The 144,179-nt window shown below is 43.6% G+C and overlaps 4 protein-coding genes across 10 annotated transcripts in view; 1 reads left to right on the top strand and 3 right to left on the bottom strand.

Moving 5' to 3' along the window:
• Nucleotides 1-6,714, bottom strand: part of per1b (period circadian clock 1b) — a 12,347-nt gene extending 5,633 nt beyond the window's left edge. The window contains exons 1-12 of the mRNA XM_069707669.1: nucleotides 6,560-6,714; nucleotides 4,101-4,995; nucleotides 3,748-4,001; nucleotides 3,505-3,626; nucleotides 3,053-3,254; nucleotides 2,765-2,959; nucleotides 1,801-1,879; nucleotides 1,417-1,523; nucleotides 1,084-1,237; nucleotides 578-845; nucleotides 326-434; nucleotides 1-107 (exon numbers count right to left, since the gene is read on the bottom strand). The exon at nucleotides 1-107 is cut by the window's left edge and continues 53 nt beyond it. Of these exons, the coding sequence (XP_069563770.1) occupies nucleotides 1-107; nucleotides 326-434; nucleotides 578-845; nucleotides 1,084-1,237; nucleotides 1,417-1,523; nucleotides 1,801-1,879; nucleotides 2,765-2,959; nucleotides 3,053-3,254; nucleotides 3,505-3,626; nucleotides 3,748-4,001; nucleotides 4,101-4,456 (1,953 nt within the window). The 5' untranslated portion in view covers nucleotides 4,457-4,995; nucleotides 6,560-6,714. The remainder of the gene's footprint in view (nucleotides 108-325; nucleotides 435-577; nucleotides 846-1,083; nucleotides 1,238-1,416; nucleotides 1,524-1,800; nucleotides 1,880-2,764; nucleotides 2,960-3,052; nucleotides 3,255-3,504; nucleotides 3,627-3,747; nucleotides 4,002-4,100; nucleotides 4,996-6,559) is intronic.
• A 12,299-nt stretch (nucleotides 6,715-19,013) lies between these two features.
• rell1 (RELT like 1) lies at nucleotides 19,014-40,571 on the top strand. 3 transcript variants are annotated; one of them, XM_069707680.1, is made up of 8 exons: nucleotides 19,016-19,349; nucleotides 23,832-24,044; nucleotides 27,702-27,773; nucleotides 31,341-31,395; nucleotides 35,660-35,908; nucleotides 37,335-37,467; nucleotides 39,987-40,030; nucleotides 40,117-40,140. In XM_069707680.1, the coding sequence occupies exons 1-7, from the start codon at nucleotides 19,325-19,327 to the stop codon at nucleotides 40,020-40,022; spliced, it is 783 nt and encodes a 260-aa protein (XP_069563781.1). In that variant the 5' UTR covers nucleotides 19,016-19,324; the 3' UTR covers nucleotides 40,023-40,030; nucleotides 40,117-40,140. The 3 variants fall into 3 exon arrangements, with proteins under 3 accessions (XP_069563782.1, XP_069563781.1, XP_069563780.1); XM_069707679.1 differs by having other exon boundaries at nucleotides 19,017-19,349; nucleotides 39,987-40,042; nucleotides 40,139-40,571; XM_069707681.1 differs by lacking the exons at nucleotides 39,987-40,030; nucleotides 40,117-40,140 and having other exon boundaries at nucleotides 19,014-19,349; nucleotides 35,660-35,916; nucleotides 37,335-37,428.
• A 6,388-nt stretch (nucleotides 40,572-46,959) lies between these two features.
• On the bottom strand, nucleotides 46,960-65,416 carry LOC138626181 (uncharacterized). Its single transcript, XM_069707658.1, has 3 exons — nucleotides 65,184-65,416; nucleotides 52,705-52,757; nucleotides 46,960-49,222 (listed from the first exon to the last, which is right to left on the bottom strand). The coding sequence occupies exons 2-3, from the start codon at nucleotides 52,734-52,736 to the stop codon at nucleotides 48,478-48,480; spliced, it is 777 nt and encodes a 258-aa protein (XP_069563759.1). The 5' UTR covers nucleotides 52,737-52,757; nucleotides 65,184-65,416; the 3' UTR covers nucleotides 46,960-48,477.
• Nucleotides 65,417-70,364: 4,948 nt separating this feature from the next.
• Nucleotides 70,365-119,512, bottom strand: LOC138626182 (NACHT and WD repeat domain-containing protein 2). 5 transcript variants are annotated; one of them, XM_069707663.1, is made up of 9 exons: nucleotides 119,424-119,512; nucleotides 118,055-118,224; nucleotides 116,401-116,572; nucleotides 105,850-105,938; nucleotides 95,898-96,014; nucleotides 86,316-86,519; nucleotides 84,568-84,718; nucleotides 81,385-81,974; nucleotides 70,365-77,374 (listed from the first exon to the last, which is right to left on the bottom strand). In XM_069707663.1, the coding sequence occupies exons 3-9, from the start codon at nucleotides 116,549-116,551 to the stop codon at nucleotides 73,478-73,480; spliced, it is 5,199 nt and encodes a 1,732-aa protein (XP_069563764.1). In that variant the 5' UTR covers nucleotides 116,552-116,572; nucleotides 118,055-118,224; nucleotides 119,424-119,512; the 3' UTR covers nucleotides 70,365-73,477. The 5 variants fall into 5 exon arrangements, with proteins under 5 accessions (XP_069563764.1, XP_069563761.1, XP_069563762.1 ...); XM_069707660.1 differs by lacking the exons at nucleotides 118,055-118,224; nucleotides 119,424-119,512 and adding exons at nucleotides 116,793-116,902; nucleotides 117,650-117,817; XM_069707661.1 differs by lacking the exons at nucleotides 118,055-118,224; nucleotides 119,424-119,512 and adding an exon at nucleotides 117,650-117,771.
• Nucleotides 119,513-144,179: the final 24,667 nt, after the last annotated feature.

Here is a 144,179-nt window from a genome sequence, read left to right on the forward strand (position 1 = left end):
CTCCTTCTGTACGAGAGGCGCAGGGAGCAGAGCTTTGCGAGGTTTCGTTATGTCCGCTATCAGACCTCTGATTGGGTCACTGTTGATGGGTCTGATGCTTGTTGTGCCTGGATGAAGAATAGAGAGGAAGTGAAATGTAAGCCAAACGAGTTCTCATCTTCCTCCTTTGGACTTTTCGACCTCATAGTTGAAAGCCCAACATTTCTGTTTGTGTTTACAAGTCCTATTTCATAGTTTATTCCTCTGTGACAGGCAGTCTTTTGCATGTTCCATCTTTAACTTATGATATATAAAGATAAAAAAAGATGACTCCTATTTATCATACCTGTGCTGGTGTTTTTCCGTGGCGGCAGACGGTTGCGAGACTCGATGAAAACTTGCTGCCCGTTTGTCTTGACCATGTGGACGTCTTTGCAGATCTGCTGGAATGTCATCTGGAAGAAAAAAAAAATCACAACACCACATTTAAACACCAAGAATGACACTGCTCTGCTAAAATGTCCCATTTGGACAAAAATAATAGTGATATCTTGTCTTTTTGCATTTAGTTTCGAAAGCACTTCCTGCTCAGACTCACAGGTTTGTGCAGAACGACGACGGCGGCGGCTTCGTCCATGGCGGCGCCGTTGCTGTCGCTGGACGAGGCACTGAGGTGCTGGTGGTGGGACCGGCGGGACCCCCGCGAGCCGCTGGAGCCCAGCGAGCTGTAGCCCTGCGAGCTGCCGCTGTGCACGGGCTGCACCAGGAGCCGGTGGATCCGCTCGCTCTGCTGGACGATGTCGGGTGTGGTGACCCGGCTCTCGAAGCCCTGCGGCGTGGTGAACACGTCTTCATTCAGAGGACTCCTGGATAGAACCATAAGACACGTTTAGCACACGTGAAATCTGAAGCCGTGCTGAGGCGTGGAGAGCTTAGGGATCAACTTTTGAGAAAGGCTTCAATTATAATAATCAAAGGATGTTATATAATAGAAAGAGACTCCTCGTCTGCCATTATATGCGCAGTGTGGCTGCCGTTCTTGCAGATTCAAGAGAAACATGAGGTTTATTTTTTTTGGGGGAGTTAGAAAATGAAGAAACTTACGTTCTGACTTTGTGACGCCCGACGATGAACGCCACCTTTCTGCTCCACGGGTTGACGAAGGAGGACCAGCTGGTGTCGATGGTCAGATATTCCCCGTTGCGGGCGCACATGCGCAAGGGCGTGTATTCGATCGGCTGCCCTGCAAACTGAAAGACTGGGGAGAGACAACAGAGCAGAGATTGTAGGAGCATGTCGAGGTGGAATAAAGATTTCTGATGACGTGTAGCGCTGAATTCAGCCACAAATGTAAAATCATCACACGTATGTTATAAACTTCAAGTAGACATGAGTGAACAACAGTTGCAGAACGTTCAACAGCTGACGTCGACTCACTCTTCTTATGTATCGCCACCATCATGGGCCGGTCCTCCGGGTGGATGTAGAGCAGGATGGGGGTTCCCACCAGGTCCTGAGGCAGGTAGCCCAACAGAGGCACCGCCCTGCAAACACACCACATTTCCTCCCCGTTAGACGGGAACAATGCCGGTTTCATGTTTAACTTGCACATAACTCAAAGTAAACGTAAACTTTTGAAAAGTATAACAATTATTTTTCCTCGACTTGCAAATCCACAAAATGGATCAATTCCACAAATTACATCGCTTTTTTTTTTTTTTTTTTTTTAAATTTTTTTTTTACTGAAACCGCAGAATAAATTGTGGCTGTAATCCTACTGTATCTGCTCTTATAATATAAGTCCATATCATGATCACTGACCTCTCATCGACTTCCTGGAAGAGGCAGCTGGGAGTGTGACTGGTGGTGAAGACCCTCTTGTCTGGAGGGATGCGAGGAGCTGCCGGGCACAAAGGACACAGATACAACTCATGAAAAGCAGCTTGTGAGGGTGCGGCTGACTGAGGCTCATTAGCAATTCTGAAAGGCATCCGGCCATCATTTATATTATTCATATTCAGAGGAACATGGTGCTGCAGATCGAATCAGTGAGATGCAATCTGTTTCTGAATCTGAATGTTCTCCGAGTTTATGCGGAGTGTGCACCTGTTAGAGCTAAAACTATTCTCCCATCCTCACTTTCCTTTGAAAACTCCCAAGAAGGCTTTTTTTTATTGGTTCTCCACTGGAGAATTGCCTCCACATGTCAGTGCCAACGCACCACCCACCCATGTTCTCTCGCAAAACAAACGCACACTTCGAAACAATGCTCGTAACCTGTGAAAGGAAAGACTACGAGCTAAGTGGTTGAGAGTTCTCAGCTCTCCCTCGAGTTATTTTTACACATCTGTTATCAGCTTTGTTGGAGGGCTCTCAGGGAGAACTCTGTTCTTATCTTAATACTCAAATAGAATGAACGAGGCCAAAAACATCCAAAACTGAAACTCAAGGATGAAGCCAGCGACACTGATGCTCAAATGAGGTCTTTTTTTGTCCACACTGTGTACTGCTGAGTAACGACACCTCAATAGCGACTGCTTAAGGCCTCTCTCTCAAATAGTGTTGGTGATCCTGACATTTATCAAGTGTAACGTTACAAAAACTCTGAGCTAACTGACGTAGAATTAATGACGCCTCTTATTTAAACTCCCTAATCAGTTATTTACTTTTATTTTGGTTTGTTAGTAGTGTGATGTTGCCTGAACTCTTCCAGCATTAAAAAATGTAATGTAGAGTATTGGATTTTTTTTTTTTTATTACTGGGGACTAGTATCGTATCAAATACCTTCGTATCCGGAGTGGACCCTCTCGGCGATGAGCAGGCAGCAGGGCTGTGGCTCAGCAGCGTCGGAGTCCCTGATGGTCAGTTGGTAGGGCGTGAGGCGAAATGGGTAGTAACGCATCTCGCGGCCCTGCGTCCGATCAGCGCTGATCCGACAGAACATGGGCTTCTCCTGAGTGCAGTCGACTGAAGGAGAAGCTGGGAGGGGAGACGGAGTCAGTTAGACAATGCTCGAGACCAAAGCTAGACCCCTGAACTTCCTCCCCTTGCTCTCGGTCGGCATCGGCTCACCAGTTCCGATGCAGGAGGCCCAGGGCGGCAGGCGGCAGGGCGCCGTGCTGCTGTAGAAGGTGCTGACGTCCTGCGGCGCCAAAAGCTCGGAAAAGAGCGTCCCCTGGAGAAACTCGGGCTTGCAGCGCAGCACGGACGAGCCCTGGGGGGAAACGTACACCACCTTCCCCGACAGGAAGGACACGGCCATGGTGAATGTGTCCTGGAGAAAACAGAAGAGGAAGTTGACGTCAGTGAGAAAGTAGTGGCTTCGTAGTCTCTGTTTCTCTTTGTGTGAAGAGGGATGTTTTAGAATAAAAGCGAAGCAAAAGCTCCATGTCAAAATAAGAGTTTTAAAAACAAATCATTATCTGTGCATTTATCCTTTGCATTAAATAAATAATATTTAAAGAACTGGCACTTCAGGCGCATTGAGTCCTTAAATCACCCATATAATAAGTGTGTGAACTTACAGTGTTTTTGAGGGTGTATTCGGAGGTGATGTTGTCGAGCTCCTCGATTGTGAAGGTAGACAAGTCCAGACTGCAGCCGTGACACTCCTCCACACTCCACTGGTGGTAGTACTCCTTGTTAGCTGTAGGGTTTGGATATGGGAAAAGGTGTCATTACATATCAACGTGTGAATTATTCAAACAGAAGTAACAAACATGAAACCTGAAACTCAAAAATAAAAGATAAATAAAACGGCGTCTTACCTCGGACTTGTCTGACACACTGCAGAGCGTACTTGAGTGCGTTCAGAGTGCTGGAGTGGCCCTTGGCTTTGCGCTCAGCTGGGAGGCGGAGCTTCAGCTCCTTGATGGCCTTCATCAGCTCCTTCTGCGTCTGGACCCTCGCCGACTGGTCGCTGCTGCATCCCGAGGTGGAGGGAGGGTCGTGCTCCGAGCTGGCCGACAGCAGGCTGTAGGCCAGCGAGCTGCTGGGAGGTGACAGACTCTGAGAGTTGGAGCTGGAGAAGAGGGACAAGTTAGAAATGCTACGATGGATGACCACTTCATGTGCACCAGAATTCAGCCGACGGTATTGCGGACTTTCTGTCTTTTCTTACCTCTTGTGGCTGTCTGTGGTTTCCAGCATCATGCCCGAGTCCTTTCCGTTTGACGAGCTGTGACTGTGAGAGCTGCGTGCGGACTGGTGTCCACGGGACCGGTTCACCCTCTCCATGCCGCCCTCGCTCTCCCGCTCCCCGGAGTCGTTACCGCTGGACAGTCCGTCCATGTCGTCGGAGTTGGGCCCCCTTCCATCTGCAGACTGCTGCCGCGTTATAACATTGGCACCGGGCAGACCGCTGCCGGTCTCCTGCCCGTTCAAGCCCTGTGACTCTGCGTCCTGGTCTTTCTCGTCGGCCCCTGACACTCGCCCCCGAGTGCTGCTGCTGGGCATTGATGAGTTGTCATAACTCATACTAATGTGGGATGAGGCTGATACCGCTGAATTCAGGGGTCAGCCAAGGCAAAAAAAAAATGGGGCGACTTTAATTTAAGTGGGACTACTGTGTACAAACAAGTGAATCATTGTTGTTGGGTGTTTGTTGAAAAAAAACTAAGGAGAGAAATTCATTGTTTCTCTTCCAAAACAAAAGCGTTTTTTTTTTTTTTTAAATGTTCGGTGCTGTAAACCCCTCTGAGGATTTTTGTTAAGTGCCAACTATGAAAATCTTACGAATCTCCAAAAAGCAGAAGGCTGCCGTTCCAAAACGACAGAACCTTATCTTTAATAATCTTGAGAAAAAGTGTCACTCAAAGTGCTGCACAACGAGAGATGAATTTCTGGTTATGAAACAGTCTTGGCGTAAGTGCTCCGACAGATGGGATGAGAGATCGAGACGCAGAGTGAGAAAAACAGCTCTTGGTGAGAGCAAAATAAAATTCCTTTCACTCTGTATCTAGTCTTCCCGCCTCTTCAGAGATGTGAGAGATGTGGCTCGAGGTGCTAAGGGCCACCTGAAGAGAAACAGAGAAGGAGAAACAAAAATATTAGGATTACAAAGCACTTGGTTTTTTTTTTTTGGTTTTTTTAAAGGGTCTCTCAACAGTATTTCTCAAGGACTGCATCTTTGAAAAGACAAAGTTTATCATGTCGGCCGTCGGGAAGATTCAAACGTGGCCAAGAAATATTGGTCAGGGTGTTTGTGTGCTTGCTCGGGGATCAGCTGTTCCCCTTTCACCCAGATTATCTAGAATGAAAACAAACGCCTCATCTCGGGTGCAGAAATTACAATAATCTCCTTCTCCTATTTGTGTGCTGCAAGTGCGCATGCATGCTTCTGGATATAGCACAGGTGAACATGCGCTGCTGCCAAAATGACTTCGCTACGTCCCCGTTTACGCAGAGGACTGAGCTCTGATCAATTAAGGTTCGCATGTTAATAGTATCCCCAAGTGCACATACATGCTCACAACCTACGCAAGAGGTGCTATTAATTCCTTGAGCGAGTGAGACACCCCTTAATCCTTTTAAAACCAGCGGACGCAACCGGTAGATGACGTAGGCCGCCTACTTAGTCTTCAATCCTCTCAAATTTTGTTCACCCGGCTGGCCCACAACCCGTTGACCTGCCTCCGACAGGTTGTGCAGTGATGCACCGGTGCAGAATTGGTTCGGGGCGGGTTTAAAGATCTCCCTGCACTGGGAGCTAAGACGCATCGTCAGCGTCCTGTCCTGACACACAACAACGAATATGGCTGAGCCGCCAGCTGCTCATTTAGATCTGACAAGAGGATAACGGGAGTGGACGGGTATTATGAATCGAACTCATCACTCATGACTTGAAAACAGGTTGTCAATCAACTGCAGGTATTTCAGTTTGAGAAATATCACGGAGATACAGCGTCCGCGTTGTGACCCGTGAAACGCGAACCGGCATTATGTTTGGGCAGATGGGTGATGCACACTTGCACATGACAAAATGGGTGTGCTATTGCCGCACCGGGTGGGGGCAATTATGGTCTGGAAATATGCAAGCAGGGCGTGAGTGGGCGTCGAGGCAGGCTGGCACCCGTGCATACTTTCACGAGCGATGGCGAAGATGGTCTGTGCTCGGGCTGCCAGAACCGCCACAGACACGAGGAGAACATGCTGCGGCCTTCTGGCCTGAGCCGGCCATTACAGATCTGATGTCAACCTCTGGAGCCCATTTGCACCGCAAATAACTGTCCCATCCGTTACGAATTTAGAAAAAAGGGCAAAGTGAATCATGTTCCTCAAGACCTGCGTGCTGGGGTCTCGAACATTTACTGCTAAACTGATCAAATGTTCAGAGGAAACTTTTCCGGAAAATACAAAATGCAGTCAGTTTTATGCCTATTGTATTATAAGCCAGCCCACAAACACACACCCTGTCTACAGATAATAAATACACACAATGGTTTTTTTTTTCTGTTCAATATCAGAGCCGCTCTAACTCGACTCATAACAATTACTATTCAATCCATATAACATGCACTACAATGAACGAGCTATACACACTATACACTGATAAGGCACTGCTTGCACCACACGAATCACCTGAAGGAAAGTCAGTGTAACAGGCACACTTCACCACTGCAATGTGCAGATGGAGTCTGCAGGAAGGTGTGGCGCGGCTCCGTGCAGGAACATCTCCGCAAATCGCTCCGTCACGACACGTTTATAATATTCAAGCACATTGGAAAAAAAACCAAAAAAAAACCCCAGTAGCTGCATTTGATTCCTCAGCAGGTCTGCGCCTCCGCGGCATGAGAGCACACTGCTGGACCTGGTCGTCCAATAGGAAACCGTCTCTGCACGGCAGCCCTGCCCAGCTTTGCTTTTCCTGTGTACAATACCGCACGTGTCCTCGGCCGTGCTTTCCGCAAGCCTTCTCGGCCACCGATTGGCCGGCTCCCTGGACCAATGAGAGCGCCCGCCCTGCACAGGCTGGGCTTCTGAGTCCAGCCTGCCGGACAGAAGCTGATCTCAGAGCTGCCTCAGAGGGCTGACTCATTACTATGCGACACAGCCAGCTGATTCACGGTCAGTGGTTTTGAGGAGAGGCTGTACTGTACATGATGCATGTCTGTGGGACAAAGAGACACGCGCTTCGAAGGAGTTGGGGTGGGAAAGAAAAACTCCACCTCTCTGCACCGACACCACATGACTTCTTACAGTAGTAGCAATTAGATCATAATCAACTAAATGTTTACAAGCATACATAAAACACTGCACGTACCTATTTCTTTAGAATATTGTGCTTTCAAATAAGTTAGGATAAAGTTTTCTGCAGTGGTTGAGGGTTCAAGTCTTACTTTTGGTGCCAGCCGAAGTGCACATCCAAGTTGGAGAGTTTATGAGACGGCTTTTATTAAACCAAGTTGTGGAAACCTACAGTATGTTACAGTGACCCAGTTGGAAGATTACGAATCTTAAAGTCTGGTCAACATCAGTAAATTCAACAACTGGTTCAAGAATAGTTACAGATCACCACCCCATTAATTTAATGGTTTTTCTTCAGCTTATTTCCAATCCTATGTTGGCATCACTTCTACAACATCTGGCACAACGGCTGTAAATGTTGACTAAAAAAAAAAAAAAAAGTGGAATAGAAAGTAAACAGTCAGCAGCAGATGAGGCTATGGCTGAAATTAATTCATTTAAATCAAAACACAGCCCTAAATAATGAAACCCTACCACCTCAGGCATCTTAGAGACATCAGTGAGCCATTTTCTGCCAGCCTATACTAAAGTTCAGCAGCCTTTGTCGTTTCATTTTCTGAGAATATGGAGGACATACGCACTTCTTCTGCCAAGTACTCTCCTCAGATCTCTTCCATTATCTGTCTGTCTTTGCCTTTTTCACCCGTTTATGGCAGTTTAACTCAACTAAAAGAGCAGTCCCTAACCTTAACCCAGCCACAGTCCTAATGATGCCTAATGACAGGAAGGTCACACCTTATTTTTATTTAATTTTTTTTTTTTTTTTTTTACAGCTTCATCTGTAAGCTCTGATGGACATTATGGAGATTAAGGTGCAGCTGCTTTGCACGAATCTGCAGGGTTGCATCTGTGCAGATTCACGTGCATCTCTCAAGCTTCAACGGTCTGTTACTGATGAACCATTTACTGTAAAACTGAAAAAAACGATGACACAGCACTCAGGAGGGTTTGGCTGGAAGAAGAAGACCGTGTGGATGCTCACGAATGTCACAGGTGATGATGGTATGGGACGCCAGCTCGTCGCTCCATATTCAGCACTTGCGAGGTGTGAAAATACATGAATTCAGATTGAGTGACTGAAAACATTAAAAAAAAATTAAATAAAAATTAAAAATAAATTTAAAAAAAAAGAGGCGTCTTGATCTGTTCTAGCAAATCTATTGCTGCATGTTTTATGAAGGTTTTTTTTTCCCTAGAGATTTATGAAGTGAGAGCATGGTGAAACAAAAAAAAATAATTATGGGATGCAGCCTGTGCAGTTGATGGCAGAAAATACAACGCAAACAGGGGCGCCATTTGAATAGTCACAGGACTACAATCTGTGTAATTAACGCACAAGTAAAGTAACTCGACATCCTCTTTTACACATAATACGTTGCAGATAACAAAAGGAGAGTACAGTTTGTGCTGCAATAAATGAATGTCTGTATAATTTTATGATCAGTCACAAAATGAGCTATAAAAACATAACGATCAAAACATGGACCTATCACGAGAGGGTGGGGGGGAGGGGGGAGGGGGCATACAGAAAATAAAACAAGACAGGTTCAATAATAAAATAAATAAAAAGAGGTTTTGAAACCTTGACACGTCATAAATGAGTGTTTTTGTGAGTTCTTCTGTCGTAAATACTTTATAAACGTGTAGTAAAAGCATCGGTTCACGTGTAAAGCGCGGCTTTAAAAAAGAAAAGAAAACACAAGTTAAGACTGCTCACACTTTTGCAGATATAAGCAGGTTGTAGTTGATATTAATCGAAATGTTAGTGGCGGTTAAATAAAGGGATGTCTCCGGTTTGGGACGCTTAAAGAGCCCGAAGTGACAGCTAGCACGCTGGCTACGAAACAACGCTCACAAACGACTAATAACAACAACAACAACAACAACAACAACCGTGTCTTACCTTTTTAGATATGCTTCAAAAAAAAATAATACCAACAGGTGTTGATAGTCCACGATGAGGTACTCAAAAAGTCGAGAGAGCAACAGCGTAAAATCCCGGTTGCAACGTCTTGTGTTCGCAAAGCGGTCTGTGTTGAGTTCCCCAGAAGTCTTTTCGCTCGCCCCCCCAACGGTCGTTTACACGCAGGGACACACGTGCCCGTGCATGGGCTGGCAAGTGTTGTTGGATTAGCCGCCGTGATTGGCCGGCGCGACGCCGAGTCCCCGCCCAGAACACGCCCCGCTGCGTTCTGATTGGGCGGGAGGGGCGGGGCCGGCCGCACGGGGCCCAGGAATCACGTTGTAGTGTGTCTGGTCCTGAGTTCAGTCCCAAACAGACTAGGACATTAGTGGGCGGAGCCCGCGCCCACATTTGATGCAGTGTTACCCGTAGTGACTGTAAACATGGCGCACCGGGATTCAGTGCTGGGAGTTAAAGCGGTTTGTTTACAGAGTTAGGGGTGTTACTCTGCCTGCACCAAAATCATAAACGGAAGTATAATACTTATAAAATTGTTAAGTATTGTTTTTAATTTATATCGTTGTTACGCAGATTTAGGCGGTATTAAAAATGATAGTTTTATCATTTTAATCATCTAATCACTAAGAAAATAGAAACACAATAAAGTTGCGTTCATTTTCAAATACAAGAGGTGTATCATTTGTGTGGAGGACCGCGCAGTGCTGTTTGCGCTTGCGCGTTTGCGACGTTATTACGGCTGCGGCAGAACACTGGCATGCACATTTCAACGTGCTCTCTCCAAGGTGACGTCACCTGGTCTGCTTTGCCTTCTCCGAAGGCACGCGGCCACGGGGTGGTTGTTGAGTGGCTGTAAACAGAGCAGATGTAGGGCACATGCCAGGGTGTAAATAACCATTACTACCATAAAGCAGTGATTTTTTTTTTTTTTTTTTTTAATACGTTAAGATGAATTCTAACCAAACACACACGGAAAACAACAACAACAATCAAACAAATGCATATAATTTAAATATAAATATAATATTAAACATATCAGCATTTTCTTTTATTGCTATAGTTGAAATTATTGGTCCATATTTGGTCCTATAATATAATAAACATTGTGTAAAGTGCATTTACCATTACATTTTAGTGAAAAAATATTCTAAGTCCATATACATGTAGCCTGCATATGCATATGCACAAATAAATATGTAATTGGCTTTCATGCCACCACTTCGGTACCATATTAAAATTGTTATTGACACATCCCTGCATGTCTTAAAGCTCTACTTTCCTCACCAGTCAATTGTTTACTTGACCTCAATGCCATTTTGATGAATAGAAGCTGACACATGACTGGTCTAAACTCCAATGGCAGTGGAGCAAAGAATCTTAATCAGGGCACATTTGTGCAGCTGCATCAAGCTGCAGGATTGTGTCTTGTTTAAAAATGATGACATATAAACCTAGTAAATTATATGCATGATTATATTGTTTTCAATATTACAATGGAATCAAAATACTCTCAAGAGAAGTCGGGTGCAAAATGAAAACAGATTCATTGGATAGAGTTTTAACATCATATCTGATGATTGACCCCAGATGCTAACAGGTGCTTTTGTCGACTTCATGTTGCAGTCAGTCCAGTTTACTGTCATTTCATCTTCAACACTTAAGAATTCAAAAAAGTGTCTTTCTGTTAACGGACTGAGGTTATTTGACATGCAATATTATGCGTAATTCATATTCCTGGAAAACCCCATCTGTTTGTAACTGTTCTTGATATTTGGAATAAAAGATGACATGAATATAAATATAAATATTCAGTGAGCCCTTTACTAGATATTGCATTCTTTTTTTTTTTTATATATACTACACACAAATAAAGAGGGTTATTTTATGACAGAAACCAAAACATTTTGATTTATCGATCATTTGGTCAATAAAGAAACATCTCTAAGTGTTGACAGGGAATCAAACCAACAGTACTCTTTGTGGTACAAGACATATGATCCATTGTAAATATTCAAATGAAAGCAGCATAAATGTGTCCAATAGGGGGCAGCGTTGCTTAAGATTAATGCCATGAGAGGGAAATCACAAACATCACTGTCAACAAACGTGTATTCACAAGTGAAAGTTCAGTTTGAGTGACGAGTTGAATTTCCTGGAATATCTGATTAGATGTCCGCTTTCTTCAAAATCCCTGCATTACCAAGCATCAACTACCATTTACGAGGTGGTGACACAACAGTAAGTTAATATTTACTTTATTTACAACTTTACAACTTTACCATTGAAAATATCAATAAAATGTGACAGCAGCACAACTGTGGAGTTGATAGGTCCCAACTCCGGCTGGTTCACCTCCTCGCTGTTCAGACTTTTGTCGGCTGAAAAGGAAACAAACACAAAACAAGTGTTAGTATTTAAAATATTCATTCGGTCCTGCAGAAGCCTGTAACTACGAAGCAGGTTTAACATACCTCAGATGGGTCCATCATCTGGTTTAACTAAACCCATCAAACAGTCACAGAAGGGCGGTCAACATCTCGATAAATCCAGGGTTTCCCAATCCAGCGATGAGCGCGTTCCACATAAAACTGGAGGCGTTGGCAGCATCTGACTGGGTTTTCCACATCTGAAGAGGAAACAAACACACACAAAAAAAGTGCCAATCCACCTAAACATAAAAAAGGAGGTTATTGCAGCGTCTGATCAAACGAAATGTATTTTGGTGTTGTGGTGCAAAACAATGAAAAAAATTAAGAGTAACCTAAAGGGGAAAAAAAAAAAAGAAGTAGAGAAGAATACACGGCTAAAGACAGGCGTCAGATGTCACAATAGAGTACAACAGTGGCCGATGTCACCTATCTAACATTTATTTGTTCAATTTTTTATTTACCTATTTACCTAAACACTGCTCATTTATTTGTATTTATTCACTCACCTACCTACCTTCATGGTAGGAAGGTATGAAGTTCATACTTGCCTACATTCATACCTACCTACCTAATCTACATATTTATGCATTCAATCAACCTATATAAATATTAAATCAAAGCCAGAATAGCCGGAAGGTAGGTAGGTATGAAGTTCATACTTACCTGCATTCATACCTTCATATCTACCTATGCATTCAATCAAACAACCCATCTGTATCTATATATATATAGATATCTATATCTATATCTCTCTCTCTCTCTCTATATCTATATATATATGACCCTGGACAGGTCGTCAAACCATCACAGGGCCAACATGGAGACAGAAGGACAAAGACTGTTCACACTCTCATTCACACCTCAGGGCAATTTGTAGAATCACCAATCAACCTGAGGTGCTTCTTTTTGGAAAGTGGGAGGAAGCCGGAGCACCCGGAGAGAACCCACGTCGGCCCGGATTTGAACCCGGAACCGTTTTGCTGTGAGGTGACAATGCTTACCACTGCATCACTGTGGACCCTTCATATTCATAGTACCGACCTACCTTCCTAACGACATATGTAATCTTATCGAATCGAATCTGCGCATTCAATCAAACAATGTAAATATTCAATCAATGCCAAAACTGTTGTCTCTGTCCTCCTGCAGGTCTGCCTCCAAACACTGCGTCACCACTAAGGCTGAAAAAGAAAACACAAAATATGTCAGTGTTTTGAAATCATGTTAAATTCCTTAGTTGCAAAAACATATTTTTTCCAACTCTAAAAAAAAAACAACAACTTGCTAATAACAAAAGTGTTCTGCGTGTGAAGCTGCAGAGGAAATTCAGTTTTCAGGATGTGTGTAGAGCTGCTCTCTTACCTGCTTCTCATAGAACAGAAGGTAAGCCGTCTCCTGCCGCCGCTGACAGACAGCTGCACCCGTCGTCGGAGTGACGTGCTCATCGTTGTACGTGAGCCAAAGGTCTCTCGCGTCGCCCGGGACCTGATTCGGTTGAGCTCCGTCACAGATGTAGTGGCCTGAGGGGAGATGGACAGAATTGTTAAGAGTCTGAGAACGAGGTGGATTCTTAAACCTTGAAAATCTGGCTGAAAAACACCACCAAACACGTACCACTGTTGGCGGTGGAGCCCAGATGGTTGATGACACTGGTGAGGGTATAAAGAGTCCTTGCCTAGAAAGAAGCACACACGCTAACATGTAATTTGACTGCAGGTACATTTGAAGGGTTCTTGTATCATTTTCAGTGACTTTACATCAAGAAAACAATAAAAAGTGACATTGGTGGGGTCTATTTGTACGTATGTGCCTGTTTCAAACTAAACTACGTGCTTACGTTTTTAGTGACAGTTCTTTGAACGACCATCAACTCCTTTGTTAAGTTAATGGGGAAGTTCAGCTTCTTCACGTCATCGGCTTGGCAGAAGGCGAAGCGTTTCAGCTGGATGATCAACACACTGTCGACAGAGAAGAGGAGTCAGATTTCACATTGACGGAGGAAGACAGAATGAGGGAATTAAACAGAAACTGCACCGCGGTGGTTGTCGACCATTAAGTGATGGACGTGGTGATACTTACTTTGGGAGGGTCGAGAAAGCCACCTGCTCTGTTGACTCCGTGGCTCCACAACTGCAATTATACTCCAGCTGGCTCTCCTGCAGCAGGGAACAAGAGGAAGAAACGTGTTTTAATTTAAATCTTTCACGTGTTACATCGAATTCCCTTCGACACGCACATATTCTCCAAAACTTTTAATGGAGAATGAAGTCCAAGTCTATACCAACACTTACTTTCATGTACTCCTTCAGGCACCGACCCACTGAGCCTCCGGGCACCAGGTCCAGGGAGAGGTAAAGATGTTCCTGAGTGGTGAGAGACTTAAAACCACATCTGTAGAATAAAGGGACAATTCGCACGGTCAGAAATGGCAAATCTTTACAGGCCAAGTAAAACATAAAAACATGCATGTGGCAGTGTGTTCTTACCCTTTGCAGGTCCGGGTGCTGACTATATTGAAGACGACGTGCGTGTCAATGGGGCAGGAGTACTTCACGCCCCCGTCACCGACCGCCGGCCGCATGTCCGAGGACGAGGACCTCAGCACGTTCAGCACGCAGCTGAGGAACTCGTGGGCGTCCTGCACAGAAACACAGCGAACAAAATGAGTTTCAGAAGGTGAAAATGTTACAAACAAACCTGCACTTTAGTAAAAGGAAAAAAAAAGTGCTTACTTTCTGTTGGTTGTCGTCGAACTCGTCGTTGAAGTTAGCGACGATATTTTTAAAGGAGGTCAGAGCGTCTATTTTCTCCATTGGATTATTCAGCAGGCGGCAGACTCCAACATTCACGAACCCCCTGAAAAGGAAAGAGGAGAGGATGTTTAGTTTTTAGTTCTGGTTCCTTCATGATCTGCAAAGTTAGTGGAGAATCCACTAGTGTTAAAGTGTGTGTGTGTGTGTGTGCAGTGCCGTACCTGAGGATCTGGGACTTGGGGTGATGACCCCACACTTCGTGCTGCATGTACACATCCTGAATGAAATGACTCAGTGTCAGGAGGCTTTGCAGGGTGGAGTTCATGTAGCACGTCTGCGCCAGGTTGGGTAACCTTAAACAAAACCAGACCGAAGACAAAGGTCAGATGAGGGTTCATTTTCTTCATATTACACACGTTTCAGGTTCATTTCGTAGATGACAGTTTAGACTTCAACCTGGTGTAGAACTGTACACTTAAATGGATGTAAATATGCAGTCTGTGTGTGTGTCACTGTCTTTTCTGGTGCTTACCCGAGGCAGACGAGCTCCCCTTTGGGGGGGGGTTTCGGGCCGATGGGAAGACGTCTTGAAGGGTAATAACTCTGGATGGTGGTCGACAGGCTGGTGTTGCTGAAGTTCAACTGCCTGCTCCCACCACGACCCGCAGGGAGAGGCTTCCTGGAAGTCGCATCCTTCTCAATGGCAACGTCGCAGTCCGTGTCGCTGTCTACCACACTGTCTGTGCCGGAGACTAGGTCGCTGTCCTCAGCACTATCTGTGCCGGAGACTAGGTCGCTGTCCTCAGCACTGTCTGTGCCGGAGACTAGGCCGCTGTCTACCACACTGTCTATGTGGGAGACTAGGTCGCTGTTTAACACACTGTCTATGTGGGAGACTAGGTCGCTGTTTAACACACTGTCTATGTGGGAGACTCGGTCGCTGTTTAACACACTGTCTGTGCTGGAGACTAGGTCGCTGTCTACCACACTGTCTGTGCTGGAGACTAGGTCGCTGTCCTCAGCACTGTCTGTGCCGGAGACTAGGTCGCTGTCCTCAGCACTGTCTGTGCCGGAGACTAGGCCGCTGTCCTCAGCACTGTCTGTGCCGGAGACTAGGTCGCTGTCCTCAGCACTGTCTGTACCGGAGACTAGGTCGCTGTCCTCAGCACTGTCTGTGTTGGAGACCAGACCGCTGTCTACTACATTGTCTGTACCGGAGGCTAGGCCGCTGTCCTCAGCACTGTCTGTGCTGGAGACTAGGTCGCTGTCCTCAGCACTGTCTGTGTTGGAGACCAGGTCGCTGTCCTCAGCACTGTCTGTGTTGGAGACTAGGTCGCTGTCCTCAGCACTGTCTGTACCGGGGACTAAGCCGCTGTCCACCGCACTGTCTGTACCGGGGACTAGGCCGCTGTCTTCAGCACTGTCTGTGTTGGAGACCAGACCGCTGTCTACTACACTGTCTGTGCTGGAGACTAGGTTGCTGGAGACTAGGTCGCTGTCCTCAGCACTGTCTGTACCGGAGACTAGGCCGCTGTCTACCACACTGTCTGTACCGGGGACTAGGCCGCTGTCCTCAGCACTGTCTGTGTTGGAGACCAGACCTCTGTCTACTACACTGTCTGTACCGGAGACTAGGCCACTGGAGACTAGGTCGCTGTCCTCAGCACTGTCTGTACCGGGGACTAGGCCGCTGTGTACCACACTGTCTGTGTTGGAGACTCGGCTCTCTACCACACTGTCTGTACCAGAGACTAGGCTGCTCTCTACCACACTGTCTGTACCGGAGACTAAGCTGCTCTCTACCACACTGTCTGTACCGGAGACTAAGCTGCTCTCTACCACACTGTCTGTACCGGAGACTAGGCTGCTCTCTACCACACTGTCTGTACCAGAGACTAAGCTGCTCTCTACCACACTGTCTGTAAGCTGCTCTCTACCACACTGTCTGTACCAGAGACTAAGCTGCTCTCTACCACACTGTCTGTACCAGAGACTAAGCTGCTCTCTACCACACTGTCTGTACCGGAGACTAAGCTGCTCTCTACCACACTGTCTGTACCAGAGACTAGGCTGCTCTCTACCACACTGTCTGTACCAGAGACTAAGCTGCTCTCTACCACACTGTCTGTACAGGAGACGAAGCTGCTCTCTCCCCCACTGTCTGTACAGGAGACCAGTAGGTCGCTGTCCTCAGCACTGTCTGTGCTGACAGTGTGCCAGGCAGCACTGGTGGGGAAGTGGCTGCCACCATCCACTTCCGTGTCGTCACCATTGGGTTGGCTTTCTGAGTCGAGGGCAGTTGATTCTTCATTCACCTCGACAGGAGAAGCCACCTTTTTCTTTAAGAATAGAAACAATACATCAGTTAGATACAGCCAAAAACAAACTTCACAGGATACAGCAGCAGGTGTCGAATGCTAAAAGTCTTAACACTGAACTCGATAGGACGTACTTTAAAGCCGAACAGCCACTGCCACCACGACGTCTTTTTTTCCTTAGTGTTCTCCACCTTGACACCTGCTTCTTCCTCCTTAAACTCAACGCTGGAGCCGACACTGGTGGAAAAAGAAATCAATACAGATGTGATTCGATTGTACGGAGCAAATAGGGTCGCTAAACCAAACGAGGGGCATAATGTATTTAAAAAAAACAAAAATGGGAACAGACGGTAACACACAAAATACAATAAAGAGGTAAAAAAAATATACACTGCAAAAAATTAAACCTTCGATCACTTAAAAATATCGATCACATAAAATATTAAAGATTTACTTAATGCATTTCCCGCTGTCAAACAATATTGCATCCAAATAAAAGAGTAAATTCAACCATAAACATGAATTAGTGACACAATCAGCCATTGAAGTGAGGAAAAAAAAAACCACATTAATCAAACAACAGTGTTGTTTTCATTTTTTGTGCCGTTAGAAAAACATTATTTTACCTCTTCGGTGGGTTGAAAAGCTCCTGGACTTTAACTTCCACATCATCGTCGAACCTTTTCTGTTGAAAAGATGTAAAACAACGTGTGATTAAACATGACAAACACATAATTAAATGCTTTACGGAAGAAAAAAATCCCCAAAAGACACAAAGATTGTAAAACTTCAGAACAAGTCTTATGGAGTCAAATTCACAGTTTAGACAAATGAAAATCTGGTAATTACCTTTCGTCTTCTAGAAGGAAAGCAAAACATCTTTGAAAGGGGTCAGGAGTTAGCAAAATAATCAATCGAATGTGAAAAATGTAAGAAAGCTCTTCTCAATCCTGCTAAGATCTCAAAGTTCTGCTTGCAAATGTCACTGTGACATCACAGAGCATCAAACTGATAAATTAGAATGCCGGAAAAAAAAAAAAAAAAAGAATGCCGGAACTGATGATGTAATGTTTTAAAAACAACAACAACAACAACAACTCGCAAATAAACAACATACAATATTCAGTTTTTTGGATAATATCTGACCAAATTAATATGAAAGATGTATGTTGAAACCATAGATATTAATTTTGTTTCTTTTTTTAAAATAATTTTTTAACTCAAATTCGTTAATTGCAAGCACAGCGATTTTTCCAACCCACATTGCATTTTCCAATTAAGTGAACGGGTAAAAATGACAGTTTCATGCTTTGTGTCTGAGATATGAGTTATATTTTTGGTGAATTTTAGGAGTGGAGCAACCCTGACATTTTCATTTGTGTGTTTACAATACAAAAGCCCAAAGTGAACACCGATCATTATTCAGGATTATAGTTATAGATGTTATGATTTGAACAGATGGAAAGAATATCACAACATAATGCAGATTACTGCAAAAATCCCCCGAATATGTGTGTTTTTTTTTCTCCAAGTTTTGTTCCTTAAACACGTCTGAGGAACATTTGAATAAACTTAAGTTTACAAGTCATAAGTCAATGACCCACAAAATATAATTTAAATAAGTGTATTATCTGAATGCTGTGTACATACTTTAAAATGTCATGCTTAAGTGAGACTTATAAAATATTATAGGCACTGCAAAAAATTTTTTTTTTTAAATTTCAACCAAAACGTTTAGTGGCTCTTCAGCAAGCTGCATAACAACTGACTAGGTTGATAAAATCAAGCGAACTGAGGATTTAGTTTGCACTTACTCAGCACATGTGAATTGTTGACTCCACGTGTCCGCGCCAAAATCTCTTCCGGGTTGCATCCCTGTGAAAACAACTCATTTTGACTCAAGTCAAAAACCACATATTTATAATTTCCCTCATAAATAATTTACTAAACATACTTACTTAAGTAGAAGTTGACCTAAATATGTCTCAATCGTGCTTGGGTCTTCGTCTGGCTTAAGCAGGCATTAATATAAGTTATTGGTTGCTATCTTTAGCTATTTTATGAATAATAAAAAAAACAACAACTAACAGTCAAAACTATCTGGTAAATAAATATATAATATTTCTGACAGAAGAGGATTAAATGAGTCTGAAAGCGCTGTTTGATTTAAGAGCTGTCAATCACACAAACTACAGCAATTTCATGAATAATCTTGGAAATGCTGAAACCCGCGGTTTATTTTAAATCAACGTTTACGAAGACGGAAGTAGTGATGAGGGAGTCCTCTTTACTCTACCGTGTTATTTGCCAACCCCCGCCTCTACTCCGCCCCTGATTGGCTCCGACGTTGACGTACTTGAAGATCCACCAATTGAAAACCGAAGCCAACGAGTCCCGACCAATCAGAGGCAGAGTAGGGCGGGCGTTCAGAAATTTGCGTGGAGGAAAAAAACACACCCGGCGGCTTGCGCGGAGGTACTGCTCTCCGTCGGAGGCAGTGTACCGCTTTAAACACAGGGCGTATCCGGTGTTTGGTAAATCAGGAAGCACCGTCATGTCTGGAAGAACTCCCCTGGAAGTTTAGTTTGACCAGTGCTGGCGGTGCCAAGACGTCCAACGGCTCGTAAACACCGCCACCAGCCCGCTGCCGCGTTACCAGCTGCGGTCCTTCTCCATCAATGGCCGATTCAACCATCGCTCCGCGTAAGTTCGAGATTTGTTTTATTTTTATTTATTTTCCTCGCTGTGTTTGCACCGTTACACTCCTTCGTTTTCAATCTTTTTTTTTTTTTTTTTTTTTCTAACGTCAATCTCTTCAGAAAAGTTTCCCCCCCGTCGTTCAAATGGAGGATGTTGAAAATGAACTTAGGAAACTGGCGTCTCGAAAAATGTTTGAGGAGGAAAAACATACACAGCAACTGACAACTGTTTAAAACGATGAATATCACAAACATCTTTCCTCACTAATTAGGAGGTTTGACGAAAAGCGAGTTTAAAATAGTGTCTGTCTTGTAAATAATATTCACTGCAGTATTATTGTATTTCATGACCAAAGTTAATTTGGCCGTGATTAAATTTACAGTGTTTTACAGTAAACATCACTTTTTGTTATTGAGCCAACCTCTTGTAGAGATTTTTAATTTTACCATCACATGTACTTTTCCTTAATTAAAAACAACAACAACAAAAAACTGTTCCTTTTTCAGTTTTATACATCTATAACCTAACTTAAAAAAAAGTGCCATGATGAATTTTATTTGACATCCAGACTAAATTAACTGGTTTGAAGCTGAGATAATTTGTTCATTAACATGAAGTCTACCTTTTTTTTTTTTTTTTTTTAAACACGATTGTGATCCGTCTGTTTTTAATCCAGATTTATGTCTTTTTAAATGTCCAAAAGCAGCCTGTTGGGAACCCGTCGAGCGTTGCCGGTGATTCTGCATCAAGACGTACTCGACCCGGCGTTGTCTTTTTTGGTTCTGGCCGGTGCTCCTTCTAACCTTTTTAAAATACTTGGCCCCGTTTCCATGAGTCCACAGGAGTCTGTGGCTTGCAGAAGGCCAATGCTCATTCAATTACAGCCAATCCAGTACGTTTGGTTTGGGAATAGGAAAACACTCGTGTCCTGTGTGTGTGTGTGTGTGTGTGTGTGTGTGTGTGTGTGTGTGTGTGTGTGTGTGTGTGTGTTACACACAGTACGAGCATCAGCGTATGACTTGAGATCATTTCAGCTGTCCTCTTGATTTAATGTAACGCTGCCAGCAGTAACTCGCTCTCATTTATGCTGGATACTCGGGTAAGTGGTTCCCAGCTTGGGGCATTAAAACATCCTCCAATTTTTTTTTTTTTGCTCTTATTCTTGTACCATTTTGAACTCTTTTACCCCCTCTTGAACAGAAGCGCATATTGCTTCAATTTTAGATGTCATAAACCAAAAATGTGGTTACCCACCGGTTCGGATTGACAAGCAGGACTTAAAGCAGGCAGAGGCCGTTAATTTGTCAGGGCTGACGGTAAATCTAGATTATTATTATCATTCTCTATCACCTCCAACACGAAAGCAGTGTGTTTAACATTCATGCATCAATAATGAGTCGTTCAATGCCATCAGTATATGTTGGAATTTGTGTTTGCTACCTGGATCTCTTTTTTTTCTTATAACATATTTGCATATGAGCCTTTTTTTTAATATTTTTTTTTTAAAGCATCTAAAGTTAGAAGATCCCCTGCTGCAGTATCTTCTTGGTAATTAAGATGATTTTTCTCACATTAAATGTGAGTCTTGAACCTGGAGAGGGTGTTGTGTCTAAACTCTAGTGTGGACATGGACATTGTTGTCGGGACGGAGAGGATAATCGCTTGCTAAACAGTGGTTAAAGAGGAGACATCAATCGGCTTCCATTTCCGTCCTTGAAGGAAAGTAATGGAGTTCTAGTAAAGGATCAGATTTCTGACTGAAAGCAGCTGAGAGTTTCAAGACTTTCAGCCAGACTATATTTACTTACGGTCGTATGAGTTTACGCTCAGTTTGCCAAGAAATGACTGACAATGTTGTGAATGATTTGAAAACGTACAACTTATAAACACGCAACCTGCTGCCGAGACACTGTCATGAGTTTTTCTGCTGACATCGGCACGGGGGAACATGAACATCCTCTTTTCTGAGATGCCCTTTGGGCTCACTTGGTGGTTGTCAGCGTTGGAGTCCGGCGGCCGACAGAAGATGTCCACGTGCTGATCTGTGCTGCATTAGTAGACAATATGTTCCTGAAAGAAAGCTGGAAGAGCTTGAAGAAGTTTTTTTTGTAAAGTCTGCCCAAACACAAACCACCCGTCTTCCCCTCGTGTGTTTTTGCAGGTATTGATTTTACATCATTTTGTGAAAGAGGCTGTTAAAATAAGGCTGGAATAACCTTTAGGTTGACAGAACTCCTCACCGGCTAAATCTTCGTGAAACTGCAGGAAATTGAACCAGCCGAACTGTAATGCCGGCACTCAACTCCAAAGGATGTTTCGATTAAAGGATTTGACGCTGTTGACAGAAAAAAGTATTTTTCCCATCTGGAATCGGAGAAGAGATTACGTCTCGTCAGAGGAAAGGTTATTGGCTGGCTCGGAGACGTCAAGAAGGAACTTCCCTTTGGTTGGAGGTCCTCCTGCGTTTGGAAATTATTCAAGAGCTCAGCTGAATTGCTTACGTACCCACTACAACCCTCAGTACAGCTGATGCTCAGAGTATTTGTTTGAATACCCCTCAAATATCAAATCCAAATCCGCAGACTGGGTGATGTTATGAAAAACGTCTTCATGCCCAGAATCGCTTCTCATATTCTCATATTAAATTCAAGAGACACAGTTGCTCTTCTTCTCCAGTTCATTTTTTTTTAGTGGGCCTTTACATCCGGGGCTGATTATTGTTTGAAAATGTTCAGGACTTTTCTCAAAAGTTAAAGTTTGTTCATTTAACAAAAGAAGCCAAACCTTTTTAAGTTTTAATATAACAACTGCATGATTGATGAAAGGATAAAAAAAAAAAAAGGTCCCAACTTCCGTCCTGCTGTCGTCCTCCCCTCTAAAGCAGCGTTACTGTTGAATCCACATGATTACCGGGTGAATCCACACCTGTCATGTGCACCGGTCTCGGATGACTTCAGCGTTTGGCTCGCTCTCATTGGACTTCCATCACGGCACCAGCTGTGGTTTCTAAGAGGTTTCTGGCTCGGCTCTAAATCCTCTTCAAGGACTCGCTTCAACCCATTTGCCTCTTTGTCTCTAATCTTTTCTTCATGCTTTAATTTTAGTCCTCTAATTGGTCCGCGATTGCTCGTCGTTGGGACGGCGCCAGGACGGGCTGACTCGTGCGGCCGTGGCCATCATCACCTCTTCATATAAACACATGAACGTTTGGTCACAGGGCGGTCAGCGAGCAGACAACGATCAGTGTGTTCAGTCTGATGCACAATGGCAGAGCACGCATGCCTGTGTGCGTCCGGGGGCACACGGCTCGGTATTCAGACACACGCCTGTACACGCGGCGCCGCGGCACCTTTTTTTTTTTTCTTTTGTTCCTTCCCAAAAGTAAGAATGAAGATTTGATTCTGCCCGAGCTGCGTCGCTCTCGAGGTCTTTTTGTCTTGTCTTTCGAACTCTCGCCGGCTTTCACTGCGTCCGCGCACAAACCGCTGCGAACGGGGAGAAAAGACAAAGGCCCTCTTGTGCGTTTGTGCTGGAATGCCTCACGTGGTGCATCGACAGCAGGAGTCACGGGAGCGTTCGCTGTGACCGACCGCGGGTCACCGTCGACCCTCCGAGCGCCGACCTGATCGAGACATCGGGTCCAAGATGTTCGGTTGTGTGACTGGAGTTGATATTACATTTCCCTCCGCTGATTAAAATTAAATTACTGGTTTCTGCTTTTATTCAAGAGAAAATGACAAATTTTTTTTTTGAGGATTTGCTGATTTTCTGTCATTTTTAATATCGGTGATTAATATTAATTACATTGTTGAGGTGTGTTTATTTATACAAAGAATATCAGCCAATATATCACAATGGGAATTTTTCCCCCAAAATAATTTCCCTCTGGTAATTCTGATGTCGACTTTTGATGTTGACTTAATCGCCACCTAGCTTCTGGTCCAGCATGCATGTTAGTGTTTGTTGTTGCTTTTGTTCTCGTGTCACAGAGATGTTTTATACAAATTTTGTGGACAGACTTTTGTTAAACGTAGCAGAAAATATCACTTTAGATAAATTAACATTTAAAAAAACCAAGATAAAACCAACCCTGCTGCACGTAGAGTAGATTTAGGAGCTGAAGACCGACAAAATAAAGAACTTCACAGTTTTACACGATGGCTCACACAGTTTGTGTCTCACTGTTTTTGAGTTATTTATTTTTTTCCCTTACATTTATTGTTTTGCTTTCTGTCAGTCTCTTCCACTAAATAGATCCTCAAAGCTGTTAAAAAAAATCTTGCATCATGTTGAGCAGTGAAAGGCCAGAGAGAGCAGCACGCTCGATTGATCCAAGAAAAGGAACATGCATGACCGCCAGGTTGCAGCTGATATCCGGTTGCCATCAAGGGCGGAGTAATGACAATCTGTTTAGTTTTTCTGCGTTCTGTTTCAAGAGTATTTTAAATGAATTACTGTTTTGTGTCTCTGTTTCTGCTCCTCCAGCAAGTCAGACTACAACGAGCGGAGCGGGGGAAAACGGAATAGACGTGATCAGGCCGGACTACACCACCTTCCTACTGGTGCCGGTTTTCTTTCTCGTGGGCCTGCTGGGGGTCGTGATCTGCCACGTGTTGAAGCGTAAGGGCTACCGGTTCACCACCAGCCAGGATGACGAGGAGTGTGAGGAAGAAAACAAGGATCCTGAGCTGGGCGGAGGTAAGAAGATCCCAAAATGAATACGAAGGGATGCGGTTGAGATAACTTAAAGGTCAGAACGAGCGGTAGTGTAGACTCGCAGAAATTTGTCATCATCTGGCTTAGAGGGTCAGACACCAGCGTCATTAGATTTATATGCTTATTGCATCTGTCACGGTCTACATACAGTACACACCCAAGATTATTGCTCAGGCAGGCTCATGTCAATCCAAGAAGGCGTAAAGAAAGCTGTTTGACAGGAAGCTTTAATTTTGTAATATTCAAATTTTAAAGGTACCGTATGTCAGTATAATAGTTAAAAGAAGAAAATGACTCCAAAAAGATGTGACCAGTTAAATAAAACAAGCTCTACAGATGTGATTTTTTTAATAGCACATAATGTGATTATGTGTCTTCAAATTCCAGTTTAGATTAAAACATGTTTTTAAGCAAGCTTAAATGTTGTTAAATGTCGTGGCGACACCGGCAGTTGCTCCTTCTTGTTCCATTAATTCCTGATTTATTTAACAAAAAAAATATCCCCTTGTTAATTTGATGAATGATCGGGGCCTGTGCTAATTCACAATTCCTGTGGCTCCTTCACAATAAAAGCACCTCCATGTTTTGTCAATGAACTTGTGTAGAGGCGACAGCACGTAGTTGGACAAGTTGAGTTTTCAGTAGCAGTAACTTCTGATACCGTGTTAGAGGAGGGAAGTGTAAACAATGAGGCTGATACCAACGAGTTCAAATGTAAAACATACTGAATTATGTGCATGCATCATCCTCCTTGTTGAGGCCGTTTGAATCCAGACTGGTTTGTTATGTAAATATACATGAAAGGCCATTGCACCAAACCACTAAATGGTATCATAAATGCGGTTTGAGATCATAAAGCGTTCCTCTCCGTCTCCCTCGTTGCACATGAATCGAAGAATTCCAGTCGGGTTAAACATTAACTGACATTCAGTTTAAGGCCAAGTTCTCCTGTCAGGCTGCTGCATTTCAGTCAATGAAGAAATGCCTTTTTTCTTTTGCATTCGTCATCCCTCTGCGTGAGGTTTTTCTATTTTCCCGTCATGTGGTGAGAATGGAGGTCAGGCGTGATGCAGTAAAGTCACCCGATGCTCTCACCTTCGCTCCAGTACTCGCGGGCTGGCACCACATTCCTGAATCTAATAAGGTTTGTGTGCGACAGCTTCATTTCGTCCAGACCATAATAAGAATAGACAGGGGTGATGTTAATGATGCTTTTCTGTATGCCATGAACAAGATTTAAAACGTACTGCAAGTAAGGCTGCTTCAGTTGATGATTAATTGTCATATAAATAAATACAATTGCTGTTAATTTTATAGTATGAGGCTAAACATAGTTTAACAACAACACAAATAGAACTCATAAAGAAGAGAAATCATTCATCGGCATTAAACACGGGAACATATGAATAAAAACTAAATTTCTTTGTTTAGCTTTTAGACTTTGTCAACATAAATTGCAGAGAAATTTACAAAGCATATTACTGAAATACACCAAGGAAAAATACTGCTAACAAAAGCTACCAATAATTCAATTAAACAATGTGATTGTAAATCACTCGTGTGGCATTAAACAGCAGCAGGAAAAAAACACATGGTAATAGTGATGGAAAATATGAGACGTCTGTTGGTTTCATCCATTTGTTTTGATACAGATGAATTGAAAGGAGTTATGCAAAATGAATGCAGTCAGCTCAAACAATTGCGATTACGTAATCATGACGGGCATAACTATTAGCTCACATTGTTCAGAGCTTAATTAAAGAATGTTTTGCACCGATGAAGGAATCTTCATTTAAAAACCCCGAAACATCACAAACATAAGCTCAAAAATTGTGACTTGACAGTGAATTTAAGTCACGTGATGATACTGATGGTGCCTTTTTTTTTAATTTTATTTTTTTTAAAGAAAAATCATTTTCCTGATCCGTCTTTGTCTCGCAATCCTCTGTTGAGAACAGGCCTCTGTCTTTTTAAGGTGTGGAGGCCCATAGAAACCAGGAAGCATTCACATCCAATGTGACTCAACAAGGGGTGCGTTCGGGGAGGTGAAACGAGAAGCAAGCTCTGCGCGAGTTTAGTTTTAATAGTTTTAATCGGCTCCTATTAATCGCTGCAGATGATGTTTAAATCGGTGCGATCGCGTACGTGATGACGACGCAGACGTGGAAACCTCGTGTTATGTCACGGGCATGAGAAACGTTATGGCAGGAATGAAGCGTTTACACTACGCCGCTGTCTTGTTTCTTCTAACGTAATCTGGTATCGTTCAGCAGAAGCATATCGCATCTCCTCAGTTTGGCACGTTGACTGAAGCCCTGAATGAAGCCGTTTGTGTGCGTTTCCTTCCCCCTTTTTTTTTTTTTTTTTGCATTTGTTATACGTCCGAACAAAAGCGGAACATGGCTTTTGTGTTCCCGTTCGGTCCAGCCGGTCTTATCTCATTTCACAATGATCAGGTTTCATCTTTCAGTTTCTCTCTGTTTCTGCCTGAGTGTGTTGTACCCTCCACGCAGCAGCAGCAGCAGCAGCAGCCGCCTTCACACCAGGCAGCTCGCTGTCCGGAGGAATCCTTAGTGTACGAGAAGATTCCCATTAATGGGATTAATGTGTTTATCAGAAGTAAGGGAAACAAAATCAACCAGAGGAAGCCATCAACAGGAAGCTCCAGGAAGTGCCTCACTGGGGTGTTAGCTGACTGCAAGTTTTTAGATCCATAGTGTTAAAAGACTAAAGTTAATAATTGACAATATTTATGTGTTTAGCTGAAGCTGTCTGATAGACTCACTGTGTGTGCTGTCTGTCCAGAATTAAACAGCAGGTCGACCTATAAAAACAGCCAGCTGGTGACTGTCGGGAAGCACGGAGCAGCCGAAGAGCCAGATATTCCCCTCAGGAGTTTGGCAGAGATAAACCAGAACTAAGCATAGTAAGCAGTGATATTAAGCATATTAATATTGCACTGATGTTCACCAGGAGGCCACAAATAAAGCAAGAAATACATGATAATGTTGCTACTGTGTGCAGGATGTGTAAATAGGCAACTGTTTGCCCACTTGTTGCTACATCAGTGTTATTACTGCGGTGTGTTTGCAGCTTGTTGTGCTGCCCCCAAGTGGCAAGAAAAATATAATGATGCAACATATGCTATGTCTTTTTTTTTTTTTCATAATAATAGAGTAAAAAAAATTGGACAACCAGCATCCGAGGCAATAATTACTCTTCATAACAAGGTGGTATCAATAAAATGACAAATGTCCCATGTTTACATTCAAACTCCTTTTGTTCACTCCTGCTCGAGTTAAATAGTAAAACCTGAGGGAGAAATGTGATTAAGTTGTATTATTAACAAGCCCTCTTTAATGATGATTTATGTGGAGTCTGATTGTTTTGCCTGCAGGCCGTGCACGAGAAATGTTTAAAGCTCCAAACACATTTAGGCAGCAGCATTTCATTTTTAATAAACACCCGACACTGAAGTGTGTTAAAACTAAAGCCTGAATCATAAGGACTCTCATCAAATGTGTATCTTATCTTATCGTATCGTATCGTATTTTTTCTTCTTGACCTTCCCTTCAAAGCTCCTCAAGGACATCAGATACTTATTAACACGCGTGTTTCTATTTGTGTGTTTGTTTCCAGAGCTGAACGACACCCTCAGCGAAAACAACGACACAGTCGGACAGATCGTCCATTACATCATGAAAAATGAAGGTACGTGTCCAACACACCCAATCAGCTTGTTTTGTCCCCTTTTTTTAATTTTTTAATTTTTTTATTTTTTTATAAATCTGTTTACTGCACAAACAAGTATTTATTTAGCATATTTTTTTTCAGCAACATTTCTGAATTATTCCTATTTAATACTGGAGGTGTTTCTGGTCATGTGACGTCGTGGGGGGTGGATCTTATTGACCCCCTGTTTACCCTCCTCCCCTGATGTCATTCATTATTGTTGGCTCAGGAACGAGGCTTTCAGGAAGTTCACCGTCAGGACAACTGCAGTGGAGTTTAAGGAGACGGTTTGTTTTGACGCTGGTGAAATGAACTGTTTCCAACTAAAAGCGAGCAGTGAGGTGTCTCAGCTGTTATTTGGAATCATTTTGCCATCCTGGAACAAGAAGTAAAAATTCATATTGACTCACTCTCTTTGGACAATGTAATTGCTTTTTCTGTTGTTCAGTTGTGTGGCAACAGGAGAGATAATGATCAAATGCTGCCACCGTGTCAGTTAGTCACCTTCATTCTATTGAATGAGCCGGATGTCTTTTCTGTCGTGTAGATTATTTTTCCTTGGTACCAATAAACCTCCCATAGCTGCGGAGCGATAATGAAATGAGGCTAACAGCTGTCTGTGACTTTGGTCCGGACTTAGAGAGGCTGCTTCAGGATTCCCACTACTCCATGGAATTTCCTTGAATATCATGAAATAATAAAAAGCCTCTTCCTGTTTCCTGTTGGAAAGTTGGCAGATTTGATCTTTTTTTTTTTTTTAAAGTCATCTGGAATTTTGTTTGTAGCACGTTTAAATGTAAATTTCAAGAGATGTGGCTTCAAAACAGAAACAGTGACTTCAAAGGTTTTAGGTTAAGAGTAGAAGACAGAAAGATGTAAAGTTTGTAAAACGACTGTTGATCTATTAAAATATGGGAGAAGGACAGGAGGGAGCATGCTGCCCCCATCACTGCTCTGCTGCAGCCCAGTTCATTCATTTTGTCCTCATTTATGAAGAAATATTTCTGTTTACTGTTTAAGCCGTCAAAAAAAACAACTTTGAAAATGGCTGTGAACTAGTATATAAAGTTTGCAAATCGCTGGGAATGGAATAATTTGTCTGGATTTTGTCTGATCAGCACAATGTCTGAGAATTCAACTTTTTAATCAGTGGAAATCAGGGGAATCCTGCTGGTTGGATATTGTATTGATACATGAAGAGTTCAGCACAGATTCGTACTGAGATGGGAAACAAGCAGAAAAAAGAGACACAAGGAGGAAAAAGAAAGAAGACTGTAATACTGAAGATTATACTGTGATTTTTTTTTAAATTTTGATTTTACTGCTTGCTGCGCCTACTGTTTAAGAGACCGTCTGTGGTGAAAACAAACCCAAAAATGTAGCTCTGGTTTTCTACTTTTTAATGTTCAACTCCAGACAAGTGTAGTGTGGAGGTCTTTTCTGACGGTGTTGCTCAAAGTTTCCATCAACAGTCATGACTTGCAAATCTATTTATAAAAATGACACTTGTAAGCAGTAAAGATGTGACAAATGGGTTATGACACTTTTATATCGAGGTTAGTGTTATTATAATGTGGGAAATACTTCAAAATGATCTTATATCTGATGGATGGGGGCAAATCTCCAAAAAACACATGAACAGTTTTCAATACAAATCACGGTTTACCGTTTCATCTTAATGCTTAACTTACTTGAAAAGTGGTTAATCAGGATCTATTTTCTTGAAGAAATGATTTGTATAGACGTGGTATTGTTACCCAGAAAGTATTTCTAAGCACAAAAGCTCCAGCAGTTATTTTTGTTGAATTTACCTGAGCTCATCTGTCAGTATTGATCCCTGAAGCTGCACTTTAAACCTTCCAGATGACTTGTATATGACACACCGAGGCAGAACCGTCCTGTCTCGGTGGCTGGCCGTCAACGTAACTCCGTCGAGAGGTGAACTCCGAGCTGACTCATCGCGACTCCTTTCGAAGTAACAATAACGTTTGGAGGAGTTGGAGTCTGTTGTGACTCACCGTCACGATGTCAGTCTGCTGACAGGTTTGCAGCCATCAGGACTTCTGGCATGAAAATCTTCAGTGTATTTCAGCATAAATGCCTCTTTTTTTTTTTTTTTTTTACCTCGTGAGAATGAGGTTCACCAAGATCTTCAAATGTTAAAAACACGCTATCCTCTGTTTTTCTGCTTTTGAACAATGGTTAAAAAAAACAAAAAAAGTTCTGATGCACATTGTTTAAACTTTCCTGCACTTAATTTAGCTGCATTAGAAAAATCTGACAATATGGATGTCACACTATCTTCATTTGGACATGAGGGGCAGCAGCTTTTACAACATATTTATAATAATAATGATAATACATTTTAATTTTTATAGTGCTTTTCAAGATACTCAAAGACACTTTACAGGTTAAAATGATCAAGACAACACAATAAAAGTATAAATCACATTAAGATCTGCTGATAACAGTAAAAACAATATGAATCGAACATTAAAAGCTGCTTTTAAAACTCCTAAAAACAGATTAGATCAACATTTTCTCCAGAAGAAAAATGTATGCTTAAATAAGCAACAGTAAATGAATTTAAAGGTTTTATTTACTAAGATTTTAACACTAAAAAAAAACTTTTGTTTCAGCTTCAGGACAAAGCATCAAGTGAGTCAACAACCAAACAACTGTCATTCGTTTTGGATTCAAATGCTGCTAAATCCTGATTGATGCACAGCAGCATGTGATTTAATCTGTTTCCAAACAACTTCCCCGTTTCAGATCGGTGAGAAAAACACAAACACTAAAAAATGTATCCTGTGAAATAATCTAAACTGTGTTAACTTCAGCAGAAAATTAGACATGTCTCTTGTGTAGAGCAAATTCATTCAGTCAAGGGTGCAAACAAAATGACCAAAGCAAAAAAAAAAAAAAGATGTGGCTGAAAAAGCCCCCTGTGGTTCCTTCAGGATGTGACGGTGATACGAGGTGATGAGGACAGTGGTTTGCATCTGTTGTCTGTGCATGAGTCATCTCTCTCTCTCTGTGTGTCTCAGTGTATCTCCACATTTCCCCCCCTAACTGTGCACAGATTTCTTTATCTGTGCACACGGTGTCCTCGTGGCCTGGCCTCAGGAAAATGTGTCTCTGGGAGCACATTATGGAAATCTACATCTGAGCCGTTGCCTTTGTGTTGAAGCTACTTTGCAGAATTTTGTTCATATTTTTTTTTCTTTCTGTGTGATGAATTCAAAACTTCATCTCACGCGGCTGAATTCTGGGCACCGGTTTACTGCCACAGTTTTTGTGAACTTGCAGATACCCCCCCCGCCCCCCTCTCCTCCCCGAGTGATTATGAATTCAGTGATTGAATGTGATTTCCCATTTAATTGTGTTAAACAGTTAACCTGTTGTAGCCATCTTTCAATAAGCGCTGTGCTTTTGAAGTCACTGGAGCGTTCCCTGCACTAATTCCCAGCACTACTTTATCTCCCTCCCTCTCCTCCTTTCTTCACAAGGGTATAACTTTCTCTCCGTCTCTCTTTCCCCCTTCAGCCAACTCAGACGCCCTGAAAGCCATGATTCATGAAAACAGCATCGATTCGGACGGGTAAGTGTCCTCTCGTGTTGCTCTGAACAACAAATCCATCTATTATTTTATTTTTTTCCCCTTTTGTGTGGTTAATGTTTAATTAATAGAGCAGAGTCAACCTGTGATTACTTTATTGTCCACCAGATGGCGCCATAACTCTCCTTAAAACATCGTCCGAGTCACTGAACTGAGATCAGTCTGAACAGGGCAGTCGAGGCAATCCGGCCACATTTCTCCTCTGATGCTTTTCCAGATTGGCAAAGGTTGATTGAGGACAAGCGACTGGGGACAATTCCCAAAACACTGCTGTCACATATCACCGTATTGTGGGATTATTAAAGCATGTTGAGCACATGTTTTGCTTATTGGATTTTCTTTGGCCAGAATCCACAGTGTGAGACTCAAAAAATATTAATAATTTAGAGTCTTTACAACTACAGTAGGCTTAAATTATTAGTTAAATAACCAATTAGTTAATCGTCAGAAGATATTCTGGGACTACTTTTATTATCGGTCAATCGTTATAAGTCTTTCATTCCTGAAAAATACCAAATATTGGCTTCTCGCATGAGAAGATTTGCTGCTTTTCTGTGCTCTTTGAAGATATTAGACTCCTGCTCAGATAAGTGTTTTTTGTTTTGTTTTTACTATTTCTCTGGTAATTTGTATGATAAATGGACAATTTACGAATCAAAGCACATTAATCGGCCGGTTAAGTGGAAATAAAAATGGCCTTGAACATTGTATCTCCAGTTATAGTGGAACAGCAGATCTGCGGAGCTTTGACTTTCGCTTGAAGCTTTTGTAAGAGCGACACTCATCATTTAAAGAGGGGGGGGTGTCGTTTTTAGACTTTAAAGAAACATTTTAGGGCGGAAAATCTGTTAACTGCAGTCATTACCATGTCGGTGAGCGAGCTACAGCAGTAACTGAGATGTACCTCCAAGTCCAAGGAGCGTTCAATGTGGGATTACAAATTATGTCCAAAAACGGTCCTGAATAACGACTTGATTTCAGGCTGACAGTAAAACTCTGTCCTGCTGTGGTTGTAGCTTCTAGGTCTGAAAAGTAAAGTGCCTTAAAGTGTAATACCACTTAGAGCCACCAGGGGCTGGTAAAAAAAAAAAAAAAAAAAAAAAAAAGAAGCACCAACTTCTTGCATGAAAGTGAATGAATTTCTTTCCCCAAGTCATGATGACGTCATTAGATAAACTCATCGCTCCTGATCAGTGTCCTGCAGGTCCTTCTGAAAATAATCCGGCGTATCCAGTTTGATTGACAGGCCTGGGATGCATTTAGATTTGCGTAGTCGGTGGGCGGGCATCGAGTCAGATCCGCCCCTCGCTCCGCACCAGGTCGTCCAAATAGTTTCATTTTCGGCTCCAAAAAAAGCCAAGATGGCGACGGCCAAAATGCTAAGTTGGCGGCTTCAAAACGACAGCTCACGAATCAAACGAGTGACGCCACAGTAAACCTGCTACTGTTGAGATTATAAACTGCATATGAAACGCACGAGAACGGAAATCTTGACCAGCTTAGCGACAGTAACTAAGGCGGGCAGTCATTTGTTCGCTAAAGCTTTAGCTTGCATCTGACGACCTGGATCCTGTAAGAGTGTAAAATGAAGAGGTCCTGGACTGGACTTCAGCGGGCCGTTGATTTGAAACTTTAATGACAAAAGCTGCCGGCTCGTCACTTTGAAGCGACCCGGCGTCATTTAAAAAAAAGACAAGCTGACTCAGATCAGACGTCTCCACTCGTCATCCCAGCGCTCGCCTGCTCAGGCCAGAGCGAAGGAGTGTAATGCTGCTCTGCCTCCGAGATAAGACGAGAGAGAGGAGTCGGGCACGATGGACAGATTGGAGGAGGAGATGCTCGTGACAGTAGGGGAGTCGGTAAATCGAGTTAGCCGAGTATGTTTTCTCTCTCGCTCTGCTGTCATCTTTCTTCTCGGGCTCCATCTTATTGTTCCTGGAAGAAAAGAGGAGATGAAGAAAAGGGAACGATGTTCTCTTTTTTGTTGTTGGGAGGAAACAGTGTGCTGGATAAATGTTGGGAGGGTTGCCTCCGCCAAGAATTAAGGTATTGAAGAAAAACAAATCTGTGGAAATGAACGAATGAAATCACGCTTCGTCACATTCATGCGTCTCGCTTTCTTCGGCTCTCCCTCCAAATCTCGTCCTCCTCGTATTTCCACCCTTTTATTTTCTTTCACTTTTGCTCAGATTGTAGCACTCTGTCTTTCTCTCGCCATGTCTTTGTTTCTCTCTCGGCCAGGACGGGCAGCAAGCCAGTGGATCACTTAGAGATGGAGGGGGGGGGGGGGGTGTTATCGGTTGGGGGTAATTTATGGGATACTTAGGAGACGGACGGGCAGGAAAGAAGGAAGGAAGGAAGGAAGGAGGAAGGAAGAGAGTGAGTGTAGTGTGGCCAGGCCTCGCTATCGGCCTCTCCAGATTGGGTGCTTCCCTTCCCTTCCCCTCTCCTCGGTGCCCCCCACCCCCTTCATCTCTCCACCACAGGCTGTCACCAGGTTATCCTCTTTACATCATGTCTTCTCCTCCTGAGTTTCATACCGCTGCTCATCAGGGATCTCGGCTGCACATGTGCAATACAGATTGTTGATTTATAAATGAAAGAATATACTTTTTTTTTTTTTAACCATTTACTTTACTCGTTTCTTACAACAAAGCCTTTCCTCACTAGTTGCACGTGTCTGTGTATCGATCCACTAGTTTATTTTTTTTAACGGTTTCGTCTCAGCGCATTTGTTTGAAATAACGGATGTCCGACAGCACGGATATTCTTCAAAACTGGGGCTGACAGATTGACTTGATGCAGATCGTCAGGGACTCTCAGCCTCTTGCAGTACAAAGAGGGCTTTAATGCTGCAACGCAATTAGAGCTGCATCTAACTAATGTTTATTTTTTTTCAGTGATTGATCAGTGTTTTCTTAAAACATAATATAGTAATATATGTGTTTTACAAGTCAGTGAAATGTCAGAAAAATCATGGAAATTTCATGCTCGCTCTAGTTTCGAAGGTCTTAAACTGACAGCCCAGAAAAAGGAGATATCCAATTGTCAATAAGATCAATAAAATGAATAAACTTAATTTATGCAGCTCTTTACATGGAATAATCAGGTTTAAAACATTTCAAGATGGAAGCAAATAATACAAATAAAATGGGATAACCAAATCCCTATAAACATATACGACAACAACAGTAATTCTAAAATCGATTAAGTATATGGGAAATAAAAAAAATAAAAAAAATGTGTGTGCTAGAATAAAAAATAAATAAAAAAAATAGGCCCTTTAGAAAAGATACATTTTTAGAAATTGAATAGTTTTAGCTCTCCCTGACCTCATTAATCCACCCGCGGACGTCTTCCTCACTCTGAGGACTCTGTTGTGTTTTTTTTTTTATTCCTGTGACGCCTGCCAAAGAAAGATTTACTCATTATAATGCCACATGTCCCCTGACACACTTGTATATTTACTGTACGTGGCGTGTTTATGTCGGCGTGTCTATTCTACCGTTGTGTGTAAACAACGTGATGCGCTGCTCTCCAGGGTCATAAAATATGCACGCACACGCTTCCTCTCAAAAACAAGAAAAAAAGATAGAAAAAAACCTAATAACCAGGCCTCAGTTAGTGACTCTGAACACACCGCTGACATGAATACTGTGTGAAAGTGGAGAGAAGTCGTCTCGTGTAATTCTCTATCGATCAGCGGTCCGAAAAGCTGCACTGAAAATGACTTCCATTTTTTCTTTTTTCTTCTTTGTACTTTAAAGATAATCAATCAGGCTGATTGCTCTCTGAGAGCTTGTCAGTAATTGTTCAGAGGTATGAAATATGAACGTGTCTGTTTATAAACGAAGCCCCGCAGGATTCAATGAGCTTGATATTTTTAGTTGTTTCTGTTCCTCTAAAATAGACTGAATGTGAATCAGTTTGTGAAATCAGCTCTTGTGACAGTGTGTTCCTTTTATTTCATGTTTGGATGTCGCCGGCTGCTCGAACAGTTGCTGACCTACAAAAAATGTCTGTGTTCATTTCTCTCTTTGTTGCGTAATTATTGTTCAGCGGCTGATTTCCATTGTGTTCCCGGTGCTCTGCTGGTAGTAGCAGGCCTCAGTTATTCAGCAGCAGCTATATACTCATGTACAATGTAAAGTTAATTCAGCCTCATCGTGTCATCACTGGAGCCGAGAGGTTTTTTTTAAAAATATCCACATAAATTACGATCCTTCACTAATTTTTCTGTTTGCAGTCCTCCGCTCACTCCCACCTCCCCGGGCTCTCCGACCCCTCCGATGACTCCGGTGTCGCCCGACGCGCCGCCCGGAGCCCCGAAGCACACCTGCAACCACCTGCACACCATCGGGGGCCCCGAGGGCCACAAGAACATCTGCAACCGCTGCAGCCAGAAGAAGTGGCCGCTGATGAGGAGGCCGTCGGCCCGCAAGACGGAGCAGCGGCGCAGTCAGCTCGGAGAGGTCACGGTCCTGGCTGTGGGCAGGTGGGCAGGTCTGTGTGTGTGTGTGTGTGTGTGTGTGTGTGTGTGTGTGTGTGTGTGTGTGTGTGTGTGTGTGTGTGTGTCTGCGCTTTAAGAGGATTTTTCTTCTTTTAATGTGTCACAGAATCCGACCACATCACGAGACTCGAGACATATCCAACAATCAAACATTAACCCTACATTCACTTCACTTTGACACCAGACCGGTGACCTGGAGAATACAGAGGTCAAAGGTCAGGGTGAAGCCTGAGAAAACAGACACTTCAGTGGTTAAAGGCTCACCAAGCAGGAGAGGTTCCCACAACACGGAGAGGAGAAACGCGGGTTGTGTACCACCATCATCATCATCATCATCACCCGCCATTTGTACGCAGCCGTTAGCGTTTAATATCAACGAATACATATGTAAACAACAGGAGAAGGAAAACATACGGTTAAAGACTGTAATCTTAACATCTATATGTGGAATTTGTAACAAATACATGAATAAATGAAGGTAAGTGTTTATATATAAGAATATAAAGTAATGAAATGTTACAAACGCTTAAGAATTGACCTATAAAGCATTGAGAGGACAGATAACAGCAGCCGTTTGGTCATGTTTTGATAATAAGATAGAAATATTAAAGGGACATCGCTCAGAGTTTCGGGATGATTTCATAGCTGTTAGGTTGGTGTTTACTTTCTGGACAAGTTGTGATATTTGATGTCGTCCATGTCACACGGCCCGGAGGCGTAAAACAGCCGGATTTATTTACCAAATTGTACAACTGACAACTGTGGAAAAAAACCACACAGAATTCTTTGTTTTAAATGAACTAAATATCACGCCGTGTCAGATGAAGGCCCGCGGACCAAAACATTCAATTTCAAAGATCAGCAGAACTTTCTGTGCTTCTACAAACATGTTTTACTTCTCCGTCGGTGTGAGTAATCATGAGGTCTCTCCCAGCTGAAGAGAGCGTTGTTGTTTCTTGTGTGAAAAGACCCTCCAGCTCGTGTCTTGAGCAGCGCATGAGGAGTTAATACCTGACGGTGAGCTATCGTTGTACACATCATTATAAAACGAGTCCCGGTGTCTCCGACGTGGACTTCACAAGTAAAGAGGCCGTTTTGCGGTCCGCCGGTCGAGTGTGCGAACTCCTCGTCCTTAATGTCCCGCTGAGAAACGATTAAGATGCAGAGAGGTGGCGCTTCATTTGCTCACCCAGATGAATGGCGGTGAACGCAGAAACCTGGTTGTGTGTGTGTGTGTGTGTGTGTGTGTGTGTGTGTGTGTGTGTGTGTGTGTGTGTGTGTGTGTGTGTGTGTGTGTGTGTGTCTGAGGCGGAGTTTGTTTTAATCCATCTTAACTCATTGTGTGAGAGACTTCGATGCTCATGTGTGTCGTGCGTTTGTATTTATTTCTTCATTTCTTAATTTTTCTCAGGTTCCGCGTGACGAAGTGCGACAAACCAGGCCGAGAGCGGCGGACTCTGCTCATATCGGACTCCAACGGGAGCGTCCCCACGTCGCCCACGGAGGCGGAGCCTAAGAGCCGAACGACGTCCGAGTCCCAACAGGTCCGTGAGCTGGAACCTTCGTCTCGTTCTGTCTTCGTCCTTTTTGCTCAGTTGGTGTTTTAACGACGTCCGTGTTCACGTCGGAAACCCTTCTGGATGTTTTGAATGTTTCCGCTTCGGCCAGCAAACTGTTTTATGAATCGGATACCTCCAAAAAAAACCCTAGAAAATAGTTTTTCACGTTGATTATTTGTCTAAAGCATTTAATTATTCGGTGTAAATAACCCTTTAAAGTTTCCTTCAGATGTTTGTTTTTTGCCCAAACAACAGTTCAAAATACGAGATGAATTAACTGTCACAAAAGAAAGAGAAAACATCAAATCCCCACATTGTACTGTAACGTCGGTTAAGAAATATGTCGGTAAACGACCTGTTACCGTGGCGACGGTCCGAAAGTGCATCACGCACACACCCGTTGAGAAAACGCAGGTCGGTCGCGTTTACCGAGAAAACACTGAACTCTGGGAAAATAGAAAGCAACGAAAGAAAGCCGCTATTTTCACTGAGGAGATTTGAACAGTGAAGAAAACAACAGCACGTTGTTTTTTTTTCTTTAGCAACATGTCACCGGAGCTCTTTGTTGTGTTTGTCAAAGTCAGGTTGATGTGATGGAAGTGAAATTGGAGGATTTCTGGAGCGCATCAGAAGAATCCAGCTGCAGCCTGCAGCTCCGTCGTCTGTTCACATCACAGGATCTGTGGTTTTCTGAAACCGCGGCGCCGCAGTTGATCACGAGCAGAAACCACTCGGCGCTCCTCCTTTACCGTTCGCAGGCGCCGAAATCTCCTTCGTTATTTTTCTTTTCGGATTCCTCTTTAACAAAAAAAGAAAAAGCGTCACCTTTTATAGAAAATAAAAAAAATCCAGAGGAGGCCGTCAACGCTGCTTTGATGACGATAATCGCATTCGACGTTCATGCCTGCAGTCAAAGTTCGTGTTCTCGTTGCATCTCGGTTCAGAAGTATGATGCAGTTTTAAAGGAGGAGTCGGCTGATATTGAATATTTGAAGTGTTATTGCTCATTTCATAAGTGCCACAGTCCTCCATTGTTGTAAAAAAAAAAAAAAAAGACTGCTCATTTATTGTGCAACAAATCCACAGCTGAATAGTAGCGTCAGCTAAACATAATGCAGCTCGTAGCAGTTTATTTTAATCCTTTCCTAAAAACAAAAGAATAAATTCTTGACCTTTTTTTTTTGCTTTTATAACATCTTCAGTAAAGGATGAGAGGCGATGTAGAGCATTTTCTTAGTTTTGGTCTTTTCATGGGATTTGTTGACGGTCTGAACACGCATGAATTTGAAAGTCATATTTGTCAAGTGTGCCTCTGAGCAAACAGTCGAGACAACGAGGGCAGAGTCACATGTTCCTACGTTCAGAAATGGTGACGCCGGGTGAGTCCGGGTGAGTCCGGGTGGTGGAACCGTAGACGCCCAGGTCTCCCGCTGTCACCATCTTGTCTGACTCAGCTTTTCTCCCGGCTGATCCAAAAACAGACAAAGAGGTGGTTTGCGGTTGAAGCTGAGGACGGCCAAACAAAGCCCGGACGCAACTGTCACATCCTCCACCTGTCACTCAAAGTAACCTCGTCCTTTATGCATAACTTTAAAGCCTTAATACAATTAAAACGGGTGAGTTTCATACAAAAAAAAATTCAGCTATAGAGACCAAAATATGTTTATTTCTGCTGTAAAGTTTTATGGAGGTTGACTTCTTGTGGTCACTTGAGGAACTGCAGTTTTTTTTGGGGGGGCTGCTTGTGTGAGACATGAAATAAGTAACAGAACCTCGAGTCTGAAGACTCATCAGATGCCTAAACACTCAACAGCGGTTTCTAAAACTCAATAAAGTTTTCACACTGTTGAACTATCTCGTGCGAAACAGCGGAGATCCAGCCGCCACCTTTCAAAGTATCAACAAAGACCAGTCACTTGCAAATATTTGTTTGTGGATGGAAAATGCAAAGCGAAGGTCCAGCTGCTTTTCATAATTTATTTTTTTTGTATGGGTGACATTGACGTGCTCACAGCATGTTGTCCCGCAGGGCTAAAATTAGGAATCAAACAATAACACCAGCCACATTTAATCACGTAATCAGAATTCATTTAAGGTTAAAACTTCTCATCCACTCGTCTCTAGAAGGTTTCTCCTGCAGTCCTTCTGGTTTCTGGTTTCTGAGACACTTTGAGTTTTTTGTAGTTCGCGGCGGGTGAAGCGAGAGATTAAAGTCTTTGGCCGTTTCGGTTCGCCGGACTTCGTCCAAACCAAATTTGTTTTAGGGTGGAGAGACGTCGCACTCGCGTTTCAGAGAATCCGTTTCCGGCTTCAGAAGCAGGTTGACGTTCGTCATTCGTTCGCTCGAATGTTGACTTTCAGCTTCCTCGTACCGACTGAAGGAAAACCGGCTCTGATCCACAAACAAAGTGCAGCGTGGGATCGCTCATAATCTGAGTGAAGACTTTCTATTGACGATGTTGACGTATGATTATTAATACAAATAATATTTCTCTTCCCACCAGGAGCGGACAGACGAGCCGGACAAAGACAAACTATAGAAATCCAGGTAACGTGTCATGTTTTTATCAAATGCGCGTTTCTCGATCCTTTTCTTTTTCCAAGTCTAACGTTCGGTCCTCAATTTTTTTACAGCTTTCCGAGGAGCGATGAGGAGCGATGAGGAGCAGCATGTGGACAATTTGTAAAACCCAAATGAGAGCATTAAAACATCAGCGCAGGAGGAATCAATAGATCTGAGGAGTCGTTGTGAAACGAGCTGCTGCTCCTGACGACGGTGCGTCTTGTCCAAGCAGGAGGGAGCGTGTTTGAAATAAACTCCAGTTCCCTGCTGGAGTAGATGTGCAGCAGTGCCTTGCTCGGCTGCACTACAGCAGGGCAGCTGCTTGCTGCCATAAAGGGAGTTTATACCAGCTCCTTCCCAAAGGCCTTATTAATCTACATACCGACGTGACCCGTCATGTACGTGTTTATATGTGGAGGGAGAGTTTTTCATATCGTATCATTTCTAGAACTACAACCCAGAAACGGGTGGAGCCGGAGGTTGCTGTTTTCAAACTGGAAGGAGGAGCAGCCTGATGCGATAAACGTAAAGTTAGCGTGTCCTGTAACGGCGTGAACATGATGTCAGAGTGCCTCCCAGTCAGGATGATCAGTCATCTTCACCGTGGATGCGTCTGGTTTTTTTTCTTCTCATATCCGATAATCTCTTTTTTTTTTTTTCCGTGTTCCTTCAGTTTGACCTCTAAACGAGAACCGAACCGTGTTCGAGGTCGAACAACAAATCAGCTCTGATGTTCAGACGCGGCATCTTTTCTGTTGTCGTGACATAAAAAGAAAAACCCAAAAGCTGCATTCATCATTTTGGTTGGTTGTTCTTTTGTTTTTGTGGGAGGCCGTTTTAGCTCCGCTTTGGTCTCCACCAGCTCCTGATGGGAATTCCAGTTCTTTAGCTGCTAGATAGTCGACTATGTTCACCAGCTAGTCTGTTTGGTTTTTTTTACATATTTTTTTTATATAAACTTTATTAAAGAAAATAAGCTGCTAGCAGTCAGATGACACTCCAATGGGAAACCAAGTTGCAAAACATAGAGCCAAAACAATGAGCTGAAAGGTGCTAAAATGTGCCGTACAGCTCAGAAGAAACAGCAAAGTTTTTAGCAAAGAAAATAATATTATTTAGGAAGTTGAAAGGGAAACTTCTGATGCACAAACTGCTTTTAGCTGTTTTTATTTGAGGCTCGTCGTCGTTCTGCGGTGCGTCGAACGATCTGTCGAAGCCACATGAAGCTCCTCGTTTTAAAATTAGCCTGGATTTCTCATATTTTAGCCCGAGCTGGCGGTATATTCATCATCATGAGCAGATACTGTACAAATGGTTTAATCCACGATGGATCATATTCTCTACCGGTAAGTCCAGCCTGGCTGTAAGCCTTCATTACTTCAGGATGTGTTTCGATCACGCTTCAAAGTACATCGGCCCGTTTCAATGCAGTAAAAAATAAATAGGTTGAAGCTTTATGACCAAATGTTTCTACAGCTACCAAGTGGAAAAAACAACCAAAAAACGTGCACAGAATCCAGAATTTGTGCCGTGCGTCTACCTCTCGTAACCCCAAACATCAACAACGACATCAATTCAACATTACGCACCTTAAAGGGGAACGCCGCCAGTTTTGACCCACTGAGAAAAAAAACAAAAGAATAAATCAGTTTACTTGTTGTGGATTAACCCCGATGATGTCACAGTGACGTCATCAGGAAACGTAAGAGCCAGTTAGAAACTTAAAGTTGGGATGTTTTTTTCTGCTTTAATGGAAGAGTGACACGAACCGATCGGAGAGGTGAGTCACAAGATGTTTCATTTCGGACGCGTTTGTATTTGTGAATGTTATTTCATGGTGCCTCATTTTGGAAAAAAAAAAAAAAAAGATGGAAGAGTTTGCTGCGTTTTTATTGTTGTACGATGAAAGAAATAAAAATGACTAACAACGTATCAAACGGTTCCCTTTTGTTGTCGCAGCTGCTTCGTCTTTGACGACGGCGTCCGCCGACTCAACCGTCCGTCTTCGGATTGTATTCTCGCTCGTTTCCGTCTCCCATCGCTGCTTCTGTCTTTTTGTTTTTTGTGTGTGTGCCGTCATGAAAAGATGATTTGTCTTATTCGTAGTCGGACGACCTCCGGCTCTCCATCTTATTATTTCCAGATTATGGAGATGAGATGGAGATGGAGAGGACGCCACACGCTGGTGACCTTAAAAGACCAGAGGAAAAAATAAAAATAAATAAAAAATAGAAACCGGTTAATTCGTGACGCTTGACGGCGACGGAGGGAGGATTGACTTTCAAGGTGTTGACGGGGACGAGGGGACATTTACATGCAGTGGGAAAGAAAGCCTGACGGCACACAAGGCGACGCCACCGCCAACCACGACTGTAGGCTCGAAGCAAACCCCGCCTTTTACACACACACGCACACACACACACACACACACACACACACACACACACACACACACACACACACACACACACACACACACACACACACACACGTCGATGGCTTCAGGGCGATAAACCTGTCAGAACGATGGTGGTCGGCGTTGCGGGACGTAGAAGAGCCGGGCGCAAATATTGACTCGTGTGTGTGTGTGTGTGTGTGTGTGTGTGTGTGTGTGTGTTTACTTTACCTCCTACTGTGCCAACAAAAAGAAGGGCGGCACCAACCGTGTGCAAGACTTCTCACGCCACAATAAAACAAATTCTACAAATTTGCCGGTGAAAAGAGAATAGATCAAAACACGGCTCCGATCTGCAGTAAATTTATCTCGGGCACTGAATTATTCAGGCCTCCAGGCGACGGGCTTCCCATGCCGATGCCCGGCTGAAGAGCCCCACATCTTATTTTTGTCTCGTGGCTATCAGCCGAGAGGACGGGGCCCAGGGGTGGGAGGACGGGGGGACGGGGGGGACGGGGTTGATTGGAGGTTGCTCCGATAGTTTCGACGTCAACCCGACGGCCGACCCAGATATTAAAGCAGCGGCTTTGGGCTGTTTAATAACCACGTCTTCATAGAAATGTCAGTATTGGATTTTATTTTTTTATTTTTTTTGTACGTCTGAATATCGATATCGGTATCGGACACAAAAATCAGGTATCTGTCGGGCTTTAGTTTGAATCACATTTAAAGCAACACCAACTTCTGACGGTAGAAACGGGGCATTCGGTCTTGCAGAAATATTAAGATAAGAAATCAAACACACAATCACACTTGGTTTTTCCTTTACAGCCTTATTTGTTCTGGTATTAAAGCTTATGTTAAATATGTAACATAAAATGTCTGTGTTGTTTAATTAGCTTGCTGATTTAATAACTGTTATCGGTTCCTGGTCAGCAGTATCGGCACTAAACTCATCACTGCTTGGGGTCACTTCAAGGAAACATCATGATTTAGTTTCCTTGTAAAACATTTAATATTTAACCAAAGTGAAACATTAGCAGATTTCCAGGGACGGTCGGGTGAACTCCAACAAAAGGAGCTTTATTTCAGACGTTTAGAAGGTGAAAGATTACGTTTATACGTGGACACTTCGTTTGTTGGGTTTTAGTTTGTTTAAAGGGGTTTTAAGGACAGCGGAGACGTAAGATCAACAAACACCAGAACGTTTCCGACCTTGAAGTCCAACAACGACGGACCAGGAAATACATTCAGGAAAAAAACAAGCCAAGCCCTGTTTGTAGCGTCGGCGTGGCTCCAGAGACTTTCTGATAACGTCGTGTTTACACTTCAGGAGCCGCGTCGAATGACAATCTCATTTCAACTCGTGTCCGTACGAGCCTGGAAAGACGTGGCGGAAAACATCAAACCGTGGGACAAATTACTTTTTAGCGGGACGTTGCAGCTAAATTACAGATGTTTGATCAGAAATGCTTCATTTGGAATTCATTCGATTTAAAAAAATAAAAAAAAATAAAATAAATTAACTTAAATGTAATGGTCTTGTTTTTTGTTATTTAATTTTCAGTTTAAAAACAAAAAGGAAAAAAAAAAAGAAAAGGTCACCTGTTACTGTTGGCTCACATTAATTTGACAATTAAAACATGAGAAGTCGCTCCAGGTGGATGTTTTCTCTGGAAACACTCGGCCGGGCCTTTTTCCTCCGAGACGTGGAAGTGTGTTTGTGTCCCACAATTAAGGGTGACATCATTAACTCCAACAAGGCCCGGAGAAAAACACACACACACACACACACACACACACACACACACACACACACACACACACACACACACACACACACACACCCCTCAGGGACTCTTTATAGCTGCCTAATGGCCCTAATAAAAAAAAACAAGCAACGTGAAGGAATCTGAAACACGTTTGTACGCCTTCAACACGTTGGTACGCCTTCAACACGCGGCAGGACGTCCCACCGATTTGCCTGCGTGCTGCAGAGTCTATCGAAAGCTAAACTCCGTGTCAGAGGTCGTTCTCTCCACGACATGAATTTTTGTTTTGCATCTTTCTAAAATCATTGAAACAGTAATAATCATTAAGACCTTCCAGCTGGAAAGGAGACGAGACCTTCGACGGGGTAAATGTTTGACAGGTGGGGAAATGTGGTTATTGAACCATTTCAAGCCCAAATATCACCGTGCTCCTTTGTACGGCGCTTTATTCCCGCCGCGCAGAGAAAGTGTTGTTAAAACTGATGCGTTCTGTTCTGATGACGGATTTCCGATTGAGCTCTTACAGTCGTGTTTTCTGTCACTTCCTGTTCAAACTGTTTGGAAAGCCGCAGCTCTCGGCTCACAAACGAGCCTCGCGGCATCGAACGGAGGACGAACGTGCCTCTCCACGAAGGCACACGAGGAGGTGTGGTGCGCAGTCGTCGCTGCCGTGGGTCAAATGCACGAGGAGCTCCACAGAAACACAGAGGCTTACTTATTGTATGTTTCTATTTACCCCTCTGACGTGTGCTTGCAGGTGAACCCACAGGTGTGCTCCATCTGACGTCATCATGGACTCCTGAGATCTTCCTTTTGTTAAGCATTTGCTACGCTGAAGGTACGAAGACTGAAAGTTTGATATATATATATATATATATATATATATTTTTTTTTTTAATAAAACCTGCAAGACAACGTCTTGTTTTTGTGTGAATTTTGAGATGCGAGTGGTGCTGATCGAAAACTGACAAATTATTAATGAGCTTATTCATAAAAGCTGCACCCCGACATGGACCTCAACTCTTTGTTGCATGAAAAGCTTTTCTCAACATTTCATTGTTTGCGCTAAAAAGAAAAAAGAAAAAGCTTGTATCCCAGCTGTTATTTATGTGCCTGTACACATAATCTTTGTTTCCGTGTCTCCTCCAACTGATTGAAAGGATCAAAGTAATCTGGTGACGCACGAGGCGAGCTCGTCGTGAAATGATGCATTGATGAAAAGATGAGTCACAGGTTTGATGAAGGAGAGTCTGTTCGTAAATATATGAAAATATTCTCCTCTCATTTGGACGAGACAATCCCGGTGACGGTGTCCCGTGCAGGTGTGACTTAATGCTGCAAAGACGAGGACGTACATTCAGAACTCCATCAGGAAAAGAGCTAATTCTCAACGCGGTTATTGACTTAAAACGACATCGTCGCGACGAGATGCATGAAAGAAGGTTGTTGAAGTGGTTTGCTTCCTTTGTGGTTTGGCCGTGTGTTTGTTTGTGCCTCAGCTTGTGATTTCCCCGCGAGCTCCAGACCGAACAGCCCCCCCACTGTATCCACAAGTTGTGTTGTCCATCATGGGGGTGAAAAGTGAAAATAAAAACACAACGGCCCCCTTGAGAGAGACACATCCGTCCTTGTTCCCTCCCTCCGAGACGTTTTTGGATCAGAGCTGTGACTGAACTGCGGATGCGTTCGGGCCTCGGTGCACATTGGATGCTGGTCCCCCCCCCCCCCGCCCCCCCCGCTGCGTGACGGCCTGCTGCGTGTGACATGTAACCGTCTCCGGCCTCATGCGGTTTTCGCGGTGATGTTTGAAACTCAACTCGTGCGTGTGAAACGTCGAAGGTGGAAAAGATATAAAAGACACGAGAGATTCTGGTAAACAAGTAAAAAAAACGACAACAACAACAACAACATGCAATTATAAGCTATTTGACCAAAGAGTGTTCAAAACACACGCAAATCTTTTACAAATAGATTTTGAAAAAAAAACAAAGACAGGCGAGTTTCAGGCTTGAAAAGAGCACACTGCAATCGAGAGAGCAATTAGGAGCGAAGAGGATGGAAGGTGGTGGGTGAGATGAAGAGATAAATGTCTACAGAAAGAGCTATTCTGGTTCCGCGGGCTCGGTTCCACCTCCCGAGCCGAGAGAGACGCCAGCAAACGCACATTAAACAGCCAGGACGAGTCTCAGTCAGTCCGTCAGTTGAGCAGGATGTTTTTTTGTTGTTGTTGTTTTTTTTTTCCGTTGTGGGTGTTTCCAAGACTCACAAACCCAGAGGTGTTCATTAGCTGCGACCCCGGGGGCCCCTGACGTCACCGGGGGCCCCCGACGTCACCGGGGGCCCCCGACGTCACCGGCGGAGGCTCCAACTGCTGCGTTTAAAACGCCTAAACCCCCCGGTGGGATTGTACTTATTTCTGAAGAGAGGCAGCACTTAGAAACCAGCTCTTCGTGTCCTGCCGGATCCACTGACTCGTTTACATTTACTCCGGTATCATCGTGTCAAAATACAAAATAGAAAACGTAATCATCCACAACTTTCATCCACATTTTCACTCAACACCAACGATCCCACCAAAAACTATTTAAAAAAGGGTGACATATTCAAATTAATGTTGTAACCACGAGCTCACGACTTCCGTTCGTCTTCCTTAAGGGCTAAATGTTAGCCAACTAGCCACAATCTGGTTTTCTATTTACTATAAAATCCACGACAAAGCAGGTATCGACGCCACAATTTAAAGCACTTTTTCTTTATTTTACAATACAAATATAAGTAGAAATGATTTGGCAGGGAAACGACGACTGAAAAGGGAAGTTTCTGTGAAACAAATTAGAATTTAATTGAACAAACAGCTTATTTCACAGTAACTCTTTATACTCGTCCAAAAAAAAGAAAGAAAAAAAAGGAAGAAGACTTATTTGTTATTCTTCATTTGCATAGTCAAGCCTCAGTTAGTTCACTATCAGGCACATGAGCAGAACTAAAGTCACCGGCTGGACTGGAAACACGAAGCCTGACCAATGACGGAGAAACAAACAGAGATAAGAGGGTGAATCGGTTGAATTTAGTCAGCAGTGATTTGACCTCAGACCAGAGACGTTCAGGAACTTAGGTGGCGTCCAGCTGTGTCTGTTATATTTATATCATAGTTATTATTACCTTTGTTTTCTCGGCAGGTTCTTTTTGTGTCAGCAGGGTTTTGGACAAAACTACCGAAAGTTCGACAAAACACAGGCCGTTCTGGAAAAACGACGACTCGGCATCACAAAACCAGGAATCCTCTGGGACGCACGTTGTACCTCCAGAATTATTTTGACATCACTTCGGTTTTAGAAACATATCCAGACATATACAGTAGTTTTGCAGCGGTTGCAGATTTGCATATCACAGAAGATTAGAGGCTTCATTGGCGGATCTCTTTGCACTTCCAAATGTTCTTGAAAAGGTTTTCACGGAGTAACGATGTGTACAGAAATGACCTGTAACCGAAAAACAAAAATCATTGCTTCAAAATATAATATTTGAGTGTACGCGGCGTTTTTCAAATTTCCAGGCAGATCGAAATACTCATTCAGATCTAAAAATCAGTGATGACACACAAGCGGATATAAGCGACGGATATCAACCGCTTCGCTTCGTTAGCGACGTCCAGTTTTAATTCCTCGCAATAAATCAAAAAAAAAAATCTGTTAAGATTTTATAAATAACAAGACAATGCAAAATAGGAGCAAAAACACGAGTAGTGTATAAAAAAAAAAAAAAGTTAATGCGATTACCTTTTCCTCCATAGGAAGCTTATGGCGACGACCGTGAGCAACACTGTGCTCCCAATGTGATAAAAGCAACATGAGGCGCACGGACGTATACGAGGGCCGCACGGACGTATACGAGGGCCGCATGGACGTATACGAGGGCCGCACGGACGTGGCGAAGCAGCGAGCGAGCGAGCAACATGCAGGTTTAAGGTGGCACGTCGAATAGACTACGTGACACTCGGTCTGTGCGCTGATGTCTCTTCAGTTGCGGCTCGATGCTCGCGGCGTGAGAAACGTAGCCTCCTTCACGAGGCGGATAATCGTCTTCTGTCGGCGGAACCACATTCAAAAAAATATCCAAGAGTTCAAAAATAAATGTTATTTGTGTGTGTGTGTGTGTGTGTGTAAACAACAGAGCGTTCCTTCACTGATTCCATCTCCTTTTGATGAAAAGCGTTATTGTTCAGAGCGTGGTGAAGTTTCGAGTCTGCAGAGCGCGACGGTCCGTCACTCGTAGTCCTCCCCGGCGGTGGCGGCTTCCAGAGCGGCGAGAGCCTCGGCGACCATCGAGTCCGTGACGCTGTGCACCTCCTCCTGCTCCTCCTGCTCCTCCTCGTCCTCGCTCTTCAGCGTCACAGAGATCCCGATCCCCTCCGTGGAAACGTCCGGCGTCTTTGGCAGCGTGAGCTCGTCCTTGGTGTCGGCCGAGGACAAGCTGGTGGTGCTGGTGTGGGCGTCCGCCGACAGGACGCTGCCCTCGTCCCCCGTGTCGCACGGGTACTCCGGCGTCCCGCCGACGCCCTCGTCGGTCTCGTCTGCCGGCGGGCTTTTGCCGTCGACCTCGCGCTCGGCGACGCGGCCGTCCCACCCGTTCCCCGTCGCCTGCCGGTTCTCGTACTCCCGTATGTCCGGGTAAACGGGCACCTGACTCGGGCCGATGTCGCGCATCGCCCACCGCGGCCCGACGGCTTCCGGCTGGATGATGTACGGCGCGCCGCCCTGCCGGTGCAGCTCCCTGCCGGGCGCGGCGTGCAGCTTGTGGTTGACGTGGTTGTTGTCAACCTCCAGCCTGAGCGTGCTGTCGCTGGACTTGCTGTAGCCCAGGTTGTGGAAGCCCCGCTTCTGCTTGCCGTGGCCGCCGAGCGGGTCGCGGGCGGGGACGCCGCCCGGGCGGGGGTGGGGCTGGTAGAGCGAGGTGACCGCGCCGTCGGCCTTCCTCCCGTCCACCGCCACAGAGGGGTCGTAGATGTAGCTGCGGGAGATCAGACGGACACGTTACTGCTCGACTCAAAGACCACCAATCAAACTCCGAGTACTTGTCAAGTTGTGGTTCCGCGTGAACGGATAAAAGCCACGTAACAAGTGGTACTGATCAAATCTAGAACATCTTTCTAACTCCCAGAAGATCTCCACTCTTTTTCCCGGATCACTGCCGACAGCGACGAGGGTGTTTCGTCGTGCACCTCGATGCTCCTCGGCGAGCGGACTTGATGTTTACACGAACCGCATCGAGCTGCGGCGCTGCTGATGTTTGCTCATGTGAATGTCAGATATATTATTCAGAGCGTTGGAGGAAGGGAAAGGTACTCGGGGTCCGACTGCACTCTTCTCTCTGCTTCTAAATATCGACTTTTACTTCCAGTGGGTCTTTTTTTGTTGTTGCTCCTTTTTAGAGGAGGAACAAGAACAAGTCATGCGGGTAACAAAGATGGTGAGTGAAACGAACGCTGATGTTTGGAGTCAGGTCAACTCTTTCAGGAATCTCCGTTGTCTTTACCAACCAAACCGAACGGTAAGAAAGTAAGTGATTGTTTTTTTCTTTCCGAGCGTTAGCCGGCACACGAAGGTGTTTAAAGGAATAAAAATACATAACAATAAATTCACCTTTTGTTAAATCGTCAAATAACTATTTTCGGTGTTTCTCTGAGTCTTTTATTGTGAAAATCCCAGGCCGCCGCGCGCGCCGCCAGAGATTTGTTGACGTCGTCCCGACTCCTGGCGGGACGCTCGAGGTCGACATGAAGGTCTGAGACTAATTGTGATTCATTTAAGCCCCGCCCCTCGCAGGCTGCGACGACTGTCCGACACCTCCGCTCTGAAAGGTTTCCCTTCAAGGACGCGACATCACACACCTCGGCGGGTGTTGCAGGTGTTAGCGGGGTGGGGGGGGCTTTATTTTGGAGACGGAGTAACAGGCTGTCAGACATCGCCTGCTGCGAGCGCCTCATGTTCCTCACGCCTATCTTTTTTTTTTTTTTTATTTCGCCTGTTTTGTCCTCCATCTCACACGTCCACAGCACCGTCCTCCTCCCGTCTCCTTCTACTCTAACTTTGCACTTGACTTCTCTTTGATTTGAGCGTCTCCTCCCTTTGAGCTTTTTTATTTTCCGCCTTTCTATCTTCTTCCTCGAGTGGCTTCACCTCCCTCTCTTCAGTATCCGTGAACTCATAGCGAGTCCTGAGCATTAAGACGATAACTTTCACACGAATCGATTGATTCAATAACGACTTTCCTCTTCTGCCAAGCAGACACGCAAAAGTCTCCCACGCAGCCTCCTCGTCTGGCGGGATGACCTCTCACCCCGCTTCCTTTTCCTTCGGTCTCCTCTCTCAGCTGAGAAAATGAATGTTTCCCATCTCGCAGGTTCCCCGGCAGCGCCGGGCGGTGAAACCTGAGGCGCTTTCACGAGAGTGAGAGAGACGCGAGGTGTTTTATGAAGGAAAATAAAAGGTGTTTCACGGAAAGCTTCGTGGGGAAATGAAACTGTATTTTCAGGAGGCTGCTGTTCTGTAAAGGCCCAATTTGTTTTTTTCTGCTTTGGTTTCTTCCTGAAGTGGACGAGCAGCCGCGCTTCAGGCGTACGTCGGGAGGGGATTGTGTTGTGTTTGGGTGTTTGTCTGGTTATCAGGTCTAAACCAAACAGCTGATGGAAGAAGAGAAGCAGCAACTTGGACGAGTTTTGCATACAAGTTGCTGCGGTTGATTTGTCGGGAGTTCCTGCTTTCGGCCCTTCGGGAGGATTTCCCCTTCTGTGTTTATTCAGTTTCTTCCACCTGAAAGTCGCTCCTTTGCATAAGGGCTGTCGGGATTTTAATACACGATTCAAATAACACAATGCGATAGTACGCTATATTGATAGTCCGCGACGGCGGAGCCAGAGAGAACGAGGGATCGAAGTAACAGCGCAGGGAAGATGAACAACTTTTTAAATGGAAGACCTTTCGGTTTCACACAGGATCCGACGTCTTTCAGGAGGGGCGTCCCGTCCCTAATCGAAGGGCAACAACTCTCACGATTATGCAAAAAATGATTTTGGTCTCTTTGTACTTCCAAACAGCGCTCGGGTCCAGTCGGGTGATAATTGAGATAAAGGAGACTCCTCCGATCGTTTAAAGACCTCCCCGATGTGACCGCAATACCGACTCGCCTCCTGTTCTGCAGAGATTTAAGCCGATTGCATCTGTTATGAAACGCAATAGTCGCGGATGGATTTTCTGCCGCCGACGCCGTCAGACCTGCGATGAACATCCTAATGTTTGTTTTCCGTGCGAAGGGCGCTTTGTCCTCCGAAGTCGGGGTTTTTTCTCGGGAGGAACAGCTGCGACGCGCGGTCCAAAAGAAGGAAATGGTGGATATTAAACATGCAGTGAAATCAGCTGCTCTGATCTGTTAACGGTGGGCAATAAAACGTGAACCTCTTGAAGGATTAGCGGCGGACGAATAAGCTCCACCTGGCGTGACCAGTTGTTCTGCGCGGGTGTCGGCCCGGCGGTACCGTTGACCCGGTAACCTGCGGGCCCGGCCGGCCGAGCCCTCGAGCCACGAGCTTAATCCCAGAAATGTGACACTCCAGACAATTAGGGAGGTATGTGTGCGTGTCGCAAGCGTTCACGCGTGTGCCTTTGACATGGGGAAGTAAAAAAAGAAAAGGAAAAGCAGCGTGGAGGGAGGTGGGGGGAGGGAGGGAGGGGGGATTACGACTCCGGTATGCGAATCACAGCGCGCCCTTTCATTAATCCGCAATCAAAATCCCGTTTCCCGGCCGTGTTCTGTCTCCTCAGCGGCGTCGAGCCCCCGACAACGACGCCTCGAAGGCTTTTAATGAACAGACAGTCCTCCCAAGAAACACAGTAACCAAGGGTGATGGCTGTTGGCATATTGACTCCCGGTTTGTGCTCGGAGCCCACGTGAGGCTCGCGGTGCCGACGTTTTACAAATGGAGCTCTCACCACCTGCACGAAACGAGGCCAGATTATTATTATTATTATTATTATTATAATCCACAGAAATCAATGAAAACTGTTGACAACGAGGTCTCAGTGAAAAGTGGAGCTGCTGCGTAACGTTTACATCCTGAATAACAGAGCCTTGAAACATAAAGCTGGAAACAGCAAACAATTCCTCCAAATAAAAGATAAAAAAATACTAATTTCAGTGAATGGAGGCTTTAAATGAACGGAAACTAGTGATTGAAAGCAGCTTGACGTCTTCCTACGTCATATTCTTCAAATTTGTATAATTTAGTTTATCTCCAGAGTCTCTATTGTTGTTCTTCAGACACCAATATATCAGCCTGTATATCTATATGTGCGTGTATATCTGTTCTTTCTCCGTGTTCTCGGTTTATTTGGATTGCTGTCGATACCGCGGCGTGTTGCAGAACAACCTGGAGAAGTGACTTTGACTCGATCGGGAGAGATAAGTGTCGGCGTTGTGACGGGAACACTTCTCACCATTTTATCATCCGGCAGCATTGGCACCCCATTTGGCCGTCGGTGTCGTGGAGCTGAGGAGGGACACGAACAAAGCAATTAAACTTCAATCACACACACACACACACACGGGGGGAAAAACAAAAAAAAACTTTGACTAAACGACGCACACAAAATCTCCCAAAAGCATCCTTTTCAGCGTGCGACATTTTCCCTCATCAAGGAAAGGTTACAGCGAGCTGGACGGCAGCGATCGATCACGGTTCACCACCTCTGACATGCGAGCGCTTTCTAAATGAGGGTTGGTTTTTTTGTTTTTTTCCCTGTGAGATTTCACCTCATCAGTCAAAGTTTTTATTGAATTTTTTTTGCCTCGCCCTTGGTTCTCGTCGGTGTTTGGACGCGAGGATGAAAACTCCCGTCCGCCTGAAGCGCCGATAAAGATGTTATTGCCATCCATCACCGTTGTGCGCGTCGAAGAGTCGTGTATCTACGTGCGGGACGGGTGTGACCTTTTTCTCTCCTGGTGGTGTGTTTCTCGAGGCTTTGGCATTTCATTGCCCGGGTAAATAATTAATCACCGAGTCTTGAATGGGGTTTGTGTGAAAGCGAAGGAGAGAGAGAGAGAGAGACGGAGCTGGAGGACACGGCGTCTCTTTGTGGGACGACAGGAAGGACGTGTGTCCATCAGACAAAACAGTTTCTCATCTGAACCTTAACTCTCCGACCATGAAGGACTTTATTGTTTTTACCTAAAGTTGAGTCAGAGTGGAATAAGACGAGTGTGAGAGGTGACAGAAGATATGAGTGAAGCAGATACACGTTGTAAACAGACTCATCACCATGTTGCTTTGGATGCAGCGTCTCCTCATTACAAATCCTCTTATTCTATATTTTTCTCAATAAATCTCAACAAAACACGTCAGACGGCGGAAAACAATTAACGCTCGCCGTCTTTGTCTTTCTGTCTTTCTGTCTTTCCGTCCGTCCGTATATTTATCTGCTTCAAACTTGGTGAGTGTCGTCGCTGTGGAGCCTTTTTCTGTTCTTGCATGGGTTCCCTGTATCGCTCCCTCCAAACCACTAGAGGTCCTCAGTCTCTTTCCTGCCCCCCCCCCCGTCCCCCGGTCTGCCCCAGCTGCTGCCACTCTGCAATCACTGTATATATACTCCTACTCTTTCACTTAGTATGATGCCATATTGTTTGATCAAGTCACTCGTAAGCATAATATTTAGTCGTCAGTTTGTTAGCCGGTTTGTTTTCTTGGTCGGACCTTCCCAGTTGGATTTGACTCCGGAGCTTTTTCTTGCCCGTCTTCCTGTTTTTTTTTTGTATGGAAGCCTTCAGCCGGTGAGTAAAAGCTCCCTATTTGTTCTCCCTCTCGCATCTTTCACTTTGAAGTCTTTACATCTGTTTGGAGCATTGGTGGAGCACGTCCTCAAAAAACACAGCACGCAAAAGCACGGCAGGGGGGCGGTGAAGCAGCAGTACAGGGATGTGACGGGGTCAGCGGGCATCACGGCATCTCTGAATTATCGGCATCTGTAGGACGCCGCCGCCGCCGTGAGATCAGAGCAGATGTGGAAACAAATGGACACGGTGCCGATGGAGCAAGTTGAGCAATAATATCAATCCCTGTTCCACCAAGAACAATTTCCCACCAAATAATACAGTAAAGTCGCCATTCTTATTGTTTACGTCATGGAAATGTGCAAGTTCACTATATCCTTTAATTCTCCGGTGCGCTGCCCCCTGGTGGAATACTCTAGTATGACAGACAGTATATGAGGGCGGATATGAACAGATGACGCAGATGGTCAAAAAGAGAGAGTATGAGCAGCAACCGCGAGTTGGGGGATCGAATTATTTTAGCGGGAACGGCAGACGTATGGAAGAAAACCAGCGGAGAGTCGTCGCTCTAATGACGTGACTTCACGGGCCTCCTGTGTTCAGAGGAGCTCTTAAGGTGCAGAAGGATCAATTTACTGTTCTTGTTGGGTCATGCCATGAGATTTGTTGACCATTAGGAAAACACACAGCCTCATTTATTAAAACCACTATGATTTATAGAAAGTGCCACAGCCCTGGCGACCATTTGTATCCGTTCTTACTGTATGTTTTTATTTTTTCGAGCTGGTTGTTATGATGTAAGAGGTCTTAGTCGCTGGGAGACATCGTACGTCTTCCTGCGAAGGCCTCGGGAGGGACAAGCTAAAAAGGTCCAGGTGGGCTCAGCTTGGGTGATTGATGTGTTTGACAAATGCACGAGACCAGCTCCTCGTGTTGACATCGATTTAAAAGCAAATAAAACCTGAAGGGTCTGCTGATTTTATAGAGCAGCACAAGATGTCTTACAAACAAGGCTCACGGCTCAAACGCTGAATGTTGTGACCAGGTCACTTTTTATTTTGTATTTTTGTTGTTGTATTATTTGTGGAAAAGCAACAAAGCCTGACTTGGCTCTCCCAAGACGTCTAATTATCGTCCTGCAGGTCTGCTGCTGTGTGCAGAGACATAAAAAGAGTCCAGAGCCGGAGGTGGGTGTCGTTGCCGAGCAGCATCCTCTCGTCTCCGAGAGCCCTCCGTATTCAATTCATAGAAACGGCCTCTCGACGTTTGAGGTGGGCTCGACTGCAACCTGGCTGGAGTGAATCTCCACCCTCACCCCCCTACCCCCACCCCTCCCCCGACACATCCGTGGACATTTTTCACTGGAAATCGCAGCTACTTGTGGAAAAAAAAAAAAAGCCAACGGGGTGCACCACGCCGAGCGCCATTTAAAGAGGTGGTTCGACATCTTTAAATAGATGACTCTGCTTCACACACTGTTGCTCCGGCGGGCGGCTGAAGTGTCCCTTATCTTCCAGGAGGGGTGTAAGGGAGGAGGTAATTTCCCAGCGGGCTTCGGGAAGCTATCAATGGAGCCTCGCAGAGCGCCGAAGTTCACTATCGGCCAACTTTTCCTTTTTTTTTTTTTTTACAATCACCAGTCACATTCGAGCGGGTCAATAATCGCCTGACGAGCTCCAACTCTCAATCCTCTGATTGCTCAGGCTGCTGGATATGCAGATTTCTCTCCCCACCCACCCTAAACCCACCGCCACCGGCTTCCTCCTCCTCCTGTTTTCTTGTTGTGCAGTGGCATTTCTTTCCTCGTGCATTATGTATATTCCGTATCTCCGTGATACGTGTCTGCTGCTTTCTGCTCTGTACACCCTTGGGGCTGTTTTAATGTGCTTTGCCTCAAGAGTGTTTCAGCCATCCTCAAACTCCGAGCCTGCTCTGCCCAATCCCATCTATTTGTTACAATAAACGATCCTAAAACCTTTGACATAACTGTCTCTGACTGAATTGTTATGAATTAAATATGAGCATGAATAAGTTCAGCTCCTTCCTGGCACCATGTTTTCCCTCCAGATTACAAACACTGACAGATTGTCTGTTATCTATTGTGTTGCGAGTGCTGTCGGTGTTTTTTTTTTAGAAATTAGTATAAACTTCTCGCATTAGTGCAACTAAATAAAAAAGATTTGATGACTTTTACAACTTTAGTCATAAGACTTTCCATATCAATGAATCTGCCAATTGCTTTTCTGGTTCTTCATTTTTCTGGACGATTTGATTTATAAAATATCAAAAGAGAATATTTTTCCATTGCACTCAGCTTAGAAATGCTTGTTTTGCCAAAGCCTAAATGTATTCAATTTATTATCACAGATAACTAATAAATTAATCACATATGAGGAGCTGCAACTGGTGATTTGTAGGCATTTTTCTTTCCTTAAGTAATTAAAAGTTGCAGATTCATCATGTTGATCAATTTAACTGACTGATCAGTTCAGCTGAAGTCTCAGTTCCCTAAAGTAGTTTTCATAGATAAGGTATTTTTCCTAATGCACAAATAATTAATAATTACTCTTTGCTGTATATAAAGATAAACTAAGAACAAACACTACAGGGAGAGAAAGTCTCATATACAGTTTAGCACATTAAAATGAGCATTATGTATTTCCTCAAATGTTCATCAAGCTTATGAGTTTTTGGTTTTTTTTGCTTCAGAATTATTTTTGCTCAACCTGCTGACTAAAGCAAAAAATATCCGTTAGTCACAATGTTAAGACGGCTACAAAGAGATCAAATGAAAGTGCGCCGTCGAAAAGACGGCACAAGATGACCTTTTGGAGAAGATTTGGCCCCTGAAGTCAATCTCGTGATTTCCACTCTCGTGTGTGAAATCCTGAGAATTCACGAACCTCTGGAAAAGCTGCAAAACAAAGTTGTGTTCAATAAAACTGAACACAAGCGGTTAATCTGTGGCGGCACTGGAATGAATAGCAAACATTTTCACATGTGGAGGACTTCGGTTCACTCGCTGTTCCAGATATGAATCGGGAAACTTCAGGGAAGGGAAAATTACACGCATTTTATTTTGAAAATCTTAATTTTGTAGCTTTTTCTTCACCGCTGAATGTTTACTGGGTTCTTGACTGTTTATGTTTGAGTTTTATAACAGGCCACACTAAACTTTAAGTGTCATTGATGCGAAGTTTAAAGTTTCAAATAAATAATCTCTGGTGAAATAGCTGGTAAAGAAATTTAAAAACTGGTTTAATCAAAAGCTTCACAAAAACTATTTCTGTCTCGCGAGCAGAAATGTATAATTTATAGTCGGGCGTACGCTGGACATCTAACATGCAGCGAGGACACTCCGTCACACAGGCTGACTAATGGCTGGCTGACTGGGTCGGAAAAAGCTGGTTTGCATCGGGATGGAATTAGGCTGCAGATTTGCAAGGCAAAAAACCAACAACAACAACCCGGTTGTGGGGTTTGCGTGAGCGCTGCCGATGTGATCGTAGTGTTACCTGCCTCGGGCTCACCACTCTGCTGCTGGTCAGCGTTACCAGCGTTAAAAGTCAAAGACGCCGCCGCTTGAAGGAAATGACAAGACGCACCCTCACTGACACGGCAGCCTGATGGATGCTCTGCCTCCGGTGTGTCTACTTGCCGCGCTGTGTTTGCAGAGTAAATAACAAAAGACGCGCGTGAAGAAGTGGAACAACAAGGGAGTTGACTACGAGTGCAGTGAAGTCCCCTCGTCCACTGTGTGTTTTAGGATTAATCTTAAACTGAAACACCTCTTCGTGGAGTTACGAGTTCTGCAAGCGAGACTTGACTTTGACACCAGTTCCTGATCGATGCTTCTTTTATTTTTTATTCCAATTTCAATTATTCATTACATGATGGTACAATCATGCTACAATCCAACGCCAACATTACCTTAACGCCAAAAAATAGACGCTATCAGCAGGCACTCAAATTTACAGATGTTCCCCAAATGCCTCGCATGCTATCGGTAGATGCAAGTTGGCCGAGGTATCAACATTTGGTACCAATTTTTTGGTATTAAATTGTGCCACCATAAAAGTATCGAAGCAAAAAAAAAAGCTAAAAGGTGCAAAAATGTTCCGCTGCTCCTCCAGAAAAACTGTTTTGCCGTAACAAGTAATATGTCCACGTTGTTTTAAAGATTGTTGCTGGCGCCCCCAAGTGGCCGCTGACGCTTTACTGCGGGTTTAATTACTTCTATTTTATAAATGGATTTTTATCGATATTTACGAAATAATTATTGTACCTGTTAATCTACAAATTCAAGGCGCATTTTCAGATTACATTTTTGATTCCAAAACACGTGATGAGTAGTAAGTACAAAACACGCGGTGTTAAAAATTTAAATACAAAAGTTATCGGTTATAATTAGCGACATCTTAATTGGTTCCAACATTATAATCCTGTTTCCAAATGAATACATTAGTAACTATTTAATAATATGAATTATAGAATACATTTTCTATAAAAGGAACTATTCCATGTAACACTTTTAATACTCTGATGTCCTTTTTCTTATTCCTATTCCTTATTTTGATGTATTTTAACATTAAATCAAAGAAGTTGAGCAGCACAAGACGGGAAGATAACAACGAATAAAATGTCTCCTTTAGTTCTTGTAATTGAATTTTCTGTGACTGCAACCCAGAACGTCACGTCATAACTCGGATCAACGTAGATCGGAGGATTCATGACGGCGTCGGAGCCGAGCTGCAGACCCGTCAGTCGTCAGGCTTTTCCGTCCGCCTCCAAAACCTCCCGCAGACTTCACTGTAGCCGACGGCAGCTGACTGAGATTCACATCGGAGCATCCAAATGACCAATCACGTCGTTCGCCTGGAGACTTTCCAAACTCGTAATGAGATCAAGGATTCAATCTGTGCATCAAATGACTATCATTCATTCAGAAATTGGCCATTGTTGGCTGGCAATAATCGTGCTTTATCTGCTCCCTGTGCCATTCAATATATTATATATTGCCCCTGTTTTTTTATGATGGAGAAGATGGCGGGACGATTACTGAAGGGGAGAGATATTTCAGTGCTGACAGCTTGGCCGGGTTCCCGTTCTTTTTCGCTTTCTGAGTTTTCTTCGGAGGAAATTGAAACATTTCATTTCGGAGAAACAGGTGCAATAAAAGTCAGGTCGCTGTAGAGTAAATGTCCCCTAAATGTGGAATGGATTGAAATCCGGGGGATACCCGCAGACCTGCCGGTCGGGGACGTTCGTGAGCGATTGCTGCAGGCGGAAAATGTCTTCCGGAAGGATAAGGCTTAAAATAATTTGCCCTCTGGAGGGAGTCCAGTTGGAGGTGATTTTCACCTGCTAAGAGCTTTGTTTGGAAACAGGAGTTATTGTGTGAGTGGAAGGGTTATTTTCATCATAATACTGAATGAAGGGGTTTTATTACCAGAATTGAAAAAGTGACTCCTTCTCATTAAATTGAGAATAAATATGCATGAGGCCATATTTTAGAGGAATCTGGGAACCTGAACTACTCGTGGGAATATGATTAATACATTATTTAAGACAGTTTCACTTCTATCTTTAGCCAAACTGAATGATGGTTTAATTAAACGTCTATACAATTTATTTCAGGTATTATGGTTTGATGGCAACTAATCTAATCTGAATCCTTTCCAACCCTCAAACCGAATCCTTATTCAATTTAAACATTTAGAAAAGGAAGTTATAAATAACCGATGAAGATCCTGTAAGTTGGTGGTGGCGGATGTCTCGTCTTAATGTTGTCGCTATATGACTTTTTAAACAGTCGCTTCGGTCATTAAATATTTGTCCCCGAGCGGAAGACGCTCTGAGAAGGAAGAAACAGTTCAGCAGTTTTCAGCCACGACTAATGTTCACATCCTTCAGATGGCAACCTCAACATGAGATACGATTTATTTTCCTCAAGCTACTTTATCAAAAAGAAACGATGGCAACTCTGTAGAATTAGTAAATTGATAATTAAATGTTTAAAAAGGATACGCGTGGCCGGGGGATTGTTCTCGACGCGAGAGCGAAGACTTCTCGACAGAACGGTCGCCGCTCGGTTGGTTTTGTTGCCGTTGCTTCTTGGGGAGGAGGTCTGGGTGGACGGACGGGTCAACAAAACATGACTCTCAGACGAACGCTGCTGTTGGCTTTACACCGACGGCATCACCGCTGAGCACGAGCCAACCTCGTCTAGTTACTGGAAACGTCGACAACACGGCTGCTCTAATTTGAAGCGAAGCCCTGATCTTTCTGTCGAACAGTAACCGAACGGAGGCGAAGGCTGTCCGAGCTAACTGTCCAGGTGGTCGTTCAGGTCGGAGGACTTTTATCATTTACTTATTTGTTAAATTAACAAGATGTGAGGTGCTTCTGGGTGGATTATTTTCAAGTTTGAACAACTGGTTGTTTCCAGTTAAATTGTTGTCAGATAGTTTACGTTTGTCCTGTCTTATCGTAAAGGTTCTTACCTGTATAATAAAAGGTACGATCCAATAGATCTGGTGAACCATAACTCTGAATACTTCCACATAAACACCAATGTGTTTCATATTTATAGAGATTTAAGCTTCAACTGCAAATATACAAAAAACAAAAACAGCCATTTGAAACGGAGATATTCACTGCAGTGATTTGATCTGCAGCCTTGAACACAGCCTCCAAACAAACAACAACCTCCTTCAGATAACCTTCCCTCAGTCTTGCATATCTGATACCGTTTGTTTTTTTGTTGCGCTCCTGGAAGATGAAATCCATCCTCGACCGTCTCTGTCCAACCGTGGGTGCAAATATTCCACATAAAACCAAATACAGGCGGACGAAGGGTTCCCAGACAAAAACGGAGAGCTTGAATAACATCATCTGCTCGCCGAAGGCTCAGTCTGCCGACGGTACCGGAGCCGTTGCCCGAGGCGCCGAGAGGAACATTTCTAAGGAGGATCTCCGGTGAACTTTCCAACAAAGAAGCGGAGTCTCTCACAGACGTAACAACGCCGCTGATCGGTCACCTGACAGACATCTGGGAAGCTCAGCTTATGTAAGCTGTGGGTCACATTTAGAAAGTCTAAATTTCAATCTCGACACCTACTCTGGGTCGGTCAGCTGTGTGTGTGTGTGTGTGTGTGTGTGTGTGTGTGTGTGTGTGTGTGTACACAGTGAGAAGGGAGATCATGTTCATGCGTAGACATGGGGAAGGTGCGGTGGCGAAGTGGGCTAACAGGTCTGACATCCGTCAGTTTCTTGTTCTTCATCCTTCTTCCTTTTTCTTTCTCCGTCTGCACTGAATTTCAATGTTTGATCTGGATCTTAGTTAATTACAGTTTTTTTTTTTTTTTTAATTCGTAGAGTAGAGGAAGTGGAACTGCTTTTAAAGAGTCGGTCTAAACCTGATGAGACATTCAGTTTAATTCTATTAAATTTAACGGACAAAAAAATTTGGGAATTTGCAGCTTTTCTCTTTTTTTTTTTTTTTTTTTTGTGGTATGGATGTAAAATGAATTTGCATTATTAGTTGGGCAAAACAAACCCTTTGAAGATGTCACTTTGGTTTCTGGGAAATATTAACATTTTAATTTTTTTTATTTATTTTTTTTAACCATTTTTGAACCATCAGCTGCAGCTGTGGACCAATTCACCATCATTCCTAATTCATATTTAATGGATGCATCACAGTTTTCCACGTCTCCTCTGGGAGGAAATGCATTTTTTTTTCCAGCTGTCTGATAAAACAACACAGATTTGAATCAGCTGCATTTACAGACTTCACTGACTCGCCTTGACCAAAAGGACTTCCTTTATAATTGCGGTATTTTTATTTATTTTTTTTGTCAAAATGAGGTTTTACAAGTGTTTGTGTAGCGAGTGCTGCCAAATTGCGAGCTTCCTACACAGCGTCCTGAGCCTGAACGCGTCCTGTATCCTGATACAGACTGACTCACAACCAAAACATGAGCAGACATTTTTTTTTCTTTTTTTTTTTTTTGCATGAGATCCAGATCGAGACGGGATGAGTGTGATGTTGCCTCGCCGGCAGAAGAAGTGACGACTATGACAGCGGTGTCATCCGCTGTTTGGCAGTTTCACCATGTGGGTGAGAAAGTGAGAGAACAAAGGGCCATTTTACCACCTTAACTTTCAAGCTTTGATATTTTAAAATAATCACGCTGAGGAAGTTTCATTCGGGTAGCTGCCAATTGTACAATAATATATCATGATATCATCTATTGTGGGTAGAGCAGTTAACGTGTGTCCCGAAGAGTCCCGAGAAACTGATCGACTCGGATGAAAGAAGTCGTTCCTCCAAACTAAGAGAACTCTACAACTTCCGGTTTGAGCGTTTTGACAGGCGGACGCCGAGGGAGCTGATTTGAATGAGCCAGGTGAGATTAGGCGAGTGTATCCGTGGCGAGTTGTCACGGCAACCAAATGGTACAATATCAGCCCTCGTTAACGGGCGATTTGATTTTGCGAATGCACCCGCAGCCGCCGTTTAAACCGAGCCGGTGTACAGTCGGTATAATTATCATGTCATCAGTCGTTCAAGTCTCATCGAGAAATATTTAGATTTCCATGTCACATGAAGCTCAGAGTCTGTTTCTGCGCCTTTAACACGATGCGCTGCGTCCAAACACCCTTTCCCAGACGGCCTTGGGCAGCAGTTTGATGAAAACAAGTCCTGTCTCCTCTCTCTTACCCGGCAGCCCACACTTATCAATAATCCCTCCCTCTCCCTCCCCCTCCCTCCCCCCGTCTCTCCCACTGCAAACAGACGTGCTGCTGTTTTCCCTCCCGTGGATCCTCCTGACCCAGGAGCCCTGAATTCTACTTTAGCAGGTAAACAAGCCTGCGAAGAGCCCGAGAAGAGTGCAGCCATAAATGATGCAGAGGGGGAAAAAAAGAAAAAGAAAAAAGAAGGGTACGCTTTCAAACGCATTTCGAAAGATGATCTCCTCGCATATTATGAGTTTGAAGTCATAAAAGGCCAAACTGGGACTGCTACTGACCTTAAATTCATCTATTTACTATTAGAAATGTTTAAAAAAAAAAAAAAAGCAAAAAACTTCAGCTTGAGTCGGAGAGTATTTGTCATGTTTTCTTGATTTAACCGCAGCAACCCTTCATGAGACAAACAAAATAGTTCCTGTTGATTGAATGTTGAATTAATTGACCCATTATTTCTCCATCTTTCGTGTCTGCGCTGAATTCCCGTCAGAAAAGTTTGAAAAACATCTCTAGTATTTGTTTCATAAGTGATTAAAAGCAGCAAATCCTCTAATTTAAGTTGTTGTTTTTTTGGCTCAATAACAAACATGATTTTACTGATTGAGAAAGCTGTTGCGGTTTTTCCGTTTGGCTGAATCAGCGTTTTGTTATCGAATCGACCGTACAGTCGATTAATTGACCAAAATAATGACTTCAAATGAATTCGTTAATCTGACCTACAGCTGAAAAACTACAATATCATTTTTCAATATTTATAAACTTTGTAAAAAAAAAACTTGAGTTCTTTTACTTATGAAATGGTTAAATGATCACAAATAAGAAATTCGGGGCCTCAGCAAATGTAATCAAGGGTGGAAAAATAGATGACGTCTTCCCTCCTGACATTAACTTCTATAAATGTGTCAGTAAAAAGCTCTTTATTTCAGTTACGCTCGCCGGGTTTTTAAAAGGAAACCGGTTTTCCTGTTCTTCCAACTCCTGGATTATTTGACCGACGCTACCTGTGCGTCTCTTTTCCAGCGTAAACAAGAGCTCTGCTCCCGTGTTTCTATCCCGTTTGAGGTGGAGTCCTGCAGGTGCAGCGACGGGCACGAAGCGAACCAGACGTTTGGCAAACGGTATTTGCATCCACTTTTAATGCCTCGGTTTGTCTTAATAAGCTGCCGGTGGGCGGGGCCTACCACGTGAGGCGAAACAAAATAATTTAAATGGGGTTAGCTATTTATCTGAGCGTTATGTGTAAATCACCTGTCATGATGTGGCAAAAAAAACCAAAACAAAAACCCCCTCACCTGCCTGCAGCTACGCAGCAGGTGGGAGAGACGAGCTGGTGTCCAACAGCTGCTCGCGCACCGATATCAGCGGCGAGCGGTCGCGGATGACGAACGACCGGTTTGGGACCAGACGGCCGGGTCACCGAGGTTCGATGTGCAAACACAGCCCAAGGCCGGCGTGTACGTGACTCCTAGTTAACTCAATCATGACCACTCCTTCACCTCCACCTCCACCTCCATCGCCACCTCCACCCCAACAAAGAACAAACAACCCTCCCACCCCCAATAACAGCTCTGCATTCACTCATTAACTTGCGCTCAAGGATGTGACGGAAAGTTTTAGCTTGACTCGTCATTTTCTCTATTGATTGCATTGTTTTTTTTTTTTTTTCTGAACTAATCGATCAGCTGTTTGACCTTCTTTTCTTTTTTTTTTTTTAAATATCCGAAGCCAAGCCTGAAATGTTTTTAGTCCCAACTATGAGAATTTTAGCATTTTAAATGAAAAATGTTCAGTTTCCAGGTGTATTAAAGGATGTTTTTATTGATGTTTTTATACTCCCCAGATGTCAACCAAACAAATATAACTACAATAATGACAATAATAATAATATATAAAGAAGATTCTTTGCTTCCCGTCTTGAATTTGATATCTGTTGGTGTTTATAGCTCTGAGGTGAAGCACATTAAAGGGAAGTTTAAAAAAAAAAAGAAGAAATAAGTCATTCATATATAAACATATAATATTTTAGAAATGTTTTAACAACCTTTGCCGTATGTGCACAACAGGTGTACACACTTCAACTGCCTCCAATTCCTCAAAATATTACCTTTATTATTTATTCATAGTCTTTAATATACTTTAGCCGACCTGAACTTTGTTTTTGTACTTTTGCTTTGCTTTGAGGCGGACATATGGCTGACCCACCTGCTGCTCACAACAACCGCCAAAAGCTGCGTGAACACGTTTAATTACACTTTAAAAAAATAATAATAATAATAATTATGTTTGATTTAGAGCTGTTTTTTTTTTTTTCTTCTTCTTCTTCTTCTTTCTCGTGAGCCACACGCAGAGATCAGCATTAAAGATTCAATCGTGATAAAGTAGTGTTTGAACCTACCTGTCGTGCTGAGCGAAGGTGTGGCACTTTGCCCCCAGGTATCAAAAATGCACGAATGTCATTTACACTTGTTCCACATCCGGTGCGTTTTTATTGAAGTCAGTAAAAATGAGAACTTCGGGTGAAAAAGGTCGCGGTTCCGGTCAACATGTTCGGTTTGAAGCGACTTCCTTCGGCAGGAGTTGTTGTGGCGAGTCGCTGAGAAGAGTCCCCCCCCCTCGGTGACTCCACAGTCCCATGTCTCCTGTGTGAACAGCGGTCTGCTGATGGGTCGCCAGTTAGTCAGGCACACTGCTGGAGCACGAGGAGCTGCACACCGCAGCTGCTTCCGGTTCCAACTTTCACAATAAAACTAAAAGTTATCGCATAGCAACGTTTTAGTCTCAAATATATATATCATATATATGTTTTTATTATTATTCTTTAAGCTTGTTTTTGCCATAAATTCCCAGAACACATCGTGATGTCTTTAAATTTCATTTTTTTTCCCCCCAAACAAAACTCCAAAATTCAAAGTTCTTTGCAAAAAGCATAACTCAAGGTTTATATATTAAAGATGTTAAAATACAGAAATGCAAATAATTATAACAATCTTATAATCCTATTATACATTTATAGTGTAAAACTGTGTCTTTATTTTGTAGAAAAAATGTCAAGAACCTCATGGTTGACATAAATCTGAATATACATGAATTAAATCTTATTAAAATGAGTTTCCTAGATGAAGGGTAAAAAACAAACATATTTCCGATATGCCAACTAATTTCTTTTCCACTTTCTTTGTCTTCTTTTTTAAATGTAGGCGTACCGACTGACTTTTTTTTTGTTACTTTTACCTGTTGAAACGCTGAATACCTTTATTTCATTCAGACATCTGGAAATCTGCTACGAGAAGAATACAAATCATACTCATAATATTTATACTTGTACACCATAAACTGAGAAGAGGGAATATTTTATTTAAACAAAAAGGCCTGCTAATCACTCATAAACATGATACAGTTTAAAATTAAGAGATTATGAATACATTTTGGTTTCTGCTGATTCATTTTTAATTCATATCTAGTCTCTGCCCCCGCTGATATTTATCATTTGAGTATCTTTGAGTCAGTGCCAGACCTTAAGAGGCTTTAATATTCGTGACTTCCTGTCTTGACCTCCTCACCTGTGTGCAGCTTGACACAGCTTAACCTGGCCTCCCTCCTCACGGTTACCATGGTTGATCATATGACTGGGATGTGATTAGGGTGAAATAACCCCTTTAACACTGGCACTCCACCAAAAAAAAAAAAAAAAAACTGGCATCAGTCCAGAGAAGAAAGAAAAGTGAAGAGATGCTGAAACTTCCTGGAGTGAGTTTGACCTAAATGTTAAGAGTTGGAGAATAATTTCATCTCAGGATTGTTAGAGAAACCCCAAAGTTATTATGTTGTAATCTAATGCAATTTAAAAAAAAAAAAAAAAAAATCATGCATCAAAAGACAAAAAAATAAACTATTAAAATAACAGTTAAATATGTGCAATATGTTCTTTTTATTGCAACAAAGAAACTTTACTCCATTAATCTGCTAAAAGATATGAAATTGAATGACTGTTTTTCTGTCAGTGGTGCAGATGGGACGGTTTTGTGTCACTTGATAAACAAATTACTCCCCTGAGGATGACACGACTGAAAAACCGGTTCAGTGTTTACATGTGCACAAACTTAGATCATCCTCTCACTGTGAAATAGGACTAACAACCTTACACACACACACACACACACACACACACACACACACACACACACACCACACACACACGCACGCACACGCACGCACACACACTTTTATTCATGTGTGTGAAGGTCTTGAGCGGGTTATTTTTTTTGTGTTTGGGCTTTTCTGTAAAGAAATATTCTCAGAATATAATTTAAACTCCACCGGAGATGTTTTTTGCGCCGCGGCTGCAGTTGACGGGATGACGTCTAACATCCTGGAACAAAAACATGACAACAGTGACACATCAGATGCAAAGCAGAAGTCCTCCCAGACCTTTTCAGAGATACGGCCGGTGGTGCCGCGTAGATGCTTTTTTTTTTTTTTTTTTTTCCCCACCTGTTTTCACTCGGCTGCTTCTTCCTTTTGTTTTGTTTTTCTTTTCCATTTTTCTTTTTACAGCAAAGCTCTTGGGAGGAATGAAACTTTAAAATAGAGGAATGAGAGTGGCCAAAAGTTCAAAAACAAAACGAGCTAAATTTTGTGTAATAGGCTTATTGATGTTTTTTTTTTGCATAGAGATTGATAACGGCTACAAAATGGAGCCAGAATGACTTATTCCCCTCTGCTGACAATATTTATGCTGACGAAGAGAAAATATGCATATTTATTAAAAGTAGACGCATAAAACAGTTAGCTTAGCTTGGCATGAAGACTGGAAATTGAGGGAACAGAGTCCTGCAGACAACCTCCGACAAAACCAAAACTTATCCTGCTTACACTTCAATTTGGTTTTTTTAACTTTTTACTTTAGAGCAGATTTAAATCAACCCCCCCCTCCCGTTTTCTATCTTTGCGCTAAACTCGGGTAGCTGGTGTTCATCCTGCATAATCCCCTCGACAAAAATCTGCTAAGAACTTCCCAATTTATACCGACTTAAATTGCTTTAGAAAAGGGAAAGTGGAGAGGTGACAGTGCTGAAGACAAATTCACTTCTTCTCTAATCTTGTTTTTTTTTCTTTTTTTTTTTTTTTTAATACTTTTTGTTGTTTTTTCAATTTAATAAGTATTTTTTAATTTTTTTTTACCCCATTCAATGATTCAGCTCATGCGTCAGACAACACCGTGACAGACTGTCGACCCAGTTTAGTGTCCTTTCGCAAGATACAAACGAGGGTAAAACAAACGCAAAACTGTTTCCAGCTGCCGTGTGACCCAAATGGCTGATAAAACAGCAGACGGCGGGGAAACGAGTCCTCCTCGTTCAGTCGCTGCTTTGTGACGCTTCTCTGGACCTTCCTGTTATTTTCTCAACCGTTTCCAAGGTCGAGAATCATGTTTGACTTTGTAGTTTTGACCTTTTCGTCCTGCAAAAAACAACAACGGCGCTGACGTCACTTTCCTGTTTGTGATTTCCGTGGCTTCAGGAAGCTTTTCACACCGTTGATCCGATGTCAAACATCGTGCAGCGGTGTCAGCCGACAGAAACGTACGTGGACTTTGGTATGAACCGAGTCGTGACTGGACGAGTTTTCTGTGCCGCAGTTTAAATCAACAAGACAAAGAACAGCGTTTACCAACACAAAGATTCACTGTAATCATTCATTTCACCAAAGTATTTATAGCGCGGGTTGTTTTTACGTTTTATTTCCTCCGAGAAGCACAGAGCGGACGCTTGAATCTGATGAACATGTCGCAAGCAAACCGCTCCTTCTAACATTTCCTATTTCCCACTGTTCACCTGCAATCCAAACGATGAGCGCCTTCACATCCTCCCAGCGTGCTCCGGAGGAATTAGGTCAGGGCCCGTTGGTAGCTACCTTGCTCGGGTCGAGCGTTGGTGCAACGGGGAAATAAATGCAAAAGATAATGGAGCGGTTGTGTTTCACTGAAGCGCTCCATCATCATAAAAAACAACAACAAACTCATCCTTTCTGTGAGCGGGGCCCAAAATTGATGTAATTTCACCGTGCAAACACTCTGTATTTGGTGAAAGGCTTTTAGTTAGTCAAACACAGGCTTCTCAAACAGAGTACAACGAGCAGAGGATTTTTAATTTTTTTTTATAAAGCTAATGCTGTGCAGGGTTTTACTTAAATTTTTAGCTGCAGTGAGGTTAAAGTGTTTAGCCGTGGCTGCCAGAGAAAGTAGGGAAGGGGATGGAGGAGGGGGGGGAGGGAAGGGAGGGAGGGAGGGAGGGAGGGGAAGGGAATATGGGTGAGTCATAGGCTACCCCATCTCTGAAAATACAGGTTACAGTTGAGGGAAAACAAATACAAGGATGACAAAGGGAGGGCTCTGGCTTATAGGGTAAATGCTGCTGACAAGGAAGTGGCTATTTTAGGGCTGCGTAAATAAGAGGCAATGTCATACTGTACCGACTGTAGGACACACACACACACACACACACACACACACACACACACACACACACACACACACACACACACACACACACACACACACACACACACACACACACACACACACACACACACACACACACACACACAGGGACGCACCATGTGACCTGTGGAGACCTCCTGTTCAACAAACAAGCGGTGTAATTATATGCCCGTGTGGCGCTGCAGGTGGAATGTGCTAGCGATAGTCAAGCCCTTGTTGTCCTAAGGACTGGAAGCAGCCCCAACAGACATGAGCTCACCATCATTACAATGAGAGGCGTGGCCAAGCCCGTGAGTGCTGTGGACCTGATGTTGCCGTGGATACTGGACACACACGTGTACACACACACACACACACACACACACACACACACACACACACACACACACACACACACACACACACACACACACACACACACACACACACACACACACACACACACACAGATGGGCTTAGAGTGACACCACTGGGAAATTAAAATGGTAGCCCAAAGCAACAGGATTTTTATTGGCCAATCACTGCTTGATCCTGGATGTGTTTACCTTGCAAGTTTGTGTGTGTGTGTGTGTGTGTGTGTGTGTGTGTGTGTGTGTGTGTGTGTGTGTGTGTGTGTGTGTGTCCCTCAGCGAGTGCATGTGTGTGCAGGGCATGCTGCACAGGTGCACTGCAAAACGCGTCGGCTAATCACAATGACAATGTCAGCCACTGTTGGAGAAATATTCACCACGCTTGTCTGGCATTCGCCATCAAGCGCAGAAGAGCAATTACTGACCTATCGAATCACTTTATAGCTCTGCTATGTGTGTGTGTGTGTGTGTGTGTGTGTGTGTGTGTGTGTGTGTGTGTGTGTGTGTGTGTGTGTGTGTGTGTGTGTGTGTGTGTGAGGCCGTCAGGGTTTCTGACTCTGTAGGAAAACAAAAACCCTCGCGAATGACCTGTTTCACGAGACGCTCGGCAACTTAACTTCTTCCCATCAGTCATCGTCTCCTCAGTAAATAAACACTTTGGTGTCTGAAAGCAGTCAGATCATTACAACGTCTCGCAGCAACCTCTAATTACAGCGAGGCGACGACGTGGAGGCAAAAAGTGAACCATTTTATTACATTAAAATGTTTCATACAAACAATGCATACACACTAGTTTCATATTGCTTCAGACATAAGTTTCTTTTCTGTTTGAATTCCAGTTAAACAACTCTGTAACAAAATGTAAGTACAACATTTATGAAAATATAAATCTCTAAACAGGTAAGTCAGTCCTGACAATACAAAGAATACCATAGAAACATTCATTTACCAGTATGTCAACTATGAGTTGCAAACATGTAAGTTATTAAAAGTCATTCAAGTTACTTAACATACAATAATACCATTTACTGGCTTCCATATGGACACATTCAAATATACTCTTAAACTGGCATTCCAATATATTATATAAGAGGACTCTTTTTTTTAACTTTTTTTTTTTAGCAAAGATAGCACATTTTCTCTATCATAAACGAAATCACAGTCGAACACTGAAACAATTTGGTAACAATATAATTACAGTACAAGCCTCAAAAACAAATGAGACGGTCAACAAAATGAAACAAACTATAATTGGGACTTTGGCAATCACGTGATAGAATATCTGTTTTTTAATTTAGGAACTCTTGAGTTGGAGGGAAGTAAAAGTATTTTAAAGCTCGGTGCTGCTACCCGGTTTGAAATGATCCAAGGGCCGTTATTTCAAACCTTCAAAACCAGTAAACGTACAATAAGATGGAATAGCCCTTAAAAAGTATATGTCAAAGTGAAAGTGTGTGTTTTTGTTTCAGTCATGCCTGGCAGATGATTGGACTCCATTTTGGGTTATTACAGTCATGCTTTTAAAAAGCTACCACGGCACCTGCAATGTACAACCTCAGATTGTCAGCGGATCTTAACAGCATTATTTTCAGCCGGACATTTTGTTACCGGGGTCGGTTGCTACGGGCTCAAATAAGCGTCGAAAAGGCCAAGAGCTTGTGAAAGAAGTGCTCCGTGAGAATTTCGAAACCTGCTGTAAAAAAGCTGTGAAAAAAAACTTGAGAAATTCAAGATTGAGGATGGCAAGAAAAGACTGAGAGGAAAAAAAAAAAGTGAATGTCTAAATGATTGCGTGACAAAGAATTCGAAACGGAGGAAGAAAGTACCAGTAAATAAATAATATTAAAAAAAAGTGCATTTAAATTTCTTTGAATCGACGCTCAGACGTTCACAAGGCCAGAGAGAGAAAAACATGAATATCGAGGCCACGAGATACAAAATCGTGCACAAGATGGATAGATTAGTGAGAAAACACCCCGACGTTGACGTCGGTAATGTCAACGCTGGGAGAAAATATCTTTTTGATTACTCACTCAATATATTTATAGTGAATAATAAATGTGATACCATATGTGTGCCTGTAATGTTACGCAATGTGGAGTTTTACCTAATGTAATGTGAGATCATGTTCACTAATAAATCCAACGTGCCCAGAATAATAGAAGTATTAACCTTTTTGATGACTAAATATGTCGTCGGTTAGTCAGACTGGCTGCAGGCGAGGATAAAAAAAACACAGGAGTGAAGGTGACGTTATACTAGAAGGGGCGTAACAACAACCGCTCTTCGATCTCAACGCTGCCGCTTAAATGTGCGACAGAAAATGAATTAAAACGTGGGAACGATGTGTAAATTTAATTTGATTGTGTGGACACTCCCGAGCTTCTTACACAAAAAGCATTTTTTTTTCTATAGTTTTTTTTTCTTCACATGCACAATCTTGAAATAGTTTTTTCTTCACAAAGTGAGATGAACAACCGCAGGTTTTGAAATTGTTTCCGAACATTGTAATCTTCCTGACCCTCATTCAATCCTAGTTAGTTGCTCTAATGATGGCATTTTTATTATTATAATTTTTTTTAATACCAGACATATATAGAGGGAGTGTAGCATTTCAAGAGCCTGCAGGTACCTGGATGGCCCGTGTGTTTCTGCAGCCAGAACCAACACCTGTTTTAAGACAAATCTAGATCACTTTTTAAACAAATTCATACAACGTTTCATATGAATAAATCTACTAATTTCTCACAAACCACTCATAAAGTGCTTCCGCCTACTGTCTACGCTTCTAAATATATTCACATCACCTCGTGGTTTCAGCCAAACGTTGGGCTTAAATCCCTCTGTCCTTTTACACAGGAACATTTGAACAAACCCCACCGAACCTAAAGCAAGTACACGTGGTTAAGGCGTGAACGTGTATGGTGCTATGCTACACTGTATGCTCAATAGTGGCGTTTCCCTTAAAACCAACGGCACACAAAGTTGATGGAACTGCCGGTAAATTCACATCAAATTCACGTAAACTGTTCCAAGACTATTCTACAACTACCGTTACGAAGAGCAATGCCGTCGTCCGTCTCTCGCGTTGTTCACCGGATTTCAGTACACGGATCGGTTGAGATCCGACGTCGATGCAAGTGTTTATGTAACGGTGCGTATACTGTGTTTACAAATTCCCTGCATTCTCATAAATCTTGTAATCTGCACATAAAGAACATTTTAAATTCCAGGCACTCACTTTGATTGCATTAAGCACAACATAACATTTTTAAGGAGTTGCACAAATTGCAGCAGCCGAAAAGAGATATGTACATATGTTCATAGTTCTTCCTTTTTTTTTTTTTTTTTTTTTTGTACAGTACCGCCTGATGTTAATACAAACATAAATATACTCTTTTAAGAACAACATTATGGCTTAATGTGCACAATGTAAATAAAAGATAGTGTACAATGAAAGTGGCTAAGATCACTGGAATGGCTCTGAAAATGTTTGACCAAGACATTTGAATATTAACTTTGTTCTTCAAATGCAAAAGGACACATAATGGCGAACTAATATTTCACAGAATTTGTCTTCTTTTCAAAAACAGTATTTTTCTAACAGTCTTCATGTGTGTAAAACAAACACAAAGTGTATCATAAGTTGGAAGTGTGTAATACATAACTTGAGTGCAGCGTTTTAAATGGTCGGCCCATTAACTACCCGCAGGGCTGACATCTGCAGCTGAATCACGTGGCTGTAAACAAGAACCAACTGCGACCCCAGAGATTCTAAGCTTTGTCCCCCGTCTCCACCCTCCCGTCTAAACTCCGCCCACTCCCTTTGTCCTCCACCTTTCACTGCAGCAGTTCGGCCTTTTTTGTAGGCGTCGTGGACTCACCTTCTCCCGAGTCTGACACGTTGATGGGACTGTCCCTGGAAAAGACCTCCGTCGACTCCCTCCAAGTGCAGTCGGCGGCGCTTTTAAAGGAATGGTTGCCACATTTGGGCCGCACCTTCTGCGAGGCGTTGTTGACAATCTGTCGGCTGTTGGAGGTGGCGATCTTAATCTTGAGGGCGGCGTCCACACGGTCCACTACTGTGTACGTGCCGATGCTGCCGTCCTCGAAGCCAATGATTATGTTTAGAGCCCGCTGGGAGAGGGACAGGAAGGTGGGGGTCTTGTAAAGCGAGCAGGTGCCGATGCTCTTGCCGTCGGCGAGGCGCATCACGATCAGATTGGACACGACACCAGCGTCGTCGTCTTCGTCGCAGTTCCGGAAACAGACGTAAACAAGATAGCGTCCGTCTCTTGATAATTTCTGACGCCAGATTATACCTGCAGCGTGGACGAGCCTCAGCTTCCCGCTGTGAAGATCCAGGACGTTAATGTTCTCGTCCCCTTTGGAGACAATTCCTAATTTCCCGTTAGGGGATATCTGGAAATCCTCTAGATTTTTGAGGAAGTTGGTTGGTAGCTGGACTCGCCTGCACACCGACTCATCTGCCACGCTCCAGATGAAGACGGTCTCCGTTGACGTGATGAAGACCACACAGTCGGGACAGTCGGGAATGAGCTTGAAGTTGACGATGGTGATGCCGTCGTCACAGACAAACTTCTTGGATACGCTGCCCGACCACAGGCTGACGGCGAGGAGCTTGTTTTTGGTCGTTCCGACCAGGAAAGTGTTCGCTGTGGTGATCAGTGCACTCTGGAGAGTGACTAAGATGTTGCACACTTTGTGCCCAGTGGCAAGCCTCCAGACTCTGGAGGCATTCTGCTCACAGAGGGACACCACGAACTGGTCGTTGTGGGTGATTAGCAGCTGTGATATTTTCTGTCCATTGATGCGGAAGATGTTCTCTCCAGTGGTGGTTTGCCAGATGTACTGACTGGACTTGTCGTCTGAAGTCACCATGAGATCCCCTGAGGAAGTTAGGACGCAGTTCTCCACTACGCCCTCGTGCTTGAAGACTGTCTCGATAAAGCCGGTGCTAAAGTTCCACTTGTGGACGGCTTCCGAGCCGTCCATGGTATACACGTAGTCCTCTCTGCCGGACAGCTGCAGGGTCCGGATCTTTTTGCCCGTTTTGTCGATGTTGGACATGGCGGTGATGATATCGATGTCCCAAACGGACAGAACTCCACTGCTGGCGACAGAAAGGAGCAGGTTGTGGTGGGTTGATTTGATGAGTTTGACAATAGCACCTGAGATCTCAATCAGGCTAGCCATGCACTGTCCACTGTCCCTCCTCCAGACAAAGATAGAGGAGGTGTTCTCCATGGAGGCCACGATGCTTTGTCCATTCTTGGAGAGAACAGCAGCGACAAAGCGTTCAGTACGTTTGGCTTTAAACTTCTCCACCATTTTCCATACTTTGGTGTCCAGAACCTCGATACTCATCGCCTTGCAAATAAGAATGGATCGTTGGTCTTCAGACAACTCGATGCCCACCACTTCACTCTCATCCCCTCTACAATCATAGTCCTCCATCAACTTGGGGTTGGTGACCTCTTTGGTGTTCCACACTGACAAACTGCCTTCATTGTCAACCATCACCATTTGGTTCAGGGTGTCCAGTACAAGGATGGACTTGACGAAACCCCCGGAAAACTCGGACGTCACAGTGGCCAACTTGTCCCCATTTCCCAGATGAAAGATGGACGCGGTGTTGAGGTACTGGCCACAGAAGGCATACATTCCATCTGGTGAGCACTGGACACAAGTCACCTCGTACCAGCAGTGGAACTGGTAGAGAGGCCAGCCGTAGAGGAGGTCGATGACGTTGACGTCTTTACTGGCCTCGAGCCAAGCCAAAGCATGATGGGTAGACAAAGTAAAACCGTTGATGAAGGCAACCCCACCAGTGACGCTGCCGTGCTTGGACCCCTTGATTTCAACCTCGGATAAAAGGCAGGACTTGTGATTATCGTAGATGAGCAGTGTGTTTTTGGTTGTGGCTACGACCAGGTACTTCTCATCGGAGGTGAGCCTGATGCCCAGCACCACAGATTTGGCCGTGTCGATCTGTCGCAGAAGTTGTCTGCTCTCTACATCCCAGGTGCTGACGGACCCGTCCTCCAGCGCTACGAGGACTATGTTTGGGGCGAGAGTGGGCACGATCTCCACAATCTGCATGTAGCTGGAGCACAGAGGAAGCCTTTCTGGACTGTAGGTGACGTCCATAGAGGAGTGGAGAGGCACGATAGAGCAGTACTTTGGGCCATCTTTGTCACACTCGAGGAGGAGGTGTCTGAGCTTGGGGAGGGAAGTCACAACTGGCAGAAGCCTTTGCTGCAGTTCTGCGGACAGCGACGCCGGGTTCTTCAGCACTTTTACCTTGATGCTACGGAGAGTGGTGGCCAGAAACTTCAGCTCTTTTTCTTGGGTGTAGCTGTAAGCTAGGTCAATGTCTGTTAAAGCCTTTTCAAACTGGCCAATCTTAATCATTGTGTAGAGCCAACTGAAGTTCATGATGACACCAAACATGAGGTCATCAGTGCGACCACTTCTGGTGAGGTGGTACACCAGCTCTGTCATCTTTCTGTGATTGACGAAGAAAATGTCCGGCTCCAAGAGGTTGCACTGGAAGACCCAAGGCTGTTCGGGAGTCTGTCTGTCATAGGAATACTTATCAGAAGATGTTTTTTCATGGGACTGCTGCTGGTGAGGGTTTTTGTGATGAGAAATGTTTAGGGAAGTGAAATGGTTGTTATCATACGTAAAGATCTTCTTCCTGCCTCCAGACCACGCCCCGAGGAAGTACTCGGCTAAGAGGCTGTGCATCTGATGCACGTCCTCCTCGTTGCTAAGGTAAAGCTTCTGGGCAATGAGATGTAGGTGCCTGTTGGCCCAGACCATTAAGGTGACGTTCCTTACCTGACGTTCCACCAGGTAGCCGTCCAGCTCCTCTTTGAGCTTCGCCACCAAGTCATACGAGATCCTCAAGGGGTTTTTGAGGTAAGTTGCCACAATGACATCACCGAGAACTATGTTGTCAAGGGACAGGATGTCTTCTAGCTCAACCTCCGTTAGCCCTGCCTTGGCCATGGTGATATACCCTAATGCTCTAACGACAAATCGTTGGCCCAACTTGTTCTCCACAGAGTAGAAAAGTTGCTCTATGCTTTCGTGCACTGTGGAGCAGAGGGACCTGTCGTCCACGTCTTTGTGAGACCTCCAGTGAACTACTTCTCTGTAGATGAGGTTGACGAACATCGGCAATGTACATTTGGCAAGTGCCTCGTTGACATAGATCTGTTGGCCCGAGGTGACCTTTCTCTTCACCCCCAGCAACTGCTGTTTTAAGGTTTGGCTGCAGACTTTGCGGTCTCTCTGGATCAATTCCACATAATACCCTTCGTCGTGGACGAGATGGCGCAGCTTCTGCAGGATGCCGTGTTTATTGGGCAACGTCGATGCAACAATGCGGACCGTCCGAGGCAGGTGTGCGGGGAGCCACCACAGCTTGCGAGCGTCGTCGGCATCTGAGAGCTGCTCCAGGGCATCCAGGACGATGACCAAGGGCCTGTGGAACGAGGATTCCCCAAGGAGGTTGATCAGGAGCTCCCTCATCTCCTGAATCTTGTTAGGCAAAAAGTGAATCAGGCAGCGGTAGTTTATTGCAATCTGTTCACAGATGCTCTGGAGGAGGCTTCGCAGGTCCGTGGAGAGCTGACTGGAGCCAACGAAACGAACGATGACCACTGGGTCGGTTTCAGGGCCCATCTCTGTCTGCAGCCACGTGTAGGCCTGAAAAACAGCAGCGAGAGGCGACTGTTACAACACATGGAGTGTAATTATTCAACAGAAGGTATCTTTAAATATTCTAAATGGGAATAGTAGATGTTATGCTCCATAAAAATAAACTGTGAATCATCTTAAGATGAAGAACATTTTCACACATCTAGGTCTGGTCAGAGAACCACAGACAAACAACTAGAATAATCAAAGCTTTGTAAATCGGGCAGAGGGACTAACAGGAGAAGTATAATACACTTTTACTAAATGACAGTAAATCTGTGCTACACACATATTTTACTTTTATTAGACAGAAAAATGGATAAAATTCAGCAATGTTCATTCTTTTTGTCTTCCACCATTGTCAAAGTCACAAATACCAAATTTCAATTCATGTTTTTCATCATGAATGAATGAGAACTACCCTAATTTTGAGGCTCCATTGAGCTTATAATTTCATTCATGAATTCATTAAATGGCCCAGCTGGGATTTCGGGAGGCATTAAGATGTTATTTGACACTTTTAGGGCAACAGCGATGACGCCTACCCCACATTTAGCTTTGAGTGCGTTTGAGAGAGGGAGGGGGGGAGAGAGAAAGAGACACCGAATCTCTCCGTAGAGTATTTACAATTTGAAGCATGTTTTACACGTTTGTAGCTCTGTGGTTCGGTCTGCGTGTAAAGAGCGACAGCAGTGATTGAATTTAGAGGATTTAACAAAGTATGTCTTTAATATTTACAGATTTATATCACCTTTGGTCATCCTACTTGATATTTATAAATTCTCACATTTAATTTGTCATCTGTTTAAACTGGAATTGAACATTACCTGCAAGACAGAGAGGCAAGATCATTCAACTACAAAATGTCAACGACCATTTTGCACATCCTTTGTTAAATCTATATGCTTCTGCATGAACCTAATTCCACCTATTATAATCATCCAGAAATGAAAGTCTCCATAACTTTAATCAACCTGATTCTTACACAGAGTAAATGCCACCCATTATCACGGGCCCAAAAATCAGTCGAGTCTCTCAAGACTCATTTCTGTATTTGCAATAGTCTCTAACTGTGCTGAGAAATATGAGGAGCTCATTACAAACCCGTCTCTGTAACAACTCGTTTAATTTATCACCTTACATTCATTGTTTTTCTGCTATTGTGTACGGTTTGGCTGATGCTATGAAAGCCTGTTTTAAGTTCTCACACACCTGCTATTGTCACAAAACTGCATCGAGGCCTCAGGCTACATGTTTAACGTGAAAGAATTGGGAAATAAAAGCTACGAAAAAAGATATCCCTGGTAATTCTCCTTGACGTTCATCTTGGTCTTTGCCACTTTACTATTTTCGGTGACTTCATTAAAATGTGCAGCTTCACCTGCGAGGAAAATCAATTAAATGTGTTACCCATTATGCTCATTTTCAGTTTGAAAGTTCTTGTAGGTTTCCATGATTCACAGCTAAAAACATCCTTAATTATCTGACACTGGCCCTTTTATGCAGCCTGTCTCCTTTTAACATTGTAGTATCATGTATGCCACAGAAAACGCAGCGTAGGTCCTGTTTAAGAAAAGTTTCCGTGCTCTCACGGCAAAACTGACAAAACTCCGACTCCCACAAATGTAAGACATTTTGACCTGGATTCTTCTTCTTCCCTCAGTGCACTGGCCTTAATAATAAATTATAAATCAAACACAAAATATGTGTCCAGTGGGTAGAATTTTTCTGCCATGTCCTCAGTTTTTATCTAGTTTTACAAACCAGAATGGAAAGTGAGCTTCTGTGCTGATTTTGCCATTCTCTTAATATTTTCAGGATTTCTTCATCATTGACACGATTAAGAGAAGACGGTTAATAATGTATTGAGTGCTGATGAAAATGGAAGCTATGATTAAAGATGAATAAAGATGATTTTTTTCCGTTTTAGTAGTCACAATTCCACATGTACGGATTATATTAAAGAGCAGTGTCGCGATCTAAAAAACAAAGGGCCATATTTTCAAGCAGACTTGGTCTGAGCTCCAGAGTTAAGGCAGAAATGCTCCAGGGGTTCAGATGAATCAAACCCAACAGGAAAGGTGTGAATCACACCCACTGGACCCGAGTAGCAGCACCGTGGTGCCAGAACACCTCTGCTTTTATTCTGCACCTCGTTTAATCTAATAAAACCTCTCGTTTCCTTCAAACACCAGGAAAATACAAAATATTTTTTTTAAACTCTTATTCTTGGTTGTCACTTGCTGTGAGTATTAAATGCACTGGAAATCCCTCAGACAACCAGAGCAAACTAAAATTGTGAAACTAATCTGTGATCAGCATCTGACATCTAATTAAAAATCCTTCATCATGATTACATTCTGTATTCTGCAAAAGTATTATAGGACACAGACCTTCTTCCTTCTTCAGACACACATCTAAACCAGGCGGCTTACTCTTGTTAGTCTTGTAAATAACACACTTGAAAACACTAATCCAAACCATACCAGAAGAAAAAAAAAACATGTTTTCACTTGAGTAAACTGTGACTGTTGGCATGTTGTAAGGAAGCGTTGGAGACATCCACCCGGTGCTGAAAACATGAAAGATATTTGAAAATGTGGCAGGAGAATCAGGACAGGCTCTCAGAAAGAAGGCATGATGGGAAATAAACACGCAGTCCTGTTGGACTGAAGGAACGAGCTTCATTTGTGACAGAATTGGCTCAACTGACTGGAAACTGTTGGTCGACGAATTATAAATACAGAATTTGTATAACTAGTACGGTATGAAATGTTGCTTTTTCTTTTTCCCTCGACGTGCTTGAACGTCTTCTCGCTTGAAAGTTTTTTTTTAATTGCTTAGAAAAGTCCAAATCATCCAACATCTGCTTTCACACTACAAATGAATGGAACTATATGTCAGTTTGATCCGTACCGAAACCTCCTCCTCTAGTCGGATCAAATTTCCGTTCTCTGGTCTGAAGCTCCTTTCACACCTGCTTTCTTGGTTCAGACCAAACTGAGAAGTCCAACGGTTCGGACCAAACAATGTCGGTGTGAAAGCACACCTTGGTGTTTTTAGCCTGAGGCTGTAGACCTTTAAGTCACCGCGGCTTTGACTTAATTTAAGTTTTCATTTCAAACGCTGGTCCCCTGGTAATCTCTAACCCTCAAGTTGAACCTTTTCATCGCTGTTTTGTTGCCGTTATTGCACCTCGTAACATTTTACACAACCGTAATAAACTGAACTTGTGTAATTTTGAATGGCGCTTCCAATAAATGTGCGTATTAATGAGACATTTATTACAAAGGTTGGACAGGAGGGGTAGATATGTGGGTGTCTGCTGTGTGATCTTGGCTACCGTGTGATCCTAATGAAGCCGGGCAGCCAGATGGCACACACAAAACCAGAGAGCGAACAGAGGAGGGAGGGGGTACATGTGCACAAACATAAAGATGCACAGGAACACACACACACACACACACACACACACACACACACACACACACACACACACACACACACACACACACACACACACACACACACACACACACACACACACACACACCTGCTCATCAATTAACATAAATGTAGGCAAAATTACTGCAAATGTGAAGACAAATGTTTTAATAAGAAAATCAAAGCGCATCTACAACGTCGTACACAGATGTGGACTGACATGAGTGTGCGCGCACACACACACACACACACACACACACACACACACACACACACACACACACACACACACACACACACACACACACACACACTCTTGCACAGCTTCACAGAAAACCAGAGACGTGTGCGTGGCGACGGAGCGTCTCTCGGCAGACACACAGATGGTCAAAGCAAGCGTTTGATGAGAAGAGACGAACGGTTGCACGCCCCCTCATACTCTGTCGTACAAAGACGGACACATGCTTCGATCAGACAGACAGACGAGCGCAAACACAGCGCTGGAGCGTCAGTGGGGCAGAAAGCAGGAAAACGAAAGGGGAAAAGATGATGTCGTGTTGCTTAAACATTCTCACCTGTTTGGCCACCTCAGACAGCAGCAGCGTCTTTCCCGTGCAGGGTCCTCCGTACACCACTAGGGGGCTCATCCTGCTCCCCTTAGACGGCAACAGGTACTCCTGCACGTAATCCAGCGACTCGGCCTTGTACTCGTAGAGGGCTGCGTAGTTTTTGCAGAGCGACAGGTGCTGCAGGATCTCGTCGTACAGCGGGTCGGTCTCGGTGTCAAAGTTCTGCTGGACGGTCGCCTGGATGATGTCCACCATGTCCTCGTAGAACTGTTTGCACAGACCTTCCACGTAGTGGCTCTCCACTTCCTGCGAGTAGCCCAGCTTCATGTCGCAGTGAGTGACGGAGGAATAGACGCGGAGGTTGGAGGCGGCGACGACCGTGGGGATGAACTCGTCCCGGATCTTCAGGAGGCGTTCGTAGGCTTCCTGGTTGCGCATGACGCGGTCGGCACTAACCACGATGTCCATGTAGCGGGTCATCTCTGGGATTTTGGCGAAGCGGTCGAAGTTGGAGATCTTGCGGATGTAGCAGACACATTTCCTGAGAAAGGCAGGAGTTTGTTTCCCAAGAGCAAAGTCTAACTCATCCTCCAAGGCTGAAATAAGACAGAAAAAAACAAACAATTCTTTTAGATTATTATTATTTTTTTTATTGTTTTACTTTTTAAAACTCCAATTTAAAATTCTAAAATAGCCAAAATCAACAGTTCTCAACTGTTCAAACCTCAGGACCCACATTTTTCCATGGTTATTAACCCTTTTTTCTCTTTTAAATTTTTGGGCCTATCAAATTTATTTTACAAAAGAAAATAGTACAGTAACACACAGCGCCTACATGCACGGTTAAAAACATGAAATTAACAAAATACATGTGTAACTGAACCCCAAAAAACTTATTTTGACCTACAGGCATAAAACTGCCCAAACTGATGATGCTCATTAAGTTTTAAGAATCTAAATGACACTGCATGAAATATTAAATATAAAAAGCAGATTTATTTCTTCAATTAAATAAAAAAACACACTTATTGAATCCTAATCCTGTTCACAAATGCTCGAGAGCTGACTAATCATTTAACGAGCGTAATTCTGCTAGTTTTTGTCCTGCAAATGTGTTGCATTCTGGGAAACGTACGCCCTTCAAAATAAAAAATTTCGATAGCAGAAATTCTGTCGACTTCAAACTAAAAGTCGGACTTTTTTCTTTTCACGCACACATCCGCGACCCACTTTTAGGTCCCGACCCACCAGTTTAGAACCATCACCCTAAATCATCATTAAGACGCAGACCACAGCTGGATCACAGTGAACAACCTGCAAAGGTAAAAGCCTAACAAATGTTGGAATTAGATTTCCTTCATGAGAAAAGCCAGCTTTAAAGTTTTAAAGTCCTTTAGCCTCCGATTAGACAGATTTCTCCAGGGCCTTATTTCAAAGAAACAAAGTTGATAAAATCACATAAGCCAGCACTATTGAACTGTATCACAGGCTCCCCACAATGAACCCACCGACTGAAATTCTGCCAGCGTCTCAGCGTAGTTTTAACTCACAGGGTCGCCTGCTAATTAGGTGAAGGGAAGAAACGAGCTGTGAAGGGAAGAGTGGGACTTCCAGGAAACGGCACAACTTCCTCCATAAAATACAATCACTGCTTAAAGCCCAGTGTGCTCTATTAAAGTGCATAAAAACTTTCCTGACACAAAAGATGCTTCCTTTTTATGCAAAACTGTAAGACTTGAGGAATCAGATTTCGTATTACTCCTTATTTTAAAAGGCTGTAAGAGGTGCCAAGTGAAACACAAGCTTGTGCTCAGGTCCCGGTAGCGTATTGCTCAGCTCGTGTCCCTGAACGACAGCCTGAGAAACGAAAAGGAGACGTCCTGAAAGATTAGTTCAGAGCTGTCCAAACAATTCAGTAATAGCTGGGTGATTTGATTCCCAAGCGGAAAGTCTCTTCCAGACAGGAAGTGATGCGACGCACATCACGTCAACGTCTCGCGGTGAAAATGAAGAATCACCTGACGCCGGAGGAGCTGAGAATACCTGCTGTGGCTGTTTGATGTGATTAGGAGAGCACGAAGTAAATGTTGTGACCACCACAACATACAGAATAGTCACGCGATAATGAGCATAATAATCTCATTAAATAGCATCGAACCTCCAGAAAACAAATAAAACGTCACTCAGCAATTCCCTCCGTAAAAAGCCGTTTTCAGCTGCTTCCTGACTGCGTCGTGCTGCTCGGGTGAATAGCGGTGAGGTGCAGCTACTATGTGTTCAATCAATCACTGTCATCTGCAGAGGTGACTCTGATGGATCCTGATTGCACCTCATCTCTTCTTGTCAGTTTAGTTACAAGCTGACTGCACAAAACAGTCCCACTCATTACAAGTGTGGCTTTTGCTTGGTGGATGCTCTTTCTTCCTCCTGAAGGTTAAATTTACCTTTAAAAAAGGACATTTTGTTTTGTCGTTTATTATGACAGCAGAGGCTTTCTGTATTTCAGGTTAGATAAACCAACATTGGTATAAAACAGTGTGTTGCGTAATCTTTCAGCTATCCGGAAAACTGTCTATGAAAATATATCAGATTTACATATCTGGGAAAAACAAGCCAGGTATTTATTCCTGTGATGACGAACAATATCGTTCATCAGTGATTAATCTGCAGATAATTTGAACAAACAACAACATCCCTTACAGGAAAAAAAAAGTCCCACATGTTTTTTATACGTGATCACATCTATGAAACATGAATCTGCGTGAGTTTCACATATTACACCATGAAAATGTTCCATGTGCAAAGTACACATTTGTACAATAATCACATGTTTTTGCACGTGTTTTTTTTTTTTAAAAGTTTGACTTGTAACATGTCAGAAAAATTTGAAATAAATGTCATCGATAACATCACAAAGCCCAAGTTGACATATTTAAATAGCTTGTTTTGTCAGACCATCTGTCAAAAAAACCAACAAATATGTTCAATGCAGTATCATAGAAGTAAAGAAAGAAATCCTTTTCTTTTGTTTTAGTTTCTTTTGACGTATAAGTAACACAATATTTCAAAAACCAGATGGAAAGCCAGAAAAATCGACATGAGCCGTACACCAAGCAGACAGCAAGACACACTTGAAAAGAAGCCATCGAAAGATGAAGAAGAAAGAAAGAAAGTCGGCCTGAGACTCACCAGAGCAGAGGAATTTCTTGGCCTGAGCGGTCTTCATGGTCCCCTTCTCTTGAAGCTGCAGCACCGCCGTTCGGAAGATCCTCTTGATCTCCTCCGACACGTTCCTCCAGGCCTTGTCGTTCTTGGTCTTGGCCGCGCTGCTCGACTCCATCTAAGCGGGACGGGGGGGACGGGGTGGGGGGACGGAGAGAGGACAGTCTGATTTCACAGTTCAGACCGAGGACTCCCTTCCGTGCGCTGAGAAAAGAGGCTGACACTCACGTTTGTACGAGTGGAGAGTGATGTGTACGGCACAAAAGGGAATATTCGTGTTTCATGTGAGAAATGCTCATTTAAATGTGAAAATCTCAAATTTCAGAATGAGGCTTGAATGATTTTTTTGTTTTGTTATCATCTTGTTTGAAACAACAAATATGAAACTTTACATGTGAATTTTTGAGCATCTCAGATTGCACTGAATGACTGGAAGGGGGACTTTTTCAACCTGGACCCTATTTTCCCGTCATTATGGGTCTAAGTGACTAATGGGGACAACGTTTATGTAAATTGGTAGAGTAATAAGTGAGAGCTAATCACATTCATCAATGTCAGCCATTAAAAGTGCTTTTTTTTGGTGTGTGCCACCAACAGGCTCTGATTCCTCCTCTAACCGTCTGACGACATCATGAAAGGATCCCTGACCAGTAACAGAAGTCTCGCTCAGGACGAATCTGCAACCGGATGATATCTTACGGGAGGTGATCTGTTGCGGGGAGACAACGGTGGAAATGTGAGAGTTGTCGAGAGGAGGAGGATAGTAGAGAGACCTCTAGTGGTCATATAAATAAAGACAAGCTGGTGTCCCGGAGAAGTGACGCAGTTTCGGTGACGTCCATATAAAGTCAGTGTAAACCCGAACCTCTCGCTCCTCACCTGGTTGGGAGGATGAGGGTTTGGTGGACACCGCTGTTCCCGTCTCCGACCGCGAGACAAGACAGTCTTTTAAAATTGCGTTTACTGTTGTCACAGCAACCAAGCCTGCGCAAAGCTACGTTCTGCGGATCGAAGTTTTTTTTTGTTGAAAACCTCGTTGACTGTGGCGCTGACGATGAAGGTTGCTGTGGATCTCCGTTTGCTTCCCGTTTCCAACCATGACTCGGGGACAGTTTTTCTAGGCTGTTGCCATGACGACGGAGTTTGCGTAACTTTAAGGAAATACTAACTTTAACGCACGACACGGTGCAAGTCATAATTTTTATGGAAACCATTATCTTTCCCTCTATGAAGTGTTTTCGGTGCCTGAACCCAACCGGGGGAGCTAATTTAGAAAAACAGTCATGAGGGTCGTATTTGAGGGAAGGCAACATTATTACAGAGATGTTAAGAGAAGTCAGCCAAATATTTAATTACCTTCATAAAGTTAAAAGGCAGAACTGGGAAGTTAAACCGTTTTATTTCGATGCAATCGTGCTGACACGAAGTGAGTTTTATGAGTTCATTTGCAAGTATACTCAAACTTTCTAAAAACTTTAAAGCACAAGACATCAAAAAGGTTCATAAACTGCCGGAGACAAAACAACTCAGCAAAGCTGGTTCTTCTTTTCTTTACGTGCATATAAAATATGTTTATCAAGCAGAATTGAATCCTTTCACCACAAAGCCCATAATCAGCACCGTTAAATCCTCCATTCAGTGACATCCACGAGTAAAGCAACATGACTGGATGTGACTGAGGTGAAGCTTTGAGGCAGCAGGTTAGCAGCACTTACAGAGTTCTGGTAGTTCTTCAGCATTTGGGCTTTGGGTTTGAGGTAGTATGCGGGTGGCACCGAGTTTTCATCCCTGCAGTACCACTCTTCCAAGATGTGTGTGTCCAGCCCCGCCTCCACAGCTGCATCCAAGATCATCTCAAACTCTGCTGATTCCACCTCCCCCGGCACTCGGATGCTGCCGTATTTCTCTCCCACCAGACCCTGCGGGTGGAAAGGAAGGAAAGACAAAGACACAGAGGGCACGCCAGGTGAGGAAGGGAGACAGGAAATGTGCCTCATCACAATCTCTCCAAGTGTTTTAGGGCTCTATTTTTGCGATCAGTGGTGCATGGTGAATGGTGGAGTCACTGATGCACGCGGCGCGACTTATTTAAGGCAGTTTCAGAGCCACGGGCGCAACTGTGGTGCAGCTGGGACGTCTACCAGCCAGCGTGTGACATCAGCGGTGTAGCTTGCCGCTGCGATCCCCGCTCGCTGCACCGTGCTGCACGCTGATGGCTCCGTCGCTTCGTAACACGGCCGCACACGTACAGTTTGAGTTAGAAACAAGCGCCGCACCTCTCCTCCCGCAGAGGAGTATTCATGATTCCAGCGAGCTTGTTCTTCTGCTCACCACACGTTAGAAAGGCGTGTGTTACTAGGAGACTCCGCCAGAGGGCGCACCAGAGGGGGGGGGGAAGGATACGACTCGAACATCTGGATTTGGCCGCTGTTAACAGTAAACTTGGCGACAATCGAGGGGGTCACATCACATGGGGGGAAAAAAACACTCTGTATTTCCGGTATTTTCCGTCGTGCGTGGACGTTAACAGTCGAGGACTTGTTTACATGTAGTTGCGTAGGTCGCTGAGCTCCAAACTAAACCCTACACCAGTTGAAAGCAAGAATATCTCCGGCCTAATAGCGAGACTCCCTCTCTGCCCTTTTACTCTTTATTTTGGTAGAAAAACTGATTTTCTTCTGCTGCTGCACAGCAAACATTTGCATGACTAACTGTTATGTAAAACAAACTTGGCCAAATTTCCTAATTCTCAGTAATCATTAATAAAAATGAGCAGATTTGTTATTTTTTCTTCTATAAAACAGATAAAAGAAAAGAAGTGATGGTATTAATCAAAGGGAGGAATGTGGATATGTAGGAAGACTGTGAAATATGATTTATGTGGTTCTCTGCTTTAAGTTAGGGTTATTATCGTCACAATCAAATTCCTCCATCATCATCAGCAGCATCATCAACATCATGTTTTGCAGCCAATACCCGTAATCTCTCTGCATAATCTTTTTTAGTCAGAAACAAGAACACTCGACACACTAGCTGCATAATTAGGCATCATGAAATCAAAAAGTGGCCTTTTCATCCCACTATTATCTCCCACTCCACATGCCATATCGACTGGAAGCTCCAGTGAGTCTTCGCTCTTCCCCCTCGGCATCTGTGCACATGATCTTGAGTGACGGCAGATTCAAAACCACTTGAAACGATCAGAGACGGTTTCTGCCTCAGTTCTCGACGTTCTCCATTCGTCATATTCGAGGACAACGGGAGCAAGAAAAATGCATAAATAAAATGTTAAAAAAAAAAATCTGTGGAAAACCCTCCTTTCCGTGACCAGCTGATCTTTACTCCGTGTGTCATTATTCACATGCATCGAAAGCCTCGAGGGGCGCCGGCGCCGGAGCGAGCGAGAGGCCGAGCCAAATGACTGTGAGCTCCGATGAGCAGGAAAACGACGTCGCTCTCGGCAATGACGCTTCAAAGCCGTTCCGTGTTGGACTCCTCGCTCGCTTGGCATTCGCAGCGGGAACAGATGCGGAGAACGAGCAGAATCGGACGATGGCACGCGGCGCGGCCCGTAGGACGGCCGACTCTAAAAGCCCACAAACGCCCGTGGCAGGTTCATCTTACATTCACACGGTTTTGTGTCCACGCTGCACGAATGTTGGTCCAATTTTGGATGGAGGAGGCGGTTACCATGTACAGTATCTGTTGTTTTGGAGGAGGAGGTGTCACTTGGACAGTTGGCAACCGGATCCAAACTCAATATCTGCATTATATAAGCATTTAGCTCACACATTATTTTCGTGAAACAGTCGATTAAAAGTGTTAATTGCACCAAAAAAAATAAAGGCTAGGGCTAAAACAGGGAAAAGCTAAAAATAAAACAATAAAATTCTGTTATATAATAAATGTATGAGCTCTCGTGACTGGGATATTCATGTATGGCCAATAAAGCAAGAAGCCTAATAAGAAAGGAATTTGAAGGCAAAACAAGAGGCAGGCATGTAAAAAGAGGATAAAAACTACAAGTAGTAACAGAAGGAAGCAGGTTGGGATTCCCCCTGCGCTCTCTTTACACACATACATAAGTAGGGCAGGCTGCTCGCTATCTGCGGTTGCGATTGACAGGAAAGGTTACCGGTCTTTTTTTTTTTTTTTTTTTAACATCTACTCTCCAAAATGATAAAAGATGATGTTCGGTTTTGCGAGAAAAGCCAACAAACAACCTGAAATGTCACGGCGGTAAATGTGACCACGGAGACTTTGTGTTGTGTTTAAGTAATCGTTCCATTTGGCCATCAAGCCCTCTGTTTTTGAGGCTTTTATCTTTTTTTAACTGGTGACCTGCCGCTTGCAAGTTTTATCGCCCAAAGCTAACATTTGCTGAGTTTGCTGAAAACTCTCTTTGCAACCCGATATTATCTGAGTACTTTTCTTCAGTCTAAGATAATCCTGTTGGACTGCCTGGCTTTATTACTTCACAGTATTTGAATGTCACCTGGAATAGAACGAGGAATCAGCACAGACTGTATGTAAAAGTGGATTTAGCTTCATAATGGCAGTTCAGAAACCAGTGGGTGGCGTCAACGTTGGCTGCCGCTTGGATTTAATTGGCTGTCACGAGCAGGTTTTACCAGTCGAAGCTTCACGGCCAACATTTTCTCAGAGAGTTTGCTTAACCTTCGGAAACACAAAATCCTTTCTAAAGACGACGAAGACCAATTTGAGTGTCAGATAATCTCGTTGGGTTGCTCAGGAACCGGCGCGCGAACGTGAGCGCCGATTGGTCCGGGGAACGAGGCACCTGGATCGACCTAGCGGGACACGGTTACCGTGGCGAAAGCTTTGAACACTGGGCGTCCCCGCAGGTCACCTCATATTCCTGCCTCAGATGGCCCTGGATGACTCACAGTGCTGCGGTGATGTGTCGGGAGGATGGAGGCTGAGAGAGAGAGACTCTCCAAGTTGCTCAGTCAGCTCGCCTGGCGGTGATACAGCAGGATGAATGGAGTGGAGGACTGCCTGTGTGTGTGTGTGTGTGTGTGTGTGTGTGTGTGTGTGTGTGTGTGTGTGTGTGTGTGTGTGTGTGTGTGTGTGTGGAGATGGACATTAGGATAAAACCAACCGGTGTTTCCTATCAAAAAATCAGGTGTTTGAACACACACATACGTTCACACTAATCCACCCGTGTGAAGACGAACAGTAAAAAAAAACTAAATGTGCAAATATTTTTCCGGGTGGTTTTAACATTCCTGTCGTAGCCAGAGAGGAGGTCTGGAAGGAGGCCATCTTAAGTGGATTACTGCACGGAGGCTGACAAGGTACGGCTTCACCCCTCTATGTGTGTGTGTGTGTGTGTGTGTGTGTGTGTGTGTGTGTGTGTGTGTGTGTGTGTGTGTGTGTGTGTGTGTGTGTGTGTGTGTGTGTCTTTCTTTTGAGAGAGGTAGTTCTTTTTATGCTTTTGGAGCCGCAGGTGCAAGAAACACAGGAGGCTAAAGTGACAATAGCGAAGCAGATAGTGGCCAAATGAAATTCCAGTTTTCGCTGCCCTCCTCTGCCTCCCTCCTTCCTGCTTCGGAGTTTTTTTTTTTTTTTTTTTTTTTTTTATAGTCGGGCTAAGTGCACTTTATCTGATGAGCCAGTTGGGAGAGGCAGCTCGGATATTGTACGCAGCTACAGTATGAATTAACGAATCAATCACTCACGCGGTCAATCCATCAACGGGGCACGACTGCTCTGCTGTTTGCTGCGTAAGCTTTGGCGCAGCAGAGAGAAATATGTCTCCAAACAAAACCAGATGATCAAAGAAATATTTCATTTCCAGCGACACGCAAAGTCTCCCCGCCACGGCAGTGTCTCATCCCTCTCCATCACACATTACGTCATATGAGTGTGTTGTGAGTTTTTTGGAGGATGCAGTATGCAGGAAATCAATGTTTAGTACAAACATGGAACGATGTGATTTGTGTGCTGCCATTCACTTTTTCTGAATTGACTAACAAATTGTGGTTGAGGAGTCGAATCCAGATGTTCTTCAGTGTTTTAGAGCCCCAAAAAAAGTATTAAAAGCACATCAGTGAGTTAAAAGGCGACACTGGCCACATACAGCACTGTATTCATCCGCTGCTGAAAGTAGTCCCTAAAAATGAGCCCAGATTGTTTTCTAAAAAAAAAGTGATATCTTAATAACCGCCCGAGTATGTTCGCCGATCCACTTTAAAAGTTTTTTATCAATCCATTTTTAATCTGTCCGAGAGAACGGCGCTGTCGATGCGGTTGGTCACACGCCATGCAAACCAACGCTACGAAACTTTTACATCTTGAGTAGAAACAAACGCACTCGGGAAGTCAGGAAAGAATCATATTCGAAGAAAGAAAAATCCTGCTTGTGAATAAAACTGAATAAATCTTACACAAAGATAAATACAAAATAAATATGAAACTGTTTAAAAGCAGTTCATTTTGATATTTGTTTTAATTTTTTTTGTTTAAAGGCGTACGTAGCTTCTCTGCTGTCACCGTGGGCTGATTTAATACACATCCCGAACCCCCGATTGAACACTATGTTGTAGAAACATGCTCAGAATAAGTCCGCCGTATGGATTTACATAAACGCTTCAAACCGACTGTGATGCAGCGTTCGAATTAAGAGTCATCTTAGCGCCAGCATGCGGGGCCCAATTTCCAATATCATTTAAGATGAGAGGCGAAGCGATGCCGGTCGGGGCGATCACATTAGCAGTTACATCATGTTGACTGACTGCAGGAGAAGCAGAGAGAGAGAGAGAGAGAGAGAGAGAGCACAGTATCCTCAACTATCCTCTTACATCCAGAAGAGCCGCTACGACGGCCAGCAGAACCGGTGGAGCCGCATGCTGTCTGCCGAGACGCGTCCTTGAGGCATTTATCAAGTTTTAGTGGTTTTTTTTCTTCTTTTTTACATGAGGGAATTTGAGACTGTCGGAGAGCCGGAGAGGGAAAAAGTCATGGCTCATTGTCATGCTTAATGTCTGGGTCAATGACACCATCACCATGCCAACCCCCTGCCATTGCCATGGAAACCAGCCTTATTGCATCGACAGGTTAAAGAAAACCCACCTCTTACCCAGTGTGTGTGTGTGTGTGTGTGTGTGTGTGTGTCTCTGTGTGTGTTTAACGGCCCTGCACTGCCACCTGTCTCGTATCCAGCGGCGCCCTTCGGCTGACACTCACTGCTGCCGATTTTAACTCATCAAGAAAGACTGACACATCCAATAAAAAGCTGCTTATATAACAGCTGACTGAATCGACATGGTCACGCATGACTACTACTTTTTATTGAGCTTTTTTTTTTAAAAAAAATTGTCATTTCCCCCACGAAGGATTTTTTTCTTGTAGACGTACGGTGATATTTTCTTCATCTGAAAGGCTGAGAGTCTAAACCCTAACTTTGTACAACAGAGATGAGTTAGTGAGTCTTTACGTAGAAGTTTAGAGAACAGAAATACATGAAGGAGACATGGAGGTTGGACGAGATATCAGATATCAGATATCTGCTCCCTCTGTAGTGTTTCTACATCAATAATCAATGCAGATGTACATTTTTGCTTCTCTGAGATCTTCTTCTGTCTTTCTTCTATTCATCTCTTTTCTGATCCCTTCGCCGGGCCCTGCCACAGTCATCGTGGGCTGCAGACCCCCAGGGCAGCCTCCCTTTGAAGTCTCCTCTTACGCCCCCAGTAGATGTGTGTGTGTGTGTGTGTGTGTGTGTGTGTGTGTGTGTGTGTGTGTGTGTGTGTGTGTGTGTGTGTGTGTGTGTGTGTGTGTGTGTGTGTGTTAGCGGGGGTGATACAAGGTCAGCACCTCGATGGGTGAAGGTGACGGTGTGGAGAAACCATGAGTCACCGGTTGAGTTTAAACCAGATAAAGAAAACGAGTGAGATTATAAGAAAGCACAGGAGGAGAGACTGAATCATAGAAACACACACACACACACACACACACACACACACACACACACACACACACACACACACACACACACACACACACACACACACACACACACACACACACACACACACACACACACACACACACGGACGAAAAACCTACTGTACGTTGCAGAAAGAAAAAAAATGACCCTAAATTCTGCTGACGTTTCTCCCGTCCACACATCTATCTATCTATCTATCTATCTATCTATCTATCTATCTATCTATCTATCTATCTATCTAGATATATATAGATATATATCTATATATATCTAGGTCTACCACCCTGTAAAAATAAACAATGGGACTCCAGAGATGGCTCAGACAACCCAGAACTGTCATAAACGAGGATCCGAGTCCCTGATCAAAGGGCCCGCCGCCACCGCTCGGAGCTCCCGCAGCCCTGGAAACGGGGCCGGCCGGCGCTGTGTGGCGGCGGGGGAGCCGAGCCGAGCCGAGCCGAGCCGAGCCGCAGGGACCTCAGCAGCTGGCTTTGACAAGTCTGAATGGGACTTCATTCTGAGGAGCTATTGTCAGCTCCTCAGCATAAAAATACCCTACATCCTCCACAGAGAGCAGACCACTAGAATATGCCATTAAAGATTTAACCAGCCAGATGGAGAGGACGTGCACTGTGTGTGTGTGTGTGTGTGTGTGTGTGTGTGTGTGTGTGTGTGTGTGTGTGTGTGTGTGTGTGTGTGTGTAGAGTTGGAGTACACACCGACTGATTCTCAATCTCAGCGACGGAGAAAATACCCCGGGTCAAAATGGTCTGTTTGCATGTTCCTGTGTGGGTGTTTGCGTGAAAACAGGAGCGAGTGTGCAGGTGCACACCTGAGTTTGTGTGTTGTGTCGTGTTGCTCGAGGGGGGGGGGGGGGAATCAGTCGGGGGGTTAAGTTGGTGAAAATTGCAGCGAGGACAGAGGGAGGGAAAATGAATGAAATCAGTGTAAAACACGACAACAAACACCGAGCCTGCAGCACAAAAGGAGCGAGGCTGTAAACTCACATCGGATCATTTCAGCTCCGTTCTGCCTGATCGGGACTTCCTTAAAACGGCCCACCGTCACATCTGGCGTCTCATTGGGCGTAAGAGGCCGTGACATCACGACAGTCTAAAACTCATTGGGAACACAATGTGGCAGAAGGCGGTCCCTTCGCGCTCTCAAGGCCACGCCCACTTCTCCTCAGGTGCTGCCAGGTGCTTCCTCCACCAAACTTTTCTGTTGCTGCTAGTGTAGCATCTCAGGCTCCCTCTTAGCACTTTGAAGATGTGGCTTTAATTTGCTTTTTAAAGACTGTTTGTGCCGAGCGCCTCATCTTCATGCTGCTGCCGCTGTTCCCTCAGCCGTACGTCGGATTAATCTATCTGTGCTGCCAGCTGCTCGGGACCACGGCTTCACCACACCAAGGTAAGGCCCAGCATCGCCAGCTAGTGCAAACATTTTTTAGCTTCCTGGCTGTTTCATGACTTTTCTGTAGATCTGCTCGTGGAGTTTTTCGTCCCTCTGAAGGCTGAACGTTGAAAGATTATAGTTTCTCTTCATCTGTAGGAAACTGAGGGATGTCGTGAAAGTGTCATTGTCATTAACTTCTTTGTATATTTCAGTAATATGAGTTGTAGATTTGAGCTTTTTTTTTTTTTGCCTCTTCATATCTGCCCAGCAATCTTTTCATTATTTTATTTAAATGTTTATGTAACCTGGTGCAGAGTAATAACTCCAGTTCCGGTGTTGAACGCAAATAAATATCTCTTTGTCTTTATGTGTTATATGTATTATTAAACTATGACCAGGCTTGTATTATAATAGAGCATAAATTAAATCAATTAAATTGTGAATCGCAATTATTTGTATGGCAATTAATTGTCAGCAAAAGTCTCCTGATGGTAGATGGTGGGATGGTGACAGCCCGACGTGTCGATTGTTTCTACTTGGAGTGAATTAACCTCCCGCGGTGACGCAGCTCATTTCCTGATTGTGATGCTTAATGCCGCTGATGGATGAAGGACGTGGATGCTTATTGTGAATGGCAAGCTTTTTCTTTTTTTCAGCTCTTTCAAGTGCATCTCATCGTACTGATCTACAGATGAGGCAGTAGATATGCTGATGTTGGCGTACGTGTGCTGAAAAGCAGCCAAACGATGAACTACAAATGTCCGGCGTGAGTTCACGGTCAGCCAAACAAACCAGCTTGTCTTAAACTAGCGGGGGAATTTGCCGGTTGCCGGGTTATTCCTCCTGTTTCTGACGCAGGTTTACCTGTTAGAAGAAGTGATGCAAGCCCGGAACAAGAGGCATGACTCCACTGGAAAGTATTAAATCATCAGGATGCAGATTGTTTTGGGTTTTTTTCTTGCAGTGAAATGTGTTTGTGTGAATGTTTGCGACAGACAAAGAGAAGCAGCAGCAGGCAGCAGTGCATGCCGAGGAGGAGGAGGAAGAAATACAAGATTCAGTCAGGGGAAGGGGGATTATGCTCCCCCAAGACCAGGAGCTCCTGTTGTACCCATAATGCATTACCTCTCCCTGTGATCTCTCACCTCAATTTCCAACCTCTAGAATCTGATCTGTTCCATTTGAATAATTCACCATCAATATCTCTCCCTGTCGTCTTCCTCTCTACACTCCAGCCTTCATCCTTTCCCCTCCTTTTCTTTTTTTAATTGGGCCTGAAATCATCTAGAAAAGATCACTGAAATGTCAGCAGCAGTTACGCATCTCTCTCGTTTCAGAGCTCTTCACATACTAGTGGAACTTTGAGCACTTTGCAATCTGCTCGCTGAAGGTTCTTTTCCATCGTCCCTGTCGGGCTTGTTGTTGTTTTTGTTGCTCCTCATTTCACTGTTTTCAAAAAGCAGGACGGCTTCTGTTAACAATAACAGATTCTACATTGTCTGCTCGTCCGCTGTCAAACCGAGTCCACGTACACGTCCCGCATACAAAAGCTGCAATGAAAGGACTTCAAAGGCTGCCGTCCGCCAATCTTGTCGCTTCAGAGTCCTTTTTTTTTCTCTCTTTCAAACATGCTCATAAAACGACAGGTCTGCGAGGAAACTCTGATTTCACTCTCGTTTGGTCGTTTCACGCCACTTTTAGATCTTCAAAAAGCACATCGGCGGCAAACAGTGCCTTCTTAATGCCGCATCACGGCCGAGTAACGAGGTGGAGAGGGACGTGGCGGAGGCGGATGCTGATTTTACAGATTTTCCACTTATTATGTGACTAGTCGGACACGCGGCGCTGTGAACTTAGATAACATCCGTAATTCCATCAAGTCAAACACACGTAAAGGAAATCCATTATGAGCGCGGCGTGTCGTACTCACGACAAAACACGGCCCGGCCGACGTCTTCAGACATTCCTCCAGGAGTTTCATTCGGAGTCGCTGCAGCTCTGGACTGTCCCACTCCTCTGGATCCACGCCCCAGTACAGGTCCACCACCTGGACACACACAATCACAGAATCATCTTTAATAATAATAATAATAATAATAATAATTATTACCTATTATTACCTACGAGGACGATGATGAGGATAATAATCAACAACAATCATAATGATGACCATAAATGAGCATGATGATAATAATAATAAAACAAGATGATAAGAAGATAATATTAATAATAGTAATAATGGTAAAACTGTATTTATACAGCACTTTTCAAAACAAAGTTCTGAAGTTCTCTACATTGTGTTTCAAGGGTGAAAATATTACTGGGCTGAGGCCAAAAAAAACAAAAAACTGAAATATTATAGATAAAGTCTCTGACAACAGTAACAATAAAACACAAACGTAAGAGGGTACTTTAATGTCTTTTTTATGCAGAGCATAAAAGGGAAAATTTCATATAATGCAAACAAAAATTGCAATGGGGGGGGTGCGGGTGGGTTCCCCACCAGACAGGAGGAGAGCGAGGACAACAAGCCCTCCTGCCGCCACGCGCTGGGTCTCTCATAGCTTTTATCCTGCTGACTCGGGCCTGACATGTGGCTTACAATAAGACGTATTGTGCCCTGCGGGATAAGCAGTATAGGTAATGGGTGGATGGACGGATCTGGCTGATGGTCTCTACTCCTTGGAGGATCAGGTTTTCAGCCCCTAAAATGTATACTGTTCCTGATCACATGATCCTTTCCCCCTCTTCTTCTTCTTCTTCTGGAAACCAGCAGCTAGTCTGCTTGTGGGGTAAAAAGTAGGAGTTCTTTTTTTTTTCAGGGGCCATGAGGTGAAGCCAAAGTGATTCAGCTGCTGTCTTCCTTCACGCTCTGCCGCTCACCAGACTAGCTCGTTCAGAGGAGTTAAGCCTGGCACGGTGACTGACACGTCCGCAAGTTTGGCAGAGAGCGGCGGTGACTGGCGGGCCTGTCTGCATGCAGCCGGACCGCACTGCTGCAAAACGCAGAGTTGGGGGGAGGGGGGACTCTTTTGCCTCGACAGCCTGGGAGGTATTCGCCTCTCTCATTATTGGTAAGAGCAGCAGGAGGGCTGGAGCTACACCTCAGCTCATCTGCTTGATTGTTGTTGTGAGCAGCTGTATTACTGTGGAAAGGCTGCAGCTGTCGACAAGCAGCGTATCTCCTCCACAGCCGCCGGCTGCCACTTGCAAATATTTTCATTTCACAATCCAGCGGATGCAACCTCTCACTTTTGAGAAGCTATAGGACTTCTTTGTAGCCTAAAAAAATGACCTTTCAGGCTACAGGATGAATTGTTTTGGCACCAGCAGAAGCATATAAAGCTTTACACGTCTGATTAGATCTACTTCCGTGCCCCTTTTTCTTATCCTCAACCACCAGAGGACCATTACTTTGGAAAAACTCTCCCACTCACACATGATAAGCATCCCTCATGTTGGCCTGTTGTGAAAAGCTCATTGTTCGGCACATCAGTCAAAACGCATCAGTGTCACTAATCTACTTCCAGCACACGTGTGTGTGTGTGTGTGTGTGTGTGTGTGTGTGTGTGTGTGTGTGTGTGTGTGTGTGTGTGTGTGTGTGTGTGTGTGTGTGTGTGTGTGTGTTGACAAGAACCGGAGGGAAGAGGAATGGAGTGAGATGAGCGCCCCTGATTACGACAGCTTTTCTACAGGGTTTCAGCAGGTGATTGGGAGGATGCGCTGTAATTAAAAGCTAAATGAAGACATTAGTCATATCTTGCGTGTGCGTGTGCGCGGTGGGGGACACACACTGATTCAATTTGCCCCGTCACCCACCGTGCTTCACCGGCGTGCGGAGGGATGGCGGAGATGGATGAAGGAGAAAATGACAGTCGAGGAATGTTTATCCCAAAACGGGCAAGGGCACGCGGATGAAGTTCAGAGGGAAAGTATTTGGATGGGGGATTAGTTAAAGGGTGGAGAGTGGGTTGAGGGGGGGGGGGTAACGAAGGAGCCATGCTTAGATGAAGAAAGACTCCTGTGGGACTGGATTTGGCTGGAACAGTTTCCTTGTCTTTTCGCCCTCCTCCTCTCCTGCCAGCGTCTTCTCTGCTGCTCCTCTCTGATTACCCCCCCCCCCAACCCCACCCATCCTACACTCCCCCTTAAACCACAGTAGTAGGGGTGCCGATGCTTACGTAAGAGGCGAAGCAGCTTCCGCTAAGCGGCTTTCTAATGCCCTTGGAAGACGTTTGCCCGTGGCGGGTCAAATGCAGGAGAAGCCGTTCCCTTTTTTTTTTTTCTTATTTATTGAATGTTAGACTATTAGACTTTGGGTTTATGCCCAAGATGCCCTGGAAGAAAGGGCATGAAATCAGGCGGTGGGAAAAAGGCGGAAAAACCCCACCAACAGAAAGACTCTCAGGCATAAAAAGAAGAGTAAAAATAGATACGGCACCAACATAAATATATCTTAAGCTCACTACTGCGGGCGGTTTTTATTAAGAACATGTAGTAAGTCTCTGAGAATGCTTGATTGGCCTCGTGCTGCTCGAGGAAAGTTTTTAGCACCGAATCCAAATATGAAATTTTTACCGGAATATGAGATGCATAACCGGCACCGAGGGATCACATGGAGGGAGGTTCAAACAGGGATTTTGGCCATATCGCTGTTTATGTCGCACTACGAGGCCCGTTTGTTGTTCCTCAACATTCTGTAACTTTGTTGGGTTGTTGTCAGAGGCCGTCTAACGCGGCTTTAATGATGCGAGTTGAGATCTGTTTGCGTCCAGATGGAGGTGCTCGAGAGTTAAACGAGAGCCGGCACGCTGCACTGAATTCAAATACTAGCAGATTACAAACATTCCTACAACTTGTTTGAAAGTGCTCGTCCACCGCCGTCCTCTTGGCTCAGCGAACCAACAAGAACATTAAGTAAAAAGCTTACAATTGAATAATTCTTCTTGAAGACAATATTACATGCGGGACACTCAGATCTTTATACTTTGACTGTGCCGTCAGCGTACCTGGAAGCCATGATGTATGTATATTTTTTTCCTAAAGCATGAATGGGAACCAGCAGTGAAGACCAAAGAATATGCTTCTCCTGCACATCCTCCTCCCCTCGCTGCCCTACAGCCCAATCAATGTGGAAATTAATGCAGACACCAAAAACTGCTCTGTTTAAAATAGGAGCCTTTTCAGATGAATGAAAGTGTTTTATAAACTGTATATCCTGGGGCGTACAGGCCAATCTGCATTTTAAACTAGCATAAGTCCTGACAGCGTATCCTCTGTAAGTCAACTCTAATGGTGTAAACACACTGCTTTACACTCGGGGAAACCAGTTGCTCCGACTCCATTCATTTGTCTAATCACAGAGACTGTTTTACGGCCGGTGAGTTTAACAAGACAGCCGTGTAGAAAAGCTGCTGGGTAAAAGAAAGCAGAGCTGAGCTCAACCGCGAGAGGGCTCGAAGGGCTCGATGGGCTCGAAGGGCTCGATGGGCTCGATGGGCTCGAAGGGCAAGTTCAGGTGCAACTGGACGGCATTTTGGAAAGCAACTGGAAATCCGTTTATATTCAAACAATATGAACGTCATTAATGGTGCTTTCACGCCTACTTTGTTTAATCCGGACCTTCAAGTCACTTTTTAGGTGTTGAAACTTTCTAAAACATCTCAAGATTTAGAACGACGTACTTTTTGGGATTTCAGTCCGTTTAATCGACACAGGCCGATCTCTGAGATGCGTTTTATTTTTGTAAGCCTAAGTGGTTTAAATCAAGCCATCGTGGTGGTAATGAGACATCCTCTTTACAGCATGAACACTTCTCCCACGGGTTTTTATAACTGCAGTCTAACCGAAGGCTTTCGAATGTGTTTCGTGTTTTATTTTTTGGAGTACCTTTGTTGAATGTCTGCGTCGTTGCCGCGGAGGCAGTTGGTGTGTTGATATGTTAGTGCGGAGACTGAATGGAGGAAACGACAGTGAATGGAGACAGTGGCCTGCTGCCAACGAGTGAAAAGGAACAGACTGAAAGAAAAATGAGAGAAATATAGCATCCAGGTAAACAGATGGGAGAGCGGCAAATAAACCCAGTTCATGCCATACTTTTTTTTTATTCATGTTTTTTAACTTCTGTAGTTTCAGTCTGAAAGAGATGAAGTATCTCCTGGCTAATTTGACTTGCCAGTACTTAACTACTTTCACATTCTTTGTCCAATTCCAGTTTTAAACAAACTTTGAACACAAAAGCAAAAATGAACAGCTTTTTAAATCTTTTTTAGTGGGCGACATGTTTGAAGAGCACTGCATCTTTTTTTGACAGACCCAAGCTGACAGGCGCCCCCCCCCTTCCCTCCCCTCCCCTCCCTTTTAAAGCGCAAGCATAATAGAATACATGAATAGGCTTCTTTTTTCTTTTTTTTTTAATCATGGTGAAACGTCGTCTCACCACTCATCTGGTGCCGCTTGTGTTGTGAGATGTGAGTGACAACCGTTGAACAGATTCGCACAGCTGTGGCTAGAAAACTTTTATTAGAATTACTCGGTGTGTGTGCATGTGTGTGTGTGTGTGTGTCTCGGTGTGTGTGTGATGGCCAGTAAGCTTGGCAACCACGGGAGACATCAGACCACATTATTAACAGAGCTGCTTCCAGTGGCCCCGAGATTCGGTTTAACTCCTGCTTGTGGGAGGCAGTAATTGTATTGTGAGGTGATTTACGAGTCGAAGCGATGTAAGATGGGTTGGAGGTTGGAGGTAAGGGAGCTGGGATTTTTTTTAGAGCAGCACTAGATGAGAAACTGACATTCTCACAATAAAAAACTGGACTAAGGAGCAAATCCACAGACTAATCCATGTCGTGGGAGGAAACCGGGCTTTAATATCTCGCTTCTGATCCGCTGCAGTAACACTATAAAATTTTTACTTTTTTTTGCTGCGTTTGTGCAGCTTTTGCCAACAAATATGTCCAAGAAAAGCCTCCAGAATATAAACATGTTCGAATATAGGTGTACTGCTGTATCTGACATCTACCCTTACTCATACAGTATAAATATTAGAAACCAATCAGTATAATGTAACCAATGCCAATGCCTTTTTTATTTTTTTTTTTTTTTTTTTTACTACCGTTGGACTGAACTGGATTGCTTTTAACTAAATGTGTCTAATTAACTGCAAATAGACTGCGTGTGATTCTCGACATCCAGAAATGTTATCTATTCAATGAATTCAGTCCAGTTTTATTAGATACCGAGATGCCTTTTCACTGGCAAATGACCAAACCCAGGTGTGATATCGTCGCGTGCTGCAACAATAAACTTTATGGGTTGCATCTTACGCCCGGCGCAAAGTGGAGCCAAGAAGCACAATGCAGCTGTCTCTGCTGGTTTAAGATCGACGCAGTTGTCATTTTCCTCTCCAGGGTCCATGTTGTTTGCATAGCAAACGTACTTGCACCAATCTGAGCGCCCACGGGTGTGTTGGTGGCACTCTGCCATCATGAAACAGTAGAAATCTAACCTACAAAAACTTGGTTCTTAAGACAATGACGCAGTTCAGTTATTTCATGTGCAAGAAAAGGATTTAGTTGTTTCCTCTTTGAAGAAGCATTTTTTTCCCCAGACTACTACAAGGCAAGTCCACCGTTATAATAGCAAACACACCTGGCTCTTAAAATGAATGGGAGGTGATACTCTCTCTTTAATTAGAAAAAAAAGTTTTGAATGGACTTTACACTTGTGTACTTCAGTCTGTGCACTTAGAAAATTAATGTGAAACCCCAAATGCATTGATATGGCTTCAAAAATAAGAGTAGGTAAATGTATTCAGCTAGTTTGGTTGACGATACGGTAAAAAATAACAGACTTAACTGCTCACTGCTGACACCATATGAACACAAGCAGTAATAAAGACAGAAAACTAACATATAATCCATGAGGACATTAGTGTTGGATTAAAAATGGATTTGCTGAGTTATAATTAATAGGTAGCATATTCTGAAAAATAGAGGTAGCTGACCAACTACTGCACATTACATCTATTTATAGGTCCACACTTTTGAGTCCAATTCAAAACAGACTTGTATAAAATCTCCCCAAACCTTGTTATGTAAATCATTATTAAAAAAAAAAAAAAAAATGACACCCTACCTTATACACATGAAATGAGACCCAATGAAAAATGTGTTTGGCCTAAACTAAACCAAAAAGAGAAAGAACGCCAAAGCCGGCAGCAGCACCAACTAACAAGCAGCCAAACGAGCAGGAATTCATGTCATTTAAATTAAAGTCTCTGTGTCATATCACAAAACTGACTTTTCTCCTGAGATGATTATAACACAGCAAATGTCCCAGTACCACCTTTATTTGGGTGTTAGATCCAAGATGGACGGCGGTATGAAGGGACCTGATAAAGGGCTGATGATCACATATTGCCGAGTGGCCAAACCAATAATTTAGATCGTGAAATAGTTGATATATTTGCATTAAATACAGCGATCAATGTCCGACCATATGATTGGAGAGTGAATATTTAGTTTCCTTCGAGTGAAGCCGTATTAAACCGCACCGGAACATCAGTAATCTGGTGCAGTTCCAGACGGGCGGACTCTGAACCTCCGCTGCTGCCACTCCCAAAAAACGGTTTCGCTTTTCTGCAAGATTAGTTTTAAAAACGTGAGCGTAAAAATAAAATAAAAGGGTGATGAAACGGGGATACAAATGGTATAAGGGGATCACGGAGCCTGATCACTGTTGCTGCTGTGCACTGACTGAATGAGGACGCAGCCCTCGGCCTCTGGGCTGGATTTCCGTGCCCGGCACCTCCCTCTGCATCTCCTGCGATCCTGCTCCATCCTCTTAAGGGAGCGCTCGGGATGGAAACTGAGTCAAGTGATGAGGGACCGGGGAGAATTAGGTTTCATCTGCTTGGCATATGTGTGTCAGTGTGTGCCAGCGAGTGTGTGTGTGATGGTGGAGGCGGGATTGTACATAAATTTACAATTCAAGGCAGAAAAATGAATGCAGCAAGAAAAAGAGTCTGCTCACGCGACAAGTACGTGGAAATATGATTTCACATGTGCAATAATTCATAAAAAAAACCAACGTCAAGTCGCGCACACAAATCATTATTAAGGTCCAGTCAACTGTGGTTTTAGCCGAGGTGCCAATTCTCACGTGGCGTGGATGAGGAGGATGAGGAGTTGGGGGTTTGGGTGGATGCGGAGGAGGAGGAGGAAGAGGATGGAGAGCAGTGTAAGTGAGTCATAGTATTAACTTCCAGGCCTTCTGCATAATCATTCCAGCTCATGCTTCATCACAGCGAGCTGAATCACCAGACAGACACGTGGCCACAGACACCGGAGCCAAAACGCTGCTGCCTGACTCTCCTTCTATTATCTCGCACATCTCCATCAGGCACAGTCCTTTTTTTCGGGGCCTTTCTTTCTGCCGCTCTGATTGTTCGATTCTGGCGCTCATGAACGTCTGTAAACTATTGTTCACTCCCGTGAAGTTACTCCAACCGGCTGTAGATGCAAGACATGATGTATACGAGAGGCGATTCTTTCAACGCTGCGTCGTGAATTTGTCCACAGTGGTTTGGAAAACACAGAGTGAAAAGCTCTCGGTTTCATAAACAGACCAGCAAGTTTGCTGAATGCGACCATGTGGGTGAATATTTGCAAGAGAATGAGCGACATGCCGACGGAGGTTTGGTATCAATACTTTAAGGTGATAAAATTGAACTTTTCTGCACTAAAATGTCCAAAAAACGAGGAGAACTATCTTCGGTTAGCTGCGTGTCAAACACGTCTGTCGAAGTGTTTTACGGATGCAACTGGGTTCGTTTGAGGTTCTTCAGGACGTTTCACCTCTTCAGGTCGAACTCACTGGTGTGAGAAGTAAAAAGCCTGGAACTCCCCGTCAGTCAGTAAAAAATTAGACAGCCTTCGGGATGAGAGCTGAAATATCTTTAAGAACCTCAAACGAGTCCAGTTGCCGTCAGATATAACACCTTGATATGTTGTTGTGTTGTGTACTTGAATTATCCAAAATGTTTCCAACAACGTTCAAACCCAGAAAAACCTGTAATTTTAGTCGAGGCAACGGCCCGTTTCATCCGGCTGTCTGTCAGTGGCTTCGTACCGGCATTACTTCCTTATAACTTTAGAGGGAAACACGGGAAAGATTGAAGCACTTCTAATTGACTGAGCTTCACCTCCATCATGGCAAATAAACCACATGTAATATATGTACCATTGTCATTGAAGGAGGCAGAGGAGTAGCTAAATATGACACCGAGCAAGAGACGGCATCGCTAGCAAAGTAAAAGATCGATTTTTTTGTTATTGGCGATGGTGGTCGTTTCTCCCATGAACTCCCATGATCCTGCGCTGCTTCATGATGCTATTGAACTCCATCTGCTGGTCTTGTTTTGATTGAGATACCAAATGTTTCAGAGACAGGGATGGTTGAACTCGGCCTGCTGTTCCCAGACCCAAATTTACCAGGTGAATATACGAGTCTGGCTCCAGTCCATAGAGAATCATTTCTGGTCGTTGCATCCAACTGGGTGCAGACCTCAGGTTCATTTTGACACAGTTGGAGAAGCCTTAAACCAATCAGTAAAGCTTGACTTCAGCTTTACCACACTTGTCGCTGATTGGTCCGCCCTTCAGAGCGGCTGCCGCACATTAACCACAGGATATTTCACTTTTTTCTTTTTTATTTCAAACAACCCTCGTTAGACAGGACCTTCTTGAAAATGGCCTCCGACTCCTTCAATCAAGCTGCTATTACAAAAGCCCATGTCGGGACCCGAGCTGCTCGTTCTGACTACTGTTAACATCACAGACAGGCAGCGAAGGACTTTGTACTCCAACACAAACACATATTTAAACTTTGCTAATCTCTGTGTAGCCATAATTTAAAAGTGTTTTTACTTGTCAATCACGTCAAATACTGATTTTAATGACCATTTAAGGGATTCATGGTTGATTTAAAACAACAAGCCATCATTCATTAGCATAGCGTGTTCCTCTTTATTCCCCATAAACCTACTGAAAAAAAGTGCATGTTTTTTTTGTCTGCGATATTGCTCAAATAATAAGTAAAGAACGTACAAACAGGATTCTGTAGCTTCCTCAATCACTAAAATCGGAACGAGACCCGACTGTAACTGTCTGAACAAACCTTCTGCATACAGAGGAGGTTTTCTAAAATACTACGGTTGTACGTCTTTTATACAAAACCTTTCGAGCATGCGCTCCGAGCTGTTTGTGATCCCAACATTGCTAGCGTGAAATGAGAATTATCTGCCGACACCCTTCTGACTGCAGTTTTGTGAAACAATTCACGGGTCACAAGTCCCCCTCATCGGAAACAAATCTCCACAAATCCTTCCAGGAACAATCTACGGCAGAAATCTGCTCCTGACTCGAGGGCTCTCCTGGATTTGTCAAACAAACAAACCCCTGATAGTGATCTTTCTGTGTTTACCGACAGCGATTTGCAATGCAAATGACGGCGATCAGCGGACAACACGGGGAGAATGCGGCAGTTCTCCGACGACAACAAAGGGAAAACCCCTCGCCTCATGCTGCCTTATCCACAGATAGATTTGTGCCAGCCTCCGCCGATGGACGCCTTATCTCCGCTGGCCTTCTGTACGCTTAAAGGTACACGGACCTCTGCATGGAGCTTCGGGGGGGGGGGTTCGCTCCAGGTGCCGCTCCGGGTGCCGCACAGCTGTGTGAGCCATGATGTAGATTTAGAGGCTCTGAACAGTCAGCGCTGGCAAACTAATGCTCTGGAAGTTACAGGTCTGTGGAGCTGCTGCAGAGCAGGACGTGAGAGGAATTAAGCACAGGAAACAATAAAGGAAGGTAGTCGCTTACCTGGAATTCAATCCCATAGTTCTCCCTGCAGAAGTCTCGTAGTTTGGGATAGACGTGCTCTTTCAGTGCATTCCTCTCTGCTTCTGTGTCTGAAAACAAAACACAAGAGGAAATGTTAAAGTGTTCTGCAAACGTGATACAAAACTTTAAATTAACTAGACTAAATTACGCAATTTACACGGCTTAATCGATTAAAGGGATAGTTCAGCACGTTGGGAAATTCACTTGCGTATGGATTTAGAGCGCAGAGCCAATCATTATCTTAGCTTAGCATTAAACATGATAACATTATGGAAGGAGTTTAAAAATTCTGCCGACTCACTATAATCTGACACTGGATGTTTGAGGCCAATACTGATGTGATAATGTGAGAGAAAACATTCAATGTAATGAGTTCCCAAGATGATATCTTTAAATTCCTTCTGTTGTTTAACCAACATTCTCTGGAGCTCCACCAAGAACAGGCTGTTTTGTGTTTGTGTCTTTTAAAGTGTATTAATATCAATGACGCTCTCTTTTGATTGGCTGACTTTTTGGTGAACATATGACATGGAAAAACACAAACTGCTTCATAAGGCTGTTTTTTTTTTTTTTTTTTGTGGACACTTTCACAGTATTCATACGGCACATAGCCGCAAAAAGAAATGAATTCATACAATATGGAGCTTTTATTCAATTAATTGTTTCACCTTTTACAGCATTGAAGCCAGAGTCAGCACCTTATCAGCGTGTATATGAATCTAATTTTTAATACACTTATAAAAACCTAATTATGCAGAGAAGCCAGTGACACACGCTGTTGAAGAATGTGGGATTGTCCAGCATTACAAAGGCAGTGATGATGTTGGACAGTTGGAGTGTCACACAGTGAGTGCCCACGGCTTCTTGTTGTGTCCCATTTTTTTTTATTTTTTTATTCCTCCTCTCCTCTCCTCTTTTATTTATTTATTTATTTTTCCACTATCTTCCAAATGGTTACTGTAATGTACTTGGACAGGCCCAGTCTCTTCCTCCCTCTCTTTTTCTGAAGGGTGTGGACGGATAGTTAAAAACAGAACATGCCCAACAGAGAGGCCCAATGTGACCACGTAGCGGGCACGCACACGCACGCACACGCACGCACGGTGGCGCGTAAACAGCCCCTCAGCTGCTAACCGTGTCATACGCAGCATGAGTGGAGGAGCCCACAAATTTAGTCTGACGTATGTATCTCTGGTCTATCTTTAGTAAGGCTTTGGGCCCCGACCGTGCATGTATCCGCCCACAGCTACCCGAGCAAAATGTCAAATCAAAACCCAAACGGCTGTAATAGTATGCAAATTAAATAAATGGCAGTTGCCGCATCAGTGGCCCTCTCATCCCGTTTCCGTCGGCGACACGTTACAGTACAATAAACGTATAATATCATCCGGTGACACGGGAGACGACGTCGCTGCAAAAATAGCAGCGTTTAGGGAATTTCCATGAAACCTGTTTGTGCTTTGGAAGTGTTGAAATCTGCATCTTGCTGTGCTCCGTCTTGATGTGACCTGACAGACTAAACGGTGTTGTTGTTTGTATTGTGCTGATAACGGCTACATGCCTCTCTGCCTCACTTTTTTTTTTTTTTTTTTTTTTTTTTGGTGGGATGATGATGAGTTATGGCAGCCTGGCGTGTGTGTGTGTGTGTGTGTGTGTGTGTGTGTGTGTGTGTGTGTGTGTGTGTGTCCCTCCCTCCATATATTCCAATCTGTTTATTTCAGTAGCGCAGACCAATCTATCTCTTCTTTCAGATATATGTCCCGTCAGCTCTATTTATTTTCTTTCTCTCTTCCTTTTCTTTTTTCTCCTCCTGTCGTCTCTTTGAGCAACTAACGGGCAGTCAATTGAACACAGGAATGCAGCCAAATGTCCCTGATGTTTTCCGTCTTTCTTTTATACTTTATACTTTTTCTTTTAGACTAAAATATAAAAATAGTAAAAAAAAAAACTCCACATTAGAAGTTCTCTGAATCCAAGATGAAATCTTGAAATTGCTTATTTTGTCCAAACAACACTTCAGAGCTCAAAGTTATTTTTGATTTAAAAGTGATATAAAACGTAGAAAGCAGAAAATCGCACTTTCGAAACGCGGCAACCAGTGAATGATTTGGCTTTTTAGTTTGATATGTCCACGTCGGCGCAAATCACGTTACCTAGCAACAGTGCAACCGGTGCAGGACACCGGGGCCATCGGGCCACTGGCGGTCAGCACACGTAATCCTGTACACACTGGGAGTACATCTTTTTATTTTTATTTTTATTGTTTTTAAATATATATTTTCTTTCCACAGCTCCCATTTCCCAGCATGCCCTCTATCCATTGTAACTTTTAAGAATAAAGCAGCCGAATGAAATAGGTGTTTGTGAGTTGTAGAATTTTTATTTTTTTTGGAACATTTCAAGAAAGACAAATTCAGACAGCCTACACGTGAGCTTTTCAGCTAATTGGACAAGAAGTTCACAACATTAGTTAAACGTGTGCGCACATGAGCGAGCGCCTGTGTTTGGGGCCCAAGAAAAATGTTTGCACCGGGGCCGACCACGCACATGTTCCTCTGCAGGCTACTCCGTATTAAAATGTCCTCGCTAACTCGAGCCTAAAACTCCTTCGTCCAGACAGCGGTGACTCTGCAGCTACTCTCTCCGAGTCTCATCAACAAGGCTCTTACAATCACTGCGCGCTCATCGATCTACACCGACTCTCCAGAGGCGCTCGGTATCCACGACTGCTCAGAGATCTTTGATTAAAAGAGAGACAGAGAGAGCGGTCAGAGTGTTTTAGCTAATTGATCGATGCCGTGACAGCGTGGTCATCCACCTTAATGTGGATGTGACAGTGTGTGTGATTTCATATCCGCTGCGGAGATCCTCGCCTTCACCCCGAAACCGTAGAGGTGACAGAATGTCAATTGAGGTCCTCACAGCGCGTTGAATAAATATATTTAAATTATTCAGCAGAAACATGTCTTAAACTGAACGGTGTCTCTGTGACCCTGAATAATCTCCAACGCGTCAGTGCTTCCTCTCACCTTCACTCTACTGGAGCAAAGGCAGAACTCTCTGACAGATTCAGTCCAGACCGGAAGTATTTGGACAATTAATATTGAACAACACATTCAATTTTTACATGAGAAAGTAAAACCTAAACAGATAGTGGCTGAATTATAAGGGTTGAAAAGTGATTTGGGCATTTGGCCACATCTGTAAATGTTTTCCTGAGCAACTGTGTCCCATTTCAATGTTAGTTGGGACACATAAGATGTCTTCAAGTTGTTTGGGAGTTTAGATGGATGTTCTCTGTCAATATGAGGAGTAAAATATAACCAGTAAGGAAGATAATAATGAAGCTCCATAACGGTCTATAGAAAGTCGTCAGTTTTGCTCAAATCAACAGTTGGGTATATTTTAGAGGAGAAAAAAAAAGGCAGGAGAGCACAGGAAAACTAGAACATGTTAAAATACCTGGTCGACAAAAGAATGACCGGAACATCATTTGCATGCTGAAGAAAAATCTCTTTTATATCTGCAGAGCAAGTCAAGAACTCTCTCCAGGATGTAGGCGTGCATGTTTCCATGTCAGCGATCAAGAGAAGGCTTCATGACCAGAACGTCAAAGGATTCGCAACCAGATACGAACCTCCTACTGAGCCTCAGAAACATAAAGGCCAGATTGCAGTTAAAAAAAGAAAGTGGTTGTGTTTTGTGGGCTGGTGCTGCTCCATGTTTTTCACTTTAGTTCTGATCTGGTTCACATTCACGCTGACGTTTTACTAATTCAGTCTGCGTAGAATAATAATTGTCATACTGAAAAACGACCTGCGCGCTGATTGGACTGGTTTGGTGATGTCATCCTGCATCATCGTGACCCAAATGGGAAATCAAATTCTGGGGACTGACAGCAGCTCTGTCTGTACTTCATTGCTTCCCATATGTATATTTGTGTTCTCTCGAGGCATGCAGAGCTTATGCAAAATAACTGATGGTGAGCATTATTAGGGTCGTACCGTAGGCTGCAAATTGGCTGCAACGCTTTGAATAATGAAAAACTGGTGGAGGCAGGACAAAAGTGGAAAAACAGAAATATTTTTGATGACTACTGTGGGACTTAATGACCCGACAGACCCCCAAATTGAACTGCTTTGTTTGAGTGATGCGGGTAAAAATCCCCTGACTCACACGCTGACATGTATATATGTTACCATGGTCACCAAATGTTTTAAGTCAAATCCAGACCTACGATTTTTGAATAGATATTAAATGATAAAAATTCTATTTTAGGCGACTGTCCTAAAAAATAATAATCAATGTTTGGTTTTATGGGTTATTGGAAGTGATGCGCTACAACCGCCAGAAGGTGGCGGTATTTCACCTGAAGACTGTTCGCTAACCGGCGTTAAATAACAAAAGCTGGAGAAGGAGAGCGCGTTACTACCCGGCTCCGGTAAAACGTGTGCGGCAGAGTGAGATTAGGCACTTCGGTACAAACAGGAGAAAACATCCAAAGACTACAACAACTGTCAAAAAGTTTGAATAACTTTCAAATCGTGACGATTGAATACTATTTTTTCTTAAAATGCCTGAAGCTGTTCTAAAATATCAGAGTAGACGACACAAGAGCAAAAAAGTAGAGCAGTTCTCTCTCAGGATTTGCAATCTAAAGTTGTTGCTTGAAAACCTCCAAGTTGATGACATTCACTGTCCCGCACCAACCTGACCGATCTGGACCTGAACCGCAATGATGCAAACGCACACTCGGTGAGCAAATCGATACCGAATGACCTGGAAGACGCTCGCAGGCAAATTGTGGCTGCGTAAACCGGCCGACCATAAAGGCCAGATGTTCCTGCATTTCCTGAGCACAGGTCATGTGAACACCGCTGACTCGAGATGAAGGAAATCCACGGCAGGTTATTGCACCACCACCCACGCCTAACGATAAGCACCGAGGGAACACGGCGGTTTACAATAAAACGTGATGTTGGCCTGGGTGTAACCGAGATGGGGGAACTCCTCTGTCTCTCTGCCAGTAACTTAATGGGCGTTTGATTAAATAACCAGAAGAGTGGCTGCATGCAGAACCGGCGTTGGTCTACCCAACATAAAAATGTGTGAGAACAAAGTTCACCGGTTAACAGCTGGGCCAGCAGCTGTTGTCTTAAAAGCCACCAGTGGGGTATTCGGAGTTCACCGTGTTCGCATCAATGCCAGAAACGCACCAGACATTTTACAGCTCGGTTATAATGAAATGTGATGAATGAATGATTTTTTTTTTTTTTTTTTTAAAGACTCTTCCATGTGTAAAAGACAGTTGGTAACCATGGACACAGCAGGTTATCTTGTGATTCATTGAAGTTTCAGACCCAGATATGTTGCCTCCTGATTAAACCTCAGACCAGTAACTCTATTAGTTCAACCTTGATGTTTTCAAACATGCCAGATTTATATGTTCAATGAAGTCCTGGAGTTTGAGCTGGGCAATGAAAAGGTGTCATGCAACTTGATTGAAAGTATCAGAACAGTGAACATAGTTGCAGCAACTTTAGTCTCAAGTCGGCTCTTTTGTTGAACCTCCGAAGCCCCGGGCTGCTTTTTTTTGTTCAGTCAGTAGCAGCTGCAAAACTTTAAGACCAAAATGAACGACCTCTATGATTCAGAGACACTTGGAAGAATTATGAAACACATTAAGTTTTCTTGTCATCATCCCGAGGCCAGAGTGAGATTTGGAAAAACTCCAGCAAATAGCAGCCTTATAACAACTAGTCAGTAAACACTGAGATTATTGAGCCTGTTTAAAAAAAAAAAAAAAAAAAAAAAGTCTCCACTGTAACTTTACCAAGTTTGATGCAACAAAAATGAAAGATAAGAAATACTTCTGACTTTTTAGCCTCGGTAATACTCGACAGCCTCTTCAGTCTTCGGGTTCGGAGGTTTGACGTATTTCGGCGGCTCCACGTGCACGAAGTTAGTGGGAAGCTGCTGAATGTTTTTTGCTTATTTTGTATAACTTTACAAACACTATTTGATATAATTTTGTGATCTGATAGAAAACAGTTGTTCTCTTTAGTTTTTAGAGGGAAGTTTATCCTGTTGACTTTTTTGTTTGTTTCTCCCTCACGTCTATTTTATACCAACACGAGGAGTCTAATCGCCAAATCAACACATTGTATTTTCAATAAATATCAGAATACATCTTTAATCTTGGAAACGGTCACTTTTAGGATCCCTGCGTGCTTTATTGTAATTCGTGCTCGTGTCCCTGAATTAGGAAATTGCAGTTGAGTTGTTAAATAGTCATGTAGTTTGTGAAGTGAAGCTGCAACTGCTCAACTGTGGTAAATGTATTAATACATTTTTTTTTTCTTTACCTCTAAAGAATGTTTGAGGACTAGTATAGAGTTCTCCTCCCACCAAGTCCATAAATAAACATGCATTAACTGGAAGCAAACCTAAATGGTGAAGGGTTCCTAAATTCAATAAGAAAATGAATGAATCATTCAATGGAAGCTGCTGGTTTTCACTGTCAATTATCAGTATCAAGCCTCAAAACTGTTTCCCAGCAGAGTCCTCGACATGCACATGAAATAAAAGTCCCATTATTTTTTAAACCGCTCGCAAGCCACACTTGTTTTCAAGGTTAATTATGTCGGTTATAAGAGGATAATCACTATGTAATTTTACTCAGGTGTATCTAGCTGGCTGCTCGCTATCATCACCATCGTTCCCTGATGAAATATTTTTACAGTGTGTTCCATGAAATTGGCTTGGACACCCGGGGAGTTAAACGAGTATGCCAAACGCTGAATTTATCAGAGCGACGTCCTGGGGGTGCAGAATTGCTCCACAGCACTCTAGAAAACTCGGAGAGAGGTCACTTAGAAGGCTGCTGCCAAACCAGTCGGGAGTGAGCTACCCTGTCTTCCTTCAGGAGGAGAGCAGAGGCGAGGAGGCAGGAGACGCCTCGAGAGGGGAGGAATCAGCCAACTAGCACGCGTCATAAAACTTGCCGCAGAATGGGCTTGTCCAAAACTCCAGCACTCGCCAGACCCAGGAAAAGCAATTCATTCAGCAAAAAAAGCCCACCCCTGACATCGTCTCTCAACCTGCCATCGCTCCACCTGTCTCCTTTATTCTCGTTCACCAGACTCAATTCAAAAAAGTGGATAATTAGGAAGACAGAGAAAGAGATTTTTAAAGCAAATCCGAGCTAAGGACCTGAAGATAAATAGAGTGAATTAGAACGGTGGGAATAATTGTGGGGTTGAATGTAATGTTATTAGTCGTCTCTGTGGTGACATCCTGCAGCCTCGATGATGGTGCGTTGGAGGGTTAGAGGATTTTATGTATCATATCCCGAAGGCCTCGTGCTTTTATCAACTGCAAACAGCTTAAGTGATTGCTTGCATACAAATAGCTGGCTGAAACAGGCGATGCCAGAGCCCCTGAGGTGGCTACAGCAAGGTAATGGAGTTGTCTTGATATGCTTATATGGATCTCCATGAAAACACACGGGCGGGCACACACACACACACACACACACACACACACACACACACACACACACACACACACACACACACACACACACACACACACACACACACACACACACACACACACACACACACACACACACACACACACACACACACACATCGACCAATGAGACAGGCTGCATAATGCACGGAGCGTTACACACACACACAAATAAATCACGTTAGGCTTTTCTCTGGTTTGTCGCTGCCGTCTGGCTACTGGCAAGAACAGATAGTGGGGTTTTTAATTGATCGGCTGTGGCTACACACACACACACACACACACACACACACACACACACACACACACACACACACACACACACACACACACACACACACACACACACACACACACACACACACACACACACACACACTCTGATCCACCTGAGCCAAGAACTTGAATAATTAATTAACATCATGGAAGGAGAATGTAAATTCACTCAAATTAGTGGTTTGGCTTCACATTTTGGCAAACAGTCGCTTTCAGGAAATCACGATCAAAATAATTAAAGGAAATTCAACCAAGCGTCGCAGTATTTACGAGAACTCGCAATTTTGCAAAATTGGCTATTTCTCAAAATGTACTCGATAGAAGTTCTGCCTTCTGCCACAAACGACGCCTTTCCAAACCAAACTTTGATTTGTCAACACCAATAAACTCCTCATTTACATTTCAAGTGAGGCTCTTCGACTTTTCAAACCGCAGGTGAGTTGACTGGTAAACATAGCTAAACGGGAAGTGACGGGGATCATGGGAAACGTGGTTTTGTCATGAGAATTAAGCCACCAAATTGTCTCGTAGTTTGGTGAGTAGTTTGGTCGTAGGTAGAAGTCCTACTGTAGCTGCAACACCTAAATGTAATAGGGTAATATCTGAAAAAAAATTGCCAATTCCCACAAGTTAACTTTCTATTGTGACTTCTGCATGCTGTGTTGATTTCTAAAAACTACTTTTTAGCATCAAATTCTTCTGGGGAAGAAAATGGGCCTTTTTTTTTCTTCTTTTTAAAAAAAAATTCCAATACAAATTGAGTGTCATGCCCCTTTTTAGGCGACACAAACAAAAACCGCAGAGGTCTGTGAGGGTAAATACAGCGGTGGCAGAGTTTCACAGTTGTCTGTGGCTTTTTTGATTGAGGGCATCAGGGTCAGTGTTTTCATCAGAGCCATAAAACACAAGAGCACAATACCATTTTTGGATGCTGTAGCTCAAAGCAGAGAACCCCCCCACCCCCACCCCTCACTCCGGCCCACCCATTACACACAGACATAATAAAAAATAAAAAGTGCAGTTACGATCGTGCGACGGCTCTATTCACCTTTCTTGTCTAGTATTACAAATAGTGACAATACGGGGTTGTGTGTGACGTATATTTTGTTGAATGAGGAAGTTTTGTCAAAGCACTCATTGCTCACACATCTACTTCTTTCACTAAATGTGCAGCGTCATGCCTCTGGTGGGATTTTAAATAAAAAAGGGTGATGCTGAAGTAGAGATGTGGATTCGAACTGTGACTGAGTGGCCAATAAAATGCCAATTTCATCCACTTGGTCCACGTTATTGGACCGCCTGTCGGATTAGATCATATTCTACATGTACAGTAAGGTAAATGGTGTTGAATATGTGCATGGACAGCCCCTCTAGTGAACATGGAGATGCAGGGCTGAGGGCAGACCTGGGTCACGCATATAAATACTACGTTTTACTTGTATGTAGCAGCAGCAGTGAGGGTTTGTCATGCAGTAAAGACAGTTTGGAAGTACAGGAGCGTGTCTGAGAGCAGTATGAATGTGTTTTGTAGCTGACAATGTCTCTAACAGACTGAACTGATTTGATCAAAGTGGGGGAAAGTCTGCCGTGTTTCTGTGCTACTGTTTGAAGTCAGACAGAAAGCGTACCTCCATGGCTTCATTACTACGATATGGCACACGGATCCCAGCATCAGTTGGCTGGAAACAGCAGCTCATAATTAGCTCTCTTAGACGCGTGTCTTTCCATTTGTGCCGACGGCGTACAAAGAACTACCTCTGCTCCGTTTTTTTTTTTTTTTCCCATCCGCATGCAGATCGGAGCGTTAAATTCGTGCTGAAACGGGATGCCCTGAATGACTGAGTCAGCTACAGGTGGCTAAACAATGCCAGACTTCTCCTGCGGCGCCCTAACAGTGCAATAATCTGAGGTCAACTCATTTGTGTTGGTTTTTTTTGTGGATTGTTTTGGCGTCTACAGCAATTTGCTCACTGAAGGAAAGCGAATGACAGTGATGTATCGACAAACGCATCCTCCTTTCTTTAATCCTTGGCATGTCCTCCTTCTCGCTCTCCTCCCTTTCTCTATTACTCGCTCATAGCCTACTCTACTTCCCTTGCCTTGTTTACTCCAGTTTTACTGAGCCTATTTTTACCCCCTTGCCCACAGGGCATATTCAAATACAGAGCTGCAACTGGGTGTCTCCCTCACGACCCAACTGTCTTGCACTCTGCTCACACCATGTGTTGAAAGCAAGCTGTTGTTTCGTTGCAATTATTGGAATACACATGCACTCATTTGTTTTTGTCAAGTTGTCATATGGTCAGATGTAACCTAATTCAAGATATCATAAGACTACTATTAGATATAAGTGGGTCTTTTAAAATGTCAGGGGTCAGGGGTCAGTGCCCCGTCAATAGACTACATCTTGATCTGTGATTCCTGACTTTTCTCACAAAAAATAAAAGACCTGAATCAATACTGGATCACCGTCCAAATGCATTAACCTTATTCTGTAGTTCAAGACGCTTGAGTCAAATTCATGTGGCTGAATGCAGTAAATTTCACTTGTGATTTCTTCACTCGTTTTCCCAGCAGAACATTTAAAAAACATTTGTAAAAGCTGGAGAGTGTTAAAAGCTGAAATATTTGTGAAATGAATCGTCTGTCATTGTGAGGCTTCACTAGAGTGTGGGGAGGGGGGGGGGGGGCTGTGGAGAAGGGTGTCAGGCTGCCTCTTACCGTCGGGGTTGGCACTGACGAAGACCCGGACGCTGCGGCCGGTGGGGACGTGGTGCGGCGGCAGGGCGTTGATGTTGCCACTGATGGCCGCCCTGCGCAGCGCCGACTCCCGCGGGCAGGGCTGCCTGCTCCCCACTCCCGACGGCCACATGGGAGGCGACTTCCAGCGTGGCTGTAGACACGCACGCACACCAACAAACACACACACACGCACACAGAAGGGGAGGGGGAGGGGAGGGGGGCATGTTAGCGCGGCCAGGGGCGCACACGCAGGCACATGGATAGACGTGCATGTTTACGCGCAGATTCCCCTGATCCAGCCACACACAAGAGGCGTTAATTATGGCAAAGGCACGGAGCTGCAACTAATAGGTTTTTAATTGGCTACTAACTTTAACAACATTTACAGGCACCAATAGGATTACAGGCGAGGACGTGCAAGAATATGCTCCACTTGTCCAAGTTAGGATTTCAAACGCGGTCTCTGATTGCTCGTTTCTCACTTAAATTAAAAAAATAAAAAATAAAGGTTAAATACGTGGCAACAGTCCACTTTGCCATAGTCATAACGCCCCGGACACACACACACACACACACGCGCGCGCGCGCACACATCCACACACACACACACACACACACACATCCACACACACACGCACACATCAATCAAGTTAGGATGGATCTGCCAAATCATCTCCAAAACACAGGAATGACACTGAATGTATTTGTTATTGCATTCATGTAATAATAGGAGATTACGCACAGCCTACTACCGTCATGGTGCATGCGTAATTTGTATACATGTCCTTGGACGCATTCATGAATTTTCATGCCACTGTGGGACAAACAGACAAACAGAACGAGACGATACAAAAAAAAAAAAAAAAAAAAAAAAAAAAAAAAAACCTCGAATAGACGAGCAAGGCAAGCATCAGTCGTATTCCCACCCCAGAGAAGATGCTTGTAAAGGCGAATAACCGCTAAGAATGGTTATTCCGCCAGGAGCAGATGTCAAGTCGCTGGTTTTCTGGAGTTGGTCTGTCCTGAAATCTTTGTTTCAAAGACGGAAAACCTCGAAAAAGACAACAAAAAGCAAGGGGGAAAGTTGGGTAGTCCACTACTGACCACTACAGCAAATCCTCTGAAAACAGACAACTAAAAATCAGTGAGGCACCGCATCCACAGAGAGTACTTGACTACTAGTGATGCTGGAGACAGGCACAACAACAGGATACTTCTTGTTGCTCACATTCATTCGCTTCATTTCGTGGCTTCCGAAAATATCCAAGCGTCGAGGACGGTAAAGGGAAGATAAAAACGCCCATCAGAGTTGCTGTGACCGAGGGACGACGTCGGGAGACGGTAAGACGGACGCCGTGGTTCGGTGTGCTCTCCTTGGCATCCTGCTGTCTCTGCGAGCCGACCGAGCTCTGAGAGACACCGGAGAGTGTGTGAAGTCCGCAAAAATAAGACGGCGACGAGCGGTTGATAATTTCAAAATAAAACACCAATTTAGGTTTATAAAGTACAGTGCGCCGTACGTGTACCTGGCAGGCTACTAAAAACGTGCACGTGAAAGCAGCATAATTTTCAAAATGATATTTTACTTGAAGTGCTGTTTTTTTTTTTGGACAGCTTAAAGCCCCAGACTCACCTCGCCTTCGTCCCCTGAAGCGACGCTTTTACGTTGAAAGTCTTATTATTTACTTCCGGCCGGGATCTATCTGTTCGCGTTCTCCTTGATGGAGGTGACAGAGAGGCTCTGGATGCTCTTTACGCCTTCCTCCCTCCTCTCCTCCCTCCGGACTGGTACTCACCCGGTCCCTGTTCAAATTGCATTGGACCGCAGAGTCAGCAGTGTGCTTCCGTAAATGACGTTACAACCATTTACAGTCACGAGCCTCATAAAGCAACGGTCAGCGTTTATATCCTCCTTTTCCACCCAGTTAACACAGAAGAAAGTTGAACCACAGACATTACATTTTTTAAATTTTAAATTTTTTAAATTTTTTAAAATTAGTTTTGACCAAAATTTGACTAAATATGAACCATTTGCTAATGATGACATTGCGAGTTTACCTGACGCGCTGGTTCGTTTAAGCACATGTAGTCTCGCGAGATCACCAGGCAAAAACGCGAGATAGTTTAAAATCAGGAAAAAGCAGACAGCAGACTTTTCTGTCCCTGCAGGAAAACTTTGAAGTATAAAACATTTAAATATGTACGTTTTTACACCCTGCTGCCAAGGTCGATGTCTTATTTTAATTGAGTAACTTGTAGGCCTTAATGCGTTACGTTATTTTTGAGTCACCCGAGTGTCCTTTTCCGTGGATGTGGGAACAGCAGTTAGAGGAGGAAGGGGAAGAGGAGGAGGAGGAGGAGGGGTTTGAATTAATTGCTTTATCGATAAATGTACCTCTGCTCTGCAGCTTCTGGTTATTCGCGCTGGAAGTTTTAAGTGCATTGGATTTGTACTAAACGGAATTGATTACTGTGCTGTTCTTGTGAGGTGGAAACGCTGAACCATATATTTTTTCTCCCCTCTCAGTCTCGGCGTTCAAGCATTTCTCTGACTGTGATAAAGAGCGTGTCTGTTGACTGAACCTTAAGGTCAGCCTCTGCACTAATGCTTTTACATTATGATCATATACAAGAAAAATTGGACTATGGATGCATCATATCCTCGGTTAACATATTCTCCACTAATTTTTTTTTACCATCTTACTGAGATTTTTAAGTCACTCTGCATATATTCTCTCACCCATATCTCTCTCTTTTACATAGCCAGAACTTAAACAATGACAACAAAGGAATAATTAAAACGTTTTAAATAGATGATTGAACATAGCATAATGGACAATTGCGAAGAAACATTGCCTGCCGCACTAAATGCACCATGATATTCAAATATAACTCATCTAACTTATCTTTGACAGATTTTAAAGCCTAGAGGACAAATGACCGTGACTGCAAATAAGACAACATTTCCATAAGATAAAACAATTCGACACAGGATGACTTACTGTTGACTTACTGCTGCAGGTCCGGAGGATGAATCTTCTCTGCAGCCTCACACCGACCCATTTAAGGCAGCCTGCAGGGCCACCAGCTCACACCAGAACAAAACTGAGACTCCGGAAAAGCTCAAGTGGAACATCGGGGACCGCAGCCTTGTTCCCAACAGTGTTGTGACCTTTCTTTACTTGATTGTTCCGCTCCCTCTCATAACACCCAGTCGGTTAATCACGAGCACACCTGCACTGGATTAGTGCCGCGCAGTCCTTCCGAAAGGATACGCAGCTTGTTGGCGTGATGTGACGTGGCGAGTCAAAAAATGGTGTAAAAATGTTTAATTTCTGGAATGTTCCAGGGCTGCCGTCCAGCTCTGCCCCCTTAAATCATTTAGCATCGCTCCCCAGTTTGTTTGCCCCCCCACCGAGCGTGACACCTTTGGGTGAGTGTTGGAGCATGCGTGCGCATTCAAGCATGTGTGCAATGACTGTAAGTTGTTGAGTTGTTTGGCATCTATGTATGTGTTCCTGTTCCCCAAACCCCGGACCACTCAAAGCGAATGTGAGTCACAGCAGTGACGAGATGTGATGTGTCACCTGGGAGACACACAGACACAAAGGACAGACACTAGCTGTTCACTTGGCACACACACACACACACACACACACACACACACACACACACACACACACACACACACACACACACACACACACACACACACACACACACACACACACACACACACACACACACACACACACACACACACACACACAGCCACAGTGACTGGCTGGTGATGGATGGTTGGTTCTGCAAAACAGCTGGAAAAAAACAGAGAGAGTCAGAAAAGACTGTATTGTATTGTATTGTATTTCTGTGTGCCACCCATCGGTACCACGACATTAACTAATGAAATGAAACGTTCACCCTGAACTGGACTTTTCTAGGTAGCTGACTCAGAGTAGCCCGGCGTTAATGCATGAATACATTTGTTCCACCACGCTCCACTGGGAATCGCTTCCAATCGTTGCATCCTACGTGGCGTAGGCGGAGACCTCAGGTTAATTGTGAAGCAATCGGAGCAGCCCTTGTATGCGCACCATATGCACTGAGGCTCAACCAGCGCTGCAACTACATTTAAAAAGAAACTTCAACGTCATCGCCCTTCACCTACAACACTGGTCGCTGCGTGGTCCTCCATTCAGAGTGGCTGTGCGAACAGGGTTTCCAGACTGCAATCGCCGCAAAGAAAACGGAAGCTCTGATCAATAGTTTAGCGGCGCCAGGTCAGACTCGATGATCAAGAGTTTTCAACCGCACGTGGCCATATTCCGTTTTTAAGCCCATGAAAGGACGTCTTCATGTCATACTGTCATTTGGCTGGTGGATCGATTGTAAATGGCCTTTAATCTTCCAAACCAAATGTTCACTTTAAACTTTGTAAATAGAAGGGGACAATCAAGGCCTACAGAAAAAAAAATAGAATCAAATGTTCAATGAGAAAAAAAAGCTAATGAAGGTAGATTTAATCCTGTGTTTTCAAAGCTGCCATTTTAGCATTAGTTTACTCTTCTCATTCTTATACGAGTAAAACAAGTTTGTCAAGTATGGAAAAAACAAAAAACATGGGTGTTACATAATATGGCATGTTTTGGGAAAAATATACTTGCGAATGTATGTAGAAAATATATATATATATATATATATAAAAACACAAATTTTGACCACATGCTGGTGCTAGAGGAAAAGTCAGAGGATCATTAAAGTTTGAAGGATGTATCCTTTGGGCAACATGAATGGCTGTACCAAATTTTATGGCAATTCATAAAATATGGTGGAATGACTCACCAACCCACAATTATAGACAAACCGTCTTTAAAATCATAAAAAATAAAAATAAAAAAATGCATTACTCAAATTATGTTAGGTAATTAAAATATACTGTATATGGTAATACACAAGTCTCACTCCAATGAATGCATTCAAATACAAGAAAGATACATTTTAAAATGTATTTTGCATGCATGTACTCCTTTAAGGTACACTGGGAAATCCCACTCCATAATCTCTAAAAAGACCAAATTTAAATCTGGAATATTTAAGGATGTACATAGATACGTTAAAAATGTAGAACTGGAGATGACAGAATAAGTTTATGTAAATCATTTAATAGAAACTCTTCGTGTAATCTTCTTCTGGCAAGTCTTTGGATCCCAGCCTGCCTCTGGGAAAGCGCTGTCACGTGACTATGAACTCTGACCCCACTTCATTTCTTTCCATAGTGTTCATTTCCATAGAGTGTCGAGTGAATTTGTGTGAGCTGGAACATCTCTGATTGCCTGTGTGATCCGACGTCCCTTCGAACCATCGCTCCCACGACACCCTCACATCCACATCTTGCAGTATTTGACTAGAAGAAAGCTAATTTTTTTCAATTCCATTTAAATGTATAGGTTTGTACATAGTGAATTAATAATTAGGTCATTTTCTGATTTCCTGACCTCCATTTCAGGCCTGTCAAAGGAACAGACGCTGCTCAACAATCTATTCATGCAAAGCAGATTAACTTGGGCACTTTGCAAATCACCGGGTTTATCCATGAGTGAAAAATCTCCACAATCAATAAACAAGAGCAGCTGTTATTGCTTTGATTGTGATGTATTAAAATGATGTGGCCACTTTGAGTGTTAGTTTTTTTTTTTTTTTTTTAAGGAACGTATCTGTCCTTCTCCCCGTTTCCTTTAGACAATGTTTACATTCACGCATCCAAGAACACTCCTCTCGTAACAAAACCCAAAAGACACCCACTATATAATTGAATAAAAATCCTGCAGTGCTGGTTTAGGAGGAGTCAAACGTAATCCTGCCATTAGGCCAGACAGAATACCAATCAGAGCTCGACAACAACCCGTTTCCTCGCTATTCCACTCTTTCATTCACAAAACACGGGACTAAGAGGTGACAGGCAACCTCCTACCCTCCATATGGGATCAGTGAAAAAACACCCGGTGTCAGTGACACCATCAAGTTACCAGCAGTTCAAATGCCAAGAAAAACACTCTTAATATTTGTGGAATAAAGTACATTGAAGAGAAATAGCCTATAAACTCGATGTATCCGCTGAGAATGTGGGCAATATTATTCTTACCCTGCACACTTAAACCATTTTATTTTGATTTAGAATGACCTCTTTTAAACCTAAAATGCAGGCTGAGTTTTCCCATTATTTTTTTTGTTTTGTTAGGAAAGGTCTGGAAACATCTCAAATGGGACTGTGGGAGAGAAATGAAAACATCTTTTTTCAATTGTATTTTTCATATTGTTATATGGAAAACAAAGTATGCAGAGAGTGATCAGTGGAGTATAAGAATATGTTTTACAAACTGTTAACATTTAACCTTTCTCATTTTGTATCCTCCATGATAGAAGAAGTTACAGGTGCTCATTTAAGTATGAAGTTTGTTTATAATATGACCTTTATTGAACTGGAATCATAACTTTGCATAATTTCCGAAACCACGTTTATTCTCAGTGTGCTGTTGATGCAGTCTCGATGCTAAACCCAGCATCTCTCTCATCTGAAAAGACTATCAGCCAGATTTTTGAAGCCAAACTTGAATATTAAAGAATTCAAGCCAGATTCAAACAGACTTTTATACAACATGTACAAATCTCCTCCTCCTCCTCCTCCCGCTACTTCCACCAGAGTGCGAATCCTCCACCACAACAAGCATCAGCCAAGACACTGTAGTTATATTTGGTCACATGGAGGGTGAGATGCAATTCAGCTATGCTTGCACTACCTTTGTGCCAACCCAAAGCCTAGGTGAGGACTGCAAAGTTATTTATGGATATTTTTGGCACCAACAACTGCAGCACTTTTCATCGCTTACCAATTAGCGGGTTTGTTTGTGCTCCCACTGTGACCTTTGGTGAATAATTGATCTGAACCCACGTTTTTGTTCCTTTAAGCGGGTGAGACCGGAGGCTGTTATGATTACAGGCTTGAACACACAACACGGCACGGAGCACAAAGGCGGCTTTTCCATGTTGTGTATTTTTGGACACATTTTTATGTTTGGACACATCCACAGAAACTCCCGCTGTGAGGAAAGACTCAAGTCATGTTAAGCTGTTGTGGAAATATGTCAAAGATCCATCTTCGCTCAATCTGCTAGTCTTGTTAGAGTTATGAGCACTCACCAGCGTTGTAAACAACACTTGAAAAGACTGGTATCATGCATGCTGGCTTACTGTCACGGCTTTCTGGACACCTAATTAGAAAGGGGCCATTATTAATGTCATTAGGAACGGCTTTGACAAGTCAAAACATCTGAGCACGTCCTCTGCCAGACCCCCGATGTGCTCGGTGTTGTCGGGACTTTCTTTCTCATTTAATTATGACTATATTCTCTTATTATTGACTTTTTCTATAAATGACTTTCCTCTTCGAATTACTTCATTTTATTCATGCTTTTGTGAAGAATATTACCTTTGTACATTGTACTCGGATCCCAGAAGAACGATTTCCTCTTTCCCTGCAATTTTCAACTCATTCACCATCCACCTCTCATGACAGGAATTCCTGTGTGTCCTCACGCACAGCTTCAAATAGATGCATTAGATTATGCGATCGATCTTGTGTTCAACACATGCTGAGATGGCCCTGGCACTGAAAACTGCACCTGATGCTGCCGTGGAGAAGCCCAAACAACTCCTTGGCATTCATACTGCTGCATATTTCAGAAATAGAAGAGTCTGTAAAACTGCAGCGATGTGGTCGCATTACATGGAAGCTTTAGCTGCACGGTATCCATGACATCAGGGCTAATTGGCCCTCGTCCTTTGTTGTGTTTTTTCTAAATTTGTATGCCCAGCGAGCTAGTTGAAGCCTTTTTGTGCGAGTGTGAAGGCTAACTCCAACCTCCATTTCCTCCTTAGATCATACTTTGCCAAGATGTTATCCAAAGCGGACAGGCTGCCATCTTTCTTCTGCCTCGTATCCTTAGGATCACAAAAAAAAAAGGATAACGTGCGTGTGACGGGGCTTGAAGTGAAACTCGACTTGTTCATAACCTGAGGAATTGGCACACTAACTTAAACACAACAAAAAGTGTGTGTGTGTGTGTGTGTGTGTGTGTGTGTGTGTGTGTGTGTGTGTGTGTGTGTGTGTGTGTGTGTGTGTGTGTGTGTGTGTGTGTGTGTGTGTGTGTGTGTGTGAGAGGCAACCACCAGGAAAGGTAGCATGAATAATGTAGAATGTAGTTTCTCTCCACGATTTAAACTGTCAGGCTGCCAAGTGTCGGGACGGCAGTAAAGACAACGTATCTGCTAATGTGGAAAGAACAGAGACCGCTGCCATGTCTGTCTTTAACCGCTTTTCTTTAACTAGCAGCAGAAGACAAACTGGAGTTCAATTTTTAGACCTTGTCATGTTAGTACTTCAATTCAAATGTATCCACAAAGTACCAAATCACAACAGGGCAATTTGCATAGTAAGGTCAAGACGTTACAATATTTTAAAGAAGAAACCAAATATGTTCTCCTTGTGTGAACACTTATCCTCTTCAGGAAGCCTCAACAACATGGTGAAAATACTTGTGTTGTATTTTGCATTATTTATGTGCAAAATGGCAGCAGAAATAAGGCTGCTTTAACGTGTCATATCCAATAAGGACCAAGTCTTGCATCCTGGAAAAGCAGCCACACGATAACACTGTATTGTGTGCAGAGTGCCCGCAGCATAGAGAGACATGTTTATTAAAATTTAAAAATTAAAAATTAAAAAAGGATGATTAATTAGGAGCAGCACACACATACAACAGGGAGAACGTGACAGTGGCGGTTCAAACAAATGATCCCTAATATATAGAAATCTGTGTCTTCGCAACCCTTGTTATGTTCAGCAAACGTATCTCGTCACATACTTCATGATTTCAGAGAAGCAATCTTGTGGAAACGGACACTCTGATGTTTTCTTTATCCCACCGATTAAAAACAAAAACAGCTTGTGAAGCTGGAGAAGTGGAAGGAACAGTCGCCACGGTACTAACAGCAGCGCTGTAGCACTTTGCTTTAACATGCTTCGTGGAGGCATGACGGCAGCATGTTCATAACCCATCATCAAATTAATCTAAGGATGATAGGTAGCCTGCTAACGCTGTGTTCTCGTCTCTTGGGATTAATATGATGTCAGGGCAGGAAATATGAACCTCCATCCGGTGATAATTAGTTATGTCAGCTGCTTCCTAAAGTGTGACAAAGAAAGAAAAGTGTGGAGGCTGTCGGTGTCTAAATCTCCTGTCAAACTTAAGACATTAAATATCAACAGACAACCAAGTCATACGCAGTAGTGCACTATTAAATATCAACAAACAACCAAGTAATACGCAGTAACGCACTATTTTTTGTTTTAGCTAAAAAAAGGTGCTACATCTGAAAATGACACAAATAAGAGCACATGTCGGCCTTAAAGCCAAAACAATTAGATGAAAGATGTTCAAATGCCCTGTAGAGCTGTAATCCTTTCATATTATTGAATTTTTTTTTTAAATTTATTGGTGTAACAAATCCTATTGGTTAGGAGTCATATGAGAAAACCTCGAACACCTTTTAGTCATTCCAGCAGGTAGATTCATGTGTGTCGCTCACTGTGGTGCAATTAAAGCAGTCTCATGTGATTTACAGTTGACGTCTCCATCATGGCTTTGAATGCAGGAGAAATAAAACATTAGTGGTTTAGTGAGCGCTAGTAAGTAAGCTGTTTAAAATTGCGACATGTCGTATATCATATATATATATATATCTTTTTATATATCAATGTATTTCTGCAAACATCTCCGCCACATGTTTGTCTTCTTGGCGTGACGGATGTGGCGACAGAAGCCTTCAACATTGGCCAGTTTGAGAGGAAAACCCTTTTCTTCCTGTTTGGAAATTATTTCTGTGTGTGTGTGTGTGTGTGTGTGTGTGTGTGTGTGTGTGTGTGTGTGTGTGTGTGTGTGTGTGTGTGTGTGTGTGTGTGTGTGTGTGTGTGTGTGTGTGCGTGCGCGTGCGTGTGAACAGGTAAGCTGTAGCATTTTACCAATAAACAGAAGAAAGAAAAAGAGGTACGGAGAGGAAAAAGATCACGCTCGACATCTCATCATTTCTCATCCAGCGGTGAAACTGCCGCCTGAGTTTAGATAATGTCAGATAAACCACAGCTGTAATGAAATCTGTTGACAGAAATAACGAAGGGAAACTCGGCACTAATGTTTTATGTGCTTAAATTTAAAACCTCCATCATTACAGCTGTCATAATTATAAGTGTCCCAGATGGATGGCTAGATATGGGGGTGATGGTGATGGTGTGTGAAAGAGATCATCTTGGTTGCTTATGAGACTGCTGAAAGACACAATCAAATATTATGAATTCAACTCACGGATCCCCCCCCTCTTGTCCCCCCTCACACACAGACACTGCTATGATCGATGTGATCATGTGTTCTGCCTCATAATTACCTTCTACCCATCAGTAAATATTCCCGCCGCCGTCTCCGCTCCGCCGGTTGAAGAGCCTGAAGAGATGAAGTTTCTGAATAATACCGAGTGTCAAAGGTCGCGATAACAGGACTCGCAAGTGGATATCGTTTCCTGCTGCGGGCATCCGAACACCTTCGCACCAAATAAATTCAAATTCTAAGTGAAAAAGAAAAAAATGATGACATGAATCAGTTGCATCCCACAACTTTAGCTACCGTCCTGTACGTTTCCGAGAACGCACATTAATTAAAGTCAAGTCTCGGGCTTCTAGGAAACTGTTTGACATGATGTATATTATTTATTGTTCTTGGAAATGTACCACCTTCATCTAGTCCCGGGGTCTTCAACCGTCTTTCCTTTTGAAAGCTACTTTCACAAAATGAAAGTATCCGAGTCCTACTCATGTTTAGTAATATATATTAACATCTATTCACAATAAACTTCTTTTACGGGAGCAACAATGAATTGATACTCGACGCACACGTTTTGTATCACAACAGTTTAAATTCAACAGCGTGAGCAGTACACAGAGAGAAATGATGGCTGGAGGGGGAAAGACGGAGATTAAAAAAAGAGAGTATGAAAGAGAATGTGCTTTGATGTAGCTGCACTTCAAAGATATTCCCGCCTCTCGGGTGCATGTCCCTCCACTGTACCTTGGCTCGCGCTCAAGAATGACAGGAAGTCATCTCCTCTTCATTTTGATTTTATTCTTCATAACTGCCTGCTCTCTTCTGCCTTTTTACCTCTACAAAGCTTTGACAAATTGTCCTTATTCACAGTGTGTGTGTGTGTGTGTGTGTGTGTGTGTGTGTGTGTGTGTGTGTGTGTGTGTGTGTGTGTGTGTGTGTGTGTGTGTAGCGTACAGCAGCTTCAGCAGGAATGAAAGAAATGCGAGTGAAGTATGTCGGAGAGGATTGGGCTCTGATCCCCGGCCCTCCCCTGCTGATCCCGGCTGGTTCTGTTCTATCGGATTTCGTCCGTCCCGTCCCGTTCTGTAATTCACACAACGTTTTCTCTGGGTTGGACACAAAAACCTCAGTGATGGGGAGGGTGTTTTAGTGGATATTAAGTTATGACCCTCTTTGTTATGTAACGTGAGTAACAAGTCGCATTGAAACCGTTTTCTTTTCCTTCGTATTTGTGCGTCGACGAGGATATTTTGTGTTGGAATTTGGGGCGCTGGTGAGCAAATTGCTCCGCCGTTCTCCCCTCGGTGGCTGGAAAAGTGACTCACAAATTGGAAATCTCTTGATTAATAATCGAGCTGCCTGCATGTAGTGATGATGATGTGTGAATGTGTGTGTGGGGCAGAATAATGCATGGCATCCTGTGATTATAAATGATCAAAAGCCTTTTTTATTTTTATTTTTTTATTTCTCATGAGGGATTCGGTGACAAGTTTCCTTCCTGGAATGCTAAAAATTCCCTAAAGGGAAGGCGTGAGGGCTTTGATCGGTTACGCCGCCCTCCAAGAACTGTTAAATAATGGAGGTGTACATCCACAGAGCTCATAAAACTAATATTTCCCTGCACTTTAATGCCTTTTTTTTTTCCCCCTTCTTCTTTTCCCTCGGTGCCGTCTGAATGACAGGTAATCACTCAAAAGGAAGCGTTTGTGTCCGCTCCACCACGTGAGCGCACATTAACTTGAAATATTTAGAAACCCGGTGGCCTCTTTAAACAAACTACATGATAAAAAAAAAATAACAGCACATCATATACCAGGCAACCTGAGGCGAGGGTTGATTTCCACAGAGGTTGCATAGTCATTACTTGTCATTAAGGCAGCGCCGTCTCAATACCTCACACAGTAGACATCTCAGTTAAAAAGCCTCTAATTAAAGTCCATATATCAGCATCTGCAGGTGGGTCTGATTCATTGCTGTCAAAGAGCACGACTAAGAGAAGGCAGAGCATCGTTTCCGCTGAGGAGCGGCGGCTTTCGCCTCTATTACCGGGACTCCTGGACTTGTTGGCTCACCTGTCTTTGGCGGTCCAAGGCGGGCGGGGACGCACGCATCCTACTGGCTGTCAGACGGAGTGAAGAAGCAGATGGTGCACAAAAACTACAGCAAAAGAAAGGAGGAAACCGTGAAGCCTGGGAAAATGTTTTCTTTTTCTCTTTGAGCTGCCATTAAAGTGGAAGGAGAGCGGGAACGAGAGAAAGTTGAGTGAAGTAGCTTCACTCGGGGGAGAATCTCTTTGGTGGAGAACCAGGTTTTTTTTTTTAAAAGGGCCGTTTGGCTCATTGATGGGCGCTCGTGGGCTGAGTTTAAAATGATGCATCTGAAAAGTGAGGCGTGGAAAGCACTTGGAAGAGTTTGAGAGTGAAGCGATTGGAGCGTCACGGTGAACAGGGAGGACAGAGAGGCGCCGGACGGACGGAGGGGAAAAAACAAAAAAAGGATAGAAAGAGAGAAGACTGGTCAGGGGAGTGATCGGTGGGAGGCGGCACGGCGAGGGAGCGCTTGTTTCTGTCTTTGTGCTCCCGTTCATTCGAAGCAGGACCACCGGGGCAGAATGCTAAGCTAATGAGCTCCCGCAGGACAGCGCCGGTTCGGCACACTGACAGATTACTCTCGATCAACTCTCTTATTACCCGGCGGCTTAGTGCGGCCCAGTCTAGATTCATCTTTAGCTTAGCTTTCCAAATACCCCGGCAGAGCACAGGCCTTCTAAACTGTTCGTCAACCCCAGTGTTTCTTCGTTGCGATGTAAGAATGACATTGATCTCATTTAATTTGTTTTAAGTTCAGTTAAACATGTGAACATGAACATGATGATCATGTTTTGCATCCTACGCCAACACTTTATTATATTCAAGTAGCAGGAGGTTTAGCCACGAAAAATCACGAGCGACGCACAAAAATGACCTGGTTAGGTTTTAGTTTTAGTTGTTCAGGTCTTTTTTTTTTCTTCATAATAACAGCAAATTGCCAGTCGTGAGAGTAGAAAGATATGATCACAATTATATCAAATGATAGTATGTAATCAGATATTTTAGGGAAAAGATTATGGTTTGCATTTACTTTGAAATAAGTAATTCCGCGTACGTTTAATCGTCCATATGTCACATAAGTTTCTTAACACCAAGTTACATATTAAACGCTATGTATAAAACGTACTTACTTTAAAATATCTCCACCACTTTCTCACGAACGGGAACTTTTGTTCTCCCTGAGTGAAGGTCCCGGGTTCGATTCATTCCTTGCCGACTTTATCCCTCATGCTTCGTCACATGACGTCACTTCACTTTGACTCCGGACGTAATGTGAATGTTTGTGATCATCCAGAGTTAAAATGAACTCACTTTAACTCTTGCTTTTGATGATTTAGTCATACAAAAGGATTTGTTGTTTAATATGCGGGTAATTAATTGAGAGGAAGCGCGTCCTTGCCGTCGGTTCGGGGAAATGTTGCTGCTCCGTTTAGACGGCGGAGGAGACCGAGCGGGGAACATCTGGAGACAGAAGGACGAGTTATGGAGGAGAATCTCAGGGCTGCTCTGAAACACAGCAAATAAAGACAGATTCCACAGAGACGTGTGTGTGTGTGTGTGTGTGTGTGTGTGTGTGTGTGTGTGTGTGTGTGTGTGTGTGTGTGTGTGTGTGTGTGTGTGTGTGTGTGTGTGTGTGTTCACCGCCTTTAAAACACATTTGTGTAAATCAGGAGGATTGAGGTGGAGTCGTACGGCAGGTGGAGAAGTCGGCCGCTGTTTTGACTGACTGAGTCATTTGGATAGAATTCAGAAGAAGGCCATTAGCGGCTGCTTCAGCCGGTTACCGTGACGACATATCTTCTGTGGAGAAAGGCATGTAAAAGAAGCCATTGTATATATATATATGTGTGTGTGTGTGTGTGTGTGTGTGTGTGTGTGTGTGTGTGTGTGTGTGTGTGTGTGTGTGTGTGTATAGGATTGTGTTTTATGTGTCACTTTTTTCTGTTAGTGATCACTAAGTGTGCGCATGTAATTCATACAAGGCCCAACCCCCCCCCCCCTTGCAACAGCATACGTATGTCTCCAGCTGATTAGCTTTTTAAATGTTTTCCTAACATCTGGGCCCGCCACTCAAAGCATCTCCTGGGCTTAGGTAACATCTGCGCACGCCACAAGCCACCCCATTGGCTGAACGAACATCTGTCCGTTGTAATGTGCTGCCTGATTGACAGGTGGTGTGAGGGGAGGTCACAGCTTGCATTTGCTTTTTAAATGGCTGCAGCAGAAGCTTTAAAGGTCAGAGGAGCTCGCGACGGGGTTGTTGCTCATTCGGCTAGCGGAGAATAATGCGTATGAAAAGCCGCGTGGGAGGAAGCGAAGAAGCATTTACGTGTCATAAATGTGCCCTTGAGCAACGCAAAGGCGGCCGCTCTCACATCGAAGCATGAGACCGCCGGTGAGTATGGAGTGGGAATGTTTGAGGTGAGCTGTATTCATCCTGACCTTGGAGAACAATGGTTCGAGAGAAAAAAAGAAAGCATTCTTCGTTCCTGAAGCAACAGATAATCGCAAACAAAAGGTCGAACTAACCCGTGTCCTCGCTGCCACGTTCAGATCGAAAGTATAACTTTTGAGTGTCTGTGTGTGGTATTATCAAACTTTTCTACCGATGTGAAGAGTGTCTTTAAAAGACAAGCTGATGGACCGAGAGGAGAAAAAGTCAGATGATCCTAGAGGAGCCAAACAGTCGATTTAAGACCGACAAGTCTGGGTTTTTTTGCCAAATGTCTGATTTGTGCAGATGCATCTCGGTCCGAACACTCTGGTGGCTCAGATCAGATTTCAGACAAGTTCCTTTCAAGATCGAGAAGCATTTCGTGGGGTAACTGTCAGGTTTAAAAAATACAAATAATAATAATAAAAACTACCCTGTTACATACCGTTTAAATAGCTCAGCAGCTGAAATTGTTTTTTTCTTTACTTCATGTCTTTTACGTGGTCATTAACTGTTACAGATATACTCCAATATAGATATGGGATTGGATATATTCCATGTTTAACACATGTTTACAGGGCAGGCTACTTGTTCCGAAATGTTTCAGCTGGAAACGTCCAAAAACTTGAAATATATGATGTATTTAATCCACCTGGGAACTAACGTTCCCTTCATCAGTTAGCGAGCATCTGCTCCGAACGGCGGTAATGTCGGACAGCAAAAATTGAGCGTCGTCATTCATAAACACGAGAGACTGCTTTTCCTTGATTCTTTATGAAATGAAGAACCCTAAATAGTTTAAAAAAAAAAAATGACACCAATCCATTTTCGTATTGTAAATTATTTGCCATGCTGCGCACAACAAGCTTTCGTGAGGAAAGCAATTATTTCAGATTTCTTTAATGGGCACTTAGAATTTAAGATTGTTCCTGGTCACATGTAAATCATTTCACCGACGTGTGTGTGCACGTAGCCATCCAACACTAACACACTCTCTCTCCGTCTCCTGGCGCCGTTCCTCTTCATTTTCTTTTTTCTTTTTTTCATGCTCCGGTAACTTCTGGAGTGTCCTCAAATTAATCAGCGCTTTAATGGAAGCTGGTTAAATATTCAAATTCGATAGCGGGTTTGCCCAACATATCTCCAGCTGGCCTCTCTCCTCTGGGCTCAGAGCTCTGCAACACAGCAGCATCCTACTAAACATTTTACAATGCATTAAGGTGGAACAGCTTTTAAATGGTAGATTCATCTAACGAAGAAGTATTTACTAGCTTTAGGTTTCAACTTGAATTAAGTAATTAAATGCTTTAATATAGGATGCTTCTGTATATAAACAACCAAATAAGCCTCATTACTGTGACTCAACCCTATAAAGGAGACTGCTTTAGGTCATGCTTTCTGTATTGTGCAATGCAGTGCCAATTACACATATCTTTTCTTTGCGTCTCATTATATCGGCAGTAGTCATGAAAACATTTGAACAAGGTCAACACGAACGTTTGGACACGATTCACTTCATATTTTCTCTCGAGCTTAAAAAAAAAACATAAAAAAAAAAATCAACATTTTAATAACTAATATAAAGCTGTTCAGGCATTTCCTGTTTCTAAACACGCTCCTGAAGAGTTGTCGCAAACTGTTGCACCTGACCAGCTGTTTTAATTGACTTTGGTTATATTAAAGGAGGTTTGCGTCCAAGGGAATCCTTAATTAGTTTGTGCTGTGGGAACAAGCTCAAACATATCTTACAAATGTGCCTGAAAAAGGCCAACGCTTTTGACAAGGATGAATATCGACTGGTGAGAAACACCGAGTTTTTGAACAACAAACTACTGTAACGGGTACCTTTAAGCAACCTTAAGTCTGAACAGTAAGAACTTCCTTTTCCATTTATAGGTGAGAATACTGGATCTCAGCAAATGCAAGTCAACCTCAAAAAGAATTGTTATTCCTCCCCTTCTCCGTCCCCCCCACGACCCATCTGACAACACGCTGTATTATATTTGACGCCACCCGCTGTGGCAGAACAACACAAACCGGATAAAAAATAGCATTTCCTGCACAAATCAGCGAGCGCACCTCTTCGACAACACGTGACCCACCGATCGCCGGCTCCGGCCGACCCTGCCGCTGTCTGAAATCTCCTGAAATGGCAAGCGTTGGCGTCGGCGCCGCGCTGTTTGTTTGATATCTGCAGCCGTCATTCCGGGCACTCAGTCGTTTGACGGGGTGGGGGGGGGGGGGTGGGTGGGGGGGGGTGGTGTTGTTGTTGAGGGGAGCGCCTGTCGAATAAACCACGACCGCTGCAACCTGTCACTGGCCCTCTCTGCTTTTCCCGTTCAACGTTGTGCTGTGTTGAGGAACCCTGTCACTCTCAGACACCTCCACACCCACAGTGGAGGGAAAGTACGGCCTCATTTTACAGCACTCTCTCCTTTCTGATTGACGGGGCGATCAGAAAAAGTGTGGCGGTTACAGCGCGGCCCCGCACGAATGTTAGCACGACGATGTACGAGTAATAATAACATATGAATAATAGGGTTTTTTTGTTTGTTTTAAAGACGCATTTGTGCTCATGCCATCAATACGGCGTTGTAAACAAGCTGAGATTACTAAGTGATCCTTCTCCTGTTACCAGAATGACGCATCGTCGTTACTAATATGGGCTTAGAAATCGTCTCTGTAAAAAAAATTGGCTCCTCCGTGAGACTGGTGAGCTCATGGCTGACTCTAAATGAAGATCTGTAGGGACCTAAAAATAGCTTTGCGATAAATCAAGAGTGTGTGCAGTGAGGTTTCCAGTATCTGATAAAAGATATTACACAAAGCCAAAGACGTGACAACAGGATCTGCGAAGGGAACAAAATGCTCGCGCATGTGACGTTGTTCGTACGTCTTTGATTTTGTGCGTATTTTTTTAATTTGTAAATTTGGTTGCTTGAAGAATCCAAGTTATTTTTAGACTAGCTGTCACAGGAAAAAAAACAGCCTGAAATTGAAGCAGTTAAGACTGCACAATAAAAATGGTCAATACAAACAAATGAGTACAGGTTTTTTTGGTAGTTTTTTGGAATGATGAGGATTATTATGGCTCAAATACTTGACAAACGTAACAATACATTGTAGAGTAATTACAAGTAAAAGTATCTTGGGCCCAAAACACAAAGTACAGCGGAGTATGAAGGCCCTTAATTCTGCAGGTATTTGGTCAAATGTCAAATTTTATGAATAATTTCAAACGTGTAAAATTGCTACAAAATAAGTGTATGATTTTATTTTTTAAATAAATTTAAAAACAAATCTCTCTCAGTTGTTTGATATGCAAACAACAGCAACAACTAAGGAACATAGGCTACGTCCCATTGTTACGTAATGACGTCTTCAGCGTAATGAAAACTATGCGTGAGTTCCAGTCGACCTACGTCCTGAACTTTCACCAACAGTCATGAGCTTTGGGAAGTGACCCGCTGAATTGCGTTTTCTTAGCAGGGTAGCTGGGCTCAGCCTTGGAGATGGGGGAAGGGGTTTGAAGAGGGGGTGGGGGGGCTTGGACCTCAACCGCTGCTGCTTTGCATTGAAATGAGCCAGTTGGTCCAAGCGCCTGATTAGGATGTGTCCTACTGGACACCTTCCATTGGAGGTTTTCCAAGCACGTCCCAACTGGCAGGAGAAACCGGCGACAGAGCCAGAATACAGTGGAGGGATTATATATCTCATTTAGGTGAGGAATGCCTTCAGATCTCCCAGGAGGAGGTGAGGAAATGTTGCTAAGGAAGATGGACGCCTGGGCCAACCGGCTCAACCTCCCGACCTTGGATAAGCAGCAGGATATGGGTGGATGGATGGAAAGCGAAACTGATATTATTGTGAACAATACGATGTGGTGTAGCCCCGCTGTCGCTGCTGTTAGTGTGTCTCGTAAAACAACGTCACACGATCATCCAGATGTGACAACATGCATCATTTTCCCAGGACAGTAACTTTTATTTCGGCAGTGCTGCGATTATTGCCTTTTCGGTTTAAAAATTGTGTGCTTTCATAATGGCTCCCACCCCCCCCACACTTCACCCACCATTGGACCAATTCCTAATCCACCCCAAACGAGAGGCGAACAAATTAGATTTTTACATTGCGAGTAACTTCTCCCTTTCGTCACAGCTAAAACTGAACCGACGTGAACTCACAGTTCAATAAGAATTGAATGAAGAAGAGTGTAAAAAGTGAAGTGACTGCGAAATTGTGGCCAACGCTGCAATCAGCTGTCCAAAAAGCATCCAGTCCTGCTGGGACCAACTAGAGTGCTTTGAGTGCAGACTGGAAGGCTCCAGGATTTAAGGATAATCACGGGCGCAATACATTTTGCATGAAAAGTGCTCACACACATTCACATACGTATGATTCCTCTGTATTTTATGGATAATATTTGGAGGTGTGCCCTCTACTTCCCAGAGGTATTTTCCTGCAGTTTGTCTTCATAACTGGCAATACCCGAGGCACTTAAGCCATTTCCTCCCATTGCCTTTCAGAGAAGTGGGGAGGTGGGGGGGGGGTGTTAAAAAGCTGGGCTCAGGGTGACCGTGTATTGTCTTGGGATAAAGTGTGAAAAATGAAAACAGTCTGTGTATGTTTGCAGAAGGGTTTCGTGTCCATTTTTGGATATTCGGCGGTTACTCCAATGACGGCTATGTTAGTAAAATGCACTGATGTACCTCTCTTTCTTGGTGGGGGTGGGGGTGACCCTTGTGTTAACCTACCGACTGTGAAAGCATGACAAATGAATAGGCGTATAATATCCATTGTTGTGAGATAAAAAAATGAAAGCGGTATCATTTGAATACCCTCAGAAAATACCGATTTCTTTTTTTTCCTTTTTATATTGACCTTGGGGGCTATTAACGGCATATCTTTTTTTTTTTGTCCTACCCCATTGTGCCACAACTTCTTGTTTTCTAATGATAGCTAAGTCTATTACAAATAGCGCCAAGCTGTCCTGATACTATTATCACTCCCATCAGCTGTCGGGGCTATCGATGTTTCTGTGTTATGGATTGCGCTGAGCCATTGTGCCCGTCTGTATGCGAGTGAAAGAGTGAGATTGACCGGCGTGCACTCCTGCGAGTCGTCTCCGTCCCTGACAAGTGTTTGGAAAGCGTAAACTGGTATTGTTGGTGCTTTCCTTGCTGAAAGAGAGGGTCAGTGAGAAGACGGGTGTGCGGTCACGATGACTCCCAAGTGCGACGGACGGCATCCTTCGGTATTGTGAGATTCCCCTTATTATTCCTTGTCGGAGCGCAGGATCAATTTTCCTCCCTCTTATTAAACAACCTGGTGTTTTATCTAATTGCTTGCATTATAATATTGATGAAGAATCAACTGACGCTGATAATGTGATTTTGCACAGCTCTTTAATTCACAATAATAATGATATTAGAAGGACAGAATTGCTGAAGGGGAAACAAACCTTGCCAGTTATGGCTATTACATGATACAAACCAAGCTGAACATTAATGGGAGGCAAAAGTTTGGCAATGGGCCTAACAACATCCGTGACAATAAAAAGCCTAATAATCCATGCTCTCTCAATGATCATTACATAATTACACGCTACGAGATGGAATTTCGTGCCGATTTCATTCCCAATTTGTCCAGACGAACGGAAACGGCGCAGCAGGAAGCTGCAACTCACCGACACCACTTTTCAGTCCAGACAGCGATATTCTCGATCTCATATCAAATTTAACCAGAGCTGCATTAGGACTTTTTTCCTCTCACTTCTAATGTCAGCGGATTTTCCAGCTGCACTAAGACTGACTCATTTTCAATGTCTTGACGCTGACAGCTCCGACCTTTGGAGGGCATGAAAATCAACCTGCAGCACAACAGTTCCTCTAAAGCGAGCAGTAGGGAAGGTGGAGACATTCTTCCTTTTAGTGCTGGCATTTGTATCAATATCATTTTTATTATAGTTTTATTTCTCCCCTTTGATTTCAACCATAACCATAACCACAAAGGCAATTTTGTATCTGCCATCGCTGGCCAGACAATGAAATGAGGTTTTGTTTTACTTTAAAACTTGTAATCACTTTCAAATGGTCTTTATGAATGATAACATATGTTTTGTTGACGTTGAAAATCCAAAAAGCACCCGCATTATTTGTTTTAGTCAAATACAAGATTTCAGGCTTTTCTGATGAACAAACATATTCTTAAAAACTTTGCATATTTTTGTTGTTGTTGTTGAGTTTATTTTGTACACATTAAACATGATGCGACACATTCATTATCAGACTTATAGTTGCTGGTATGCAGATTTTTTTTAGACTTTCGACAGAGTCAGGCTGGCTGTTTTACGTCATTATGCAAATCTGCCCCTAATTCGTTCACATTAGGGGTGTGTCATACCGTATCGTGAAGGATAACAATGAAATGTATTATTATTATTATAATGTATAATAAATGTATTGGCAATATTCGGACTAGTAATGAATGAATGAAGTAATGATGTCATACCATTGCAAACAGCAACAACTAGGAGGAGTTCGGTTGTGACTTCAGTGGAGTGATTTGGTTGCAAGAGATCAGATGTACAACAAGTCTTGGTAATATGTTAGTAATATGTTTTTACTTCTTCTTTGGAGGCCGAAAGGTATGGTTGTGCTGACATATAAAACTATTAAAATTTTATCGCTATTATGTATTCTGGAAATATATTTTCTCAAATTTTTGGAACCATACTGCCCACGGCTAATTCGCATATATATATAATGACGCATATAGAGACTCGCTGCACAAGAGAACTAAAGGTGGATGTGCTCAAAATTTATGTGTGTGTGTGTGTGTGTGTCTGGCCCCAGACTCAATTTAAGTCGAGGGAACCCTTCTTAGATCAATGATCAATGATAAAAATCTCTATCTGTCCCTCTCCAGACCAGAACTTATACACCAAATCCAACACAAAGATGGTCCCCCGTTTTCCCAAAAACAGACACGTTCACAAGCAGACAAAAAAATGCATAGAAACCCCCTCAAATACACACACACACACACACACACACACACACACACACACACACACACACACACACACACACACACACACACACACACACACACCGACATGCTCGCGCTCTGTCAGCAGTGGGTAGGAGTCCAGCTGCGAGGTGTCTGGCAAATTGCAAGTGATTACAGCGGTTTTACAAAATTCAGTGGAGGGGAAAGAGAGGAAAAAAGAAAGAGGGCGAAACAGTAAAGGGAGGCAATCAATAAATTCTGAGCGCCGCGTCAAAGAAACCGACTTTGCAATCCATTTCTGTTCATCCGTCTGTGGTTGGTGTTTTGATTAGGCAGGGCTGCGCTGTGCACGGACAGAATCAAAAGTATTTGTCGCTGGATGAAATTTCTGAGACGCCTTTCGGACTGAGAATATCCCAGAAAGGAAGGATAAAGGGGCAATCCGATCAATAATCAATTAAGCGTCCATTTGTTACCTCACAAAAAAAAAAAAAAAAAAAAAAAAAAAAAAAATGGAACCTGAACGGAAAGATCAGTTTCAGTTTATAAATCAAATGTTAGATGAGGAAGGTTAAATCTGGACGGTTTAGTTTCGCTGTGAAAGATCAGAAGCGGCTTTTAAAATGGCGAAACTGCAACATTTGGGTCATGTGACGAGCATCGCCAGCTCGATCGGCAGGAAGGTGTCGGAGACGGCTCATCGCTCGACTGTGAATGCAGTAAAAAGCTGTTTCCTTTGGATCCACTTTGATTCAACGGTGTTATGTGTAGTTATTATTATTTAATGCAGTTTGAAAATTCGAGGGAAGTTTGAGAGCAATATCTGAACCGCATCTACTCAAAATTAAATATAGATTAAGAAATAAACAAAATTGTGGTAAATAAATTTACAATCTTCACGGTATTTTCTGATTTTCCAAAGAGGCACTTTTGATCGACTCTCCTTGAAGTACGAGACAAGTATCAGTTTGAAGCTGCAGCCGGGAGGCCGATAGCTTCCTGGAATTTAACACTACGTTCGACCAAGATACGTTAGAATTGCTGGTCAGGTTGTTGTGTTTTTTAAACCAGTTTGGCCGGTTGTTTCCAGTCTTTAAGTTCAGCTGACGTGACCACCTACCGGCTCTGATTTCAGGACTTCTGGTAACACCTCGTGAGAAACTCTCCTTTTAACCAAAAACGCCTCAACGAAAAGAAAAACGAGGCTTTTTAAAGTTCTCTGCAGGAAACACTCCGAGCGGGACGAAGTCAAAGACAATGTGAAATGCTGAAGTTTTTAATCAAAGTGGAATCACATTTTCATTTCAATTTACACCTCACCAAGACGAGTGGAGCGCGGCGGACGCCCGGAGGGACCCCCCCCCCCACCCCCCTCACACCTCTTGATCTCGAGCTAACTTCACACCTTCAGACGGCGACTAATAAAAGAGACTCGTAAAAGTGCACAAACGGAGGAAAGGGAAAGTGCTACGGGGCACGAGGAACTCCGACAGCAAGTAGAAGCTCACCTCCGCGCGCTGTCACAGCGTGAGGGGGGATTTGGCAAATCACAGCTAGGCTTTTATGACACATTGTCATTTATGCTAAGGCAGGAGAAAGGAGTAAAAAAACCAAAACAAATCAAAGGCCATCAATTCACATTTTTTGCTTGGTCTTTATTTTTCTCCACAGTCTGCGTTTTTTTTTCTCTTTCTCTCCTGCTTTCTCGGTCTCTTTGTCCTTGTCGCATTCCTTATCTATCATTTCTAATCTCTCGCTCACTGCTTCCCCCCCTCCCCCCCACCGCCTTGTGTACACGGTCACATGACTTAACCAGTTTCTCTCCGGGCGTGCTGTCCGCTGCCTCCCCACCTCATCCCATCCTTGCTTTCTTTCTGTTTTTGCTGTTTGTGCCAGAAGCGAAGATAGACTCATACGCTGTGGTTAAAAGCTGCGAATCTGTCAGACCTGTGTGTTTTCCTCTTTCTTGTGTGTGTGTGTGTGTGTGTGTGTGTGTGTGTGTGTGTGTGTGTGTGTGTGTGTGTGTGTGTGTGTGTGTGTGTGTGTGTGTGTGTGTGTGTGTGTGTGTGTGTGTGTGTGTGTGTGTTGTGTGTCTTCCTTCCCTGGAGCCCAGGCCCTGAGGCAGGGCGGGGCTGTATTGTCTGTAACTGGGTATTGATCTGACACACACACACACACACACACACACACACACACACACACACACACACACACACACACACACACACACACACACACACACACACACACACACACACACTACGAGCAATGGATTGCCGTGGGGAGGCCGGCTGACCTGAGATCAGATCAGACACTGATTCAGCCTCCTTCAGAGATGAACAGAGACGATTTTCTGGGCTCTGTGTGTGTGTGTGCGTATGTGTGTGTGTGTGTGTGTGTGTGTGTGTGTGTGTGTGTGTGTGTGTGTGTGTGTGTGTGTGTGTGTGTGTGCGCTTACACGCAAACAGGATGCACACCATGGACGAATATCAATCCACTGACCTTTCTGCACTAAACACAGTAACCTATAGCAACATTGGACAAAACCAGTAGCCAATCCAGCGATGGACAACGAGGTCGATAAACTGCAGCCTACATTCACATCGTCACTGTTAATTAGAGAATTCGAGCGATGGGAGGAAACCCAATAACGGTCCGTTCATTCAATATGACATTTGGTAATCTGTGCACAAACAGATGGAAAAACAGTTCCGTGAAATTTAATCTTCATTTTCACTCAAGGTTTTCATTTTCTCAGATATGCTTCCAGCAAAATCTGCATAAAACGCCTCGTCAATGCAACTAAAACACGAGCTGTTCTTTATGTGGGACCTGATAGTTTTTAAAATGGGTCTCGGTTTTGGCACAATGACCCATCCGTCCACCCCGTCCTCCCCCGTGTTGAAGTTTAGTTGTTTTACAACATCTAGACCTCCAGAGGCAAAATCAAAGCTGCAATAAAACATTCATCAAAATCTAAACTTTTTGATTGTGTACTGTCATAACAGCCTTTCCATAACGACTCGGGACCTTTTGCTCAGTTTGAGCTGTAATTATGCGACTTAGCACACATATCGGCATTTTATAAAAGACCGGAGAGGATAATTGCTGGTTTGTTTCCCTCTGATGTCATACACGGACATGATCTTGATCTCAACATGAGCTTTTTTCGTAATGACATTTCTGTGATCACAAGCATAAATGCATTTATATTAAATATCTTTTAAATATTCATTCTCTGCCTTATTATGATGACAAATTAGCTGTTTGCCAACAATTACAAAATAGTCTCTGAGGGATTTTGAAGAAAAACAAGGTCTTTAATGCCAAGTGGTGAACATTTCCCCTCCCCGTGTGATCTCTGGGATCTAATGACAGTGTTTTTATCAGCTAATTATGTCGACTTGACCATCTGTAAAAGGCTGAATGTATCTGCAGCAGCGGCTCCTCTGGGTCTTCTCCCTCCCTCTTTCCTTCCCTGTCTTAACCTTGGACCGCACTTCCCCGCCACTCGCTTTCCACTCCACCAGCAAAGCCATCATAAACAATCCTCAACTGCTAATTATGCGCTGACAACAGTGCGGCATAAATCAGCGGCCGGCTAATGAATTCCCACAGATTCAGTGTGTGTGAGTGAAAGAGAAGCTAGAAATGGAGAAAGGCGCTCTTGTTTTTGCTTAAGACTCTTCTGATTTTTCTTTCCATTCATTGTGCTCGCCCCCACATTCAGACCGGCGGGGAGCGACTGAGCGGTCACTGCACGGACCGTATACAGGGATTAGTGTCTGGAAACGAGAGAACGAGCAAGCAGCATGAACACAGGGCATGAAATAGAGATCATTACGCAATCAGAGAGGATTATCTGGATCGCCACACTTTGAGGATCATGTTTAATATTTAATGTTCAACAGCATCGTTTAAATGTGATAATGAACATCTCAGCGATGATTTGCTTTAAATTGAAACAACAGGACTCCTGATTGACTCCGAGTGTAGAAATAGTCGAACGAGAGCAAATTAGAGCCTGTTAAGTGCTAATATGCCGACGCTAAGCAGGATGCTAAAGAGTTTTTAATGGTTTATAAATGAGATTATTATGTAAAGTTAGTGTTCGTGTAACATCAGTCATTAGTTTTACACATTGATTGTATAAAATGGCTGAATGGTCCGCCCCTTTAGAGTGGCTGAGCAAACTGTCACGCGAACAGGGTTTCCAGACTATCATCACAATGAAGATCAAAATGTCAAGCAACAGGTGGGCGGGGCGCGGCCAAAGACGAGCACCTTAACATGCACCTCCTCACCACTTCTGGCATCATCAGATCCAACATGGCGCCGTTCCATCTCGCATGTTCACGGCTCCTTCCGTTGGAGTATTGTCTTGTAATGAAGGGGTGGTCGGGCGGGTGTTGAGCTGATGGCAGAGAGACTATAAAAATAGAGATGTTAAAGTGCAATGATTTCTTCGGATTTGATACAGCCGCATATTCAGCGGCTCGCGGGACTTTACTGTCTTTCTCCCAATGTCAGATATGAGATTTCGCCGTATGCCTTTTGTTTTCCACCGACGTGCAGAGATGAGCTTGAGGACAGCAGTCATCGAATCCTCGCTGGAGCCCCGTTGCTGTGTTGTGTAAATGAACGATTCTCAGAAAGGGCATGTTGCTACCTTCAGTGGTCTGACCACAACGACTGAGTAGCTTCCAGGTTGCACGTCTCTCTCTCTTTTTTTTTTTCTGGTTTTTTTCCCCCCATGAAGGAGCCGCTGACATTTTCAGCAAATGTCATCGACTAGTCGTAACACCGTTTTGTCAGAGGAACGCCGATATTTTTGGCAAAACACCCGTCATTTACATCTTAAAAGCTCCGAACAATCCTCATTTAATGCAAATATTCAAACATCGCTGCCCAAGCAGACGCTCCCGTGCTCTCTTTGTCTCCTTCTTCTGTTCTCCGAGGCCTTTTTGTCTTTTTGTCTTTCTTACTTCTGAGCCGTCTCCCTCTCGCGCTGTTGCTCTATTTTGCTCGAACTGCTTTTTCTTTTCTTAATTTGCCATCTCTTTTTTTGTTTTTTTTTGTTTCACTCCCTGACCAACAACCTTGCCTCCATCTCTCTTTCTCCCTCTCTGTTCTTTCCTCTGCTATCGCTGCAGCTCTTGACATGAGTGAAGAGGCCCGCTGAGATAAAGCACAATGTCAGAGCATGCCTCAGCTCTCTCCGCTGAGTGGGAAAATTGACTGGGATTGTCTGTGGCAGTCCCCACTCGCAGCAGTCTGTGGTCCGTGATGCTTAAAGTGCTGTGCTAATTAGTTTTCTCTGTCGCCCCCCTCCTCCCCTCTCGTCCCCCAACCCCCTTCCCTCCATCTCAACACACATATACTCTCTCTCTCTCTCTCTCTCTCACACACAACAGTCTTCCTCCTCCTTTTGTGCTGCGTTGCTTCTTTGCCGTAGCCTATCTGTTATGTAACGGTGTGTGGAAAGTGCGGGCGCACCTTCTCTGGTTGTTTTTTTTTCTCCGTGGCTTTTTGCATGTCACACGAGTAATGTCTCTTTCTATATTTGCCTGAGCAGCAGTGGGGGCAGAATGACACAACCAGTTAGCATATGAGGCCTCCCAGATAAAAAAAAAACGTGGATTCACCTGCTACTGGACTCTTAGTTTTGGTTCTCGTGTTCAGCGGCTCACTTGCTGCAAAATGGAGCCAAAATGTTCATAATTCATCATAAGGACATATCGTATGGTTTAGTGGTTGCACAAATTAATTCATAATAATAAATCTGTCTCCCGC

Source organism: Brachyistius frenatus, unplaced genomic scaffold (genome assembly GCF_029030835.1).
Source record: "Brachyistius frenatus isolate BFR_SWC_R1_liver_20210118 unplaced genomic scaffold, ASM2903083v1 Contig_70, whole genome shotgun sequence".
NCBI lineage: Eukaryota > Metazoa > Chordata > Actinopteri > Embiotocidae > Brachyistius > Brachyistius frenatus.

Excerpts from the sequence above, each read along its gene's own strand:
- rell1 (XM_069707680.1), top strand. The coding sequence starts at position 19,325 with ATGGCCGATTCAACCATCGCTCCGC. Across the intron at positions 24,045-27,701 it reads GGATCCTGAGCTGGGCGGAG|AGCTGAACGACACCCTCAGC; the intron begins GTAAGAAGATCC and ends GTTTGTTTCCAG. Across the intron at positions 31,396-35,659 it reads AACAGCATCGATTCGGACGG|TCCTCCGCTCACTCCCACCT; the intron begins GTAAGTGTCCTC and ends TTCTGTTTGCAG.
- LOC138626181 (XM_069707658.1), bottom strand. The coding sequence starts at position 52,736 with ATGGGGTGCCAATGCTGCCGGATGATAAAATG. Across the intron at positions 49,223-52,704 it reads TGCTGCCGGATGATAAAATG|CTACATCTACGACCCCTCTG; the intron begins GTGAGAAGTGTT and ends GATCTCCCGCAG.
- LOC138626182 (XM_069707660.1), bottom strand. The coding sequence starts at position 117,725 with ATGGGCGTTTTTATCTTCCCTTTACCGTCCTCGACGCTTGGATATTTT. Across the intron at positions 105,939-116,400 it reads CGTCAGTGCCAACCCCGACG|ACACAGAAGCAGAGAGGAAT; the intron begins GTAAGAGGCAGC and ends TTTTGTTTTCAG. Across the intron at positions 84,719-86,315 it reads TGAAGAACTACCAGAACTCT|ATGGAGTCGAGCAGCGCGGC; the intron begins GTAAGTGCTGCT and ends CGTCCCGCTTAG.